This window comes from Perca flavescens, chromosome 23, assembly GCF_004354835.1.
Source record: "Perca flavescens isolate YP-PL-M2 chromosome 23, PFLA_1.0, whole genome shotgun sequence".
Taxonomy (NCBI): domain Eukaryota; kingdom Metazoa; phylum Chordata; class Actinopteri; order Perciformes; family Percidae; genus Perca; species Perca flavescens.
The window spans coordinates 23072854-23216659 of record NC_041353.1 but is presented as its reverse complement, the minus strand read 5'-3'; the positions used below and the strand labels follow the sequence as shown (position 1 = coordinate 23216659).

The window sequence follows — 143806 nt, the reverse complement described above, 5'->3', positions numbered from 1 at the left end:
TTGGGTTGGGAACCAGTGGATTGCTGGTTCAAGTCCAAGTCCCAACCAAAGTATCATGATGGGCTAGTATAGCCATAGTATAGTATGTCGAATAAGTCATAAAAAAGCCATAGTGTTGTATGTTGAAAAAAGCCATAATACAGTATGTTGAAATAAATGATGAAAAAGCCATAGTATATTAAGTTGAAATAAATGATAAAAAAGCCATAGTATAGTATGTCAAAAAAAAGAATTATTATTAATATAGAATGTCAAAAAAAAGCCATAGAATAGTATTTATAAAAAGTGATAAAAGCCATACTATAGTATGTCAAATGAAGCCATAGTATGGCTTGTCGAAAACAGTGATAAAAAAGCCATAGTATAGTATGTTGAAAAAAGTGATAAAAAAGCCATAGTATAGTATGTTGAAAAAAGTGATAAAAAAGCCATAGTATAGTATGTTGAAAATAGTGATAAAAAAGCCATAGTATAGTATGTTGAAAATAGTGATGAAAACATCATAGTATAGTATGTCGAAAACAGTGATAAAAAAGCCATAGTATAGTATGTTGAAAATTGTGACAAAAACACCATAGTATAGTATGTTGAAAATAGTGATGAATACACCATAGTATAGTATGTCGAAAATAGTGATAAAAAAGCCCTAGTATAGTATGTTGAAAATACTGATAACAAAACCATAGTATAGTATGTCGAAAAAAATTATAAAAAACGCCATAGTATAGTATGTCAAAAACAATGAGTGTCGACAGTAGCTCAGTCAGTAGGGAGTTGGGTTGGGATCCAGCAGGTTGCTGGTTCAAGTCACCATATAGACCTAAGTGTGGTGATGGGCTAGTAGCTGGAGAGGTGACAGTCAACCTACTGGGCACTGAAAAGGTGTTCTTCAGCAAAGCACTGAACCCCCAACAGCTTGGGATATCTTTCTAGTGTTGTTATTATTACTAATATAGAATGTCAAAAAAGCCATAGAATAGTATTTAAAAAAAGTGATAAAAAAAGTAATAGTATAGAATGCTGAAATAAGTCATAAAAAAGCCATAGTATAGTATCTTGAAATATTTGATAAAAAAGCCATACTTTGTTTCATGCAAAAAAAAAAAAAAAAAAAAAAAAAAGTAGAGTGTTGGCAGTAGTTCAGTCGGTAGGGCGTTGGGTTGGGAACCAGTGGAGTGCTGGTTCAAGTCTAAGTCCCAACCAAAGTATCATGATGGGCTAGTATAGCCATAGTATAGTATGTCGAATAAGTCATAAAAAAGCCATAGTGTTGTATGTCAAAATAAATGATGAAAAAGCCATAGTATATTAAGTTGAAATAAATGATAAAAAAGCCATAGTATAGTATGTCAAAAAAAAGAATTATTATTAATATAGAATGTCAAAAAAAAGCCATAGAATAGTATTTATAAAAAGTGATAAAACAGCCATAGTATAGTATGTTGAAAAAAGTGATAAAAAAGCCATAGTATAGTATGTTGAAAATAGTGATAAAAAAGCCATAGTATAGTATGTTGAAAATAGTGATAAAAAAGCCATAGTATAGTATGTTGAAAATAGTGATAAAAACGCAATAGTATAGTATGTCGAAAACAGTGATAAAAACGCCATAGTATAGTATGTCGAAAACAGCCATAGTATAGTATGTTGAAATAAGTGATAAAAAAGCCATATTATAGTATGTCGAAATAAGTGATAAAAAAGCCATAGAATAGTATGTCAAAATAAGTGATAAAAAAGCCATAGTTTAGTATGTCGAAAACAGTGATGAAAATGCCATAATAATTTAAATGTATATAAAATAAATGTTGTTATTAGTATTATTAATATAGAATGTCAAAAAAGCCATAGAATAGTATTTTAAAAAAGTGATAAAAAGCCATACTATAGTATGTCGAATGAAGCCATAGTATAGCTTGTCCAAATAAGTGAGAAAAAAGTTATAGTATAGTATGTTGAAAAAACTGATAAAAAAGCCATAGTATAGCATGTCGAAAAACACCATAGTATAGTATATCGAATAAGTGATAAAAACGACATAGTATAGCATGTCAAAAAAAATTATAATAAACGCCATAGTATAGAATGTCGAAAACAGTGATGAAAACACCATAGTATAGTATGTCGAGAATAGTGATAAAAAAGCCATAGTATAGTATGTCGAAAACAGTGATGAAAACGCCAGAGTATAGTATGTCGAAAACAGTGATAAAAAAGCCATAGTATAGTATGTCGAAAACAATGATGAAAAAGCTATTACATAGTTAATTTAAAATACATACAAAAGTATATACTCTTTGTATAGCATGTCGAAAACAGTGATGAAAACACCATAGTATAGTATGTCGAAAAACACCATAGTATAGCATGTCGAAAACAGTGATAAAAACGCCATAGTATAGTATGTCGAAAAAAGTGATAAAAATGCCATAGTATATGTCAAAATAAATGATAAAAAAGCCAGAGTATAGTATGTCGAAAAAAACTTAAATAAAAAAAGACTGTTGACAGTAGCTCAGTCAGTAGGGAGTTGGGTTAGGAACCAGTGGGTTGCTGGTTCTAGTCCCCATACAGATCAAAGTATGGTGATTGGCTAGTAGCTGGAGAGGTGACAGTCAACATACTGAGAAAGGCACTGAACCCCCAAACCATACTATAGTATGTCGAATGAAGCCATATGTAGTGGCAAATTGTCCTCAGACTGAACAAAACAAACTAAAAACTCCAAAGTCCAAAATCCACTGAGGCACCGAAGTAATGAATCTTCCGCGGAGATAAAAATGTTCATCATCCAGGCAGAGATGGCATTTCTGTGAGGTTTATTAATCCAATTTCTCAGCAACAAAACAAACAACAAATTTCACACAAAGGAGCCCTGTAAAACCATTTGTATCATATTTGCTACGCAAGTTTTTGAAACCTCTATCTCATCAAGTTGATCAATAATTTCCTTAAACACCTGTTGTATATAATCTGATACATGTATTCTGCCCTCTAGTGGAGTATCATTCCACTACAAGCAGTGGAAAGGATTTTTTTTTTACCTTTTCAAAATGGCTGCTGTCATTAAATCCTCCACACACTTTTGGCAGGGAACAAGTTGCTAATTTTCATATAGTTATGGTAAGAATAACATTTATGTTATTACTATTTTTTTTAAATAAACATCTTCTTTATTGAAACATTGCATAATTACCTAAAAATTTATTATTTATATTATAGTTAAATCGTGTTAAAAATGTGTGTATCAAATTTGATACTGCAGGGATTTAAGGTTCTTTATCCCTGAACTTTCAAGTCACATTTTTGTAATGTAATCTACATAATGCCTACCACTATACAAACACACACTATTTTGATGATTTAATTAATGTAATTAATGACTAAAATGCCATCTTAAAATACATTTTGGGTATTTTCAAAATAACAATAACATAATCGCTATGCTATATTGACCAATTTGTGTATTTTTAGATGTGAAAAAGACTAGAGGAAGAAGAAGTATATTAAAAATGTCATTAGCATGATAGTACATGGCAAATCAAGTGACATGGAGCAGTTAGGGGAAGATGATGATGAGGAGGAGGAATAGACTCCTAAGGTTATGCATGATAATGGAAGTTCAGATAGCAGTGATGAGGAAGACTATCCAGATGAAAGTGTAGCCCATACAAGCATGGAAGTTGAGGTCCCAAAAACAACAAATTTTTGTACCTAAAATGAACATTGTTGTGAGTAAAACGTAGCCCAAAACGCCCAATGTATCAAACATGATACAAAAAATATATCATAAACAAAACCATATGGCAAAAAAAAAAATTTGGAATTTTGTAATAAGGTTTAATAAACATATAAATTCCAAAAAATTTGAATTTTCTGGTTATTTTATCATGTGTCAGGCTTTACAGGGCTAGGCTCTGGTAAAAAACCATCAGCCCTCCCCGGTGTCTACCTCCCACATACCTGTTCACCCATATTTGTAGACGTCACCTGTGGCTAAGGTTGCTTGGTATTTTCAAAACAAAAGCACTAGATGATACTGAAAATGAGCAAAATAAAATACTAATGATAAAACAAATTCATGTAGCTATATGATTTAAGCAAAAACCGAAATTAAATAAATTAATATTTAACTATTAAACATAAACAATGACTCTGGCTCTAACAATAACAAAACAATGAATAGCTCCAACACCATAGTATAGCTTGTCCAAATAAGTGAGAAAAAAGTTATAGTATAGTATGTTGAAAAAAGTGATAAAAAAGCCATAGTATAGCATGTCGAAAAACACCATAGTATAGCATGTCGAAAAACACCGTAGTATAGTATGTCGAAAACAGTGATAAAAAAGCCATAGTATAGTATGTCAAAATAAGTGATAAAAAAGCCATAGTATAGCATGTCGAAAACAGTGATGAAAACGCCATAGTATAGTATGTCGAAAATACTGATGAAAAAACCATAGTATAGTATGTCGAAATAAATGATAAAAAAGCCATAGTATAGTATGTCGAAAAAAGCCATAGTATAGTATGTCAAAAACAGTGTTGAAAACACCATAGTATAGTATGTTGAAAATACTGATAACAAAACCATATTATAGTATGCCAAAAACAATGATAAAAACTCCATAGCATAGTTTGTCGAAAAAAGTGATAAAAACTCCATAGCATAGTTTGTCGAAAAAAGTGATAAAAAAGCCATAGTATAGCATGTCGAAGTAAATGATGAAAAAGCCATAGAATAATATGTCAACATAAATGATAAAAAAGCCATAGTATAGTATGTCGAAAAAAAAAAAAAAAAAAAAAAAAGAGTGTTGACACTATCTCAGTCAATAGGGGGTTGGGTTGGGATCCAGTGGGTTGCTGGTTCAAGTCCCCATACAGACCAAAGCATGGTGATGGGAGGTGACAGTTAACCTACTGGGCACTGAAAAGGTGTTCTTGAGCAAGGCACTGAACCCCCAACTGCTTGGGATATCTTTGTAGTGTTGTTGTTATTATTATTAATATAGAATGTCAAAAAAAGCCATAGAATAGTATTTTAAAAAAGTGATGAAAAGCCATACTATAGTATGTTAAATGAAGCCATAGTATAGATTCTCAAAATAAGTGAGAAAAAAGTTATAGTATAGTATGTTGAAAAAAGTTATAAAAAAGCCATATTATAGCATGTTGAAAACCGTGATCAAAACGCCATAGTATAGTATGTCGAAAATACTGATGAAAAAAACATAGTATAGTATGTTGAAAACAGTGATAAAAAAGCAATAGTATAGTATGTCGAAAACAGTGATGAAAACGCCATAGTATAGTATGTCGAAAATACTGATAACAAACCATAGTATAGCATGTCGAAAACAGCCATAGTATAGTATGTCGAAATAAGTTAGAAAAAAGTTATAGTATAGTATGTTGAAAAAAGTGATAAAAAAGCCATAGTATAGCATGTTGAAAACAGTGATGAAAACGCCATAGTGTAGTATGTTGAAAATACTGATAAAAAACCATAGTATAGTATGTCGAAATAAGTGATAAAAAAGCCATAGTATAGTATGTCAAAATAAATGGTAAAAAAGCCACAGTATAGTATGTCGAAAACAGTGATAAAAACTCCATAGTATAGTATGTCGAAAACAGTGATAAAAACGCCATAGTATAGTATGTCAAAAACAGCCATAGTATAGTATGTCGAAAACAGCCATAGTATAGTATGTCGAAATAAGTGATAAAAAAGCCATAGTATAGTATGTCGAAAAAAGTGATAAAAAAGCCATAGTATAGTATGTCGAAAACAGTGATGAAAACGCCATAGTATAGTATGTCAAAAACAGTGATAAAAAAGCCATACTATACCATGTCGAAAACAGTAATGAAAACGCCATAGTATAGTATGTCGAATAAGTGATAAAAAAGCCATAGTATAGTATGTCGAAAAAAACCATAGTATAGTATGTCAAAAAAGCCATAGTATAGTATGTCGAAAAAAGTGATAAAAATTCCAGAGTATAGTATGTTGAAAACAGTGATAAAAACGCCATAGTATAGTATGTCGAAAACAGCCATAGTATAGTATGTCGAAAACAGCCATAGTATAGTATGTCAAAAACAGCCATAGTATAGTATGTCGAAATAAGTGATAAAAAAGCTATAGTATAGTATGTCAAAATAAGTGATAAAAAAGCCATAGTATAGCATGTCGAAAACAGTGATAAAAAAGCCATAGTATTGTATGTTGAAAACAATGATGAAAAAGCCATAGTATAGCATGTTGAAAACAGTGATAAAAAGCCATAGTATAGCATGTCGAAAACAGTGATGAAAACACCATAGTATAGTATGTCAAAAAAAGTGATAAAAAAGCCATAGTATAGCATGTCGAAAACAGTAATAAAAACACCATAGTATAGCATGTCGAAAACAGTGATAAAAACGCCATAGTATAGTATGTCGAAAAAAGTGGTAAAAACACCATAGTATAGTATGTCAAAATAAATGCTAAAAAAGCCATAGTATAGTATGTCGAAAAAAACTTAAATAAAAAAAGACTGTTGACAGTAGCTCAGTCAGTAGGGAGTTGGGTTGGGAACAAGTGGGATGCTGGTTCTAGTCTCCCCATACAGATCAAAGTATGGTGATTGGCTAGTAGCTGGAGAGTTGACAGGCAACCTACTGGGCACTACAAAGTTGTTCTTGAGAAAGGCACTGAACCCCCAACTGCTTGGGATACCTTTCCAGTGTTGTTGTTATTAGTATTATTAATATAGAATGTCAAAAAAGCCATAGAATAGTATTTTAAAAAAGTGATAAAAAGCCATACTATAGTATGTCAAAAAACAGTGATAAAAAGCCATAGTATAGTAGTGAAAATTGTCCTCAGACTGAACAAAACAAACTAAAAAAACTCCAAAGTCAAAAAAGCCACTGAGGCACCCATAGGATAGAATCTTAAAAGAGATAAAAACGTTCATTGTCCAGGCAGAGATGGCATTTCTGTGAAAAATCCATAGTTTCTCAGCAACAAACATTTAAAAACACAAAGGAGCAATAGTATGTCTCTAGGGCTCTGGTAAAAAACCATCAGCCCTATAGTACCTCCCAAAAACCTGTAAAAACCCATATTATAGACTTCGAACCTGTGATAAAAAAGGCTGCTTGGTATTTTCAAAACAAAAGCACTAGATGATACTGAAAATAAGCAAAATAAAATACTAATGATAAAACAAATTTATGTAGCTATATGATTCAAGCAAAAACCGAAATTAAATAAATTAATATTTAACTATTAAACATAAACAATGACTCTGGCTCTAACAATAACAAAACAATGAATAGCTCCAACACCATAGTATAGCTTGTCCAAATAAGTTAGAAAAAAGTTATAGTATAGTATGTTGAAAAAAGTGATAAAAAAGCCATAGTATAGCATGTTGAAAAACACCATAGTATAGTATGTTGAATAAGTGATAAAAACGACATAGTATAGTATGTCGAAAAAAATTATAATAAACGCCATAGTATAGCATGTTGAAAACAGTGATGAAAACGCCATAGTGTAGTATGTTGAAAATACTGATAAAAAACCATAGTATAGTATGTCGAAATAAGTGATAAAAAAGCCATAGTATAGTATGTCAAAAAAGCCACAGTATAGTATGTCGAAAACAGTGATAAAAACTCCATAGTATAGTATGTCGAAAACAGTGATAAAAACGCCATAGTATAGTATGTCAAAAACAGTGATAAAAAAAAACATAGTATATAGTCAAAAGTATGATGAAAACAGCCATAGTATAGTATGTCGAAATAAGTGATAAAAAGCCATAGTATAGTATGTCAAAATAAATGGTAAAAAAGCCATAGTATAGTATGTCGAAAACAGTGATAAAAACTCCATAGTATAGTATGTTGAAAACAGCCATAGTATAGTATGTCGAAATAAGTGATAAAAAAGCCATAGTATAGTATGTCAAAATAAATGGTAAAAAAGCCATAGTATAGCATGTCGAAAACAGCGATGAAAACGCCATAGCATAGTATGTCGAAAATACTGATGAAAAAGCCACAGTATAGTATGTCGAAAACAGTGATAAAAACTCCATAGTATAGTATGTAGAAAAAAGTGATGAAAACGCCATAGTATAGTATGTCGAAAAGAATTATAAAAAACCATAGTATAGCATGTCGAAAAAAGCCATAGTATAGTATGTCAAAAACAACCATAGTATAGTATGTCGAAATAAGTGATAAAAAAGCCATAGTATTGTATGTCAAAAACAATGATGAAAAAGCCATAGTATAGTATGTCGAAAACAGTGATAAAAACTCCATAGTATAGCATGTCGAAAACAGTGATGAAAACACCATAGTATAGTATGTCAAAAAAGTGATAAAAAAGCCATAGTATAGTATGTCAAAAACAGTAATAAAAAAAACATTGTAAAGTATGTCAAAAACAGTGATGAAAACACCATAGTATAGTATGTCAAAAAAAGTGATAAAAAAGCCATAGTATAGTATGTCGAAAACAGCTATAAAAACGCCATAGTATAGCATGTCGAAAACAGTAATAAAAAAACCATAGTATAGCATGTCGAAAAAAGCCGTAGTATAGTATGTCGAAAACAGTAATAAAAACTCCATAGTATAGTATGTTGAAAACAGTGATAAAAACGCCATAGTATAGTATGTCGAAAACAGCCATAGTATAGTATGTCGAAAACAGCCATAGTATAGTATGTCGAAATAAGTGATAAAAAAGCCATAGTATAGTATGTCAAAATAAGTGTTAAAAAAGCCATAGTATAGTATGTCGAAAACAGTGATAAAAACTCCATAGTATAGTAGGTTGAAAAAAGTAATAAAAAAGCCATAGTATAGCATGTCGAAAACAGCGATGAAAACGCGATAGCATAGTATGTCGAAAATACTGATGAAAAAAACATAGTATAGTATGTCGAAATAAGTGATAAAAAAGCCATAGTATAGTATGTCGAAAAAAGCCATAGTATAGTATGTCGAAAACAGTGATAAAAAGCCATAGTATAGCATGTCGAAAACAGTGATGAAAACACCATAGTATAGTATGTCAAAAGAAATGATAAAAAAGCCATAGTAAAGTATTTCGAAAAAAGTGATAAAAACGCCATAGTATAGTATGTCGAAAAAAGCCATAGTATAGTATGTCGAAAACAGTGATGAAAACATCATAGTATAGTATGTCGACAACAGTAATAAAAACTCCATAGTATAGTATTTTGAATAAGTGATAAAAAAAGCCATAGTATAGTATGTCGAAAAAAACCATAGTATAGTATGTCAAAAAAGCCATAGTATAGCATGTCGAAAACAATGATAAAAAAGCCATAGTACAGTATGTCGAAAACAGTGATGAAAACGCCATAGTATAGTATGTCGAAAACAGTGATAAAAAAGCCATACTATACCATGTCGAAAACAGTGATGAAAAAGCCATAGTATAGTATGTCGAAAAAAGTGATAAAAAAGCCATAGTATAGTATGTCGAAAACAGTGATAAAAAAAACCCATAAAATGTATGTCCAAAAACAGTGATAAAAAAAGCCATAGTATAGTATGTCAAAAAGTGATAAAAAAAGCCATAGTATAGTATGTTCAAAAAAATAATAAAAAGCCATAGTATAGTATGTCGAAAAAAGTGATAAAAAAGCCATAGTATAGTATGTCGAAAAAAGCCATAGTATAGTATGTCGAAAACAGTGGTAAAAACTCCATAGTATAGTATGTTGAATAAGTGATAAAAAAGCCATTGTATATAGTATGTTGAAAAAAGCCATAGTATAGTATGTTGAAAAAAGTGATAAAAACGCCATAGTATAGTATGTCGAAAAAAGTAATAAAAAAGCCATAGTATAGTATGTCGAAAAAAGTGATGAAAAAGCCATAGTATAGTATGTCTAAAATAGTGATAAAAAAGCCATAGTATAGTATGTCGAAAAAAGTGATAAAAAAGCCATAGTATAGCATGTCGAAAACAGTGATGAAAACACCATAGTATAGTATGTCGAAAAACAGTGATGAAAAAACCATAGTATAGTATGTCAAAAAAAAGTGATGAAAAAGCCATAGTATAGTATGTCGAAAACAGTGATAAAAAAGCCATAGTATAGTATGTCAAAACAGTGATGAAAAAAGCCATAGTATAGTATGTCAAAAACAATGATAAAAAAGCCATAGTATAGTATGTCAAAAAAACAGTGATAAAAACACCATAGTATAGTATGTCGAAAAGAAGTGATAAAAAAGCCATAGTATAGTATGTTGAAAAAGTGATAAAAACGCCATAGTATAGTATGTTGAAAACAGTAATAAAAAGCCATAGTATAGTATGTTGAAAACAGTGATAAAAAAGCCATAGTATAGTATGTCGAAAACAGTGATAAAAACTCCATAGTATAGTATGTTGAAAAACAGTGATAAAAAGCCATAGTATAGTATGTCGAAAAAAACCATAGTGATGAAAAAGCCATAGTATAGCATGTTTAAAAAAACAGTGATAAAAAAGCCATAGTATAGTATGTCGAAAACAGTGATGAAAACGCCATAGTATAGTATGTCGAAAACAGTGATAAAAAAGCCATACTATACCATGTCGAAAACAGTGATGAAAAAGCCATAGTATAGTATGTCGAAAACAGTGATAAAAACTCCATAGTATAGTATGTTGAAAAAATTATAAAAAGCCATAGTATAGTATGTCGAAAAAATGGTGATAAAAATAGCCATGGTATAGTAAACAGTGATAAAAAAGCCATAGTATAGTATGTCGAAAAAACAGTGGTAAAAAAAAGCCATAGTATAGTATGTTGAAAAAGTGATAAAAAAGCCATATTATATATAAAAATGTTAAAAAGCCATAGTATAGTATGTTGAAAAAAGTGATAAAAACGCCATAGTATAGTATGTCGAAAAAAGTAATAAAAAAGCCATAGTATAGTATGTCGATAACAGTGATGAAAAAGCCATAGTATAGTATGTCGAAAATAGTGATAAAAAAGCCATAGTATAGTATGTCGAAAACAGCGATAAAAACGCCATAGTATAGCATGTCGAAAACAGTGATGAGAACACCATAGTATAGCATGTCGAAAACAGTGATGAGAACACCATAGTATAGTATGTCGAAAACAGTGATAAAAACATAATGAAAAACGTCAGTGATAATAGTATAGTATGTCGAAAACAGTGATAAAAAAGCCATAGTATAGCATGTCAAAAACAGTGATGAAAACACCATAGTATAGTATGTCAAAAAAAGTGATAAAAAAAGCCATAGTATAGTATGTCGAAAACAGCTATAAAAACGCCATAGTATAGCATGTCGAAAACAGTAATAAAAAAACCATAGTATAGCATGTCGAAAAAAGCCGTAGTATAGTATGTCGAAAACAGTAATAAAAATTCCATAGTATAGTATGTTGAAAACAGTGATAAAAACGCCATAGTATAGTATGTCGAAAACAGCCATAGTATAGTATGTCGAAAACAGCCATAGTATAGTATGTCAAAATAAGTGATAAAAAAGCCATAGTATAGTATGTCAAAATAGGTGGTAAAAAAGCCATATTATAGTATGTCGAAAACAGTGATAAAAACTCCATAGTATAGTATGTTGAAAAAAGTAATAAAAAAGCCATAGTATAGCATGTCGAAATAAGTGATAAAAAAGCCATAGTATAGTATGTCAAAATAAGTGGTAAAAAAGCCATAGTATAGTATGTCGAAAACAGTGGTAAAAACTCCATAGTATAGTATGTCGAATAAGTGATAAAAAAGCCATTGTATATAGTATGTTGAAAAAAGCCATAGTATAGTATGTCGAAAATAGTGATAAAAAAGCCATAGTTTAGTATGTCGAAAACAGCGATAAAAACGCCATAGTATAGCATGTCGAAAACAGTGATGAGAACACCATAGTATAGTATGTCGAAAACAGTGATGAAAACGCCATAGTATAGTATGTCGAAAACAGTGATAAAAAAGCCATAGTATATCATGTCAAAAACAGTGATGAAAACACCATAGTATAGTATGTCAAAAAAAGTGATTAAAAAACCATAGTATAGTATGTCGAAAACAGTGATAAAAAAGCCATAGTATAGCATGTCGAAAACAGTGATGAGAGCACCATAGAATGTCGAAAACAGTAATAAAAAAGCCATAGTATAGTATGTCAAAAATGGTGATAAAAAAGCCATAGTATAGCATGTCAAAATAAGTGGTAAAAAAGCCATAGTATAGTATGTCGAAAACAGTGATAAAAACTCCATAGTATAGTAAGTTGAAAAAAGTAATAAAAAAGCCATAGTATAGCATGTCGAAAACAGCGATGAAAACGCAATAGCATAGTATTTCGAAAATACTGATGAAAAAAACATAGTATAGTATGTCGAAATAAGTGATAAAAAAGCCATAGTATAGTATGTCGAAAAAAGCCATAGTATAGCATGTCGAAAACAGTGATGAAAACACCATAGTATAGTATGTCAAAAACAATGATAAAAAAGCCATACTATACCATGTCGAAAACAGTAATGAAAACGCCATAGTATAGTATGTCGAAAACAGTGATAAAAAAGCCATACTATACCATGTCGAAAACAGTAATGAAAACGCCATAGTATAGTATGTCGAAAACAGTGATGAAAAAGCCATAGTATAGTATGTCGAAAAAAGTGATAAAAAGCCCTTGTATAGTATGTTGAAAAAAATTATAAAAAAGCCATAGTATAGTATGTCGAAAATGGTGATAAAATAGCCATGGTATAGTATGTCGAAAAAAGCCATAGTATAGTATGTCAAAAACAGTGGTAAAAACTCCATAGTATAGTATGTCGAATAAGTGATAAAAAAGCCATTGTATATAGTATGTTGAAAAAAGCCATAGTATAGTATGTTGAAAAAAGTGATAAAAACGCTATAGTATAGTATGTCGAAAACAGTAATAAAAAAGCCATAGTATAGTATGTCGATAATAGTGATGAAAAAGCCATAGTATAGTATGTCGAAAATAGTGATAAAAAAGCCATAGTATAGTATGTCGAAAACAGCGATAAAAACACCATAGTATAGCATGTCGAAAACAGTGATGAGAACACCATAGTATAGTATGTCGAAAACAGTGATGAAAACGCCATAGTATAGTATGTCGAAAACAGTGATAAAAAAGCCATAGTATAGCATGTCGAAAACAGTGATAAAAAAGCCATAGTATATCATGTCAAAAAAAGTGATTAAAAAACCATAGTATAGTATGTCGAAAACAGTGATAAAAAAGCCATAGTATAGCATGTCGAAAACAGTGATGAGAGCACCATAGAATGTCGAAAACAGTAATAAAAAAGCCATAGTATAGTATGTCAAAAATGGTGATAAAAAAGCCATAGTATAGCATTTCAAAATAAGTGGTAAAAAAGCCATAGTATAGTATGTCGAAAACAGTGATAAAAACTCCATAGCATAGTAAGTTGAAAAAAGTAATAAAAAAGCCATAGTATAGCATGTCGAAAACAGTGATGAAAACACCATAGTATAGTATGTCAAAAAAAGTGATAAAAAAGCCATAGTAAAGTATGTCGAAAAAAGTGATAAAAAAGCCATTCTATAGCATGTCGAAAACAGTGATGAAAACATCATAGTATAGTATGTCGAAAAAAGCCATAGTATAGTATGTCAAAAACAGTGATAAAAACTCCATAGTATAGTATGTCGAAAAAAGCCATAATATAGTATGTCAAAAACAGTGATAAAAACGCCATAATATAGTATGTCGACAACAGTAATAAAAACTCCATAGTATAGTATGTTGAATAAGTGATAAAAAAGCCATAGTATAGTATGTCGAAAAAAACCATAGTATAGTATGTCAAAAAAGCCATAGTATAGTATGTCGAAAAAAGTGATAAAAAAGCCATAGTATAGCATGTCGAAAACAGTGATAAAAAAGCCATAGTATAGTATGTCGAAAACAGTGATGAAAACGCCATAGTATAGTATGTCGAAAACAATGATAAAAAAGCCATACTATACCATGTCGAAAACAGTAATGAAAACGCCATAGTATAGTATGTCGAAAACAGTGATAAAAAAGCCATACTATACCATGTCGAAAACAGTGATGAAAAAGCCATAGTATAGTATGTCGAAAAAAGTGATAAAAAGCCCTTGTATAGTATGTTGAAAAAGATTATAAAAAAGCCATAGTATAGTATGTCGAAAATGGTGATAAAATAGCCATGGTATAGTATGTCGAAAAAAGCCATAGTATAGTATGTCAAAAACAGTGGTAAAAACTCCATAGTATAGTATGTCGAATAAGTGATAAAAAAGCCATTGTATATAGTATGTTGAAAAAAGCCATAGTATAGTATGTTGAAAAAAGTGATAAAAACGCTATAGTATAGTATGTCGAAAACAGTAATAAAAAAGCCATAGTATAGTATGTCGATAATAGTGATGAAAAAGCCATAGTATAGTATGTCGAAAACAGTGATAAAAAAGCCATAGTATAGTATGTCGAAAACAGTGATAAAAAAGCCATACTATACCATGTCGAAAACAGTGATGAAAAAGCCATAGTATAGTATGTCGAAAAAAGTGATAAAAAGCCCTTGTATAGTATGTTGAAAAAAGATTATAAAAAAGCCATAGTATAGTATGTCGAAAATGGTGATAAAATAGCCATGGTATAGTATGTCGAAAAAAGCCATAGTATAGTATGTCAAAAACAGTGGTAAAAACTCCATAGTATAGTATGTCGAATAAGTGATAAAAAAGCCATTGTATATAGTATGTTGAAAAAAGCCATAGTATAGTATGTCGAAAACAGTGATGAAAACGCCATAGTATAGTATGTCGAAAACAGTGATAAAAAAGCCATAGTATAGCATGTCGAAAACAGTGATAAAAAAGCCATAGTATATCATGTCAAAAACAGTGATGAAAACACCATAGTATAGTATGTCAAAAAAAGTGATTAAAAAACCATAGTATAGTATGTCGAAAACAGTGATAAAAAAGCCATAGTATAGCATGTCGAAAACAGTGATGAGAGCACCATAGAATGTCGAAAACAGTAATAAAAAAGCCATAGTATAGTATGTCAAAAATGGTGATAAAAAAGCCATAGTATAGCATGTCGAAAACAGTAATAAAAACTCCATAGTATAGTATGTCGAATAAGTGATAAAAAAGCCATAGTATAGTATGTCGAAAAAAGCTATAGTATAGTATGTTGAAAACAGTGATAAAAAAGCCATAGTATAGTATGTCGAAAACAGTGATAAAAAAGCCATAGTATAGCATGTCAAAAACAGTGATGAAAACACCATAGTATGGTATGTCAAAAAAAGTGATAAAAAAGCCATAGTATAGTACGTCAAAAACAGTGATAAAAAAGCCATAGTATAGCATGTCGAAAACAGTGATGAGAACACCAAAGAATGTCGAAAACAGTAATAAAAATGCCATAGTATAGTATGTCGAAAATAGTGATAAAAAAGCCATAGTATAGCAGGTCGAAAACAGTGATAAAAACTCCATAGTATAGTATGTTGAATAAGTGATAAAAAAGCCATAGTATAGTATGTCGAAAAAAGCAATAGTATAGTATGTCAAAAACAGTGATAAAACGCCATAGTATAGTATATCGAAAAAAGTGATAAAAAAGCCATAGCATAGTATGTCGAAAACAGTGATAAAAAAGCCATAGTATAGTATGTCGAAAACAGTGATGAAAACACCATAGTATAGTATGTCAAAAAAAATGATAAAAAAGCCATAGTATAGTATGTCGAAAACAGCGAGAAAAAAAAGCCAAAGTATAGCATGTCGAAAACAGTAATAAAAAAGCCATAGTAAAGTATTTCGAAAAAAGTGATAAAAACGCCATATGTCGAAAATAGTGATAAAAAAGCCATAGTATAGCATGTCGAAAACAGTAATAAAAACTCCATAGTATAGTATGTTGAATAAGTGATAAAAAAGCCATAGTATAGTATGTCGAAAAAATTCATAGTATAGTATGTTGAAAACAGTGATAAAAAGCCATAGTATAGCATGTCGAAAACAGTGATGAGAACACCATAGAATGTCGAAAAAAGTAATAAAAAAGCCATAGTATAGTATGTCGAAAATAGTGATAAAAAAGCCATAGTATAGCATGTCGAAAACAGTGATAAAAACTCCATAGTATAGTATGTTGAATAAGTGATAGAAAAGCCATAGTATAGTATGTCGAAAAAAGCCATAGTATAGTATGTTGAAAACAGTGATAAAAAAGCCATAGTATAGTATATCAAAAAAAGTGATAAAAAAGCCATAGTATAGTTGTCAGGGCCCCTCCTCCCTGAGCTGTCTCCCCTTCCCTTTTGTGTGTCTCCCTTGCCTCTGCCCCTTTTGTGTCTGTGTTGTTTGTATCCGTCCGTCTCTTTTTGTTCCTCAGTGCCCTGAATCCCCACTTCCATTGAAGGCACCCCGGCACCAAGGCTGCTGCAATCACTGCTCATCTACTACACCTGCTCCAGTCCACGCACCTGGGGTTGATTGCCACTCTCCCTATATTACGGAGAGGTCTGCCTTCAGTCCCCGCCAGATAATTGTTTCAGCCACGTAAATATCTCTTGCGTTCCTGTGCATTATTTAGCAATCTACAGTTCTAGTCATTATTCTGAGTTTCCCGTAGTTTTTGCTTTTTCTTTTCCTCATCATGTTTTGTGTTCTGCCTCCCAGACGCCGTTCTCCCTCCACCGCCGGTCACTGCTTTTGTTCCCTCCTCAACTGGATCTTCTGTTTGGACTCCTCGTGCCAACCTCTACCTTGCCCTCCGTGTCTCTGGACCCCCAGCCTGTTCCCGACTATTCTCGCCTGCCGTTTGTACTTCTGCTGAGCCACAACCTACCCATTCTCACTCCCATAACCTCAACGACGGAACACCATCTACATTACCCATTTTCTAATAAACAGTTGTATAATTGAACTCGCCCTCTGTTCTGCTTTTGTGTCCTGCCCCGTCCAGAACGTGACAGAATTATCTGGCCAGTATGGACACAGCAGGCACAGGCGACCTCCGTGAAGCCGTGACCCACCAGGGAGTTCTGATCGGACAACATAACACCGCTCTCCAGGAGATCATGGCTACACTCCGGGAACTCTCACACAGTGTAGCAGCTCTGGGTACCCGTCCCGATCCACCTGCACCTACAGCCCCTCCTGTCCCTCCCCCTGCTGCTGCCACAGCAGTCCCTGCATCCACCGGACACCGGGAACCCTGGGTATCGGCACCCTCCAGGTATGCTGGGGATTTGGGGGTCTGCCAATCCTTTTTGTTACAGTGTGGACTGGTGTTTGACCAGCAACCCGCCACATACGCCTCTGAGAGGGCAAGAATAGCCTATGTTATTAGCTTGTTGGATGGTGAGGCGCTACAGTGGGCAGGAGCAGTTTGGGAGACCCTGGTACCAGGTACGGAGTCATACACCGCCTTCACGGTGGAGATGCGTAAAGTGTTCGACCACCCCTTACATGGTCAGGATGCTTCCAAAAGATTATTTTCTGTAAAGCAAGCTAGTCGCAGTGTAGCGGAATATGCCATTTCTTTCCGTACACTGGCGGCGGAGAGCGGCTGGAACCAAGAGGCACTATTGGCGGCATTCAGCAATGGTTTGAATGAAGGCATTAAAGACGAGTTGGTTTCCTACCCTGAGCCCAATACCCTTGATGATTTAATAACTTTGTCTATGCGTATCGACACCAGGATGAGAGAGAGACGGAGAGAAAGACGGAGCAGGAGGAGTCAGTCACCACCACCGTCACGATCCCGAGGGGGCGACGCTCATCCCACGGTCCCTGTTCGGACCCCCCTTACACCAGAGCCGGAGCCTGTTTCCGAACCCATGCAACTCGGGCGATCTCGCCTGACCGAGATGGAGAGAAAGAAGGATGGACGAGAGACGTTGCCTTTATTGTGGGGAGATCGGGCATTACATCTCCACCTGTCCAACACGTCCGGGAAACGGAAGGGCTCGCAGGGAATGAGGGTCACCCTTGCGGGCCAGACCACCGCCACCACCGGATCGCGGACCCGCACCACTCTCCGGGCTGTCATCAGCCATAAAGGTCAGTCCTATCCTTGTCTTGCCTTAATCGATTCGGGGGCGGATGACAGTTTTATCGATGATGATTTGACCAGGCAAATGGGGCTGAACACAGTACCTCTCCAGAGGAGAATAGAGGCCAGGGCGGTAGATGGACGCCTGCTGTCTAATATCACCACTAGGACAGAACCCCTCAAACTCCAGTTGTCAGGCAACCACTATGAGAATACCAGTTTTCTTGTTATTCAGTCCCCTCAGACACCAGTTATCCTAGGCCATACCTGGTTAGTGCGGCACAACCCACAAATTGACTGGGTCTCGGGAAAGATAACGGGATGGAGTACACCTTGTCACAATCTGTGTTTACAGTCAGCCTCTCCCAATGTCCAGGTCCGCATAGACACACCTGAACCCCCTGTAGACCTCGCTACTATTCCCAAAGAGTACCATTGCATCAGTAAAGTGTTCAGTAAAGACCAGGCGCTTACCTTGCCGCCACACCGTCCATATGACTGTGCCATTGACCTGATTCCCAATGCCACTTTCCCCAAGGCTAAACTGTAAAGCATCTCTAAGCCAGAGAGGGAGGCATTAGAGGAGTATATTCAGACAGCACTTACAGCGGGTCAAATCCGCCAGTCTTCGTCACCCCTGGGGGCGTGGTTTTTCTTTGTGTGGAAAAAAGGACGGGGGTTTGCGTCCCTGTATTGATTTCCGGGGCCTTAACGATATTACTGTCAAGAATAAATACCCACTACCGCTTATGAACACGGCTTTTGATTCCCTACAGGGGGCGAGCATCTTCACCAAACTAGACTTACGAAATGCATACCATCTCATCAGAATGAAGGAAGGTCATGAATGGCTTACAGGTTTCAACACCCCCCTCGGCCACTTTGAATATACAGTCATGCCTTTCGGATTAACCAATGCTCCTGCAGTGTTTCAACATTTCATAAATGACGTCCTGAGGGATTTTATTGGGAGAAGCGTGTTCGTGTATCTGGATGATATATTGATTTTCTCACCAGACTACTCCACCCACGTTCAGCATGTCCGTCAGGTCCTCGATCATCTCTTGGAGAATAGACCATATGTCAAGGCGGAGAAATGTGCTTTCCACACATCCACCACTTCGTTCCTGGGATTCACCGTTTCCAAGGGGGTAGTAAGCATGGACCCCACCAAGGTACAGTCCGTCCTAGATTGGCCCACACCAAGCAATCGTAAACACTTACAAAGTTTTCTGGGGTTCGCCAATTTCTACAGACGTTTTTATAAGGGATTACAGTCAACTTGCCTCTCCCCTCACAGCGCTCACCTCCTCTGCTCAGCCTTTCCTTTGGACCCCTGCAGCCAACCGGACCTTTCAGAACCTCAAACAGCGTTTCACCATAGCCCCAGTGTTGACGTTACCTGACCCTACCCGTCAATTCATCGTCGAGGTGGATGCATCCGATACGGGACTTGGAGCTGTCCTCTCCCAGCGCTCCGCCACCAATGGTAAGGTCCATCCATGTGCTTTTCTCTCCAGGCGTCTCCTACCGGCCGAAAGCAACTACGATGTGGGCAACAAGGAACTGCTAGCGGTCTTAACCGCACTCAAGGAATGGCGTCACTGGCTGGAGGGGGCAGAGCTGCCTTTTGTGATATGGACGGACCATAAAAACCTCCAGTACCTGCGCACCGCAAAACGTCTCAACCCAAGACAAGCCAGGTGGGCTCTGTTTTTTGAACGTTTTCAATTCACTATAACATACCGTCCAGGTTCCAAGAACGGGAAGCCGGATGCCCTGTCCCGCATGTACGCGAAGGAGGATAACTAATGCCCCTCCCCTGACAAAATCATCTCCAGCCAGTGCGTCATCGGGGCCATTACATGGGAGATAGAGAAAGAGGTTATGGAGGCTCTTAAAACCGAGCCCAACCCTGGTAACGTACCACCCAACCTCTTGTTCGTTCCTGCTACTGTCAGATCTTCTGTTTTAAAATGGGCCCAATCCTCACGCCTTACCTGTCACCCTGGCATAAAACGCACGCTGTTTTTCCTCAAAAGGAGATTTTGGTGGCCCTCCATGAAAAATGACGTGACTGCTTACGTTTCTGCCTGTTCTGTTTGTGCCCTCAACAAGACCCCGAATCAACCCAGTTCTGGTCTCCTACGCCCACTACCCATTCCCAAACGACCATGGTCCCACCTGGCCCTGGACTTCATCACCGGCTTACCTCCATCTGACGGTAACACTGTAATCCTTACCATTGTGGATCGTTTCACCAAATATGCTGTATACCTACCTCTACCTAAACTACCCACTGCTAGAGAGATGGCGGACATCCTGGTCCGTGAGGTGTTCCAGCGTTACGGTCTCCCTAGTGATGTCGTATCGGATAGAGGACCTCAATTTGTGTCCGCCGTCTGGAAGTCATTCTGTCATGCCATTGGAGCCACGGCAAGCCTCTCCTCAGGATTCCACCCACAGACCAACGGGCAGGCGGAACGTGCCAATCAGACACTCGAAACCACCCTGCGTTGCTTGGTGTCCACTGACCAACAACATTGGTCATCACAACTGCCTTGGGTGGCTTACGCCCACAACACCCTGCCTACAGCTGCTTCCGGGATGTCCCCTTTCCAATGTCTTTTCGGTTACCAACCACCTCTGTTCCCCTCTTTTGAAAAAGACTTGGCGGTGCCCTCTGTGCAAGCCCACATTCACCGATGCCACAGGACCTGGCACCGTGCACGGAGGGCACTGTTACAGACCTCCGCTCTGTACCAACAACACGCCAACAGACGTCGTACCCAAGCACCCCGTTATGCCCCTGGAGACAAGGTTTGGCTGGCTTCCAAAAGCATCCCTGTCAGAACAGAATCCAGAAAACTCCAGCCCAGGTACTTGGGCCCTTTTGTCATTCAAGATGTAATAAACCCTGTCACCATGAGACTGAAACTGCCACAGACCCTCAGAGTGCATCCGGTGTTCCATGTCTCCTGTTTGAAGCCTGTCCGTCTCTGTCCCTTGTTGCCCCCGCCTCCGCGACCTCCTGCCCCGCGCCTCCTGGACGGTGATCCCATCTACACCGTCCGCCGTCTGATGGATGCCCGGCGGCGGGGGCGTGGGATCCAATACCTGGTGGACTGGGAGGGCTACGGTCCCAAAGAGAGGAGTTGGGTTCCTCGTCGCCACATCCTGGACCCCTCTGTCATTGGGGATTTCCATCGCAGCCATCCTGATGCTCCGGGTGGACCGCCCGGTGGCGTTCCTAGGAGAGGGGGTCCTGTCAGGGCCCTATATTAGGGAGAGGTCTGCCTTCAGTCCCCGCCAGATAATTGTTTCAGCCACGTAAATATCTCTTGCGTTCCTGTGCATTATTTAGCAATCTACAGTTCTAGTCATTATTCTGAGTTTCCCGTAGTTTTTGCCTTTTCTTTTCCTCATCGTGTTTTGTGTTCTGCCTCCCAGACGCAGTTCTCCCTCCACCGCCGGTCACTGCTTTTGTTCCCTCCTCAACTGGATCTTCTGTTTGGACTCCTCGTGCCGACCTCTACCTTGCCCTCCGTGTCTCTGGACCCCCAGCCTGTTCCCGACTATTCTCGCCTGCCGTTTCTACTTCTGCTGAGCCACAACCTACCCATTCTCACTCCCATAACCTCAACGACGGAACACCATCTACATTACCCATTTTCTAATAAACAGTTGTATAATTGAACTCGCCCTGTGTTCTGCTTTTGTGTCCTGCCCCGTCCAGAACGTGACAATAGTATGTCGAAAACAGTGATAAAAAAGCCATAGTATATCGAAAACAGTGATTAAAAACTCCATAGTATAGTATGTTGAATAAGTGATAAAAAAGCCATAGTATAGCATGTCGAAAACAGTGATGAGAAAACCATAGGATGTCAAACAGTAATAAAAAAGCCATAGTATAGCATGTCGAAAACAGTAGAGTAAAAAAACGCCATAGTTATTTTCATAATATCGAAAAAAACAAAAGGTAAAGAGTGTTGGCAGTAGCTCAGTCAGTAGGGAGTTGGGTTGGGATCCAACAGGTTGCTGGTTCCTCAACTGCATGGGGTGCTTTTCCCTTGTTATTATTATAGAATGTCAAACAAAGCCATAGTATGTTGAAAAAGTCATAAAAAAGCCATAGTATAGTATGTCGAAATAAATCATAAAAAAGCCATAGTATGTTGAAAAAGTCATAAGATAGGTTTTATGTGTAAAGTATTTTACACTCTATTCTTCTATTCTTTTTCTAAAATTAATGATATTTTACATGGAATCTGGTGGTTTTAGCGAACATGATTTTGTTGTTATGTTTGAAGGTACCATGGCATGAACATTTCTCTTGAGGTTTTTTAACATTAATATGCGTTCCCCCAGCCTGCCTATGGTCCCCCAGTGGCTCAGATGGGCCAATCAGGAATCTTGCAAAGTGGCAGTTGGTCAAGGCCACACTTTAACAGAAAGGTCGACCTCCTTAGAAATCCTTGCCATAACACTTAGAATATTAATCTGAGCCTGTTAGCAGCAAAAGAAGCACTTTGTGTTTTTTTGCCCTATTAACTTACATTGTAGCTTGTTTCGCTGGCTGCCGACAGCAGCCGTCTTGCCTTATACTGAACCAATGTCAAAGATTGTTGTTCCCATTAGAGACGGTTGCGTAAAATGAGGAATACTTTGAATGGATTAGCATACATTGAGTAGGCGCTCTTTAATGTAGACACATCTAAATTTTTTGAGATGGGATCTCAATGTGTCCTGAGAGTGTAAAAGTAAAACAAAAGATACGGATGTCAAAATCAAATTTATTCTGCATTATTCGGTTAAACGATGAGTGAGGAAATGGTGCCAACACATCACATAATGAACATGAATTGCATTGACATACAAAAATGATATCATATACAATTCAAAGCCGGTCAACAATACACAGACCATCTAATCATCATTAATAAAGAAATAACATCCCACCATATCTCTGTGATTAACTGAGGCTTTTTCCAAAGTTTGCAATTCATGTAAAAATCATTACAATAATGCAAATAATATTTCATACTAGTGTTAGATAACAAATGATGAGTCCAATTCTCAGTTTTTAAACCATATTCAGTAATAGAAAATAAAAAGTGAATAGAAAATGTAACATAAAGATTATTTAATTAAAATTACACAAAGGAGGGGCGCCCCACGTACCAAGGGTCAGTCCTTACCGTGGCGGCCCAGGTTCGAGACCGACCCGTGGCCCTTTGCTGCATGTCATTCCCCTCTCTTCCCCCCTTTCCTGTCCTCTCAAATAAAGGGCACAAAAAGCCAGGTAAAATTACACAAAAGGCCCCTTTTTGTGTATAATGTTGAACTCCCAAAAAAATTCCAAATAGGAAATATATGAAGCAGACAAAAGCAATGGGAACACATTTGTAATAAATCACTCTCACAACAACAAGTAATGCTCACGTAATCTCTTTTTGGAGCTTTTGACCACATCCCATAACCTTCTTTAGCAATTCAATTTCCTCAGAAAAAAAAATTTCATCGAGGAAATACTCCAATCAATGGACGGTAAAACAATCAGCCATTGTAGAAGTTATTATTTGTACTAGTTATGGAGTTTGGAAATCTTGATTACTGAAATAAATGCAAATTTTGAGAGCAATAAAAAAAAAAAGATAATAAAATCAATTTAAAAAAAAAAAAAAAAAAAAATAGTACAACATAGTACTACAACTTTCATTCATTTCTTAGAAAGTAACAATCCAGGTGGATCAAAAAGGGCTCAACGCTAACTTTTTAAAAAGTGGTCGCCATATGGCCTTAGCAATAATGTCTAATGTCGTTTTGGGCTCTCGTATTTTTATTGTGACTGCGTTGGTGGCTTTTAAGGGTACCCTCTGAACCAAAGCTCTTCCCGCATTCTTCACACCAGTACAGCTTCTCTCCCGTGTGAATGCGGCGGTGGACTTCCAGGTTACCGCGAATGCTGAACGTTTTCTCACACTGGTCGCAGCTGTACGGCTTATCTCCGGTGTGAACCCGTTGGTGGGTTGCCAGGGCCCCCGATGTGATGAAATCCTTGTCGCAGAAGTTGCACACGTACGGTCTCTCTCCGGTGTGAGTGCGTCGGTGGACGTCTAAGGTGTAGCCCCGGGCGAAGAGTCTCCCGCAGATGTCGCACCAGTGCGGTTTCTCTCCGGAGTGGATGCGCAGGTGGCGAACCAGCGGCCCGCGCCTCGTGAAAGCTGCCCCGCAGTGCTCACACTTGTGCGGTTTATAGCCCGCGTGAATGCGCTGATGGTTCTTTAGGTCACCTCCGGTGGTGAAAACTTTCTCACATTGGTCACAGTTGTAGTGTTTCTCTCCGGTGTGAATGTACCGGTGAGTTTGGAAGTGATACTTGTGTAGGAACGCTGCCCCACATTGGTCACAGGTATACGGTTTGGCTCCGGTGTGTATGCCGTAATGGACTTTTAAGGAGCCCGCTCTCGCAAAACCTTTTCCGCACTGGTCACATTTGTACGGCTGGTCCCTGGTGTGAACGCTTTGGTGGTTTTTCAGTTGACTCGACTTTTTGAACACTTTGTCACAGTGGTCGCAGCTGTATGGTCTCGCTCCAGTCCCAAGTCCCAGGTGAGACTTGGGACGTGCCTTTTGTCCCCCACGTTTCTATAGCGACAGGGAGAAAGAGAGAGAGAGAGAGAGTTAGTGGGATGTCACGGTGGAGCGAGCTATACAAAACATTCAGAGCCACGGATGTGAGGACATCCTCAACTCACAATCATATACGAGTCACGATTTTAAGTAGGGCTGTGCAATTACCCGAAATCTAAAATCGTGATTATGGTATTGGCTCCCAAAGCTGACAAAAAAACAGAATAATTGAGAAAAACTATTATTTAGCTCCTTACGTTTGGCAAGTAAACTCTTATTTTCTCTTGTTCTGAATGAAAAAATAAATAGGAAAAGTATTAAGGCAAATTTCACAGGTGTATGTGTTGTTTTTTTTTACTGTAGATTTATTTCACTTTTCCCACTGTTTTTTAAGTTCAGTAATGAAGTCAACGAGTAATGGTGTTAAATTATCGTTAAGAGATGGCCCGATACCAGTATCTGCTCCGATACTGCCTAAAAGGTTGGTATCATATCGGGAAGTACTGGAGTTTATTCACCGATCCGATACCACGTAATAAAGCCCTAAAGAAAATCTAAGTTAAGTAGTTTATTTATGTTCTTTTTCCGTTACAACTGACTGTCAAACTGGAGAATAAAAGAAAGTTCTACGGCATTCATTGTTTGTATTTGTTCATGTTTCACAAAGAGTTTAACCTCAGCCAGACAGACAACAAAGATAGAAATCATATGACATCCATACAGGGATAGTAGTATACATCTGTTAAAACATAATAAAATATATGAGACACTGGTATCTGATCGGTACTCGGGATTGGCCGATACGCAAGTTCAGGTATCAGAATCGGGAAGCAAAAAATGGTATCGGGCCATCTCTAGCAAAAACGCAGGTCTTTCCATTTATTTTGAATGCCTGCAGCAAAAAGGTAAGTCCGATTCAACTTCTGGAGAAAAGCGACCCAACGCCAACCTGTGGTGGACAATCACGTAACCGGAGATCAGACCTGTCTGTCCGTATTGCGGCGTGCAAGGCACGGTAACGTAAACTTTATTAATCGGTCAATTACTTTCTTGATTAATCGATTAATTATGAAAAACGGCGATCATTGTTTCCCAAAAGCCCAAGATGACATCCTCAAATGTCTTCAGATATTAAGTTTACTACAGAGGAGAGAAGAAACTAGAATTGTTTAATCTTTTTGAATTTTTTCTTCATAAAAATGACTCGACGACTTGGCGATTAATCGATTATCAAAACAGCTGCCGATGAATTTGATAATGACAACTAATAGATTCATCTTTGCAGCTCTGACACCTATTACATTTTCTGTCAAGTTTGCATAGGGATACATTTCCTGCTGCACCAGAGCAATCTTACCCCTTTGGTTTTATGTCTGTGGTACAATCAGGAAGAGACTCGCGCCAATAACACGAAAGCTGATTGGCTGCAATATAAGTTGCATGTTGGTCTCATTTGTAGTCATTTGGACTGGCGAAAGAAAAAACTACACCACGGAATTAATAACAAAAGAGCATTAGAGGCAGAGTTGCATGGATATAGGAAAATGAAGACCGGTTTGAAATTATTTAAGACCTAGAAGACAATACTTCAGCGAATTTAAGACTTTTTAAGGCCAAACATTTTGATTTTGAAATGTTAGCCTAGACTTTAAGACCCCACGGAAACCCTGTGGAGAACTAAATCCAGTCAGTTTAAGATTAATTTACATTAAGCAACTGCTAGTACTGTTGGTGGAGAAAATCGGACCACGTCGCCGCCATATTGGACCAGTAAACCACGTTTTTTATCTAGATAAAAAGCACTATATGTTTACATTTCTCAAGCGACTTTAATGAGTTTTAGTTTTTACTGTAAAGTTTGGACTCCTGTTATTGAGAATCTTGATAGTTCGGCTATAATCGTATATTTTCGGATACATTTGTAAAAACATGATTTGGAGGGGAAAATAACCTCTACGTCTCAGTTTGTTCCGCGCGCGAAAGTTTTTATTTTAAAAACAGAGCTTTTGCCTCGGGTCGAGCATATAAACAAAACCTAGGAGCGTAATACCTTACAAATCAACATAAAGAATGATATAAAAGAAAATAAATAAAAAAAACAAAATATCCGCGCGCCAAGTAGTTTGTTTGAGTCAAGATGAAAAAGCAGGAAACATAAAAACTCAAAAGAAAATGTACACATTTAATCTCTAACAGATACGCCGGAACCTTCGAGATTCTTTTTCGAACACTGACCTGAACATTGTTGGTACCAGAGGACGGCCCTGTTGCTTGTCTTTCGGGAACGCTGTTGCTCTGCTGCTCCGGGTTCTGGGTGTCCTCCTCCATGTCCTTTCTTGTAGTGGTCCCAGTCGGTCTCTGTGTCTACCTGGGCACTAACTTTCGTGACGCCTTCTTTTTCCTTAGTCTTTTTCTTCTCCTTGTGTATTTTAACGGTGTTTTGCATCCATTGCGGTGCACTACCGCCACCTACTGGTGACCCATTTCACCTACAGTTGCCTAATCCTGCTAACTCCTGCCTTGTTCACCTCCTCCTCCTATTCCAGTAGGTTTCCTGCTCTTCTCATTCCCTCCATCATGATCTTTCTCTCTACCATATATTTCCTTCATTTACATCATGTTGCACAAGTTCTGTATCTATTACACAACCCTGTTGGATGTTTCCCCATGATGAAAAGGGTACTATTCAAATAAGTATGCCCAATTGTCAGTCTGGTGATGACTGTCTCCTCTTTCCTATTTCCTCCTCCTCTCCTTACGTTACCGACACTATTTTGGATGTTATGTAATTGCCTTCCACTTTTGTTGTTGTTCACAGGGCCGTTCCTTCCACACAAAGCTCTCTCCTTCTGTTGTTGATAATTTAATAACTAGTGTCTATGTTTCCCCTCGTCACCGCTTGCTTGGCTAGCTTGTCCCACCCTCTCATTAGCCAAAATGCCTATGTGAGCAGGAACCCACCACATACATACAATATTCATGATTTCACGTCATGATTTCATTAGAGCGGCTCCTGTCGACTAGATGTTCCTGACCTTAGACTGTACAGGGCAGACTGTACAGAGAGTCCCTACAGACTAGGGCCTTCTTTGTCAAACTCAAGGCTCGAGGGCCAAATCCGGGCCCTCTCAGGTTTTGATCCGGCCCGCATTTCAAATTAGGTTCACTTTTTTTCAATGCTTTAGGCACTTTGTTTTAACGGGTTTGACGCTTTACTCAATGTTTTGCCACCTTTTCTGAAGTTTTTGGAGCTTTTTACAATGTTTTTGCCACTTTTCAGAGAATTTTGATGGGTTTTTTTGGGCCGTTTTCCAACTTTTTTGCCGCTTATTTGCCCAAAATGTAAGTGAGAAGACCACAGTATATGATACATGCAATAATACAGTCAAAATATTGGACTTTTTCTCTTAAATAAAACACAATCTCTACATGTCTGGCCCTCGATGTGATTCTCATTTTCCAGTGTGGCCCTTAGGGAAACTGAGTTTGACACCCCTGGTCTATATTCTCCCACCCATTCCACAGCCATCAATATAGCATATAGCTCCACTGTAACTCGGGGCTACAATAGCAGATCCAATGTTTCCTGTGTGCTGGGCGGTACACACAGTACTTGTCCCATCTGCTATCTGGGGACATGGCGTTTGCGTGCGCAAATGACCGCACATGGATTATCAATGTTGCTAACTAGATTCCCCCTAGCCCGTTTTATTTCTGACTTGCAACAGGAACGCAGTCAACTTGGTGGGATGTCATTCCCACTTCTGACCTCTGACTTAAAAGGGAAGGTAAATGGAGCGCAGCAAAAGTACTAATCACCACAATGTTGAAAACCCCTTCATACTCTTCCTTTAGTAAGTAACACGCAATCATGAAAATGTGGCTAAAGAACTAGAAGTATACTGTAGGCCAGCATCCGAGCACCGATGGGGCAAAAAAAAACTTCCCCAGATTACTTTTCACACATTTTTCTTGAATTTGTTTCTGTTCATTATTGAGATTGCTAGGTGAAATGTGCTGGTATATTTGCCATGTATTTAAAGATATAGTGGAGTATAATGGTGTCCTGAGCAGAGAATGAAGTCACATTCCTGCTGTGTGTCTAATAGAAGCTTCTCTGTCCTTAGTCAATAGCCGGTCCGGGCATGTGTGCATGGATATCAGACCCAGACAAAGCGTTGGTATTTTAGGAGTTGGGGAACGGTCTGTGGGAGCCAATCCCAGAACACTTTTTTTTTTCTCTTCTTCATACCGTGACGACTTAAAACCAGCTCTGTGTGATGGACGACTTCCCTCGGTTGCTCTAGCTATCAGTTCGTTGGTCTAACCTGAGCGATAGCTATTGTGCAAAGGAATTAGACGTCATAGCTGCTGTATAAGGTTATAATATATTTGAAAGTTTGACAGTATAAAAGGAAAACAGAACACAAACTGAGAATGTCTCACTTATGATCCCAGAATTTCTGAACCAATAAACAACTGCTGGGACCAGGGCTCAAAATTAGCACAGTTTACCAGCCAAATGCTGCTAAAATATGCAATGGGCTGGAAAATTTGCTTCACTCACCGGCCCAAAAAAAGACAGTAATCTATCTATCCATTTGGTGGATGAAAAAGTTAATTTTGAACCCTGTCTGTGACACTTTGAGGAACATAAGCAAAGCAGCCGGAATACAGACTTTAAAATCAGGATGTCAGCTTTCAGTTCTTCCTCCATCTCCCCCCCCAGGCGTGTCCCTCTGATGTAGATCCTCCAGCCTCTTCCTAAGCTCTGCGCGTGAAGTGCTGCGAGTCTCTGAACTCCAGGTAGAGGCTGAACAGCAGGTGCAGAGACTGGATCCGGCTGCCGTAAACGGGGATGTCCAGCAGGCCGCAGATGGCGTCGGTGTACTCGGCCAGGCTGCAGTTGAGGCGGGCGGGCGGCAGCTGCAGGCGGCCCAGCAGCTCCTCCAGCTCGGCGGGCCACTCCTGCATCAGGCTGTCGATGTCCGGCATGGCGCGGCTGTACTGCACGCTGGCCGGGGGCTTGGAGCGGTGCAGCGCGCTGATGCTCTCCACCCAGCTGTCCACCGCCCGAGGGTTGGACTGGGGGCTGGCTACACTCGTCACCTTCTTCAACTGGAAGTGAGAGAGGAGAGAGAGAGAGAGAGAGAGATATATATAGACAGATAATAAATTATAAAAAAAAAAAAGAGGAGCTTAAAGAGACAGGCGCTCCAAACAGAGCGTCTCATACAGAGGGTGAATAAATGAGCAGCAACGGGCAGTATGAGAAAAAGAAAGTGTTTTTGAACATTAAAAGCATGTACGGTAAACATGTTCTAGTAGAAACCCAAAATACAAGTATGAACCTAAAAAATGCTATATAATAGGTCCACTTTAAAGTTAACTGGGCCGAGCCCTCTGTTGTGTTTTGATTAGAATTATTTCAACAGGAGCTTATGCCTTTGAGAGGGGAATACACCTCAGAAACTACCGATTACCTGCTGTGGGGGTCATTTATTTTGTTTTGTAGATTTGATTTGCAAATAAGTGTATAAAAGTAAGTCGGCACATCCAGTTGCAAAAAACCAAGATGGCTTATATCGCCAAACTTGAGGCTTCAAAACCTCCACAAACCAAAAAGGTTGACGTCTCGGATGCTATGTCCATTTTATTTTTATTTTTTACAGCCTACGGTTACCTAAAGGAAACACACGTTGCCTACGCCACATGACGCCTGTGGAACCGTTGTGAAGTCTGTGGACCCTGTGGGTGTAATGTCAGAGGTTGGTCAGATCCAAGAGGCGTTCGAGGTACTGCTGCGCATGAAATTCCTGCCATTGTAAGGTTTAGGTGCAGCACACTAAGCCAAATAAATGCAACTAAAGGACTTTTCTTAGACCTAATGATTGTGGTTGGACTTCTTAAGCTTTTTTATTGTTATTTATTGATTATCTGCTCTAGCTTTTCCAACATTTCAGACAACAGATACGGTGATAATAACTGTCCAAAATGATGTGAAAGAGAGACACAAAGCTACCACAAAGGGACACAAACCGACGCCAAATGATACAGAGAACCAAAACAACCCCAGAGAAAACAGAAATGACCAAAAAAGGGACACAACACTACACTACAAAGAGACGCAAAAACCCACAAAAGGGACACAAAATGTATGGCATTTTTTTCTTTAAATTGAAAAAGTCTTAGTGGTGTGAATATTATCGCCTTCACACCCCCAACCAAAACAAATTATAGAGTGTGGTCTAGACCTACTCTATCTGTAAAGTATCTCGAGATAACTCTGTTATGATTTGATACTATAAATAAAATCGAATTGAATCTTCACTGGTCTCACAATTCAAATACGGTTATCCTGTCAACAATTGGCATCAATATCACGATGCACACGCATACTGTCATCAACAAATTCCAGCAGTCAGATACCAACTCCCCTTTTTATTGTATCTGCTCTTGAAAAAGACCCTTCCTGAATGTAGCGGGGTCTCAACCCAGCAGACAAAAAAAGCAGCGACTAGAAAATCAATAAGCAACATCAGTAGGCAATAATCGATTATGGTCTGTCGCTGCATCGAGGAGAATCCTCCTGTTATTCGTTATAACACCCCTATTCTTTAGCAAGTTTTGTCTTTTACCTTTTTAATTGTTATTTATTTGTTATCTGCTCTAGCTTTTCCAACATTTTAGATACAGATATGGTGATAATAACACAAAATGTATGGGGAAATTGCAATTTTTGTATTTATTTTTTAATGGAAAAACGTAAAATTTTCTTGAGGGAGGACGCCTAAACCCCCCGCTGAACACGCACACTTAAGTCTGCTACAAAGATAGGGAAAACACTAAGTGTGTGTGTGTGTGTGTGTGTTACAAGTTGGCGATGACCATCAGTACCTCGCTGGCTCCGTGCTGCTTGGTCTCCTCTGACAGCCAGAGCGACAGCACCGTGGGGTCCGACTGTTTCACGCTGGGCTCGTCCAGACACAGCATACCCAGGTCGTCCGCTTTACCGTCCGGCCTCGGCACCTGAACGCCACACAGAGGACACAGTCAGGTCACGGGGGTCCCAAAGATGAAGGGGGGTGTTGTGAAATGTTTGTTTAAAGCACTTGAATAAGCAATTAGTGTTGTTTAGTTTAAAACAGTCTAAAAGGAAATAGTAAATTATAGTGTGGTTAAAACTCATTGTTTATATTATTTACAGTACGTGACTTACAGCTGATATGTGAAGAGGTACACAACCTCATTCGTTTAACAGTGATTCAGTTTTACGTCTAACCGTCACAGGAAGTGCTTTTATTTTGAAGTCGCCTACACGAAAGTTGTCAGATGTGTACTCTCACTAGCTTGTGATGAGAAGAACGTGACATGGTAGATGCAAAATGTCTGTCACGCTTAAGCTTGTTCACTTTCTTGTTTGTAAAACTACAACATATTGAGCAGTAAAAGACAAGCGTTTTTGGTCATTTTCAGGACTACTACCAGTAGAACTTGGTCAGGTGTAATACAATGGGTATTTCACAATGAAAAAGAGACTAAAACTAAAAAAGAAAGTAACATTTGAAAGCTAGAATTGTGAGGAATAAAAACTCAAAAGATAATGTGAAGGATGGACAAATTCATTTTTGTATTATTATTCCAATTTGTATTTTTTTTGTCTTATTACGAGTTGCCCGAATCGCACGCACTGCAGCTCCTAATAGGTCCAACAGTTTCCTCCAGCAGACAATAATATATCTTGCTCAGAAGTTGACTGGTGGGTCCATCCCGCTGCAGTTAATAAGAAGAATCTTCAGATTCAGCAACGTTGTGTCTCTCAGTGATGTTATCGGATGATTTACGGACAACCCACCGAGACGGACAACCGGGACACGAAAACGCGCAGGCAGCACAAATGATCAGAAAAACATCAAATGAAAAATGCACCAACAACAATGAGACTCAAACAGGCTGCTTCTGCAGCCCTAGTGAACAAGCACACAGTTTGCGTTGGTACCTTCAGGAAGGCATCGATGTCACCGACAGCTGGGATGAATTCTGGGATGAAGGGCTTCAGGCTGTGCTCCAGCTCGATGGGCTGAGGGCTGTAGCTGAGGGGAGACAACAGTCTTTTTATTTGGATGTTTATGGTTTCTCCCAGAGAAGTCTTTTGTCACACAAATGACCAAAAAGAGACACAACACCATTACAAAAAGATGGAAAATCACACAAAGTGACAAAATCACACAAAGTGACAAAATCACACAAAGTGACAAAATCACACGGAGAGACAAAATGTATTGTATCTGAATTGTATTATTTTTTGTTGTTGAAAAAAAAATGTTCTTGAGACCCCCCCCTGCAAAATACGCCCACCTAAGTCTTCCACAGAGCTAGGGAAAACACTGATCATGTTTTCCTCCAGCTGTGCGTTTCTGTTTACCGTGTGATATACTGGAACAGCTCTTTGATCTCGGTGCTGACGGGCAGGTTGGCGTAGTCGGCGGGGTTGTACGCGCCCTCGGGGGCCTCGCCCAGCTCGTCGTCATCGTCTGAGTCATCTTCATCGGAGTCCTCCTCTTCCTCTTCCTCCTCCTCCTCGTCGTCCTCCTCCTCCTCCTCTCCGTTCGGACTGACGCCAGGCAGGCCGCCGGCGGGCTTGTTGGGCCTCTTTTGCTTGAGGTCCTCAGTAAACTCGTCACTGTTGGCCGACATCAGGCCACGCCCTTTCCTGCTCCTCCTGGACTCTGGCTGAAAAGACAAGAATCGTCTTCATCTGGGGCACGTTCAATCTCAAAACGGTGTGTGCACCGCTTTGCTACGGTTGCCTCGGAACTAGGTCTGCACAATATATCTTTTTAAGTTAAGTAAAGTATATCCTCCGTCACACACACACACACAGAAACACAAAGTATATCATGGGTCTACACATTACACACGCACACAGAGACACACACAAAGTATAACCTCCATACACGAACACACACACACACACACACTGAAACAAAAGGTATATCCTGGGTCTACACATGCTCACACACACACACATTCTCCTCTACACGAACAGAAACAAAAGGTATATCCTGGGTCCACACTTGCGCACACACACACAAAGTATATTCTCCAAACACACACACACAGAATATCCTCCTCTACACAAAGTATGTCCTGGTTCCGCACACGCACACGCACACGGAGACACACACACAGAATATCCTCCACACACACACACACACACACACACACACACACAAAGTATATCCTGAGTCTACACATGCACACGCAGACACACACAAAGTATATCCTCCACACCCACACCCACACCCACACACACACACACACACACAAACAAAAGCTATATCCTGGGTCTACACACGCACACTCAGACACACACACCAGGGCGGGCGGTGAGCCTGCCTGAATGCCCTGGAGCCAGGCAGTGAAGCCGTGGACGTTACCGGTGATGGCCGGTGGATGTTACCTGACGCTGGCTGAGGGGAATCGGGCTGTAGACGCTCGCCTCCTCATCAGGGTCATTCACCTCCAGGCTCTCGTCGTACGGCTGGTTCTTCAGCAGTCGGGTGTCTTTCCCCCGGCCAGCCCGCTCCATAGGACGCTAACGGATTACCGGGTGAAACCAACTAGCTAGCTAAGGTTCCAGAAATGTGTCTACCCGTTAGATGCACTTAAGACTGAGTGAACCGTTTAACTGCTGCTACAGGTTTTATGACCGACTAGCATTGGCCACCCAGCTAGCATCTAACAACGAATCACACCACCGGAGGTTTTAAACCGTCCGAGACAACAAACGCACGCTTGAACGGATACAAGCGCCTACAACGATAAAGTGACTCTCCTTGTTTGTTTGAAATATCTCTCTAACTGTCTGAGTTCACTCTGAACGCCTTTATCTGCGTCAATGCCTGTTAGCAGCTAGCAACCATGGAGCTGGCAACTAGGTGCTGCTGTATCCTGGCAACGCAACACGCAATGCATCGTGGGATTGTAGTTTTCTTAAATAAACTATTGAAATCCATTGGCAAATACACATAAGGCAATAGTGCCATCAAGCGATGAAACTAGAAAACAGCAAGATATAAAAATAAATAAAGCGCGAGAAAAAGATAATTTATAAAAATAAAAAATGCCTAAAAAACAACCACAATAAAATAATGACACATAACATAACAGAGGGTCAATTTTTATCCAGATGAGGCAGGTATTGCACATTTGAATGGTTTTGACCAAGACTGTCTTTGATTGTAAATTTAAATTTGTTAACATACAATTTTGCCATAGAAAGAATTGAGGCAAGTGTTATTTTCTATATCTAATAAACCAAATATAAGCTACACTATTAACATCATCCATATAATTAACTGTGAAGATCTACATGTCCCTCCAGACTTTTTCAGTAGGCCCAGAATAAATGATACAGCGTTTCAGGTTGTAATTCACAGAAACAAAGTCATCAACATCAATATTACTTTTGAACAAACTTATTAGATATGGAAACCCATGCAGGTTGTAGACGCCACACGCATTGGAACAGTAAAAGTGTTGTTTAAGTTTTTATTTTGTCTTTATTTCTTTGGGTACCATAAAGACCAATGCATAATAATACAACCTAACCCCTGCACTTGGACTATAGGCTTTTGCAACTAACTGAAGAATACTGTACGTTTAACTTTCCACCAAATGTCCATCATTTGTGTCCCCCTCTCTGCTTTCTTCACAAATCGCACCCTGATAATATGAATGCAGTCCATTTATGATGCAATTCACCTTTCAAAGGTACTGCTGCAAAGGACTCCACAGGCTCTGAGGCCGAAACGCTGATGTCTTTGATGTCAAAGATCACAATGATGGGTCGGACCTTTTCTCTCTGGATGAAAATTCACTCAGTATTATTTTCTTCTACACCATCATTGACTTGGTGGGATTTCTTCAGCTGGTGCAGGAAGTACAGCCTCTGCTCTGCTGTGCCGTTTTGATGAGAGAGCTGATGTTCAGCTTCTGCCAGGCCCTGTAAAGTTGTATCTGTGCTCAAACATTCTGTAAAACCTTTAATTTGAGATACAGGCCAGACAAAAATTCTTTTTTTCTCACATACCCACTGCCAAACAAACCATAACATCTTTATTTGATTTGATTATGGTTACGATAATTTCAGACGGAATGTGTCTTTTTTTCTGCGTCTGGCCAAATTGGCTGATACAAACGGTCTGATTTTCCAAGAGCTTTATGTGAGGCAGGTATGAACCATTAACTTTCAAAAGGTGATTTTAGGTTAATGATCTGGAAACCAGGAAATCAGGACAGCAAGTACAGCTTGGGGTATGTTTGGAGATTTTCTCTATGATGACTGTCCTAACTACTGAAAAGAAATAAAAACAGGGCGCTAAATGGAAGGGGGACATAGATTTATGTCACCTAGTGATCTAAAGCCACGTCTAGCGTTGTAAAGTTATTTTATGAATCATTTACAATCCCCTAATTGTCTCCATCTGTTGAAATCCGGACTGAGATTGACTCAGGTTTTTGCCAGTCGTCTGTCATTTTCCCTTTTAGCTTTTAGTTGCTCTTTGTTTAATTCCCCCCGTTTTTTTTCTGTGATGGTCCTGCCCCAGTGTCAGCCATAACTACAGCAGATAACTTCTACAATACAATTCAAATAAAATTAAGGGCTATATAAAGAAATGTCCTGCTACCTTTTACCTGGCTGGATACAAATAACAGGCTTTTGCGCTGTTACAGCAAAATCCAAATGTCTGCAATTTAGATTACATGTCTTTTATCCAAAGCGACTTACAATTGCTATATATGTCAGAGGTCACACTGGAGCAACTAGGCATTAAGTGTCTTGCTCAGGGACACATTGGTTGATGTATCACAGTGGGAATTGAACCCAGATCCCCCAAACCAAAGGCACGTGTCATATCCACTGCACCATCACCACACCTCATTTTGTGACTTTGCGGGAAATATCGGATCCAGGCAAAAGCATTAATAAATACTATATAAAAATACACTGTTAGTCTCCTTTGCTGTTACAGGTCATTTATGATAATCAGATGAAAAATTACACAGTTTCAGAAACATTTAAAAGTTGCATATAGTCACTTTAAATACCATTTTGGAGTAACAGAAAATTGTTATTCACTCCTTCGTTCCTTCTGATCTTAGTCAATTTCTGACACTATTGTACTCAGTCATTCTTGATAAGCTAAATACCTCAATGTGCATGTAATGTAAATGTCATATTTCCTGTGGGTGGCCCCACCTAAGGGCCCCTGGGCTGGAAATAGTCTCCGTCAGGCCCACGCCCACGTGGTTCATTTCCTCCTATAGAGCGGCGGGCGATCGCCCCTCGCCTTTTTTCCCCGGGAAGCTCCTGTTTCTGCCGTTTCCTGAGCCCCCCCCACACTCTGTGAATACACAGCACACCTCGGTGTCCTACATCCCTCGACCGACAGACAACAGACGCACAGTCTCACAATAAACTGGACAGCACATCACTCTTTCTGTCTGAGCAGCTACGGGCCAACAAAGACCCATGCTCACAAACCAGCCTCCTCCCTTTCCTCTTCCTCCTACAGTTTTACCCATTTGTCTGTTCATCCTCCTTATCCACCCACCCACCCACCCACTTGGTTGTATTTAAGACACTATAAATAACCGCAAACAATCTTGTAGAGTGAACTGTGGTTGTATTTATAAAGACTACACATTTTGAGCGAAATAAAAGTTTAAAGTCTCAGGACAAGATGATAGGAAATTAGCTGTTCTGTGGTTCTTATAGTGCGATGTTTGTCCTGAGGGTGGCGCTAGAGGAAAGACCATGGGCTCAGTACATTGACAAGGTTAGAAGATTACCCCTTTGGAGCCATGGACTGTATAGTCACACACTGGTTTGTGGACCACCGTTTTTGAAGCCTTGAGTTTGGCAATTTGGCTGTCGCCATCTTGGCTTTTCTTAAACCGGACAAGACGATTTTGTGAACGAAAGGGTGGAGCCATGATGACGAGGCGAAGCCAGCGTCCTCTATGATTTCAATGGCACTGCACTAAACCAAACGCCAAAGAGGGAAAGTCGCTGATGTTCAACCGGAGACCAACAGGTTCTCATTCCCATCTCGTAAAATACGGACGCCTTCTCAGGTGCCTTTGGCCTGGTTATTATATAACGCGCTTTAGCTAAATGCGCTTGGTCGGGACTATTGGCGTCCATTTCGACGCAGTTAGGTTAAGGAAAAGGTCGTGGGTGGGCTTACGTTTCCAGTTATGTTAAGGTAAAGGTCGTGAGTGGGCTTACGCTTCCGTGACACGCGGGAATAACGGGGCGGTTCAGACGCTGACAGCCATTGTCCAAACGTCCGTATTTTATGAGTGAGAACAGGTTGCGGAGACTACATGATACTCTTGTAACATCTACACTTGGACAGCAAACACATGTTGACAGCAAAGATGCCTTTAGAATATATGATGGAATTCATTCCATCATATAGACTAAGGTTACTAAGGTTAGCTGGTGCTAACTAGCTACTAAGCCACACACACACACACACACACACACACACACACACACACACACACACGCAAGGTAAGTGGACCCGCAGCCTAATGTAGTGTAGTCACTCCATGCACATGCTGGAGGATTTGGCGTCACCTTTGACTAGCGGTGCCATACAGTGTTATTTTGTGTTATTATGAACATTGTCCTTGACTGTTGATGTCAATTACTGCAGGTTATCCTTATTATTTGTTGGAAAGTCGAGATCTCGAGTTTAGTGTTTGCCTCCAGTACATGTTTTTTTTTTTCTCATCTTTTTTTTCTTTTTTTTCCTCCATGTCACAAACTGGAGATCTCACAAAAGTGTTTGGCCCCAGTACATGTTCGTACACGTCACCTCCGGGGCTCCGTATGTCAGGGCATGATTAAACAATAATAAGTATTTTTGTGTTTGTTTTGTTAAAGCCATTCACATATAAGGATTACCATGTAGCGTCTACCCATGCCACCCTGCCAAGACCTCTTGTCCCCCCCCCTTTGCCACCCCATGTAACATTTTCTAGATCTGCCACTGCACCCCGAACTCCGTCCTACCAACCGCAGTCAATGTGGTGCATACAGCTATAAATACAGGGAATGCATGCAAAATGATAGGAAGAGCCAGACTGAAGAGATGTTACACCGCAAGGAAAGAACATTCCTCGCCCATAAAGGAGGGAAAACGCAGAGCTTTGACATCAGTGCACCTGTTCGTTGGACATATCTATCAGTGACTCATTGTTGCTGATGTTTGCCAGAGAGAAGGTGAGTTTGGAAATGACCTCGAGAGATTTCCTCTCATAAAAAAAAACACAGAGCCTTGTTCACCAGGGAGCAGCGGACAGTGGGTGTCTGCTGTGGATCTGGCCGACAGTTTGCGGTGTCAGTCAGAGACGTAGCCACATAGTAGCACCTCCAGATAAGTCTCGTGCTCTGCGTGTCCTGTCCTATCACGGGCAGATAGAGGTATCTGTCTGTCAGCTCGACCCCTGCTGTCACCGATTCCTCCGAGGCTCCTCGGGCCCTGATAGCTGCCCCTCATAGTGTCTGGAGAATGTTCCTCTAAGGTGCACACAGACACACACACACACACAAACACACACACACACACACACCATCCTCCACCCTTCCACGTCACCTCCTTCCTTTTAACCTTTGACCCCTTGCCTCTCCATGCATTCTGAAAGGGAATGGCGATTGCGCGGCAGTGTGAACTGAAGGAAGGAGGGTTAACAACAAAGGTTTTTCACAGTCAGAGCAGAGGAAAGAGGCATTGGCTCAGAGCAGAACCTCCTGACATTGAATGTTTTTCCAAAAAATCTCTTTCAGAAACACACACACACACACATATCCTGTATTACGGCTCCAGATGCAGCTCCACTTGGTACCAGGCTTCTGATAACAAGCGGTGGAGTGCTCTGCGTGCTATCATTACTACATCACTGTCAGGCCTCCTCCCCTGCACTGCACATCATGCTGTGCTGAGCAAACAGCGAAGACCATTTTCCCAATGAAAGATTTGACATTCTCACTTCAGCCATTACCCAATTAGGTGTCACTCATCCCCGCATCTAAACATCATGCAAATATGCAAATTATTCCTTAAGTACGGAGCTGCAGAGAGAGGAACATGCACATAGGACAGGTTCTGTGTTCACAACAACAAGCTGGATGAATGGTGTTTATACATATTTTGACAGATTGGAACATTTTTGAGTGCACTAGGAGTGCATAGCAAGTTATTAGCCCTGATTTGTCCTGATCTGTCCAGAGCCAAGGTAACGGAGGTGGATTTTTAGTTGGAAATGTATTCAGTTTATGTAAATAACTGCCTGAAAGTATCCCTCTGGTGGGCCGGTCAGTACAAACTCACGGTCAGAATTCACAATCCGATTTTTGTGTAATCCAAAGAGCTCTTTTTAATCTTAAATTGACTTTTAAACCCATGCAAAACAAAGTGATTTTCACAAGAAATGTGTCTACTGTGATAACTTAAAGAGCCATCACCAGTGGATGATAAACTGTATTTGAAACCACACATACAGTAACTGAACCTGTTAAGAAATTAAAACCAAAATTAGCATTGTGATGGAAATAAATCATGCCTCACCCAAAGTTGTAGGAAACAGATAGTTCAAGCTACGTTTCTATCATCTTTAGATTATATAGGGAATATCATTTATATGCATGCGGCTTCCTTTACATTGAAACCACTTGATGCAGTTTATCAACAGAGTATACTGTGTATCAGTGGTTCCCAACATTTTTGTTCTGAGGTACCCCCACGTACCCCTTCATTTATTCCCAATGTATGTTCCAAATGTATAATACTATTCATTATATAAAAGTGGATATTGTTATTTTTAAATACAACTGAACTATGTTTTGGCACCCAGTTAGCTCACAAGGTAGCTGGTACGGGGGTACCATTGGGCCTGAGTCCTGACTTAATGTGGATATATTTTAATCAAATCATAATTTCTATTTTTTCAAATTAGTAAAGCTACTCTACAATCGTTGCGACTACCCCGTGGCAACTGCAACCCCTGGTACGCTGCGTTACATAGCCTCTTCCTAATTTGGTCATGAACAACCAAGTCTTTTGTCGTTCCTTAAAGTTGTCTGACCATTTCCGCGTCTGCCCTTTACCAACAGAAGTTCCCAAATCTCAAATTTCTTCGTGTAAATCACCCTTCTTCTTCACCCTCACATGTGTGTATTCTCCCAGTTTTGTGCCAGCCGCATGATAGAAGCATCATCAACACTATGGAGCTGGCAGGGTAAAGTCCGGTCCAACAAACCTATGTTTGTGCAAGTTGCACTTATCCCAATACTAAGTGCAACTTGCACAAACATAGGTTTTGTTTACATCTTTATAAATACTATTTAAGTAGTTGTACATTTTTTTATTCCCAACTTGAATACACGTTTGTACATTCTTTCCTTGTATGTTCTGGATGTGGGCTCTGTGTCTGATATTTTGCTGCTGTAGCACTGACATTTCCCAATTTGGGGTCATTCAAATGTAATCTAATCTAATGTAATCCAACTGATTCTCACATCTCAAAACTCCTCCTGGTAATGTCGAGATAATTCCAGGGTTGCAGTGAAGGGGCTTATGTTACAGTCACAAAGGGAGGAATACCATGATTCTTCCATCCTCAAAGCTAGTTAAAGGAAAATAAAAATGGAAACTTTTAAAGAATAGAAATGAATTTGCATTTGCTGTGTCATAGAAAAGAGCCTTTTGGCATTAGTGTGGTAAACATGCATCGATAGACTTGTACTGTAAGAGTGGTAGACATGCCGTAGCTGCACCTTTTGTGTTGTTTTCCACAGCGGTTCTGTTGGTTTTTACTTTCCTTTCCCTAATTATTCCCCCCTGTTTATGCTCTGAAAGATAAAGGAGTGACATGCCCATGCAGCTATTACTCAGAGAGCATTACTAAATCCTAAAAATGACAAAGTGAGAGTTCATTATGTGTCACAACTATCTGTCAAATCTGTACGATAAGAAAACTTGCACCCATGCGCGCAGATGTTAGCCGCAGTAAATCTGCTCTGACTGGCTACAAAAATAATGCACTAAATAATGTCTTATCTCCGCATGATTGGTACCAGGTCTCAAGAGAATTTTCAGAAAGCGGTGATCTGGTCTGGGAGAGAATGCCAGGAGCACTGAGGAGATGTGTAAAGGGCATGCTATGTCAGATGTGGAGGAGTGTCTGGAGGAGTGTGTGGAGGTAGGGTAGTGAGTGTTTGAAGGAGACTCAGAAGGTGCTGAGGAGGTTACTGGTGGGAAGTTTTTGGGGGGGTACGAAGAAGAATGCGCTCTCACATTCCTGGCATGCCCGCCTCATTGTCGTGAGCTAATGAGGCGAGGGAGGGAGCGATGGCTGCCCCCGGCGCTCAGAGATAGGACAAAACCAGGGGAGCGCCGACCGGCACGGAGCTGAGCTCACGGCTGAGGAATTCCAAACGCCGGACATGAGAGGGCACGGCTCGGCTCGGCGCCAGCCGTTTGCTTTCTAACAGCACACGCACATATGCGTATCAGTGTGACCGAATCTGGGCTGGCGTGAAAAGTCAGACAATCAGACAGTTCAGGTCAATTTAATTCATGGTGTCATATCACAAGTGAAATGATCTCAGGACCCTGTACAGATAGAGTAGGCGTAGGCCACACTCTATTGTTTACAAAGACCATTTAGTGCGACATTGGCGAGGAAAAACTTCCTTTTTACAGGCAGGAAACTCGGACAGACCCTGACTCTTGGTGGGCGGCCATCTGCCGACACAGAGACACTGATACAGATATATACAGAAATATAAATCATAATAATTATCGCAGTTGGCATGATGCACCATGGCAAATTATAGTAACAATACAGATGGAACTGTGACTAGAAATACTAGTTGTAGCAGCGCAGGGCGTAGCAGGGCGTTGAGCAGGACCACGGCAGCAGCAGCCAGGATGGAGAGTCCTCCCTATTTTCTTGGTTTATATTTAGTTTTATTTCTTCATTTAACATCAGTAATGTAGCCAATCTGGAATTTCACGAGTTTTGGTATCAATGGAAAATTCTAGTGTCAAATGAGGATCTGTTTTGGAAGTTTTTCCACCCTGAAAGGAAATAACCATTTAGGGAAAAATGAAGACTTGGGTGTTTAGACACAAGGTATTTTTAATTTGTGTACAATAAAGTTGAGTGGAAATGCCAGGAATTTGAAGAAGAGCTCAAATAAATAAAAACATTATTCTTGGCTGAGGTAGAAGTTGTCATATAAACTCTGCTGTCTCACTTGAGCTAAATTGTACAGTACTGTAAAGCAGTTGCATTTCACAAAGTTAGCAATGAGCCTCATGTTTAGCTTCACAATTTTCCCCACTATTGTTTTGAATCCCAAATATCCTGATTACTTCTCACATGAATTTGCTCTGGCTAGCTAGTTTCCTCCATTACTTGTTAACAAAGGGATTTACAGTTTACTGATGGGACTACAGGACAGTGGATTTTGGGAATGCCACCTGCTGGAGTAAAAGGCATTTTATGACAATTTTTTTGGAAAACAAGCTGGACACACAATAAACCATCACCTTTTAGATGAGGAACTTATTAGCAAACACTTGCCTACTTACAAATTTAGTAGTCACGGAGCAACAGGATCTTTGATTATGTAGTCGTGTTTGTGTCCACCTGCTCTCTTTTAGCTCTGTTTTGGTCTCTACCAACTCCTAAGGGAAATATCTGGCTCTTCAGCTTATAAATGCTCCACTATTTTTTGCCAGTCTTCAATTCCAAATTAAATGTGATACAGACATTAAAGGCACAGAGAGGTGGGCATCAAACCCGGAGACAATGTACTTACATGGTATGTTACTTAACCACTTACGAAACTATGTTACTTGGGCGACCAGATGCCACAGAACTCGCGCAAAATGTGAACGCAAACAAAACTGCATATGGATTTGCCTAATTTATACAGTTTCTCTCAGTGTGTTTACATGATGCATACAACCATTTTCTCTGTTAAAACAGAGTGATGCCCAGACCTTCCATAATCAAGCACAGGCTGTTGGAGAAACTGATTGGTGTTAAATAATCCATAATCCAGGCCAGGTCATTACATACACAGAAAAAAATGAATAGCATTTACTTTTTGGGATAAAAGTGTTGAAATTTAAATTAAGACATTTGCTGAATATTGGCAGAAAAAATATCAACACTGGTGTTGGCCTTCAAATACTAAGCATGCGTACAACATGCAGTGGCAAAAGCCAACGAGCAGTCTCAAACACAAAGAAGTTGGGATCATCAGTCTATATATATATATATATATATATATATATATATATATATATATATATATACTGTATATATATATGAGTGGCAAAAGTGAACATCAAAGTGGACAAAGAATATCCTTCCTGCTTGTGAGTCCCCACTGACAGCAGACCAATGACCAAGAGAAACAAAGTCAGTCACAGTCGGGAAGCTCTATGACACATCCTTCCCTCCATCCCTCCCTCCATTTCTCCCTCCGTCTGTCATTTTCTCACTGATCCTGGACCCAGCTGACCTGATGAGGTGCATCACAGAGGTAACGGAGGGTGAAATCCATGAGGAGCTCTCGGATCAAACCACTCTGGAAGCACTAAAGCTAACATGACATTCCTCTGACCAGCTGCAGGAGTTAGGATGGCTGCTGGCAGTCATGCATGCAGGCAGGCACACTCGGTGTGTTCATCAGCGCTAATCTGCGCGTGCGAGTGCAAACACAACTGACATAACTGCTTCACCTCGCCCCAGCCACAGGAGTGCAAAGAGTAATCTCCTATTACCAGACCTACTGTAACTCCACGGCGCTGCGGAGGAAGGTCTGACCCCTCCACACATAGACTCCTGGATAGGAGAAGAAAAAGCTCTGGATTGTTAGCATTTCTTTAAACCTATCACAATCGCCTTGGACGGCATTAAGGCCTGGACGCAGCGAAATGCAAAAAGAACTGCCGTTCGGATTTTATTGTTCTATGGCACTACCTGTTCACGTTACAGCTCTTTAGTTTAACATACATCTAATTTAGGTATATACTGGTCTATTGGTGAAGTACCATTGATCACTGTGAGGAGGGGGGATACATTTTGTCCCCACCGGGGATAAAAATAATTCAGAAGAGGCAGGGATATGTAGACCAGAAACGGGCATATCCCATTCATCCCCCCGGAAAATCAGTCCCAGTCTCATGGAAGTTCGTGAAATGGTCACGTTATGTAATCTATTGATTCGTGTTGGCCAGCACGAAAATGTAAACTAATTTAAATGGGAAGCATATGTCGTGGTCACAGCACGACTACGGTAGTGAGAAGTATGAAATGCCGAAAATCCGCCTAAGGAGGTTAGCTGGGGTGGTGGATGGGTCAAACTATTCAGGACTTTCACCCTCGAGATTGGAATCCTGTTAATGCATATTTTCAGACATGTTATATATATATATACACACACACACACACACACACACACACACACACACATACATACATACATATATATATATATATATATATATATATATATATATATATATATATATATATATATATATATATATATATATATATATATATATATATATATATATATATATACATATACACACACACAGTACAGGCCAAAAGTTTCTCATTCTCTGTATCCCTGTACTGTGTATATAAATAATATATATATATATATATATATATATATATATATATATATACATACACACACAGTACAGCCTAAATGTGCGGCCAATGTACACACATACACATATCCTCCTTCTTCATCCATTGAATACATCACTCCCATTAAAGCCTTTTCAGAAAAATTGCAATTAGATTTTTTTTCACTGAATGGTTCAGCCGTAGTACGCACTCATAAATGGCACTAGCATGAATGACCCTAATGCGCGCGCACACACACACACACACACACACCCCAATACACACACAATTACACAGCCATCCTGAGATCACTTAGTGTAAGTTTTGGAGATCTGCAGTCGGAGCGTGACTCCAGATGTCTTTGAAGCTGGCTCTCTAAAGCTTGTTATTAATGACTCCTAAATGTTCCAGTGGCAGGAAACACCCAGGAAAACCTCCACACCCCTGATGGTATCTCTCCTATATTTGTTTCCCAGACTTCCCATCAAGCAGCCATCGGCGCTCGCACCACGTCCCCGAAGGCACAATAGCAGTTAGGTAATCACATCAAGTCTTTTTTTTGCATTTTTGCATTCAGAGAAGGATGTGGATTCAATCGAGTAGTGACCAGTCGGCCAAAGGCAGATTTTTGGAGCTAAGTGAATGGAGGCATAGTAGAAGTGCCCTCAAAGCAATTCCTGGGACGTTTGTGAATATCCGTCGTCATAGCTACAAGCGACTGAGTCAACTCTTTGGCTCCAGCAGGGACAACAGTCTGGCCAAACTGCCTTGAGCTTAATCCAAAAGGGAAACACAACGCCAGCTGGACCAATGGGCCTGTTTCTGGAGTAAATTGAAACTGTCATTGTGGGCGAATGGGGAAAGGAATGAATTCATATTCATCATTTGAAAGTCCCAGCAAAAGAAAAGACCCGACTGGGAGGGCTTTATTAAGCGTTGCTATTTGGCTTTTTCGTAGTCCCTGGGCAGAACAGATAACAGATTTAAGACAACATGTCAGACTGTCTTAAATCTAGTCTCAAGTCCACATCCTCACACGTGAAAGCAATACGCATCTACGCTGGAAGACAGCTACTTCTCTTCTTCTTCATACGATTTCAGCGTCATCCGAACGATGTCTAGTAGGGAGAGAAGTCTCACAGCAGTTTAACAAGTCTTCATATTGTGACCGCAGTTACAAGGTTTAAGGTTTGAAGCCACATGTCACACTTTATTTAGCCCTGTATGTGTGTGTGTGTGTGTGTGTGTGTGTGTGTGTGTGTGTGTGTGTGTGTGTGCGTGTGTAAAAATGGACAAGCTGACGTGAAGACCCGCTGACTCCGTGGATCTAAACACTCCTTTCCCGTGATCAAACGACACCAGTGCCGACGTGACTTCACCCCGCGTCCTTGGGTCATAGACCATTTTTAGGAATGAATCAAATCCAGGGGGTGGGGGGGGGGGACACACACACACACACACACACACACACACACACACACACACACACACACACACACACACACACACATATTGTCTAACTGCTTCCTTTGTTATTCAAAATGTCCCGGCAGCGGTGAGTCCAGAGCTGTGGGATTGGAGCAGAGTGGCTCTGATCCTGGTTCCTCATGATAAGGGCGAGCAGCAGCAGCAGTGGAAGAAGTATTCAGATCCTTTTTACTTAAAGTCAAAGTACTGATACCACACTGTCAAAAAAAAGTACACTGTAACAAGTCAAAGCCCTGCATTACTAATGTGACTTAAGTAAAAGTGTGTAAGTATCAGCAGGAAAAAATGTACTTCAAGTATTAAAAGCAAAAGTGCTCGATGCAGAAAAATCCTGACGTTTTAGAAAACTGGAAACGATCCAAATACAAAAGTGTTTATTCAGCTAATCATTAAGCTGGATTTGTAGCCCCCCCACCCACTTCTGAAATGAGGGCTACGCCCCTGCTTTTGACTGACCATAATACAGCATCAAGCCACTGTGGGAGGCAGAGAGAGAGAGAGAGAGAGATATTTATATTTGCCATACGTGTTGATGTACATATAACGATATATGATGTATTATTGTGTTTTGGCTGATGTTTTGGCAACATAGTTATTGAACCTTCCATACCAATAAAGCCCCTGGAATTAAACTGAATGGAATTATGGTAACACCAAAAAAAAACACAACTGTTGCTTTTGCATGAATGTTACCATAATGTTGTATTGTCGGCATCCTACTGTAAAAATGATTGCTAATGTCAATGTGTCCCTGTTGTACTGTGTGCTAATTAACAATACTGCGTGTCAACATGGTCATGCTAATAAAGCCTCTTTGAATTGGAGAGAAAGAGAGAGAGAGAGGTAGAGAGAGAGATAGAGAGAGAGGTAGAGAGAGAGATAGGGATAGAGAGAGGTAGAGAGAGAGGTAGAGAGAGAGAGAGGGATAGAGAGAGCGGTAGAGATAGGTAGGTAGAGAGAGAGAGGTAGAGAGAGAGAGGTAGAGAGAGAGGTAGAGAGAGAGAGAGGGATAGAGAGAGCGGTAGAGATAGGTAGGTAGAGAGAGAGAGGTAGAGAGACAGAGAGGTAGAGAGAGAGAGAGGCAGAGAGGTAGAGAGAGAGGTAGAGAGAGAGCGGAAGAGAGAGAGAGAGAGAGAGAGACAGAGAGGTAGAGAGAGAGCGAGCGAGAGACTGAACAGACCGCAGCAGATCCCCCAAATCCAAAGAAAGAAGCCGCAGCAGCAGCAGAAGAAGAGGCAAACAAAAGCATTCTTGGCTTTGAGTTTCAAGACAAGAAGGAGAGAGAGAGAGAGAGAGAGGGAGAGAGAGGGAGAGAAGAAAAAGAAAAAGTTCACAATAGCCTACGTTGGGGCGAGATCATTTACTCGAGATCCAAATTGAGGGAGAAAGGCGTGACAGGACGGCGTCAGTCAGCGGCCACACTCGGCTCTATCACCACCCCGGCTCCGGTGCACCGAGGGACGGATTGTCGCGCAGCGGCGCCGCGTGAAGCTTACACCCAGCGGGTAGACAGGATGAGAGCGACCGGGAGGACGGCGTGGCTGCTGCTTTCACTCAGTGAGTAGTTCCATTGATTGGAAAGTTCGTAGACACCTGTGGCGGTTCCGTGGAGGGGGTCAAGGACGCAGATTTAGCTTTAACATTGAGGGGGACGCATTGGAATAGGGGGGTTTGTGGGGGGGGACGTCCAGTCTAAAATATCGAACATCAAAAACTTGATTTCCAGCATTCTGGTGAAATTATTATTCTCCGGTGTGGCCCTGAACCTTTTTTTCCGTATGTTATACTGGTTTGTTAACGTTACTTATGTATTACTGAAAAAAATACAATACAGCAAGGTATACTTAAACATTACATTATATTTTAATTATACAGTACAGGCCAAAAGTTTGGACACCCTTTCTCATTCAATGCGTTTCCTTTTTATTTTCATGACTATTTACATTGTAGATTCTCACTGAAGGCATCAAAACTATGAATGAACACATATGGAATTATGTACTTAACAAAAAAGTGTGAAATAACTGAAAACATGTCTTATATTGTAGATTCTTCAAAGTAGCCACCCTTTGCTTTTTTATTAATAAGGGAAATAATTCCACTAATTAACCCTGACAAAGCACACCTGTGAAGGTAAAACCATTTCAGGTGACTACCTCATGAAGCTCATTGAGAGAACACCAAGGGTTTGCAGAGTTATCAAAAAAAGCAAAGGGTGGCTACTTTGAAGAATCTAAAATATAAGACATGTTTTCAGTTATTTCACACTTTCTTGTTAGGTACATAATTCCATATGTGTTCATTCGTAGTTGTGATGCCTTCAGTGAGAATCTACAATGTAAATAGTCATGAAAATAAAGAAACACATTGAATGAGAAGGTGTGTCCAAACTTTTGGCCTGTACTGTACATGTTTATGCGGATGAATGCATTGTATTGAATGTGCAAAGCTGTTAAATAAATGTAGTGGAGGTAGAAGTATGGAGGGGCCAGCATGTAGCCTACTTTCCACCACTGCCATTATGTCTTTGAATGGTCCCCCCCCCCACTGTGTGATTTTATGATTTTGTTGGACTTAATGGTGCATATGAGTGTGTGAGCATCCCGTTGTAGCTGAGGCAGGTGGATGCCAGTCTGATGCCAGTCTGAGCTGTTGTGTGGTTCCCAGTTCTTTTGGGGTATAGGTGGCTGTCTGCTTGTGACCCGAGCAGTTGGCCTGAGAGATATGTTCTACTCAGACTGTACCCTTCAAAGAGTTCTTAGACTTACAGCATAGAGCCCTGATGGAGAGAAGGTTTTTTTTTTGTAATAGAAATATATTTTTTTTTTCTTTTTTTTTTTTTTTTTACTGGCTTCTCTTCCCCGGCTGGCTTCTCTTTTTTTAGCCGTGATCCAGAATGAATCACAGACACAGTTTTTTAAGCAGACTGATTTTTTTGTTTGTGGTAGAACTACCTTCTGAGTATTATTTTTATCTATTTTTGTAATTTGTTTCAAATCGGCGGAAAATTCTGGGGAATCCTGCGCCTTGAGATTCCGTGTGGCCCAGCTGATCAGTATCTAGTAACTATAGCTATGAAATACATGCAGTAAGTAAAGGACTGCTACCTCAAACGTAACGTATTTTGCCTAAAGAAAAGTTATGCAAGTGTCCTTTACTGTACAATGTAGAATACAATATGTATGAGTCTATGAACATACAGTGCACGCATAGGCCTATAATCTAATAATATAATTAAAAAAAATTGGGAAAATATATATATATATATATATATATATATATATATATATATATATATATATATATATATATAGTTGACTTCCCAATTTTTTTATTACATGTACTGTAGGTATGTCATATACCATAGATACAAATATTTTGTGTACAGCAGTTGCATCTAAACTTTGAATATTATTTTAAGCATTTGTTTTAATAAAATGTATGTATGTAAAACTACATATAGGGGGAAACGAGATGGATGTTAAATGCAGAAAAGTCCGACTACTCAATTAGTGAAGCCAGTCCGGCTCTAAGAAGCGAGGAGAAGACAGAAAGCGTCAGTGAATGCTGCCTGAGAGCCAGCCAAACCCGAAACGTGCTGCAGCCAGGGCTGCTGCCAGGGCCGGGCCTTTTTGTCTTCTTCTTCCTTGTGTGTGCCTTTCATTTGTGCGTGAACTGAGGAGAGTGAAATCCTCAGCATTGAACAGCTCCCCTAGCTTTTTTCTTTTCTTTTCTTTCTCTGTGTTGCTGTTAAGAGCTGCACAGATGAATGAATACGTGGTCAACCACGGCTGAGCGATTTAACGTCTTCAAATCGAAATAGCGATTTGAAAGAACGCCAATTAGCCAATGGTGAAGAGCGTGATTAATCGAATGTGCAATATTTAATTGAATGTTTGGAGTAACATTTGGTTTAACATTTTTGATTCCCTTTTAGGATCATATTTACAAGTTTTTTCATAAGATAAATGCTGGAATGATGTTACACATGTCAAAGATTGTTAACAGAAATGTCCTATTTACAGTGGAGCTTTCATTAATTTTGTATTACTTTATTTAACATGATCGTAGAAGGCGCAATATGTAGCTATCTGAAAATCGTAATCACAATATATGGCAGGAAACTTGCAATTCCACCCCCCCCCCAAATCGTTCAGCCCCATTGTCAACTATTAACCTTTGTGTTGTCTTCCTGTCCACCATGGACTCTTTTTTTAATAACTTTTTTCAACTCTTTTTAAATTCATGGTCAATAGACCTAATGTTTATGAAATAAGCCTAATTTTGGAGTTTAAAAAAAGCAGAAATTATGAATTACTTTGACTAATAGTTAAGATCAGAGGATGGGGGGTCGATCACAGACTGGTTTATGTCAAAGTTTAGTCAGGAGACTGTTTTTTTCAAATGCTATAAAATTGAAGAAAACACCCCAAATTCAATGAAAGTTATCATTTTATTACCTGCAAAAGATCATCCATGCGTCCATGTTATTTTGGGGCAATTTGCTTAAAACAAATCCCACATTTCTGATATAAAAAAGGGTTAAATCAACCGCTTAACTATTTTAATATTCGATTCATTGGTTTGAGGCTCAAAATTCTCTGATTCCAGCTTGTTAAATGTGAATATGTTCTAGTATCTTCTCTACTCTGTGACAATAAACCAAATATCTTTTGAGTTGTGGACTAAACGAGACATTTGAGGACATCATGTCAGGCTTTGGGAACCACTGATCTACATTTTCAGCCAGTTTCTGACATTTTAGAGGCCAAGCAACTAATCGATTAATCGAGAAAACAATCCACAGATTAATCGACAGTGGAAATAATTGTTTTGTTGCAGGTCTTGGTTGACCTGCTTGGGAGGACTGTATAAAATCTGTGTGAAGATGGTAATTACATCTGCCCCTCCACCATCCCAGCAGTAAGGGCTCCCCAATTCCCCCCCTCCCACACACACTCCTCCAATAGCCGCGGCTGTGGACAGAATGAGCCTGAATAATGAAGCGCACCCCTGACCTCCCTCCCCATGGCTGAGAGGCGAGGAAAGTGTTTTTCTTTAATTATGCACCTGCTGCTCTCACCACGCACGTCAGTAGGTGGACTCAGACGGGAGGCTTTTATTTTTCCAGCGTGTGAAGAACAACATGTGACACAGCCCACAAAAAAACTCAATCTGAAAGCAGTCAGCCCTTCTTTCTACAAAATAAAAGCCTGACACGTTGTTTTTTGTGTGTGTGTGCGCGTGTGAACGTGCATCTGCGTCTGTGTGTTTAACGGTTATCACAAGTAGGGCTGACAGCAAAGACATGCAAACCGTTGTTTGCATTGCTTTAGTTGTAAAGTAACTTTGAGATTGCAATTGAGTAGCCTTTCTGCACTCTTTCAGACCTTTCTAAAAAATGAGCACTTGTAGTTGAAATTGCCATACTTGATAGCTTTTGGAAAGCCAGAACTTCAGAACAATCTGCTGTTCGCTGTTGTTAAGTAAGGGGATTTTTTTCATAAGGTGATGTATGATAGAAAAACATGGTCACCATTGAACTGCAATGATGTCAGAATGCAGCGTTGGTCAAGGAAAGTTTCCCAGTCTCCAAAAGAGCCCCATTTGCACTTTAACTTGTGTTCGTGTGAGATGAGAAGATCGATACCATTTTATACGTCTGGAAACTAAATGAGGCAATGTCTGTGAAGTGGACACAGAGTATTATGACTTTCAGGATCATAAAGTGATGCACACACCTCTCCATAAAGCATTTTCCCATACACTATATAGCGAACGAGCGGCTTTAAAAAATGTGAATACATTTTGTCTGAGCAGCCTTAAACCCCTGAAATGACTCAGGATTACACCTTCTCTGAATGTGGTATCCAAGTTGTCCTAGACAGGGCTTTATATACCGGACTCTTTCTTGGCGGGGTGCAGTAACTTCCTGAAGTCTCAGCTGGTTGTCCCGGTGATGACAAGACTTCAGGAAGTTACTGCCCCCCTGCCAAGAAAAAAAGGTCCTGCACATAACCTCCCGTCAATGTGGAAAAGTGGCAGCATATTTCCCCAAAATGTCAATCTGTTAGTTTAGCAGATTGTTTGGAAAATTTGGTATGAAAGGGGGGAATCGACACATTTGTTGTTTGTGTGGATATGTTCTTAACCTTTATGTTCCCGGGGACGAAAATTGTTCAAAATGGGCACGTTTGGTGTCTTTGCGATGGCTGTTGGTTCACTGCAACTTAAGCAAATTGGTCTTGTGTTTCCTGCAGGCCAAATGAACATGTATTTCTTCTTCTGACTAAACATTAACATACAGTTCGCAGTCAGCCTCTCTTTGCATCGGCTACTTTGGAACATGCCATTTCACTTTTCTAACCCCCCGAGCGATGTTCCTGCTAACTGCGGCTACTAGCGTCTGAAAGGTTAGAAATAAAGCCAACGCTTGAATCCAAGATTTAAAAAGTGCAGTCAAAGGTTAACTAAATCATTTGGACCCTGGGCTTTATGAAGGAGGCAGCATCATCAGTTATCAGTCCTCTCCAGGACTTCCTAACCCCTACGCAGACCATCTTCCTTGTGCTTTTTACCGGTTCATGACTCCCGTTTCCTACCAGATAACAGGCGGTCACTGTTCCTGGCTCGTCCTGCACACCAGCGGCCCGGGGAGATGCTGCCTGCTTGGCAACACTCGTCTGGTGTCTGCGCTGGCCGGCTGTACATGGGAGAGAACAGAGAACAATAGATAGGAGGGGAAAAACAAACATTATCAACATCCCAGTTCCCAAGGAGGGCGTGGCGACAGGAGACGGCCTTGAGCCACCCTCTCCCACTCAGTCATGCTGGGGAAGAAACAGGCAGAATTGATGTGGGCAGATGGAATATTGCAGAGCAAAGGACATACTACATACAACAGAACAGGGCTGTTTCCAGCTACTGACCCCGGATAACCATAATCTTTACGTTTGGAAAATATGGTTCTAGCTAAACCCATTTTCATGAATTGGTTTATAGGATATCGTATGAAAAACAAATGTACACAAAGTTTTGCCTGTCCCACGGCAACCGATAGTGTGACGTGACCGGTATTAAGTTTAGCGGTCTTTACAGTTAAATTTAGCCGAGAAAAGATTGCACGATCCACCATCTCACACCTAAAGACAATCATCTCACATCTTTAAGACATAATGTCATAATGTGTAAAGACTGGGGATCTTGCAGGGTCACACATGACTACACATGACAAGCCTACAACTAGATTTGTTTTGAAAGACTTAACCAAGCTAGCTAGCTACCGCTAGCGTTAGCTGGTAACTTTAGGGGAAAGTTAGCTGATTTTCTGTCCTGCCGTACATACAGATGAATGTCTCCAGTACCCGGAGGTCTGTGTTGAAAATTGGCAACTTTCCTTCTTTAGCGTTTAGCTTAGCACGGCGCTACAGCAACAATAAACAGCACTGGCTCTAGCCGTTTGCTGCTTCCTGTTTGGTGCTGGACGGAGCGCACCCATTGGTTGTTGACAATGTTCATGTGATTTAAGTTCACTACCAAGACTTAAAACTTAGGATAATATCAAACACGTTTTGATTTTGTCAACGAACGTCAAGACGGGAAAAAGACTGACTGGGACTGAGTTTTATGACCACCTTACACCAAACGATGGAGACCACGGGAGCGCCCTGACTCTAGCAAGACTCTCAGGATCTCATTCAGACATTTGAAATTACTCTGTGACAATGGAATCGCTTGAAAAGTCATTTGGTGTAAAGTTGGCATACGATTAAGAAAAAGGTTGTGGTTTGGGTTAAAACACCGGTCCTCATAGGTAGTATTCTCGGGACACAAACATCTGTTTCCTGGGCGAGAGTCTCGTGTTTTCCCCTTAACTTCTTTCAGGACATGAACTCCGCTCCGCCACGCGAAAGCCCTGCAGTCTTCGACAGCAGCAGTCAATGTAATGAATGCGTGGAATACATACTAATTACAGTGCATTACTTTTCATAACGATATGTACAAATGGATCATGAGAACAGCCTGTCTAGGTGTACAGAACTTTGATGGTGATGACGGTTCTGCATCTTTAGCAATATGATAAGAAACAATTTTCCAAGTATACCGTCAGTTAAGATTTTTTTGTCACGAATGAGATTATGAGTTGTGATTTAGAAATGTAAATGATCTGCAGTTCAACGAAGCTGTGCCAAGCCAGTGTCTCTCCTGGAAACATAGATTATTGAGCAGTGATTAATTGCAAAGCGTTCTGATAACTTGTTGATGTATACAGGGAAAACTACTTTCAAGTCAGGTCAACTTAAACTGTCCAGTCATCACTGCCTATAATTCTGGGTTCAGTCTCATAATTGAATATCCAATGTATATTCACTCAACTAATCTAATGAAGTAGTTTAGAAACGTGATATTAGCTTAATCGCATATGAGTATACATTGTATACCTAGAAGACTTTCTTCTTTGTAATTGGAAGAAAGTATGATGGAGGCTTGGTAAAATGTCCATTCACATTTTGAGATTTCTAACCTTTTTTTGTTTGTTTTTTCCAACTGTTTTGAAGCGTGTTCGAATGCAACATAGCGATCATTTAGTCAGGCTGGTGCATTCCAGACCCTGGAACTTTCACAGTTTTTAATCAGCAGATGGAGTTGGCTCAGTTGTTACGGGCATAATGTATCTAGTTGTCGTTCTCTATGATTTGTTTACATTTCTTTTGTCACTAAATCATTGAAAATATTAATAATTTAAGGTTTTAAACATTTCTTTAACAAAAAAAAGATGTTATGGTTACCAGACATACATACATGTATTAAAAGCCATTCTAAATGAATAAGTGTTGAGTTTGGATCTAAAAAAGAGCTACATCTGTAATAGTGTAAATGTCACCTGTTCCCATAGTAACGAAGTAGAACTACTTCACTACTCTACTTAAGTACTAAAAGGCTGTATCTATACTCTACTGGAGTATTATTATTTTTTCCTACTTCCACTTTTACTTGAGTACATATTTTCGATGAGTTTAATTAAGTTTTAAACGTATAGTACAGGAGAAGCTCACAGGCAGTTTATTATTTTCATTTTTAATATAATATATTTAATATTTGTTAATTCCTTTGGCTACAGCCAAAGGAATTGTGAGTGTAGGCTAAACATTTGAAATAATATAAACAATATGATATTCACGAATGCTTTCTTTAATAAATACATAACACAATACTTGTACTTTTACTTTCAGTTATTGAGTAGTACATTTTAAAATAAACTACTTGCAATACTTAAGTACAAAAAATGTTGAATACTTTAGTACTTCTACTTAAGTGTGGTGCTTAAAGAGCACTTCAACTTCTACTCAAGTCACTTTTTTTGATAGAGCACTAGTACTTTTACTCAAGTCTGGGTCTCTAGTACTTTATACATGTCTGCTTGTTCCACAGTCTTGGGGCAAACTAACTATAACTATATTAAACTAGCCAACAATATAACGGCCCACAAGTCCCGCTGAAATGATCAGACCATTAAACACACAACAGTTTGGATCCTTTACACTTTCTACAATGGGAGGATTTTTATGCATAGAGTACTTCTACTTTGAACACCATTTTCCTGATGATACTTACATACTTTTACTTAACCCTTGTCCTCGGGTCAAATTTGACCCGTTTTCAAATTTTTCAGAATTATGGGTTTCTTTCAACCATATTGCCCAAAAATAATTTGGATGCATGCACGTACGTTGTATGGAACCCATGCAACATTCTTCGCAGGTAAAACGAATGATTACTTACATAGAATTTGGGGTGTTTTATTCAATTTTATTAGCCTGACAAGCCAGACCCACATCCAGATGTAGGGTCTGGGAACTCACCATTGACGGAGCTCGATCTGAGGGGCGGGATAAACGGTTGTCTTTCAAATTCCCTCTGCACGTAATAGGATAGAGGATACAACCAGGCAGAGCAACGAAGAAGGTAGCGGAGCTAGTTGATAGATTAAACTTTTGCCGTATCCGGTTGGCAAAACTCCGAACACATCTTCCTTTTTTAAGAATGATTTCTGTGATGTTCTTTGTTCTTTTATCAAAGAAAAGCTTAACTCCAAGTCTTCCAGAAGTCCGCTGTTCCCAGCAGCAGCAGCCATAAGCCCCGCCCACCGACTCTATACACAATGTGATTGGCCTGACCAAAATTTGGTTTTGGCAGCTTGAAAGTCAACGGAGAGTGCCTAGACCCCCCCTGGCTGCCAAATAAATTTGCTGCCACTAGGGGGAGTCTAGATTTCTAGGCTACAATTTTATAGCATTTAAAAAAAAAATTTAAATGGTTTTCAAAACAGTATACTCACTAAAAGTGACAAAAACGTTAGAAACGGCGTCAAAAGCATAGCAAAAAAGCGACAAAAACGTTGGAAAAAGCACCGAAAAAAGTTCATTTTCTATTTTGACCCGCAAGGACAACAAGTTAATGGTCTACGGGAAGACAACACAAAGGTTAAGTAGCACTTTCAATGCGGGACTTTTACTTTACAGCGTGGTATTAGTACTTTTACTTAAGTGTAGGATCTGAATACTTCATCCACCGCATGGTTTTCCAAAATAGTCGGCAATATGTATGATGTGTAGTTGGCTCTTTATGATTTTGAGCAGATATGATGCCACAGAGGGAGACAACCTTGCAAAGACTAACACCTGCAAAGCAATTCCCCCATCACTCGTGATTCTGTTCAAAGCCGTTGGAAATGAAATGTGCAACTCACATTCCTGACCTGGCTCGAGGACTCTTGAAGGTCCGAGGCAGACCTTTTTAGGAACCGAGTGTGCGCCGTCCAGATGCAGCGGGTCTTGTTTTTCAAAGGCCAGGCATGGCTGGCATGTGGAAGGTTTCCTTCAGGGGAGGAACCTCTGCTCCCCGTAAAGCAGAGCGTTTCATCACTGTCTGATGCTGCAGATACAGAGCATGCTCGCCTTCACCTCTACTGTAACCTCGCACTCCCTCCCCTCTACCCAGCATGCCACGCTGCACACGCAGGTGTCCATTAATCAGGCCTGCGGCTGGTACCGTCGTGGACCTTCACTCGCCTCCTCCTCTCCCCCCAGAACCTCCTCATTCCTCTCCTCCCTTCATCTTTCGCTCCTTTACTTTCTCATCACTCTTTTCATCTGCCTCATCACTTTGTGTGAACTCCCCTCCCTTCTCAGGTTTAAGGAAAACAGAAAACGGCTGCTGCTCCATTAGCGCCAAGCAAAGTGTGTGTGTGTGTGTGTGTGTGTGTGTGTGTGTGTGTGTGTGTGTGTGTGTGTGTGTGTGTGTGTGTGTGTGTGTGTGTGTGTGTGTGTATATATAAAAATGAAACATGCCTACACACTGAACCTCTTTTAATTCTCTTAAAGGATTGATTCACCAAAAGTACAACAAAAAAAACACTTCTTCCACTCACCTTTTATGGTATTTAGACAGTTGCACTCCAAAAAAAACAAATAATAATGTGTGATGTATTGTATTGTATTTACATGTATCATACAAGCGATTGTATCCCAGCTTATTTTTCCATCACTAAATGATTGAATCATTGTGTGAAAGCCCCACATCAGCTTGTCTCTACATGATGTTTAAATAAATTGTTATAGAGTCTTTAATGTCCCATAGGGATAACCCTTTCCACACTGCAAATCAACGGAGGGGACAAAACTTTGAAAATAGTTCAGAGCTCTGTATCGGCGGCCGGATGGAAGTAGCATGAAGAATAGATTCAGGGGATGGTCTGTGTAACCATAAATATAAAACACGCTTACTGTATTCACTTATGAATAGACATTATGGCATATGGCGCCCGAGTGCATTCAACAGAAAGTGTTCGCTCCCAGGTCCCACTAGTGGGACTGTTCTCATGAACCATTTGTACGTATAGATATGAAAAGTATAATAACACAGGGCTTTAAAAGGAGTGGAGCGAGTCGTGTCCTGGAAGAAGTGGAGTGTCCCAGGACTACTACTTAAGGGGGCCGGTGTTGTTTGTAATCCAAACCGTGATCTTTTTTTTCTAATCCTAACTAGACGTTTTTGTGCCTGAATTTAACTGTGATAAGATAACTGATAGGAGCAGTACAAGTTTTAAAGTACATTAAGAACAGATACAAAATGTGCGATTAACTATATTTTAACCGACTGACAGCCCAAATATGTGTAAGCCTATTTATTACAATATGGCACATATAGCTGCTAATTACGAAGCTATAATGGTTTCAGAGAGGGGGGAGCGGGGGGGGGTTTGAAGCTCTAACATTGAACTGTTACAATCAGCACACCCCGCAGCTCTTATAAACACACATACCAGTCTGGTCTCCAAGGACAGGGAGTGTGTGTTGTTTGTTGATTGTGTGTGTGTGTGTGTGTGTGTGTGTGTGTGTACACTTGTTTTACTATATTCGTCGGGTCCAAAAACCAGTAATACAGTATACTTGTGCCTTGTGGGGCTAGGGATAGAATTAGGTTATGGTTAGGGTAAGGGTTAAGGTTAGGCATTTAGTTGTGATGGTGAAGGTTAGGGTAAGGGTTAAGATTTGGCATTTAGTTGTGATGGTGAAGGTAAGGGTTAAGGTTAGGCATTTAGTTGTGATGGTGAAGGTTAGGGTAAGGGGGTAGGGAATGCATTATGTCAATGATGGGTCCTCACAAAAATAGTGAAACAAACGTGTGTGTGCACCTAAATGGCTTTGCATCACTGAAAATAGCTAGAAAATAAGTTTGTATGTGGATGACGATGAGTTGTGTGTGTGTGTGTGTGTGGTCAGTCATTTCCATGTGGCCGTTAGATTTACGGTGTCTCAAACCCCTCTTCACTTTCTTTCCTCTCATCCCTCCTCCCCCTCCCCCGTTCCTCCTCTCCTCCCTTTCACTTGTCTCTCTTTTATTCCCACCGAGTGTTTCTACATTCACTGCTCCTCACCTCCCTTCACTGGAGCGCACAATGTAAAGCAAAGACCCCACCCCTCCCTTCCCCTCCCCTCCCTTCCCTTCCCTTCCCTTCCCCACCCCCAGAACCACAGAAAGCTGAATTACCTCCCTCAATAGGACAAGGCTGGGGTGGGGGGCCAGCTGAAGCCCTAAAAAGGCCCCGGCTGCAGCAGGGGTCCGCGGTGAGGCCGTAGCCCATTCTTGCATGGCCGCACGTGGGGGCCAGAGGGGCTTTTGTGTTGGCTGTCACCAAGCTAACGGGGCAGCTTTGTCCCGCCGGTGCTTTGGAGCGACAGCTACATTTATTTATTTACTCTCTCTCTCTCCGTTTGGCGGCGGAGGGGGGGGGGGGGCAGTGCGTGTTCATGCTCAGACGCACATCAATCCAGGGTTACAGTCAGGGTGCCTGGCAAGCTGGAAGGATAATTAGGCTGGATAGCTGGTCCTCTCACACACACACACACACACACACAGACAAACTGTTCCATTAGCATAACCGTATGACAACATTATGCAATCCTAATACAATAATCCCCTTAGTAGATACAATACAGTATGTGTATATATACTTTAATGTCGCCATACTGGCTGTTCTCATTAACCATTTGTACATATAGCTATGAAAAGTAAAAACACAGTGCTTTCACCCAGAAAATGGGTGTGCATGTCCCAGGAGAAGTACCTAAGGGGACCGGTATTTTAATGCCTAAATGGAACTGTCGTCGCCACAGGACAGTCACCTTTTCTCCGCTAAATTGAACTGTAAAGGCCCCTAAACTTAACCGCCATGTCGCATGACCAGCCAGCCGTCACTGTAGCTTTGTAGGATATCCTACTAATTGTTGCGCATAACCTTTCGTCCGTTATCATGCGAACACATTCACGAGAATGCCATTGTGTTGCTCATGTTTAGATTCAGGTGTTCTGTCGTTTTGCGGCAGAGGGCCGCAGGTCGGAATTGAACCTGCGGCCGCTGCACCGAGGCCTAGGCCTCTGTACACGTTGCCGCACGCTCTACCAGGTGAGCTACCCAGGCGCCGCACGGAAATCTTTTCAGTGCAGCTATATGCTACTTTGGTTGAATGACGGCAAATAATTCCACTATTATGAATAGTATTTCCTCAGGCTAGAGCAATAAAAGTGTCCCCCTATGTCCCTTTTCTCTCTTCATCCTGGTCCTCTCCATGTTGCAGTCTGTGTGGGGCCTTGTTCCTGGAGGGGGGGGCATTTATTTACAACCTGGCAGTCAGGATTCAACCAGTCTCCACCCTCCGGCCACACTGTCAATGCGTACGCATGGTGGTTCTCACACTGCAACGAGCAGCAGTGGGGGACCACCCCCCCCCCGCGCCCCTGTAGGGAGAGCAGGGAGACAGAGAGCCCCCTCTGACCTCCTCTGGACCTCCACTTAGTCTCAGTGAATACAAGCTAAACACTGTCACGCTCCACAGGCTCACTATAGGACCAGCTTCAAACGTAGATCAGGGTACTGTGTGCAGACGACACATTTTGGCAAATGGTCTTTTCTTTTTTTGGCTCTCTGCGGCTACGGAGGCTGATTTGTGCCATGAAGTAATGAAGTAAGTCGAAGAATCAACCGGCAAAATTGTAATTTACTTCATTATGACTGTACAAGGATTAATTGATAACTTGTTTCTAATTAGGGGACGGGAATCACACGGTAGCCCACGATATAGTCTCGCATAGCCAGACCTTCCTCCACGGCGCTGCGGAGGAGGGTCTGGCGAGTCCACACAGCATTCCAGGATATTAATAATACATTTTAGGTCAAATGCTGCAGACAAACTTCCCCGTGGCGCTAAATGATAGCGTACACCTAAACCCAAGTGAGAACAATAGAAACAACTGGCAGAACTTAAAGGGGTAACTACCGTTTTTTTCCCAAACCTGGACCCTATTTCAATGTGTTTTTGTGACTGATGGGAAACAAACAAACAGTCTTTGACGTTGGTCCAGTATTGAGCGAGATCGCTGCAGTCGACAGCGGTGAAACAAGCTACAATGTAAGTTAATAGGACAATTAATTAATAGTATGCAGGCTGAGCAAGGTGATGTCCAGGGTGGACTCAACGCTTATTACAGAATTAGAAGGCGCATGCAGGCCCAAATCAACAGAAGGGTTTCCTGCCACCGAAGTGAGCCAAGAAGTAAGAAAGAAGAGCCAGGGAAAGGACAGCAGGTCGGTTCTCACACCCTCTGCTGTCTGACCCGCACACTGTCCACTGGCTCAGGTCACACCATGAGACAGACCAACAGCAGAACAACAGTATCTACACCAGGGGTGGAATGTAACTAAGTACATTTACTCAAGTACTGTACTTAAGCACAAATGTTGACGTACTTGTCCTTTACTTGAGTCTTTTTCTTTTCATGCCACTTTCTACTTCTACTCCACTACATTTCAGAGAGAAATATTGGACTTTTTTACTTCACTAGTTCACATGTAGTTTATAAAATCTGATGTTTTATTATAAATTAAACTACCCAACAATGTAACCAGTGGTGAAAGAAGTATTCTTTACTTAAGCAAAAGTACTAATACAAGTATCTGTTTTTATATTTTTAATTGTTACTGAAGTTACATTGTTGAAAATTGGAACCGTCATATAAAGACAATTAAAAAGTAAGACCGGTGGGACCGGCCGTCCTGTGAACGCCAAGGATCGGGTGGATTACGTGTATAGAGCAACGGCTTACACATTGTCCCATACTAGCATCCTAAAATCTTTTTATAATTTGTTTATTGTTTTCAACTGCTCTATAATGTTTTATGTTAAGCACTTTGAATTGCCCTGTTGCTGAAATGTGCTATACAAATAAAACCGGCTTGCCTACACACACTGTAAAAATACTCAGTTACCAGCAAAAGTCCTGCATTGAAAATGTGTCTTAAGTAAAAGTATGTAAGTATCATCAGGATAATTTAATAATTGATACTGATTATTGATCCCCAGTGGGGAAATTACAATTTACACTCTGTTTGTTAGAAATCACTACACACACACAGGTCTGAAATACACCCACACATGCTCAGGACCTATTCATGCACAAATGGAGAGATGTCAGAGTGAGTGGGCTGCCAGTGCTGGACCAGCGCCCTGAGCGGTGGGGGGGGTACAGTTCCTTGCTCAAGAGCACCTGGCAGTGCCCAGGAGGTGAACGGGTATCTCTCCAGCTACCAATCCACATTCTGTACTTTGGTCCATAATGGGACTTGAACCAGCGACCCTCCAGTTCCCAACCCAAGCCCTTACGGACTGCAGAAAAATGCTCACATTTTAGGAAGTGGAAACAATCCATTTTTACAGTGTTGTGTTGGTACTTCTACTTAAGTAAAGGGTCTGAAAACGTCTTCCACCACTGGTCTACACTCTAACGTCCAGGTAGGGTACAGTAGGGGTGGGCTCCACACACTGGGATGGTGGATGGCGGATGGAGGCAGTGAGCATATCCGAGAGGTTCTAACGTTCAGGGTCAGGAGAGGATTTCTCACAAAGCACGGATAGATGGAAAGGAAATAACTCCCTACTCACTAGCAAGGACCACGCCACAACAACATGTCGGTTAAAGGCTTTAAGATTGATGGCGGTGAAATTGAAAAAGGGGATGTCGTCTGGTTGGGATGGGGAAATTCTCTTATTACAGCCGCAGTTTTTCCACAATAAAAACAAACCAATAAACAACCAACCAGCCAAACAGGCAAACAACAGACAATGTGCAAAAAGTACTGAATGAATGTGAAGTGGCATTATATAAAAAGTATTTAAGTAAAGTAAAGTAAAGTGAGGTGGCCATAGTGCCAAAAATATTGTAATGTAAGTAAGTAATTGACGTTAAATTCGAGTCCGTCCCTTACCGGCCCAATATTTCAGACGGGACATCATTTGCTTTATTATTGCAAAAACCAGGCTCACGTGAGATTATGGCACCAGCAGCATGAAGCGCACTTACAGGCTTTCATAATTAAATAATACACACCATTATTAAAACCTTTAAATAAACTACCATGGCACCATCTTAGAACAGAATGGAAATGCTTGCGTATTTAAAACATAGTATTCCATACTATAACACCCAAAACACCAAAGTATGAAGACATAGCGGACCAGACGCAAGCTTCTTTTGAAAGGTTGAAGCCCGACGGCACCAGACGGGCGGCTCCAGGCTGCAGCCGTACAGTTTTGTGTATTTTTGTCAAACTAGTGTGAAACGCCGGTGTGTCATTTTTTTATTTTATTTTTTTACAGCGGCCCAAATTGGCCCAAGAGTGCATCGGCCCTTCCGGCATTCGCCAGAACTGCAAGATTGCCAGTCCGCCTATCGGGGGGGAGTGGGACTCAGTGTGGGCTTCCATTAGGAGGTGAAATGAATCATTGTAGTGACAGACCATAATCGATTATTGCCAACTGATGTTACTTTTTAATTTTAGGGGTCCCTGCTTTTTAATTTTCGGGGTCGCTGCTTTTGTCTGCTACATTCAGGAAGGGTATTTTTTAAGAGCAGATACGATGAAAAGGGGAGTTCATGTATATATCTGACTGCTGGAATTTGTCCATGGAAAACCATGTGTAGCAATACATAATCATATTGAGGAGGTGGCGCATCGCGCATATTGATTCCAATCCTTGACAGGATAACCGTGATCGGGTTGAATCGTGAGACCAGAGAAGATGGCACCCCTAGGTTCAGTCTCGGTTGTGTTTTCACTCAAGCAGATTTCCTAGAATGAGAAATGAAAGAGGTGTGCACCGGGTTGAGTAGGAAGGGATGATGGAAGAGGGGGCGAAGGAATGCGGTAGGGGGGAGGGTTGAGGTATCGATGGGAAAGGGAGGGTGGGTCGTGAAGTTGGAGTGGGTTGGCGAGGAATATAAAGGCTTGTCAGGTGATTAGTAGTCCCGCTTTGCCAGACCTTCCTCTATTCCAGGACGGGAGAAAAACGTGCTCTGGTTTATTGGCATCCCAATCGTCTTGGGCGGGGCTAAGCTACGGACGGAGCCTCGGTGCCTCTGCAAAAATAGCCTCGGGAAGGAACTTGTTTTGGTGGAATGTGTGTACGTTCAAAAGTTGTTTTAGTCGTGCAACAGAAGACTCTGATTGGACAGATAGTCTAGCTAGCTGTCTGGATTTACCCTTGCAGATGACTGTGATTGGTTTAAAGAAATGCCAATAAACCAGAGCACGTTTTTCTCCCATTCCAGAATGCTGTGTGGACTAGCCAGACCCTCCTCCGCAGTGCTGTGGAGGAAGGTCTGGCAAAGCGAGACTAGATGTAAACAAACCAGGAACGTGTGTGTGTGTGTGTGTGTGTGTGTGTGTGTGTGTGTGTGCGTGTGTGCGTGTGTGTGTGTGTGTGCGTGTTTTCCTGTAGGCTGTGCTGTGAGGAACGAGTGGGCGAGGTAAAAACAGCCTGTGTAAACTAGCTAAGAAACAGATGAGTCACTGACAGCTGGGGTCAGCGGGGGTCACACCAAACAAGACGCCACACCTGGGGGAGGGAGAGGGAGAGAGAGAAAGCAGGGCGGGATGAGACCATGACTAAGGCTGATTGGTTTAAAAGGCTCGCCAAAACAAATGCTGGCAGATACGTGGGGTTGGCAAGAAACGATTCGGTCACTGCAATGACTCACTGTGTCACTCTTCACTAACTTCCCCTTATATGATGGGATGCCAAAACTCTTTCCAGTGTCATACACGAGGGGGGGGGGAAATCCACCCGTATCCACATAGTTTAAAACACAGTTTTATCTCATGTTTGTTGCATTTCTGGGTCCATTTCTGACGCTGACAACAAACGCTCCAGGATTCAACTGCAGCTGCAGAACACATTGCTGCCAACTCCTATTTGTGTTTCCTAACTGAAAATAGGGTCTCTAGGGGTCTTCAACAAGGGGTCCCCCTAGGGGTTCCTCAGAGTCCCTGCAGGGGGGGGGCTCCAAATCATTGTACATTTTCTGAAAAACTAAAATGTCCTAACATGAATCCAACATTTTATTAGCAAATATACTGTAAAGCATCCTATTTGTAAAAATCCCTACTAATAGGCTTACTGAAGTAAGGTAGTCACTAAGATAGCCATCCATAGATCCAGTTCATCCTGAGGATTCCCTGTGCCACATGTATATTTAACATTAAAACAGGATCTATAAAAACGCTATGTATAAAGGCTTCAGGCCACCCTACACGTAATTGTAGGCCCAGTTTAATATGAAGACCACTGCTCTAGGGAATTCTGAGGGGAAAAGCCCTCATAAAGTAAATTTGATATGCTGTCAAAAAGCCTCAGAAGAGCGAGCATGTACTGTACATCACGACACTCAGCTCAATCAAAGGAGCCCTGTGAGCGGAGGATGTTGACAGACTTCCTCTCTTAGTAACAGTGTTTCTGGCAGCAGGCTGGGGGCCTGATAAACGATGTGTCTGTGCTCTGCAGAGACAGGACAGGCCCGGCTCTACCAGCCTCCACTTGACCTTATCTGCTTATTACCGACACCGTCCTAATGCAGCATTCACATGCTGGGGGAATTATGGCTGCAGCTCAGGGGAACATCCTGAATGGTTTCGCGGGAAATGTTTGTTTATGTTGTGCAAAGTGTGAGCGGCAAAGCCTCACATGCTCAACAGTGTATTTATTTGTTCAGTTGCTGTGAGGTGCCTTAAGCTTTTCGGAAGAGCGAGTTATGTGAAATTACGTGGAATAATACTAATATGTTTCTTACTTCTTGCTGCCTCAAGTCTTGGTTGTGTTGGTGTCTATGAACTGTTGACTTATTTGGAGAAACTTCCACGTTCTCCTACTTTTCCACAAGGTTGATGCTGTTTTGTAAATTTTTTGTTTCTTTTTATGCTCGGGAAGGAGATGTGTTGACATCCTGAGGGTTGTTTTTAGTTTTTTAAATTAGCTTTAAATCTGCGAAACATTCTGCGGAATTCTGTGGCCGCAGATGTACTGTACTGTGCATCCATCACAGTTAACGTCATGCCATTATGTTACTTTATCGCCGTGTGGTACAGTAAGTACATATGGCGTTTTTCCATTACATGGTACCTACTCGACTCGCCTCGACTCTACTCGACTCGGCGCACCGTGCGTCCCTTTTCCATTGTGGATTTTAGTATCGCCTCAGTGTGGCTGGTCGTCATAGCGACTGCCGTGGGCGTGGCTCGGTAGCGTTGCATTTCCTGGTTCTCCTTCTCCGTAAACAACATGAAATCAACAAGATAGTTAACTTTTCCTGCTCCAGATCTCCCACCGTGGTCAGAAAGAACAGGGGAGACACTTTGTTTCTCTCACTAGGACTCTAGAGTCACTACTCGCTGCGGAGCTAATCGCCGGCACTCTCTCACTTCTCCCTCGCTCACCAGCTACACACACACACACGGAGACTCGACACACACACCAGCGCACAAGTATAACCATCAGGCCACTTGTATGCTACGGAGAAAGCTCTGCGTGGAGCCTCCGGGAGCAAAAAAACACCGCTGGCTAAACTATTTAAAAATGCCGTCTGTCGCTAGCAATGCAGTGATCAGTGACAATTCTTTCCGACCAATCAGCAGCTTGCAGGGTTTCACGTCACCTTCTCGGCTCGCCTCAGCTCGCTTGGAACCTCGACTGAGGAGGTACTAAAAAAAGTACCTGTTAGCAGGTACCAGGGACTTTTTTTCATAAAGGAAAACCAAAAAAGGCGAGTAGAGTCGAGGCGAGTAGGTACCATGTAATGGAAAAGCGCCATTAGGGGACCACTAAGGCCTATATAAAAGAGACTTCAGATACAGTATTAGGGGACCACTAAGGTCTATATAAAAGAGACTTCAGATACAGTATTAGGGGACCACTAAGGTCTATATAAAAGAGACTTCAGATACAGTATTAGGGGACCACTAAGGTCTATATAAAAGAGACTTCAGATACAGTATTAGGGGACCACTAAGGTCTATATAAAAGCATCCAAAGAGCACCATGTCATGGGACCTCAAAGCATAAACATATTCAAGAATCTAAAATAACAGTGTGGTTTACGAAAAACAGGCCAATAAGATAAAGTACAGTAAATATCAGGGTTTCCCCCAGTGTATTGCAGGCCTGGTGGCCCACCGGGCCTAAATTATCCCCCACCAGGCTTATTTTTTCATATATTTAAGATGTTTTTTTAAATCTACTGTTGCAGTGTGGCGGCTCTGTGTGAAACTAGACGTAGTCATATTTTCAGATCTCCAGTCAGCTTTTAGGAACAACAATCTTGAAAAAATAAATATGTTTAAACCCATTATGGTCCCTCTGAGGAAATATTACATACTGCAAGTGCACTTTAGAAAGGCTACGTGGAAGTTCATGTGTCACCCAACATGTATGTTGAAAATCCAGTGACTGTGTGTGGATGTACTGGGGTGGGTGGAGGTCAGAAAGCGAGGGTGTTGGGGGTGGTGGGACGTGTGGGTAAGCACATTGTTTTCTGGTTGGGGAGTCAGGCGAGGATTGTTCACGGGGCACTCCAAATGGGGCCTTGGCCCTGGGTGTGGTGCTTCCAAGTTTATTGTGTGCAGCATCCTGTCCTGGTCCCTATAAATAGAGAAACACAAGAAGATGTGGCTGAAGCTTACAGCTGTCCGAGCCGCAGGAAATCCAGGAGCAGAGGTCGACATAAGCTCAGACTTCAGAGTGCTTATGGTGACCATAAAAAAAAAAAAAAAAAAAAAAGAAAGGCCATAATTCTAAATTAAAGCTGCACCCATCAGTCAACGGGTAATGTGAAATATAAAAGGGAATGCTTGTCACCCAATTCTACAGTTCCCCATAGCTCCACCAAGTTTCTGTTTTAGGATTTCGGGTCATAGTTTACGTTTTAGGACGTGCACCTTAACGTCTGGTTCAGTCTCATGGATCATTTAGTTCCCATTCTGTTTTCAGCAAAACATAAAATAAATGGGATCATAATTTACAAAATGAACATCATGCTGTATTGAAGAAGATTTAAAACTAGTGATTGAGACCATAAGCTCATTATAAAAATGTTTGACGTAATAAATCAAGTGAGAAGTAGGGTCATTTTCTCATAGACTTCTATAGAATTATTATTCTTATTTTTTCAACCAGTGGAGTCGCCCCCTGCTGGAAATTAGACAGAATGCAGCTTTAAGGAGCTTCTGTATTGGCTTCACTTTTCAGACCTGGAATCTTCATCCATTATGGTTTACAGTCCAATTTTAGCTTGTTGTGGTGCCCCCAAGTGGCCACAAAATCAATTATTTCTCATTGGTTGATGTACATGCTACCCATTTAGCAGCATGCTGTACCTAATAGTCATGTTTTTCCTTCCCTAGGCTTCCTATTCCACAGCGCCTGTTCAAACGATGTGACTACGGTGACAAATAATCCTACTATCACGACTAGGGCACCGACTACGCCAACTGTTAACAATATGCCAAAGGTAACTGGTAGTGGCCCAACTGGAGCAACATTAACTATTGGTTCTGGTGAGACAACCATACCTATCAAGGCATTAACCGCAAAACCAATTTCTGCGGTCCCCACGCCTGCTCCCAACACGATGCCTCCTACAACTATGTCTACAGACAAGCAAACCCCCACCCAATCACAAGCACCCACTGTCACAATCAACTCACCAGCACATTTCACTACCATCTCTGGTGCCCCCCCTGCAGTGAGTAATGGTGCCACTACTGCTGCTATCACCCTCAGCCAAACAAAGACCATGCCCATAGCTGCAACAGCTTCAACAGCTGGAAAAGCTACAACAGCTGACACCAGCAGCAGTTCAGTGGTATCCTCGACCACTGCCGCGGTGCAGACACCTGGTGCCTCCAAAAACTTGGAGACTCAAACTCATGTCACACTGCCCTCGGGCAATGAGGGGACAACCAAGATTGTGGTCACGACAGATGCCTCTTTGCCTGGGTCACAGTCCATGACTCACACCGCCATCCCCGCTAGCAAAGACAGAAATGGAGGTAAGTTCCCCTGTAGTCTCACTTTGCCAGACCCTCCTCCACAGCGCTGTGGGGGAGGGTCTGGCTAGACCACACAGCATGCCGGGATGGGAGAAAAAACGTGCTCTGTTTTATTGGCGTTTCTTTAAAGCAATCACAATCGTCTTGGGCGAGTGCCAAACAGAGCCTCGGTGCCTCTGCAAAATAGCCTTGGGAAGGAACTTGTTTTGGTGGAACGTGTGTACGTTCAAAAGTTGTTTTAATCATGCGAGAGAAAACTCAGATTGGACAGATAGTCTAGCTAGCTGTCTGGATTTACCCTGCAGAGATCTGAAGAGCAGTTAACCATGGACCATAGAGTTTAGAATCCCAACACAAAGAAAGTGGAAAGGTAGTGTTCATCCGGCTGAAAAGAGGGATATCTGGCGGAATTTCTGGCGACTCCGGAGCAATCCCAGAAGTGGAACGTCGTGGCTATAGACTAGTTCCCCTGGGAATCTGCTGTTTACCAACATGAAAACAACACGCAATGGTTGAGGGTTCATTTGCAAACTTTTAAAGGCCATAACTCACCCAAAACAGTTGACTTGAATGTAAATTAAATTGTTAATTAATTAAATTAATGAAAACTGATTAACCTTTTAATTTACACTATTGAAACCTGCTTTTGAGCTTGTATTCCATCGCTTGTCTCTGTCTTTAAACTTGGTTCTCAGGCTAGCTAAAACATTTCTTCTGTTGATCTTGCTACACAGTAGTACGCAAGTCTAATTACCCAGTATTCCATGGAAACATTTTGCACATTTTTTAAATGCAAATCGCCCGTTAATCCTTATTTAAATTAAATTTAGAAATGTGATGTAGAGTTAACCCTGATTGAGATGCATATTCCCAATGTGCTGTATGCTGTACACGTCCAAAGAATGTGTCTAAAAACCAAATAATACCGGTACGTCACACAACTCTTTAGCCGAAAATGCTACATTCGTTAACGTGAACAATCTAACTTAGCTGGATACATGGTTAAACGAAATTTGCTCTTACCAGTGTATTGCCGTGTGCGTATTTTCTCAATAGCAAATCCCCACCAGTTGGTCCCAAAACGTCCCAGTTAGAGAGTAAATGCCGTAAACATATTCTTGGTAAATCTTAACAATCATTCCCCGAAAGAACCAAGCAGGCCTGCCTTGTTGCACCGTCCAAATTTACTTCAAAACTTGCCATTGTCAGGGTGTAACAAAATGCTCAGAAGTTCTGGTTAATGTTGCTCGATCCGACCACGCAGTTTAAAGTTAAATTAAAGAAAGCGGAAAGTGAGGGACATCTGGAGGAACTACTGGCAGCACCGGAACTATCCCATAAATGAACTGTCGTCGATAAGGACTAGGGTGAATGTAAATGTACTGAACGAATGGCTCAGTGGGGTGTGTTTCACTGTCAGGGATCAGGGACAATATATTTACTGTTGTCGTATTGTTTGGGGTTAAAGGAACCGATAAAACTCCTGGGACGGTAACAAGCAGTGAGCAAACAGCACCCAGGGCCACAGAGCCAGCTGTTAACAAAGAGACCACCAGCACCCAACCAACCCTGACCCCGGCAGGATCTCCCGCAGCAGAGACCACCAACGCTGGAACCACGTTACTGCAAACCACCACCACTACAACCACCACCACCACCACCACAGGAGCTCAGCCAAAGACCTTTTTGGTAAGACAAACTGTCACAAAGTGGAGCAGATGAATCCGTGCATCATTCATTCATTCATTTTTCAAAATAAAAGAAGAAAAAAAAAAGATCAGTTTTTTCCATTTGTCATTTGAGCACAAAATCCAAAATTGTTAAAAAGGCATCTTTATTAGGTTTTTTTTTTTCATTTTGGTTTTGGAAAGAAGTATTGAGAAAAGAAGTAATGTTTTGCTTTTTTTCACATTTGGTTTTATTTTTTAAAAACCGACGGAAGGAATGATACACGGATTTAGACAGAGGTGGTGCGTTTGTTTGCGTTCACTTCACGTTAACATTTTTACAGAAATGCTTCTGACTGACGTGCTTCTTTTCTGACTTTTTTTTTTCTGCAGTACTCTCTAAACAGCGGACCCGAGGTAAGATTTTTTTTACCACATTTCGTGTTTTGCATCTTTAAATCTGGTACAGACATCAGACTGTTTCTATTCACCCAAACAATACATGTGATAATAAACACAGTTTCTGCTCCGACTCTCATCGCACCTCTGCTATTGTCCTGTCCACTGGAGGCGGGCCTACGCCCTTCCCACTCCTTTCTTCACTGACATTTACTCCACAGAGTTATTTCAGTGTAAAGATGAATGATAAATGTGCAACATCCTGCAGGATGGTTCCAAGTTTTTGTCGCCTTTTGACATTTTTGCCTCTTTTTTCGAGGTATTTGACACGTCTTTCAACGTTTTTTGTCTCTTTCTTTTGACAATGTTTTCAATGTATTTGTTGCTCCCCCCCAATACATGAAGACATGTCCCAGGACCTCGCTAGATAGTTGGAGATCAATTTTGTTTATTTATGCCAACAATTCCAATTATTTTCTAAATGATCATGGTTTATTGACTTTCATAACCTTTCAGCCTATAGGCTGTACTGATTGTTTTGGCATATGATGCATTTGACGATACAGCAAGAAATGACATTACAATAAGCAATAGAAACAATGTAGGCAATGGCAGACCGCTTTCTGTTGCAGAGTTCAAATAGAGATATAGGCACAAAAAAAAAATCATAATAATTAACAACTTCCCAGCACTGGAAGGAGGTTCTGGGTGGATCCAGCAACAGGACAGGAAGAAGTGAAGCTTGCTATGAAAATAAATTTAAAAAAGATTCCAGTCCCTGGGTGGAAAGAATGCCTTAGTGGGAACCCTTCCTGCCTTTCACTAGTTTCCTTCGTTCCCACACCTCGTTTGTATATAGTCACTCTCTCTCTCTCTCTCTCTCTCTCGCAGCTGTGCCGTTCCATAATACTCCACACATCCCCAGCACAGGAAGATATGACACATATCACCTTTTCACCTTTCCCGTCCACACTCCGACAGCATGGGAGGCTCGGCCGTGGCCTATCAGCTCGCAGTCATTCGTGGAAAGCAAAACATGCGGTTGGTTAATTTACAGAGATGTTTTATGTGTCCTCTTATCTTCAGAAAGAGGAGGAGAAAGGGCTGGCGGAGGTGTGCAAGCGGCTGCTGGTGAATCTGCACGATGGGAACTGCACCCTGAAATGGCAGCACCACAACGACAAAGTACAGTTTGACTATGTGGAGATAAATGGCAAAGGTAAAGCACCTTCCTCCCTTTATAAACACCAACATATGTCAGGTTCAAGGAAAGTTCAACAGAATTTTCTATCCGCTAACAAATACATTTACATTCATCCCACAGTGAAAACCAGCCTTGCAGCCCAGTATTATGAAGAAATCACCAAGGTAAGGGTTAATATATGGATGGTATCAGTGCCGGAAATGGGCCAGTACCCACCCCCCCGTACTGAGTCCATGACAGAGCACTTCTGCCACCACTCCACTCCAGTGTGAAAAATGATCTTGTTTTTATTCTCTACTTAAAGAAACCAACAGATAGCAAAACCCTGATAGCCATCCTGGCGTCCTGCGGAGCTCTGCTGATCATGATCGTCATCCTGGCCGTTTGTGCCTCGCACCGCCGCAAGCCATACAACGAGAACCAGGTAGGTGGAGAGTCTTACTCGGACACATAAGCTATGTTTCCATCCACACGTTTTTATCCGAATTAAGTGATATCGAATAAAAAATGCCTTATGGAAACCGTAGAATTCAATTGAATTTCATGAATATCGAAACGTTATTTGCCGAATAAATTAATGAATTGCGATTAAGTTTTAGGTCATTTTATGGTTGCAACCCGCCACAAAACAAAGAAGAAGTTGTAGTTCATTCCCGCCCAGTATTTCCTCTCTGTTTGCACACATGACGGGCGTCAACAAAGACATGTAAGCGGAGGAGCGAGGAGACGAGAGACTTTTTGAATTTAATTTACGAGCAAAATCGAACGGCTATTTTTATTAATCTAAGAAATGCCATAATTTATCAGGAACTCGCGAAGGAAATGATCAACAAAGGTTACGAAATGGAAGGCGCTCAAACAGCGATACGTGTTGTCTCGCAGCGGTGCCAGAGGGAAAATAAAAGGCAAGTTCCACCTTTTTGATGAGCTGGGTCAGATCCTCGGCCAAAGGCCCGTCGCAGCTTCTAATAAACAACTTTTGTCTAGCAAAACTTTGTTCACAAATCTTTGCTTGAATGTTGTGCAATTCAGTGCGAAAAAGAACGGAAACACCTTAAAATGTCTCAAATCAATTCGACATACCAATTTAATCGCAAACCAGCATGTGACGTCATTACGCAACAGGTTTTTTTTTGCTTTAAAAGCTGTTGGATGGAAACACCCTTTCACCAGCTTTATTCACGAGTTGTTTTACCGAACTTCAGATAATTTGATTGACAAGTGGATGGAAACCTAGCTATGGACTGTATAAAACGAGCGGACGTAGCAGTAGTGACGTCCCCCCATTGGTTTGTGGACTGCCGTTGTGAAGCCTTGAGTTTGGCATCCACAGCGCTGCGGAGGAAGGTCTGGCACACAGCATTCCAGGATGGGAGAAAAAACGTGCTCTGGCTTATCGGCATTTATTTAAACCAATCACAATCCTCTCGTGCGGCGTTTAGGAGCCACGGGCCCGCTGCAAAATAGCCTTGGGAAGGAACTTGTTTTGGTGCAACGTGTGTACGTTCAAAAGTTGTTTGATCCCCTGCATTCCCCCCCCCAAAAAGAAAACAAATGTATGCCTATGTGCAAAGGATCATACAGGATCAGATATGAATACACAGTTTCTAGAGACGCTGTCCTTTTTTGTCTCCGCAGCAGCACCTGACGGAGGAGCTGCACACGGTGGAGAACGGTTACCACGACAACCCGACGCTGGAGGTGATGGAGGTGCAGCCGGAGATGCAGGAGAAGAAGATGGCGCTGAACGGCGAGTTCAACGACAGCTGGATCGTCCCCATCGACAACCTGCTGAAGGAGGACATAGCCGACGAGGAGGACACGCACCTGTAGAGATGGCCCGGGACAGAGGAGGAGAAGAAGGAGAAGAAGAAGAAGAAGAAGAAGAAGAAAGACAAGAAAGCGACAGGACCTGGCTAGTTCCAGCCACACAAAAACAAACAAAAGAATCTACACTTCTTGCTCCACGTCAGCCCTTATCTTATAGTGCGTTCCATTTGTACTCGGAAGTCGGGACAACCTTGCAGTACCCTAAGGTCAAAATCCAACATGGCTGTCCCGTGCATCAGCAGCAGTGTAACATGCAGCTATTAGCACTTCTGTCCTATTTGTGTCTCAGTAAATCAGTGATACACACAGCGCTGTCTATCTTCTATCTGTGGACATGTTGCTGCGCTGCCTGTATGCACAACAAAACCGCGTCAAGCGTTGTCAGCTACTGGTATTGCTAACCATGGCTAACCTGGCTAAAGCTAACACCCACAATGAAAAATCGCCATTCCCTCAGATGTCCCAGCTCCGGCTCCCGAGTTCCCGAGGTAAACGGGACGCACTATTACACTCTTGACCCTGGGATTGTTGTCCCTGTAGCAGAGAAGACTTTTCTCACAAAAAGATCCATTCTATAGAACCCCAAGTCCCCCCCTCCATGTTAGTGCTGTCTGTCTGTTTGATGATATATATATTTCTACAGTAGTTTGCTATGAAAAAGAAACGAGGATTTTTTTAAAAATCAAGCCGTTTGAGGATGAAGTACGAATTAAATTGTACGCAGTGGCCTTGGAACGTTAAACACATCCACTAAATCTATCGCTGCTGTGTCTATTCCAGTAGTTTTTATATAAATAAATAGGGCTGGGCAATATATCGATATTATATCGATATCTGAGGCTAGATATCGTCTTCAATTTTGGATATCGTAATATCCTCATATGACATAAGTGTTGTCTTTTCCTGGTTTTAAAGGCTGCATTACAGTACAGTGATGTCACTTTCTGAACACACCAGACTGTTCTAGCTCTTCTATTATTTGCCTTTACCCACTTAGTCATACAACCCATATCCACATTACTGACGATTTGTTCATCAGAATTATCATAGTGTAAATGTTTTGTGAAAGCACCAATAGTCAACCCTACAATATTGCCCCAAAATCCATATGGATGTATTTGGTCAGTAATATCGTGATATTGGATTTTTATCCATATCGCCCAGCTCTATACATAAGTGACTTCATACAGAGCGCAATTCCACATTAATCATTCTGAAAGCTCAGAAGGTGTTCCAAACCCTAAGCAGATTGTGCCTTTTCATATAAAAATGTGTACACAAGCAACTGTAAATAGAGTATTTTTGGGTTATTTTCTACACGCGAGAAGATGATACTGCAAACAGATCACTTTGCTCTGGAGGCCTAAAAGGAAAGAGGTAACAGCAACTTCAGCTGCCTGTGCAGTTCTAGAGTTACTAACTCCGATATACCTAGGCGACCTCAGGATACTTCAAAGCATCCTGGTGATTTTGTCCACAAAGGCACATGGGAGTATAGAAATAAGACAAATGCACACATATTGACTCAAGGTGTACAGAATGCCTGAGGGGACATTATTGAGGGGATTTTATATATACATATATTTTGTGTTATGTTATCTCTCGATATGTGACCCTGATTTGTTTTCTTGTGATTACAATCAAGAGGAAAAGGCTCCAGCTTTCATCTGAAACAAAGACCGCTTTATTTTTGTCCCCTTTGGCCTTCCATACTTGGAGGATATTGCTCAGTATTGTCAAATAACAGAGTCACATTATTACTAAACTTAAAAAATGTCATTACATCGAATGGGCCTTTCAGACACAACAGGGTTTAAGCTGCACTTGCTGCTGGGTTCAGTTCAATTTTATTTATAGTGTCAAGGACACTTTACAGATAGAGTAGGCCTAGACCACACTATATAATTTACAAAGACCCAACAATCCACCCCCACCAAGAGCAAGCATTTGTTGCGACAGTGGCAAGATAAAACTTGCTTTTTACAGCGCACATCTAAAGCATGCCACGCCTAAAGTTCAACCAGGTGGAACTTTGCACCCACACTTTCCTTAAAACACAGGTAAAAACCGCCATGGCGCAGCGCAAGCCATTGGATATGATGGGTTTCAAAGCGCAACGGTGCCGGTTTGGTCTGAAAGGCCCATTAGGTCTTACTTTTCCCAATATCGGTTCTGAAAAATTCATGGGCAATAAATGACCTTCATTATTCAGGGTTTAATATGGTTTTAGAACTAAAGTAAAACAGGAAGTGAACACTTTGTACCTCACCAGGAGATATACTGTACGTTGTATCCTGTTTGTGGCCACATTCAACTTGCACTCAGTCAGGTCGGCAAGTGAAAATGTCCTGAATGAAATCTTGGGAAATAAAAAAGGAAAAATATAATTTTTCATTATTTTGTACTTACCACTTGTGACCACAAGTGGCCGCTGTTCAACAGAAGTTACATAATCCTGCTTTTTAGATAAGGAAATTTATCTCATCAAATGTAGTGATTACAACGGAGAGCTTGGTAATCATGTTACCGTTCCACTGCTCTGTAGACTGTACAAAGTCATTATTCTTCATAGGAGTAATGGAAAAACTACCAGGTTGTAATAATGTATTATATTTTACATCCAAAATTACAGTATTTTTTTGAAAGCCAATACCCATAAACATTTTGTCAACCGGCAAGATTTCTTTCTTGGTTTAAAAAAAAAAAAAAAAAAAAAAAAAAAAAAAAAAAAAAAGGACCAGGACACATATAGCTACTATTTTGACAGCAAGTAAAATCACAAAAAAATGCTGACCCCGATTTTGCTTTTTAAAAACCACCTCTGAAGTAAACACTGTAAATAGTTTTTTTTCACCGTTGCTGCTGCTGGAAGGGTGGAGCCATGTGACATTTTAAGATGTCCGACTCAATGTTAAAACCCTCTCAGCAGAACCTGGGCACATTTCACATCAGTTTAATAATGGACTTCCTTTTCGACCCATTATAAGTTAATATATATGTGCGTATACATATAAGTGAATCCATCACCTCGGGCACTCCTATCCACCTTCTGTTTGCTTTTGTTTTCCTTTGTGTGTGTCTACAGTTTCACTTCTTATTATAGCTGTGATATTTTCACCAAAGTACGTTACCTGTATTTTATGTATTTATGGTTTGTTTGCTGCTGAAAGCAAACAACAGGGGTCTGACACACTGGAAGCTGTAAATTGCCGATTCGCCTCGGCGGGATGGCGTTGTTTTATCTGTTCAGTCTTTTGCAAATAAAGGTAGCCTTTTTACACTTTGGTTCTGTGGTTTCTCCTGTTCTGTTACAGCTACATGCGGGCCACTAGGGGGGGGGGGGCAGAAACACCACAGCAAAAAAAAAAAAAAAAAAAAAAAAAAAAAAAGGAGTTGAGAAAACCTGAACAAAATACAATCTTTATTCATTATGTACATTACATACAATGCAATACTACAAGGCTTTCTACACATTCACTGTATTCCACAGTAGTGCTCACTGAGCGGAGAGTACCAGCCTTAAAACTCCTGAGTGCCACCCAGGGGTGTGGAGAAGGGCAAGATGGAAAGAAGAAAAAAAAGAAGAGAAATTCCATCCATCAGACATTGTTGTGTGGAGGATATTTAACCTAAAATAGCAAAAAGAAAAGTAGTATTTGGCATTGTGTTTTTCTTTTTTTTGTGTCTTTTACAAAAAGGTGCTTTCAATTAGTCTCTTTAAAACAGTCCAGCACAAAACAAAAAAATAAGAATGATGAGCCCTAAATGTTGTCAAAACATCATAAATAATTCCTCGCATAGCATTTTCTAGAATATAGGCATTCTTGTTTTCTCTAGAGCCTCGTCTTATTTAAATTTTTTTTTTTACATCACAGATATGTTTCCATGTAGTCGGTATCAGGGCAGGGCAAAACATGAACAGACACATAACACACACGCCATCCTCCTCCAACAAAAACACCCAAATATTAGGAGTACCATCCGAGCAACATCCCTATCGAGGAACTCAACTGATGAATAGGGGCTGGGTATCTTTCAAAAATGCCCGATACCGACACCAATACCGTGACGTTAATACCGGTTCCTAAACCATACTTTTTTCCCAATATCAATTTTATGAAACAAAAAGAAATTACAACATTACAGCACACTTGTCTTTCATTTATTTTATCAGCTCCCTTGTGCGTAACAGCCAATCAGACATTATCAGATCTTGGTAGAAGCATGCTGCGTGCTTATTGGCTCACTGACGCTGATGACATTTACTCCTTAGGGGTTGAAACTGGGTCTTGAATGACGAGGCATTTTTCGATACACATTACTTTAGAACAGGAGTGTCAACTCTTTTTTTTTTTTTTTACTAAGGGCCACATTGGAAAAGAGAATTACATCAAGGGCCAGACATGTAACGTTTACTGACATGCTTGTAAATACATATAGGCAAATATCTTACACTGTATTATTGCATGTCGCCTTTTTGGGGTCATTTTCTGGTGCTTTTCCCCGACGTTTTTGTCACTTTTTTGTCACTCATTTCGACCTTTGTCGAACTTCATTCGACATAAAGCCCTAAAAAAGTCAGCAAATGGTTCCTTGTCTGTCATAGAGTTTAGCAAATCTAGCAAATCAAAAGATAATTTTTTTTTGCAACAACCTGTTTCACAGCCTAAATATGACAACTCTCTGCTTCTGGGGGAATTTCGGAGTCTCAAAGTTGGTTGGTTGCTGCCAAATTCGAAAAAGTCGCCTAATTGGAGTTTGAAAACATTTTCCCGTCTTTTCCCCGGTTCGGCACACAACTAGGCGGGGCCAACATTTATTGTGAACCTAAATGAATAGGAGGGACGCGTCAAAATCGGCAGAGGGCCCAGGTTTGGTCCGCGGGCTTTGAGTTTGACACGTGCTTTAGAGGTAATTCGATCAGTGCCTAAAGAAAGTATTGAATTGGGTACGCGGCCCTACTGATTAGTTTAGGGAATCCAATGTAGTGGGTCATCGTAGCAGGCTGCTTCTCGCTCGCCGCTGATGCTCATCGGTCTGAAATTACTTCACCGGTGTCGGTGAAACACACCGGCATAAAACGCCATTTACAGTGACAATAGGTCCACTAGCAGAGCACACACAATCACAGTTAACAACAGCCTGAAGGGGGGGTTTTGAATGTTATTCTACACTTAATGGAAAGTTCTCTGTTGTAATATACATACGCTCATTATGAAATTTAACAAGCAGGACCTAGCAAGTGAGGCATCTTGGCTGAATACGCCAGCTCCCGATTCCACCGGACGTGCATTCAACGTATAGCGTCAACCGATTCCATTCACATTTTATTTTTGTAGGAGATATAAAGCTCATGTCTGACACTTAAAAAGGACCATACCGCAGTTTTGTTGCTCAGCAAATTTCAGCTCTTTTACCACAAACTATGTAGCCAAGGAACAGTTGGGATAATAATCGGATAATAATAATCAGATGAGACGGACACCACTCTCGTGCCTGTTTGCTAAATACAAAGCAGCAAGTGGTTAGCTTAGCTTAGCATAAAGACTGGAAACAGGGGGGGAAAGCTCACTTATTAACACAATTTGTACAAATGACAGCTTGTGGATTTATATGCGTTTATGTACCTGGCTGGTGTTAGTGGTAGCCTCACATGTGAGGAATACTTTACCATTAAGTTTATAAGATTCAAAAAAACAGAAAATTCTTCATGAATTTTTTGTTCTTCATTGTCCGGGGAGGCATGAGAGAAAAACATGAGTCTTTGTTCTTCTCCAAAAATTTACAATAAAGTAACACAGGGTGAGTAATTGACATACTAATTATTATTTTGAGGGTGAAGTATTCCTTTAACCTGCAAAACACCAGTATGGTCCTTTTATTTCAAAATAAGTGCAAATAAAAAAGGTAAATCATTGTCTATAATATGCCACTAAAAGATACTCAAGTTAACTTGTATCTGTGACTCAAACACTGAATTCCCCTCTGATTACATGACCCGCAAGCCAAAATAGTGTTAAATATGAAAGATAAGATGTTTAAATTCACCATCCTTTTTATTCTATTTTTTAGAGAGAAATAGGACTGACCCCGTATATTACACGCAAACCATGTACAAATTGCGGTTAACAGTCGTAGCAGATGTGTCAGGGATTGACGAGTGACGTAGCGTTCTGTGAGAGAATCATTGGTTGATCCCATCTGACCAATGAACGATGGGGAGGATAGTGATCACACTTCCACTGAACAACCACCCGTTAGTGTCGGACTGAGAGTCATGGAAGACGATAAAGAAATCGGAGCGTGAGTGGGGCTTTTAGCGAGCAGTAATTAGTGCGTTCCATTCCGAGCTCAAAATCCAACATGGCTGCCTAGGGCTGGGCAATATATAGATATTATATAGATATCATGATACAAGACTAGATATCGTCTTAGATTTTGGATATGGTAATATCGTGATAAGACGTAAGTGTTGTCTTTTCCTGGTTTTAAAGGCTGCATTTCAGTAAAGTGATGTACTTTTCTGAACTTACCAGACTGTTCTAGCTCTTCTATTATTTGCCTTTTCCCCACTTAGACATTATGTCCACATTACGGATGATTATTTATCTAAAATGTAAGTGTGAAGATATTTTGTTAGAGCACCAATTGTCAACCCTACAATATCGCCTCAATATCGATATCGAGGTATTTGGTCAAGAATATCGTGATATCCGATTGTCTCCACATTGCCCAGCCCTATGGCTGCCCCGTGCATCAACAGCATTGTAAGCTGTATTAACACGCAGTTATTTGCACTTCTGTCTCACTAAATCAGTCGCACACACAGTCGTGTCCAACTTCTATCAGTGGACATGTAGCAACGCTGTCTGTATGCACAACAAAACAGCGTACTGCGTTGCTATCAACTGGCATTGCTAACAATGGCTAACCTGGCTAGAGCTAATGAAAACCAGGGCTACTCTTATGTATTGGACCCTGACTTCATGGAGGATTTCAACAGTATCTGACATTAGCTCACCTGTCTGCCGGTAAAACTCAAAACGTCGAGCTTAACCCCAGTTCCAACCAAAGAGTTTGAGATGAGTTGAAATTTGCAACTACCTGCCGCGTGCAGGAACCTGCCAGTTCACACCGATCATCTGTATCATAGTCATAGCAATGACTCGCTGTACTTGCGCTCTAATGTCCTACTTTTTTTAGGCTTTTTTCGTAGCTGGATATCATTTGTAGCGTCTGAAGATATAAATGAGGATAGTGACAGTGTGATGCTTGCTACGGTTACATTTCAAGTTCTGAAACTTTTCCCATAAAAAACGCACTAAAAACGGTTTCAATGTTACAACCAATATTTGACACGTGGCAAGAATTTGTTACTAAAAAAGTGTGAAAGACCTTCTGTGTTGATAGGACCCTCCGTGGCGAGTGTTCCTTTCTCCATATAGCAGACAGTTGGAACTACGAATCGGTAGTTTCACATTCCTCCTGTGTGAGTCAATCAAGGATCATGTTGTCACTATCAGAAATAATAATAATAATAATAATAATAATAATAATAACAACCACCATGCTATAAGTGGGATAATACCTGGCATTTTGTGCATTACATGGCTGTAATGGATGACGCGGAGGCTAAACTGGTTCTGCTTAACCCTGCTGTCAACTTCACAAATCTATTTGGATGGACATTTGGGATTTTTTTTTTGGAAAAAAAAAACCCAACAAAAACATTTCACCCAGTAATAATCCATAACACTGAAGGAACACCCTGTCAACACACAATGCCAAAATGCCTTTTTTCCTACTCTAATTACCAAACTCACCGGGGCTCCATTCACACAGCCACCAGTTGCTTCCAATCCTTCCCAATAAGTATAAGGAGTATTGAATGTAGAGCCAGAAAGTTACTCTATGTGGACCCTGACATTTTTATATGGGGAACAAGAAAAAACGATCCAGCACACAATCTGTTCAATCCAAAACATTTCCTATATGTGTATTATTTACATATTCTGTACACCATTTAACAACTTAGAATTAAGTTACAGTCCATTAACTACCAAGGAAGAAAGAAACTTAACTTCACTTGTGGCTCCTGTAGTAAATGCAAATTTTCACCAGCCAGTTTTAGAGGGATAACAATCCAAACGAAAAAAAAAAAAAAAAAAAAAAAGAGGTATATTTAGATATATATTAAACTTTATCTCATAGACTCATTCCTCTATTGTAACTACAACACTATTACATTGTCTTTGCCTCTGCATGGCCATCACAATCATAAATAGGGGGCATGTGTCGCAGAAAAGCAAGCTAACCAAATCATCAACATGAAACTTTACATAGGAGTTTGAGGAAGAAGCTCACGGTAAATGTAAGCCAAAGAACAGAAGAGCTTGTAGCTGTGGAGAGTCAAGTGGTTTCCTGTATCACGGTCACACAGTCACACAGTCCTGCCTTCAAACAGATTAACAATCGGGGAATTGGAACCGAACTTTTTCGCAACACTTGGCCTGAACAGGCGCCACCGCATCATCTGTTTTTGCTCCAAAACATGTGGATGGACGCCAGCGATCGACTGTGTGGGCATTTTGCGTGGGCACAAAAGGGAAACAATCAAGTGTTTGATTTTTGTTCCTTAAAAAAAAAAAAAAAAAAAAAAGGGAAAGATCTATGAGAAAAAAAAAAGAAAGAAAAGAAAATGAAAAAACACAAGCGATGTTTGGCAGAGTTTAGAGGGGCTTTGCGTGCTCCAAGAAATGTTCATCAGCAAGAAAAAAACAAACAAGCGATATGTTGGGGAAAAGAGAAACACACACACACACACCTTAGGTTGTCAAGTTTGGCTCATTTATCCAGATACCACAGTGTGTGTGTGTGTGTGTGTGTGTGTGTGTGTGTGTGTGTGTGTGTGTGTGTGTGTGTGTGTGTGTGTGTGTGTGGCCTCCCCACCAGGTAATGCAGACTGGGACACAGCAGAGGGTCAGAGCCCACCAGAAGGCTTCAGGAATAGAAAAATAACTGGTGTCTGCCTCCTCCGTCCCATCAGGCGCGTGGGTCTGTGGGTGGCTGGGTGGTTGGGTATGAAGTCAGTCCAGCGGGGCGAGGCGATTGGGTGGGCGGTGGGTGTGGGGGCGGGGCTAAAGCGTGATGAGGTCCACCAGGTTGCCCTTGGGCGGAGTCATGCTGTCCGGGAAGAAGTTGACGAGCGTGTCGAAGAGCTGCGTCCGCTGAGCGTATGTCTGGTCTACGTCGGAGAAACCTGAGAGAGAGAAGGACAGAGGACTCGAGTCACCGCCGCCACCAACCAGCAGGGCTGTCAGGTGTACTTTTGGGCAAAACGTGGATGCTTCACGCAGAAGAGCTATACAATCGCCACAGTTTTGAGATCAGTGTCACCAACTCAGTATCCGACCAAATGTCTCCCGTTCTGTTCCCGAGTTGTGGCGTTGGATGATGGCCAGAAAGGTGCTTTTGCTAAACATTATGACGTCCCAGTCAAGTTCACCTTTCAGCTTTTGAGTGTTTTGTTTTTTGTTTTTTTTATCTTAACTAGTCGTTTTGGTGTCATCTTTTGTCAGCTTAACTCGACTGCTCAACTCAACCTCAACCGCTGAAATGGCTGTGACCCCGCGGTGCCATGTGCCTGGCTCACAGTCACCTACTGCTCCAAACAAAAACGACATTAAAGAACGGCTTGTGTATTGCTAAGGCCACAGGGTCAAAATTAAATGATTTATTAAAAATGTAATAACAATAACTTGTAACAATAACTTATTTCACCAGTAAATTCCTGAAAAATGACCAAAACAAACACTGGATGGGAAAAGGGTCTTTTACAACAACTTTGAATGCAGCACGAGGCTGGCGAGGCGAATTTCAAGTGAACGCAACATCTGGGTTGTTTTTCAGACATGGGCAGCTATAGACTGGTGTTAGAATCCAGAAATACAGACACACTTTTACACCGTTTAGCTGTCAGCATTTTAACCATGTTTACTCCAGCTGCTAGCCAACGGTAGGCTAACGTTACCTGCTGTCAGGTGTAGTGTTAACTAGCTAATGGTAGGCTAACGTTACCTGCTGTCAGGTGTAGTGTTAACTAGCTAACGGTAGGCTAACGTTACCTGCTGTCAGGTGTAGTGTTAACTAGCTAACGGTAGGCTAACGTTTCCTGCTGTCAGGTGTAGTGTTAACTAGCTAACGGTAGGCTAACGTTACCTACTGTCAGGTGTAGTGTTAACTAGCTAACGGTAGGCTAACGTTTCCTGCTGTCAGGTGTAGTGTTAACTAGCTAACAGTAGGTTAACGTTACCTGCTGTCAGGTGTAGTGTTAACTAGCTAACGGTAAGCTAACGTTACCTGATGTCAGGTGTATTGTTAACTAGCTAACGGTAGGCTAACTTTACCTGCTGTCAGGTGTAGTTTAACTAGCTAACGGTAGGCTAACATTACCTGATATCAGGTGTAGTGTTAACTAGCTAACGGTAGGCTAACATTACCTGATGTCAGGTGTAGTGTTACCGTAACTAGCGTCCTGTGCGGCGATATTTCAGTTCCCTCTAACGTCCGCGTTCGGAGCATCAGAGAGAAGCTTAGTCATTTAAGTAGCATCGATATCTGCATTGGCATTCGGTCTGGTAGATAACTGTCGTTAAGGCACCGGTGCCGTATTAGCACCGGGTCTCGGACACCCCCCCCCAAATAAAAACTCTTCGGATCTACACGATTCACGTGGATGACATTTTCCCATTCAAAACGCGATTTTCGCCGAAAAGCGACTAGTTTGCAGGTATGGTTGCCTCTTGCGCTAAATCAATCTTTGATTTTCTTCTCATGTTTAACACCAATGCCGGCTCCAGGGAATAACCGCGTGTGGAGAATTGGAGTAATCTGCTTCTGTAAAAAACGGGTGACTACTTTTACTTGTTGCCAAAGGCTGGCAAGCTACGAGACATTCTCTGGACAGACAGCGGTGAGTGGCCGCATCATCTTGGTTTCAAAGTGACAGTCTGGTGGTGTGTGTGGCGCAGGGCGTGTATGATTGAAGGTGGCGACCACTACATGTAAATAATCGGAGTAGGGAAATCGGTTTGAATGCCGATCCCCGATCAGTTAAAAAAAATGCCCATATCGGCTCTGACCAGATACTTGCGATCGGCATATCCCTAATTCTATCCATCTGATTGTTGAAGTTTTGCTCCTGAAGCATCCTCCATCTCACACAGGTCACTTGCTAAAATCAAATACAAATACAAAACAAAACCCATCTGTCCTATCTGGACCCACGCGTGGGGTTTGTTTGGTATGAACAGGGGTCAAGGTTCTTACCCAGAGGGATGAAGTCAGAGCCGGACTTGAAGAGAGCCGAGGGAAGAAGCTGGAACTGAAACACAACACCAACGTCTGAGTCACTTTGAACGTTAAGACGGTACTGAACAAACACACAGCCACAGCTCACCAAGCTCCTGCTGGAACCCTCTGCATGCAAATGAGGGCACAACACAGCCATCTGGACAGATGGGGGGTCATTTCTACACAGCTCTAAAGTAATGGGACTTCTGCAGAATTCACAAACCAAGTCCACATTTTCTGTATCTATTAAGCTCTCCTATTCTGTCACTTATTTTACATCTAACTCCCATCTTGTTTACACACCTATCCCTTGGATTCTCCTTTTCATGGGTTCTCTTTTCATGTCTCTAAACTGTTAACCTCTTTATTTCTAGTTGATTTTCTCTACCTTCCCCTCACATGGTCTTTGTATTGTATTGTTTTTTCAAGCTAAGCATCACTAAACTTTCACTTCCCCATAGATGAAGAATAAAATCCGTTTTATATCTGTGGTACAATCAGGAAGAGACTCACACCAATAACACGAAAGCTGATGGGCTGCAATATAAGTAGCACATTGGTCTCATTTGTAGTCGTAATACAGAGAAATTATATTTAGACTAGCAAAAGAAAGAACTACAGCACCATGGCTTTAAAATAAATTGAGAATGATGGAGGCAGTGCTGCATGAACGTAGGAAAATGAAGACCTGTTTTTGAAAATGATTTAAGACCTAGAAAACAACACTTCAGCGAATCTAAGACTTTTTAAGGCCTACAATTTTGATTTTGAAATTTTAGACTTTAGAAACCCTGTACACCCTTCCACCAAGGTTCATGGAAATTCGGGCCAGTAAGGTAATAACACAATGAAGTATGCAGTACCTCTTTGGTCTCATCGGGGTCTGTGTGGTCCACCGTGAGTGAAAGGTCGTTCTGCAGGTATTTCAGCGCACTCAGTGGCTCCGACTGGGCCTTCTCCTCAAACCTGACCAATCAGAACGCACGGATGGGTCAACATCACATACACTCAGTGGGGCTTGCAGTCACAACAAATGAACACTAGGTGGCAACAAAGCAGAGATAATCACACAGCTCAGTAGTCTGGTTTCCCATCAGGACCCGGGGGAAGATTCCGTGGCCTCTCTTCTTACATGACATACTTTCCCCTCAAGTGTTTAGTAGCAAAAAAAGCTATTGTTCATATTTTGGCACAATGTTATGTTAGTAATGACAGTAGTAGTGGTCATAGTGAGTGAAAATGTGATCTGGGATGCACATAGGCCTGTAACAATTATTACACAATTGTCTAATTGTCAATCTTTTTAGATAATCAAAGTTTCTTTGTTTAACCGCAATTAATTGCTGACATTAGCTAAGATCCTGAGGCGTAGGACTGGTAACTGTTGATTTTGCCAAATTGTAATTATATAAATGATTATTGGTCAGGCTATATGTTTTTATTATTATTTCAATTGTTAGTTGTTGGCACTTGACACTATACACGTTCATAATAACAAAAATGATAAGCAGGGATAGAGTTAGAAAAAAAACGTAATGAGAATAAAGAGGAGTGGTTTACTTCATAGGCGGTTTATTTGTGTTTTAAATTATCTGGGCCACATGACAGTGATATAACCAAAAGATGTAATAATTGAATTTACAGTGGGGGAAATAAGTATTTGACCCCTTGCTGATTTTGCAGGTTTGCCCACTTACAAAGAATGCAAAAATCTACAATTGTAATCATATGTACATTCTAACAGTGAAAGACAGAATCCCAAAGAAAATTCCAGAAAATCACATCATATGAATTTATTAAAATTGATAACCATCTGATGAGGAAAAACAAGTATTTGACCCCCTGGACAAACAGCATGTTAATATTTTGTAGAAAAGCCATTATTGGCCAGCACAGATGTCAAACGGTTTTTATAGTTGGTGACAAGGTTTGTGCACATTTCGGCAGGGATGTTGGCCCACTCCTCCCTGCAGACAGCCTCCAAATCATTCAGGTTCCGAGGTGGTCGCCTGGCAACTCGAATTTTAAGCTCCCTCCAAAGATTTTCAATCGGATTCAGGTCTGGAGACTGGCTAGGCCACTCCAGAACCTTGATGTGCTTCTTCTTCAGCCACTCTTTTGTTGCTTTGGCGGTGTGCTTAGGGTCGTTGTCGTGCTGAAACACCCATCCTCGACCCATCTTCAGCTCTCTCACTGAGGGAAGGAGATGTCGGTCCAGAATTCCACGATACATGGCCCGTCCATCCTCCCCTCAATACGATGGAGTTGTCCCGTCCCCTTGGCTGAAAAGCACCCCCAAAGCATGATGTTGCCACCACCATGCTTGACGGTGGGGATGGTGTTCTTTGGGTTGTACTCTGTGTTCTTTGCCCTCCAAACACGACGAGTTGAGTTGAGGCCAAAAGTTCTATTTTGGTCTCATCTGACCACATCACCTTCTTCCAGGCCTCTTCTGAGTCGTCCAGGTGGTGAATGGCGAACTTCATGCGGGCCTGTACATGTTTCTTCTTGAGCAGGGGGACCTTGCGTGTGCTGCAGGATTTCAATCCATGACGGGCGTAGTGTGTTACCAACCGTTTCTTTTGTAACTGTGGTCCCAGCTGCCTTCAGTTGATTCATCAGTTCCCCCCTTGTGGTTTTGGGATGATTCCTCACCGTTCGCATGATCAGGGACACCCCACGAGGCAAGATCTTGTGTGGAGGCCCAGACCGAGGGAGGTTGGCGGTGGTGTGGTGCTTCTTCCATTTCCTGATAACTGCACCGACAGTTGATCTTTTCTCTCCAAGTTGCTTTCCGATTCTCTTGTAGCCCATCCCAGCCTTGTGCAGATCAACAATCTTGTCCCTGATGTCCGTAGAAAGCTCTTTGGTCTTGCCCATGGTGGTGATGTTGGATGCTGGTTGTTTGGGTGTTGACAGGTGTCTTTTATACAGGTAACGAGGTGAGGCAGGTGTATTTGATGTAGATAATTGGTTCGGATTGGGGCTGTGTCTTAAAGAAAGACTAACTGGCTTGTAGGAGCCAGAATACTTGCTGTTTGTCCAGGGGGTCAAATACTTGTTTTTCCTCATCAGATGGTTATCAATTTTAATAAATTCATATGATGTGATTTTCTGGAATTTTCTTTGGGATTCTGTCTTTCACTGTTAGAATGTACATATGATTAAAATTGTAGATTTTTGCATTCTTTGTAAGTGGGCAAACCTGCAAAATCAGCAAGGGGTCAAATACTTATTTCCCCCACTGTATATAGCACTTTTCAATGACTCAAATCCTGGGATACATTCAAAACTTTAAATTTGTTTAAAAAAGTAATAAACTAATATTAAAATTTTTAAATTTTGACTGAAAGAGAGACAATTAATTGTACGGCAACACTGGGACTTGTTACAGCGCTAGATGCACATTGCAAAATGTGTAACGTAACGTTGTCTGGAATTGTTCATTAGCTTTGTGTGATATCTGTAGCTGAATGGACTAAAACAGATTTTATCCTGACGCAAAGACCATCTGCGAGAGGAAGGACACCATCCTGGAATGGAATTGTAAGACCTATAATGCTTTTAAGAAACGATTGCAAATAAAGCAAACCGTTGCAAAAAAAAAAATTGGTAACGTTATAGCGACAGACCTGTATTTCCTGATGAGGTATCTGCAGTGGCGGAGCAGGTACTCCTTGGAGGGCCGACACAGTTTGAGGGACCAGAAGTCGTCCAGGCGCATCTTGGGAGAACAAGACTTCCCGGGGTTTCCACCAAACAAATAATGCACCTGGAACCACACAGGAAATACACACCGATTACATATTCTTATACTCATCAGTCTCTTCACACACGCACGCACACACAGACACACACACTTAAAAAAAACTAACTATTCCACAGTTTTGTTGTACTTAATGCAGCCAAAATATACTTTTTCTAATAAACTGTTCTTCAAGAACAACCACAACCTTTCGTGGGTTATTCTTCAAAAAAAACAACAACATATGTGGCAATATCAAAGAACTTTAAAGTCAGCAGAAACTGACTTCAAACATTGCACATATAGCACGTGTAAAGGGCTTATAGCTGTGGTTCTGAATTGGATTATTCAAATTAGATTGTTTTTGGAAGAAATATTCCAAGGATTGGCAAGTATCTTTTACAAATACCGTAATGCATGGATAGTTCAATTTGTGTTTTTTTTCTTTTCTTATGATCTTAAGGGTTGCAAACCTGAAAATTTGAGTCCCAAACGGGGTTATCATCCTCGCAACACTTTTGACTGTCGTCGCTTACGAGCTTTGTTAAAGGGATATGCCACCGTTTGTTGAAATAGGGCTAGGTCTCCCCTAGCTGTAGATAGGTGAGCCAACGCATTTTTTGTGCATGCATTGTTTTAGTCCAGTGCCACATCGGCAGTGCCGCCGCTAGTTAGCTTAGCGTAGTGAATGGAATCCGATGTTGCCGGTTAGCATGTTGTGAGTAAAAGTGAGCCAACAAAAGACAAAAAAAAAAAACAACCTAATTACTTGCACTGAGACAAAAAAAATGCGTTGGCCCACCTATCTACAGCCAGGGGAGACCGTGATAAGCCCTATTTCAACTTGGGACGCACCAAAATGAAAATTCTTGTCCAAAACCGAAAACCGAAAAAGAGGAAACCAATACCGAAAACCGAAACACCGAAAGAAATTATGCCAATTATTAGTACCATTGCATTTATGGCTATGACTGTGTACTAACTTTACTAAAATCAAGGCATTGCAATTGTATAAATTAATATTAAAGTTGAATTAAAAAAATATCTAGCAGAAATATGGCTACAATCTGATAGTCACATACAGTATATAGTAGCCTAAGAACAGAATAGCTTACCAATTGTTATTATTATTATTATTATTTGAGGCACTTTCTTGCAGGATTTCACTGAACATATCATACAACGAGGATGCATGCCCCTCATCTGGTACAGAGAGACAAGTCTTTTTTTCTGCCCTCTGATCTCCTCTTGCGCTCGGCACTGCTCCGTCTCCGTCTCCACGCGGGTCCTCGGCATCCATTGCGGCCTGGATCATTTCTCGTGGGCTCTGCTTTATTTCTGCATCCAAGTAATGGTCTTTATAACGCGGATAAAGTACAGTCGCGATGAAGTGCGGAGGATCCGAATAGAACTCACTGAAACGTGTGCTGACAGACTCTAAGAGCTCTAAGTACTTTTCATTGTTTTCACTCCGTGGTCCGTCTCAACCTCTTTGCTTAGGAGACGCTTTGCAGGTGGAACGGATCGGGTACTGACACAAGTGCAGGTCGCGGTTTCTGTTTGTGTCATTACAACATTTTCGGCCGTATTGTTTCGGTGATAAAAGTATTTCGGCCGAAAACTGAAAATGCCCTTTTGGCATTTTTTCGGTGGCCGAATATTCAGTGCATCCCTAATTTCAACAAACGGTGGCGTATTCCTTTAAGAGCGCTAAATGCAACAGAGTCTGACTGTAACCTTCTGACATTGCTTTTGCAGGGCTAATGAAGGAAAATGCTCATTTCTAATTGTTGATGTAACCGAGGACAGCTCTGATCGAGACATGGAGCCAGGTGTGTGAATCAACCGCTCACGAGGAGATGTGTTAACTTGATGCAGCGTGTATACAAATCGGAAAAAGCTGAGGTGTAGCTCGCCTGCAAGGAGTGTTCCGGAGCGTTACTATGTGTAGTACTACGCGTACTAAGAGTGTTTCTCATGAAATCAGTGTGATAGTGTACTAAACAGGAGTGTGTGTGTGTGTGTGTGTGTGTGTGTGTGTGTGTGTGTGTGTGTGCGTTAGCCTCAGCTGTGTGTGTTACCTTGTGCATCTCATCGTAGACCAGCTGGTGTGCAAAGCGTGGACACGGCTCCTCCTCCTGCAGAGCCTTGCTGGGGTTTTCTTTCACTGCCTGATCGTTCTTATACACACATGACCTAAGACACACACACACACGGAAATAAAGAGGAGAGGGAAGCAAATTTACATTAGTGACGAAAGGACTAGACTTCCTGAAGCCCTCAAGGAAAAGCTGTTCAACAAATCTTGTTTGTCACACACACACACGTCTAGCAGAGAGAAACGAGCACACGTCCACATAATGCTGCAAGTGCCTCATTGACTTGACATGGACTCATTTCACTGGACATTGAGTACAAGAACAGCTACTGAAATCAATGTACTGGAACAGAGATGGCTGCAGCCACTGATCCAAACATCTCTCACTCTCTCTCTCTCTCACACACACACACACACACACACACACACACACACACACACACACACACACACACACACACACACACACACACACACACACACACACACACACACACACACACACACACACACACACACGTCGTTCTCTTGTGGAGGGCTGAGGGACTGTGTGAAGAGGTGCTGGTGACACTCTGCTGTGTTATTTGTATAAAAATGTTGAACAGCGAGAGTGTATGTGCGTGCATGCATGCTTTCTGTGGTGAAGATCTTTGGTTACAAATAGAGCTGCTGTGTGTCAAAGTGTTTCCTGCGAGTGTACGCTCTCCTAGTCACTGCGGTGGTGATCACAGAAACCTCTCTGTTGCACAGAGTGAGTGAGAGGGTGTGTGTGGGTGTGCGTGTGTGTGTATTTCATTGTTATATACCAGTTGTTGCGAGCGATGTCGTAGATCCAGAAGGAGTTGCGGACGTTCTCCTCGCGCTTGTCCTTGTCTTTGCTGAGGCCCGAGAGGACGTGAATCTCATTGAGCTCGGGGTCGATTGTGGCTCTCTGGGTGAAGCCCGTCATCGGTACTGTGGCGGTGAAAAAACAACAATAAAATCAACAGGGGGTTCCACTCCGAAATAAAAACTCCTCTGGCAGACGTGATTCAGCTGCGATAAGAATATGACGATGTTTAGAAGTTATCCGGCATAGACGAGAGACGTGTGTGTGTGTGAATACAGGTAGCTTGACAAGCTCCATTAACAATAAAACTTCTTTTTCCCCCCGAAATGAAAAGTAAAAAAATGTAAAGCTATAGAAAACTACTACTACAGCAATTGGACCCGGCAAGTATCAGCATGCAGATTCAACCCAGTGCAATGGAGACACACACACACACACACACACACACACACACAGGCCCGAGACCTGCTGTGGCTGCAGCAGCACGGTTTAATACAAGCCTAATATTTAATCTAGCCTCATCTTATTTCTAATAAATGTCATACCAACGGTACAGCACAGCGCTGATGTGGTAAAGAGGGATTTCATTTCCCGCCGTCAAAACTGAGGTACTTCATATTGCATTTTTTCCCCAGTGAATTGTCCCCACAGAGGAGGAAGCACAACGGGCATGACAATTACGATAAGCTGCAGCAGCTCAGCACTCGACTGACTCAGCATTGTGCTGCGTTCACACCGACTCAGGCAGACGGACAGCACCTTTTGGACGGCGCGGGAGAAACAAACAAACAGCCCAACGGAATGGCAGGGCGGGAAAACGAAACACGCGTGAAGATCTGCTGCTACAGCAGGGCTTTTTTTCGTGGCGCCCCTCAAAGATGTTTGAGCCGGCGCTATATTTTACACATGAGGCTGGCGCTAAGCTGCGTCGTTCTGACTGGACCTGAACGCTCCGCTGTGAAGCAAGCGCTAACGGGATCTCAGTTTGCAGAGCTGAGGCTGAACCGGACTCTCCCGGTTATAACGCTGCTCTGGGGGGGGGGACCGGCGGCACAGCGAGAAGCTTCGGCCGTCTGTCCGTGCGGGCCGTCTGACGGCATCGGTGACAGATTGAGATTGAAAGTTTCATAAGCGGTTAAAAATGTATCACAGTCGCGTTAAAATAGTAGTCCAGTTCCGTTTCGGAACAGTTGACACTAGGGCTGCCACCTCTTAGTCGATTAATCGGTCGTTTTGGTCTTAGTCGACTAAGATTTCTTTAGTCGATTAGTCAGTTTTTTTATGCTTATTCATGCTTAATTACTTATTTCCAAGAAACTTCTGAGCACATTCATGGTAAACACAAGATTTAAAGTGGTGCTTTTGCAGGATTAATTGTGGAGAAACTCCGTTTTACAGATTGTTAATTAACTACATTTATATTGTGCTTTTCTAGTCTTAACCACCTCTCAAAGCTCACAGCTCTGTCAATTAAATCAACTAATCGATTAGTCGACAAAATGGTATAAGTGTTAGTCGACTAAGAATTTCTTTAGTCGAGGACAGCCCTAGTTGACGTGACGCGAACCGTACGGGAGAACGCATGAAAACCACAGTTGCGGCAAACCATAACCGTGCTTTCCCTGGGACTGGCAACTCGGCGGAGGAGCCGCTGCTGTCGGGCGCCGGGGCTCCCAGCCTCCTGCCGGGGCTCCGACTGCAGGACAGCAGCGAAGCGGGATCTGGTTCGGATATCTTGGCATCAGTATTAAACGGAGACCATTTCGTAACCGGTTAAAAACTCCTACAGTAGGTTTTCCCACCCGATGCGGACTGCGATGAACTGTACTCGAGACCACCCGTTCGAGAGGACGTGCTGCTTGACTTGGGCACATTTCGCAGTGTTCACACTCGTCAAAAAAAACTGGACTTTGGGGTCAAGAGGACTCGGATCTGGACGCAGGTCCCAGACGTGAAAGCCCCCTCACTGCATTATATATATATATGGAAAGTTTGTAAGTACACCAGAAGTTTATGAACACTTGCCTGCTCTCTTCTGCTCTCTGCTGTTGTTGCTGCTACCGGCAGTAAGACGAGTGCTTAGGGCTGTCTACAAATTACAACACCGAAAAGAGATGCAACAAAAATATTTTTTAATTTAACTTTTTTTTTTTTTAAGTAAGTGCTGTAGTATAACTAGCAGGAGACAAGTAATAACTGAGATAAGTTTGGAGACATTACCTTATTTAATCATTAAATTAATAAGTATTTTTGTAGTATCTCTTTTTGGTGTAGTAATTTGTAGACAGCCCTAAGCACTCGTCTAACTGCAGGTAGCAGCAGCAGCAACAGAGAGCAGAAGCCAACAGGCAAGTGTTCATAAACTTCTGGTGTACTTACAAACTTTACAATCCATCGTTTTATGAGTACATAACCTATATGTACTACTGTAGACATTTGGTATAATTTCGGGCATTATTAGTGGGGTCATTTACCAGATACAAACGTGAGTCCAAGTTATTCAGCTGATAACGCTGCTACGCTAACTCTCCTAATGTTAGACCCAGGTGAAAAAAGCTTCTGGGGGGGTGTTTGGCTCGAGGTCATGGTGCAAAAGACCCTAGGGTGAAATTACTCCAAACAATCACTTTAAGGTTGGGCCATATGGAATTTTTTTTTTTTTTTATAATTTTCTATCACAATAGATTTTTGGTTTATAATGCAGTTAAAAGCAAAAGGTGTGCAGCAAAGTACTGGCTGAGTCAGGCCGGCTGTGATTCATCCACAATATCTCCCATTACAGCACATTTTAACGTAGAGGGAACTGAGACTGGACACAGCCACTGTGGGAAACCACACAACATTTCATTTATTACAGTGATATCACGCAAATTAACTCAATCGGACTATGAACTCCCTGGCAGACAGGTTGAGCAACAAACGTCTCCCACACGGAGTCTGCAGCGACTGGTCAGCACATTTAGGGCGACGTGCCGAGACGCCGCTGCGGTACGGAGCCACGGCACACATCGACATGTGAGACCGATTATGAGAGAGAGAGAGAGAGAGAGAGAGAGAGAGAGAGAGAGAGAGAGAGAGAGAGAGAGAGAGAGAACGGTTTGTGCCTTCTGCTTCCTTCCTGCCAAGGTAACATTCTGTTCTTTTCTTGTTCTGCTTCACCGGTGTGCACACATTTGAATTTTTTTCAATTTCTCTCTCCCATATTCTCACTGCATCTAGACTCTCTCTCTTCCCCTCCCCCCCCAGCTCTGGCAGGACAGAGGTGACCAGACAAGAGGTTTATTTATGCTGCATTTGAGGTGGAGCTGAGGTTGCAGTGAGTCTGTGTGTCTGGGGCCGGGGCTTTTGAAGCAGAGATTTCGGCAGAGAAGCCCCACAGAGCCCAGGAGACTGACTGCAGCAGCAGATATGCCACCTTGTTTCCGTTTTATACATCCTGCAGCGGCGGCCCACCGCCGCTAAAATCTTGCTGTCACCGCTTTGATTTTTTAAAATGTCATGAAATCAGAATCACACGACTCGGCAGAGCTGTCCGCTCCACTGAACTCAGACAAACGGTCGCCCGTTCTCTCTCCCCCCCTTTGAGAGGGAGCCCTTGGAACAGCCACAAGGCATCAATCACTTGCAAAATCATGACAACCAAATAAACAACAGCACAAGTGCAGCATTTTCTCCTCAGGCAGAGTGGCAAACAGGGACGAAAGCCTCGATGGCTGCATTCCTGCAAAGTAGGACTGCACAATATATCGTTTTTCTATCGTTATCGCGATATCAATGGATATAAACACGTGGCGAAAGGCCATAATGACTATAATGTGCTAAAACGATACTATAAAACAACAAAAAGTTAATCTAAAAAAGGAGCACAAAATGGCGACATTAAAGAACGGTTTGTGTATTGCTAAGGCCACAGGGTCAAAATTAAATGATTTATTAAAAATGTAATAACAATAACTTATTTCACCAGTAAATTCCTGTTAAACTACAAAAACAACCACTGGATGGGAAAAGGGTATTTTACAATAACTTTGAATGCAGCACGAGGCTGGCGAGGCTGAGGGTAACGTTACCTGCTGTCAGGTGTAGCATTAACTAGCTAACGGTAGGCTAACGTTCACTGCTGTCAGGTGTAGCGTTAACTAGCTAACGGTAGGATAACGTTACCTGCTGTCAGGTGTAGTGTTAACTAGCTAACGGTAGGATAACGTTACCTGCTGTCAGGTGTAGCGTTAACTAGCTAACGGTAGGATAACGTTCACTGCTGTCAGGTGTAGCGTTAACTAGCTAACGGTAGGCTAACGTTACCTGCTGTCAGGTGTAGTGTTAACTAGCGTCCCGTGCGGCGATGTTCCAGTTCCCTCTAACGTCCGTTTTTTGAGCATCAGAGAGAAGCGCAGGCATTTAAGTGGCACCTAAATAAGGCACCGAAATCTGCGTTGCTATTCGGTCTGGTAGATAACGGACGTTAAGGCACCGGTGCTGTATTAGCACCGCGTCTGTGCAGGTGTGATGGATCACGTACAAACCAATAGGGTGTTGGAACGGTATATGTTTATACTTCTCATACAACCACAATCTAATTCACTCTCTCCGGATGGCGCGATTTATCTGGATAGATTGTTTTTTTTGTGTTTTTTTTTTTTTTAACGATGACAAGCCGGAATGAAAACCAGCCGAACTGAAATAGAAGTAACGAGGCTATTTTTAAAATGTAAGGAGTAGAAAGTACAGATAATTGTGTAAAAATGTAAGGAGTAGAAGTAAAAAGTCTGCTGTAAAATAATTACTCCAGTAAAGCATAGATACCCAAAATTTCTACTTAAGTAAGGTAACGAAGTATTTGTACACAAGTGTGACTTTAGAAATAGAAATGGTGGGTTTGGTTACCCATGCCCGAGTCCTTCTTGGTGCCATCAGATATGATCTCAACGTGGTCTCCGTCCACGTCGTAGCTGAAGAAATCATTGAGGTACGTCTTTGACCTCTGACCTCCGAACACGTACAGACAGCGGTTTCTCTGTTAGGGGGAAGAGTGGCGAATGGAGAAAATAACGATTAGCATTCAAGCTGACAGTATCTGTAATAATTGATTATCCTACACAGTAGTCTACGGCTACATTTACATCGCTACGTGTTGGTTTTTAAGTGGACTTTTGAGCTGAAAGCGATCTCCGCGCACACCAGAGTTTTTAGCTCCAGCTAAATCGCCCAAACCTCAACATTCTCGCATACTGGGCATAAACAGGAGGCAGTGTGTATGGACCTTTTTCACAGCAGACATTTTGACTTGTCATAGTAGGAAAAGCACAGCTGAAATTGATAACCTTAAAGATGGCTCAATTCCATCAAGTGTCCCAGTAAGCTATTTCAGTGAGTCAGCATGCACAATACCAGGACCTCTCCTAAGTGGAATGCAGCCAGGAATGTTGTGTAAAAAAGGGCCAGACCTTCCTCCGCAGCGCTGTGGAGAGAGGTCTGGACTGGACTCACAGTGTGGAAGAGCATGCAGTGGCCGATGCGGGACTGGACGTCCTCCGGGCCGGCGTTACACGAGTCTTCCCGCAGGAGGCTCCACGTCCCCGCCTGGCAGTGGTAGGCGTACAGGCCGCTGAACTGAGGCTCCGACGTCCGACTGTCCTCCACGCTGCCGTTACACGTCAGGATCCGACCGCCAAACGTGTAGATCATGTGCTTCTCGGAGTCCATGCACATCTGCAGGAAGGACAGGGAGCAGAGGACGAGAGACGCAGGAAACAGGAAGCGGCAGAGTTCAGAAAGAGGGAGGGGGAGGAGTTTGCGATTTCGTTTTGGAGGTTTTATGTCTCCTCAAACAACCGGCAGCACTACAGTACCGAAGATACTTTTCACGCGGTAATGTGCAGGTACTGATTTCCACTTTTTGTGTCGAAGGACACACTTTCAAAAGATATTTTAATATAATTTTTTATCATCGACTTTATAAAGTTATTAATGAATGCTTGGGCACTTCTTATAAAAAGTCTGTCTCGCCTCTATCAGAGGCATTCTATTTTGCATTGCTATTTTGAATAAAGAAGGCGGCATTTCTCCAAACCTTCTAAAGGGGCGATAGAATGATTTTATAGAGTATTTCAGACTGTTCCTTATGGTCTCCTAATGGGGTATGTAACATTGGTTGGGCTGAAAATGGCCTGGTTGATATTTTATTGGCCCTTATGCATCACTGTGTTTTGGCCCTATTTGTAACAAGAGCTTTTCTTCCAAATATGGTGTGCTTGTGAATATTTAGATGAGCTGCGCGCTGATTGGTTGAGCGAATCCCCAATACACACACATTAGAGAAGCGACAGAATCTCATATTCCAGACACTGCAATGTTTCATTACCAATTTTACTTCTGAGACTTTTTTATGTGAGAAATCAACTATATAAAGCTCAAATATGGGCCGTTTTACAAAAAATTGATGGCTAATTGCAAATATGGTAAGACGTATGGTAAGTGTCGGACTTCAGCGGCGGTGCTGCTGCCTCGCCGCCCACCCTGCCTTCCTTCACAGACCCCGGCCTGCTGTGAGCTCTGTTAGGCTGGCAGCCCTGACAGAGCTCCAGGGCCTGTAACTCCCCTCTTCCTGCTAGCTAAATGGCCCGTTGTGTGAGAGTGAGAGCGCAGTCAGCGCGCTTGTTACACCAGCAATCTCTTACCACGTTACACACAATGTCACGCCACTTAGCTATACAAAATATACCTAAATGTCTTATAAAGCTAACGACGGTGTCCGATTTCAAGTTAATAGTTGTGAAGTTTAGCTAGGCGTTTCGTTAGCTGCGACTGTCACTTCAATCCTATCTATGTGTAGCTAATCACGGATAGTTAGCTTCATTTTTGGTCTTAATTCGAGTATATTTACAGTTTGAATTTCGTCACGCCACTTATACAACATCTAACTAAAGGTTTTATAAAGCTAACAACGGTGTCCGATTTCAAGTTAATGAATATTTGTGAGCTGTAAGGGTTTCGTTAGCTGCGACTGTCCCTACAATCCTATGTGTACAAGATTGCGGCTAGTTAGCTTCATTTTTGGTCGTAATTCGAGTATATTTACAGTTTGAATTTCTGACTACCTGATCTCAGGTCAGTTGTGTAGCCTATGTAAATGTTGGGGCGTGACCGTTCTCTTAATACACCCACGGGCTGACAATGGTTCCGGTTTTTGGGAGGTTGACGTCAACTTCCAGCTTTGTTGAGATTCGCCCGTTTTCAGCAGCAGTTTCAAAATATGAGATTTTCATAGTAAAGGGGTGTCAGTGGGACTTTGAGCTTCTACGTATGTCCTATTTACCCACTGATCTGTCGTTATTCAACTATGACAGGGTAAAATCGGTTTTGCATTCTATCACCCCTTTAAGTGACTGCGACTGTGCGGAACCTGTCCTTACAACCTTCGTATGAGATAGAGCTGAACGATTTGGGGAAAGAATGTAATTGCCATTTTTCTGCCAGATAGTGCGATTACGATTCGATTTGCGTTTTTTCTTAAAAGTTCAGCTAAAGTCCAATATTCACTGTGTAACAGATAAAACGTCATAGAGCATTAGAACATGGGACACCATCAAAACTGCTCTATATTCTTATGGAACATGGATATGAACAGCCAGCAATAAGTGTTTTTCTTTTAACAAGCATGGAACATTGAAGAGTCAAACACAGAACATTCATCACAAAAGCTAAAAGTTATAATAATAAAAAACAATTCCAATGAAAAATATCACTACTTCACAGTAAACTGAAATGTCATAATGCACCTTCTACCATCATGTTAAATAAAGTCATAAGTGAAAAATAGGACATTTCTGTTAACAATCTGTGATACGTAACATGAGATCTAAGCTGGGCAATGTATGAACATGTTTTTGGACTGCATGTTGGGCTCTGAGCGCTGCCAATACGCAAGTAACATACACTCCATACTTTGCCTGAAGGCATCCTGTGTAGACACAGATGGAGCTCTGCTAATGTGCCGCTCACACTACACTTTCTGTAGACTGGGAGGTTACTATCACGGGAGAAGAATTAATATCACATCCGAGAAGCTGGACACAGCAAAAAGGACTATTGCTGAAAAACATAACATAATCACTTAATCATTTACCAATAATGCTGCTGGAAAATTCCAGGGTATTTCCTGCATTAAAGATTTTTTGGCGCCGTGTGTGTGTGCGTGTGTGTGTGTGTATTAGGGCTGCTCCCTAATAGTCGTTTTGGTCTTAGTCAACTTAGATTTCTTTAGTCCATTAGTCATGTTTGATGCTTTTTTCATGCTGAATGACTTATTTCCAAGAAACGTACAAGCACATCTCTGGTAAACACAAGCATTAAAGTGGTGCTGTTGCATGACTCTTTGCGGAGAAACTCAGATTTACAGATCTGTCGATTCAATCAACTAATCGATTAGTCGATACAATTGAATGAGTGTTAGTCGACTAAGAATTTCTTCAATCGAGCACAGCCTTAGTGTGTATGAGTGTGTGCGTGTGTGTGTGTGTGTATATATAGTTATAATAATTCATACAGGTTTACATTTTCATTTATATTGTTTTAAACATGTCACTGTTTTGGGGGGTATTTATTCTATATTTTAATCATTTGTGTGCATTTGTCTCTAAATCCATTTTTATTTTACTTTTTATTATTCCTTTTCTCGTCTGAGGTTTTCAATCCGTGTTCAAAACAGATCGCACATTGCGATAGGCTGCAACGTAACGCCAAAGACGCTCAGAGATTTTGTGTGTTAGATGAAAGAAAATAACAGCAGAAAAATGCACTTTAAAATGTAACCGTCATTCTTTATTTAGTGGTGCCTTTTACATTCAATGTTCAATTTGTGTTGTAAAAGAATGTTGGACATGATTACCTTTCATGTGTTTTAAATACAACGAGCAATGTGTTGTACTAAAGCAGAAGCAAGGTACCCCCAGGTTCCCACTTTCTACAAGTTTAATTTAAGGCCTTTTTAAGACCATTTAGAATGACATTTAATACCAACTTCATGAACATACTGGCAAAAGTATGCAAGATATAAGGGAATATCAGAAAAGGATTTTAGGCTCTAAAAATAATTGTTTACCAACATTTTATTGTACTCAAATACATGCTTTGTGACAAAACAATGAAGGACTTTTTTAATCTCATGAAAGGACAATACAAATGTTAGACCTTTGGGAATGAAATTTAAAGACTTTCTAAAGAAATGTAAGACTTTTTAAAGGTCTTACTTTTCAAATATATTTAAGACATTTTTAAGACTTTGAAGACCCCGCAGTACCCTGACAATATTGAAAGTAATATTTGTTTACTTATCGCAAGTAATAATGTCATCGCTATATTCAGCCACGTTATCGCATATCCAGAGTTTCTGCAGGTTTCACCAAGTCAAATGTAAGACTTTTTAAGACAATAATGAATGAAATTTAAGACCTATCATCACAACATCAACTAAGCCCTAAATTCAGTATCGCTAAACTTTCACTTCCCTATAGCTGAAGAATAAAATCGGTTTTATGTCTGTGGTATAATCAGGAAGAGACTCACACCAATAACAGCAAAGCTGATTGGCTGCAATATAAGTAGCATGTTGGTCTCATTTGTGGTCATAATACAGAAACATTATATTTGGACTAGCAAAAGACAACGCCACAGAATAATAAAAAAAAGGGCATTGGAGGTAGAGTGGCATGGACCTAGGAAAATGAAGACCGGTTTAAAATAATTTAAGACCTAGAACACAAATTCAGATTTTTTAAATTATAGACTTTTTAAGACCCCGGGGAAACCCCGATATGGCAAATTTTCCTCATACCGTGCAGCCCTTGTGCGGACAGAGACGGATGCAGTTACCTGATGGTCAAACACCAGCTTTGGCCCTCCGTCGGCCGACGTGTCCTCGCTGAGCAGCGTCCAGGTGTTGGCGTTGATGTCGTAGCGGTAGAAGTCACTCTTCAGGGACTTGCTGTTCCGGACGCTGGAGTCCAGGTAGCGGCCCAGCGTGTAGATCTGACGCCGCTGGGAGTCGATGCACATCTTGTGGCACGAGCGAGCGCTCGGACCGCTCTGATTGGTTCCCAGGAGACAGACAGGCACAGCAGTTTTACACACGCATAGTTGGTGTCTGAACGAATTAACTAGTCTTGAGTGCGTTTGATGGGGAGATGAAAAGAATTATTCACAAAGATTGTTCATCAAACCACCGATAATTTCAGGCCTGATGAAGACTATGAATCATATTAACAAGTAAACTTCACCTCCAAAAATGAAAGAAAATAAATGAATGAATGAATTCTGTCTTCATTAAATAAAAACTAACCTGAACTAAAGCTAATACAATATCTGGTTAAAACTTAAAGAGTAACTACGGTTTCTTTTCAACCCTGGACCGTATTTCCCTATGTTTCTGTGTCTAAGTGACTGATGGGAACAACAATCTTTGACATTGGTCCAGTATTAAGAGAGATTGCTGCAGTCAGCAGCGGTGAAACAAACTACAATGCAAGTTAACAGGGCAATTGTGCAGCTTGTATTTACCTTCACAAAAGGGCTTATTTTGCCGTCTTTTGTCCTCAGAGTGTTAATGAATATTTAAAAAAACAAAATTGACTAAAAGAGAATTGCATTGTAGATCGCAATTATTTCTTAGACAATTAATTGTACAGTGGAATTGTTACAGCTCTACATCTGTGTTTCCTGAGCCCACTTACCTCTTTCTCGGTGTCTCTGGAGATGCAGGCCCACTGGTTTTCCTGAACACTGTAAGCCCAGAAGTCAGCCAGGTCCTGTGTGCCGTCCCAGCCCCCAAACAGGTAAACGGTCTCTGCGGGCGAACAAACGAGTGGACAAACATTAAACCTCCTCTTCCGTCATTTGCATTCTGCTTTGGAAAGCAAAGCCGTGCCGGCAGCCAGCTTAACTCAAGCGCTCTACCATCCCTGCACTCAGTACAAACAGTCACCCACTCCCGTTACCGGGAATAATCTGATTAAAGTTATGCTTTCAGAAAGCATATAAAGGAGGAACCGGATTGGCATGGAGTCCGTTGGAGTAGACAAATCTGTCAATGCAGAGAGGCACAATCCACCCTGCGGCATTGTTATGCGTTCGCTGATATCTAAGAGTGAACTCGTACCGGGGTTAAAAACACACACACATACGCTGCATCCGCACTAAATCTTTTACACGCATATGCACAAGCAGACTGAAAGAGATGATGGGGATCACTAACACTGACTATTCTTTCCTATCCTTATTATCCTAGGGATGATTTTATCTATTTTGCCCCTTAACTTCTACGCATGTGCCAGTGCAGTCAGCTCTAGTCTTTATCAACATTGTATTTCCGGGATTGTTCCGTTGCCGCCGGAGGTTCCAGCCGGATGTCCCTCATTTTCAGCCAGATGTCTGCCACCTGCCACTTTCTTTGAGTTGGAATTTTAAACTGTGGCCTATTTCTGAGGACTATGGTTAACTGCTCCTCAGATCTCTGCAGGGTAAATCCAGACAGCTAGCTAGACTATCTGTCCAATCTGAGTTTTCTCTCACACAACTAAAACTACTTTGTTCCACCAAAACAAGTTCCTTCCTGAGGCTATTTTGCAGAGGCTCTGTGTAAAGGTAAAGGTACTTTATTTGTCACATACACGTACATCAGCCAGCACAGACAGCGCCCGGGGACCAACTCCAGATCTGAGCCAGTGCCTTGATCAAGGGCACTGCCTGGAGAACCTAGTACATGTTTTTGATGGTGGGGGAAACCGGAGCACCCGGGGAGAACATGGGGAGAACATGCAAACATGGGGAAAACATGCAAACTCCACACAGAAAGGCCCCGGAACGACCTGGATTCGAACACAGAACTTCTTGCTGTGAGGCCACAGTGCTAACCACTGGGCCACCATGCTGCCATGCTGTGGAGCTTAGCACTGCCCAAGACAGTTGTGATTGGTTTAAAAGAAATACCAATAAACCAGAGCGTGTTTTTCTCCCATCCCGGAATGCTGTGTGGACTAGCCAGACCCTCTTCCACAGCGTTTTTTTGTGTCATACATAATACAGCTGCCCAGTGCACTGCACACTTGGGCGACTGTAAGCCTACATTAGCATTAGTAAAGCGATCTGTCTGTTTGGAAATTGATCAGGCTTTACATTCGATACGAACAATCAAAAAACATGCCTCGACTCGCCCCAATTCCAGTCACAACTCTGTGAATTGGCTCGGGGTATTCATTTTTTGGGATATTAAATCCAAATTCTGGCTTGGAATATAACTTTCCCACCCATTATCATTTTTTTAAATCCTCAAAAACACTGGAAACTACTCAGCGATAAGGTTGCAGAAGAGGACCTGTTGCAACAAGACAATTGATGTTCTGTAACATACTACCGCTTTACAACACATTTGTGTCGTGTCTAACTAATGAGCTCGCTGGTCTCTTCTGTGAAAACACGGCTCGGGTCAAACACAGGCCACTGCAGCTCAGGCAGATGGGAGTGGTGAAGTTGTGATTGTATCAGAGACTTGTGAAGGAGGAAATAAGCTGTGCCACGACGGCTGCATTTCCAAAAACAGAGGATGGGCCAAGAAAAAATTGGTTGTGTATTCAATGACTCACTGATAATGATCAACGAAAAAAAATGTACTTATTGTACTTTTAAATCAGTTTAAGATTAAAGTTGTATTTGAAAAAAGAACCTGAATGAAGGTCATCCTTAAGGATACTGTGACCATACCATGTGTGTGGCTCCTGGGCCTGGGAGGTGAAGGTAAACCTAGGGCTGGGTACCGAATTCAATACTTTTTAGGCACCGAACGACTTGCCTCTAAATTACGGAGTATCAAAAAAATGCCTCGTCATGCAACACCTAAGGAGTAAATCTCATCAGTGTCAGTGAGCCAATAAGCACTCAGCATGCCACTACCAAGATCTAATAATGTTTGTGATTGGCTGTCTAACGTTACAAGTCGTAGAGGCAGGCAGGAAAAAGTCTACGTTAAGCACAGAGATGGGGCTCACCTAGCAGGTGCTAAAAATAAATAAATGATTTGTGCCATAATGTTGTAATTTCTCTTAGTTTCATAAAATTGGTATCAAAAAGTATTATTCAGGAACTAGCAGAGGTGTCAAGTGTCGTTACCTTACTTAAGTAGAAATTTGGGGTATCTATACTTTACTGGAGTAATTATTTTACAGCAGACTTTTTACTTCTACTCCTTACATTTTCATACAATTATCTGTACTTTCTACTCCTGACATTTTAAAAATAGCCTCGTTACTCAGTTTGGCTTGTCATCGTGAAAAAATAAATAAATAAATAAACCTATCCAGATAAATTGCGCCATCTGGATAGAGTGAATTTGATTGTGGTTGGATGACATACGCTTTTCAGCCCTTCTGAGTTTGCAGGTATGATTTTAATATGACATTATAGTCATTATTGCCTTTTTGTGGAGGTGGGGTAGTGCACTAAAGGCCCCTGTGGGGCGGGCTAAGCTTTTGTCCTTAATGGCATTTTTTTTCCCCTTAGATTACTTTTATACTTTAAGTAGTTTTGAAAACAGTACTTTTACACTTTCACTTGAGTAAAAAGCTTGAGTTGATACTTCAACTTCTACAGAAGTCTTTTCAAACCCGTAGTATCTATACTTCTACTTGATTAATGAATGGGAATACTTTTGACACCTCTGGGAACCAGTAGCCAAGTCACGTTGTTGGCGTCGAAACATTTTGAAAGATACCCAGCCCTACAGTAGGTAAACATATAGCTTGTATGAACTAACCACTGGGTTAAAAAGATAGAGAGATACTCCAGGAAGTTGCTTGGGAGTGGACAGGAATGTATTAACTAACTGTGTATGGTGCAGTAATTCAGCATGAGATCATGAAGTATGATTATTAGCTCAATATTAAAGTAAATTATTATTAAGTATTAAAATGGAACTGGGAGTAAAAGTTACAAGACTGTGACTAAAGCCCTGTTCACACGGAATTAGCATTACCTAGTGACCTCTAGTCATTTGTAATTGTTTTTAATCTCTTTTCAAAACTAGTTATTACACTTTTTTTATGGTTTGTTTTATTGCTTGTTTTAGCTTTATTCTATTATTCTCCTTTTATATGCATTGTGTAAGGAAGCCTGGCAAAGCAAGTTTTTCATTGCATGGTGTAAATTGTTAAATTTTTTGTTTCCTGTGTGCCTTTTTATCCCTCTTTGGCGAAGAGGGATGGGGGATGGCGGAGGGGATGCGGGCGCCACCTTTCATGACTAACCTAGCCCGTACCACCGCCCGACCGGAGACCTCCGTCCACAAGTCCACGCGCTCCCCGTGGTTTCGTCCAAGGGCTGACGGTGACGCTGTGTGGCTGCCACCGCGGCCGGGATAGGGGACGAGCCCTCTGGAGACCTCTACCGGGCCTGGCCCAAAAAGATAAATGGAACTACATCACAAGTGCGGTGCGGCAGCCTGAGCCTGGCCGTCCTCCACGCGCCTCCGGGTAGCCACACGAAACTTGGTTTGGGGGGGGGAGGGGTCATTTCTAAATCTAAATCGAACGAGGTCCCCAGATCCCGTGCGAATAGGGCTTAAGAAAACTCTATTTTCTTTTCAGGAAAAGCTCTGTGTTGAGACATACGGCACTGTGCATAGGTTCTTTAGCGAGCTCCATAATAATCAAAACAAAGTAATTACCCAGGATCTAAACAGTATAAGGAGCAAAAAGGATTTAAACAGGACTGCGGGACAAAGAAAACATTTCAATCAAAGCGTACGGTAAAATCATTACTGCCAATCGAGAAAATGGGATTAAGAGAAGAAGAAAAAAAAAGGGGACAGAATTGGCACGAGACAGGACTGGTGACAAAGAAATCATTTAGGCTCTCCTGCATCAACTTCTATTATCAACTACTGCGAGCAAAACACAGAAGTCAGTGTGTGCGGCCTGAGACACTTCTCTCAGCTCTGACACAAGTTGCAGACACTGCATCACTCCCCCCCACACACACACACACACACACTCCCACACACACACACACAAACAGCAGGCTTTTGTACACCAGAAACAACTTTGGCAGATACAGGGAAAAAAAATTCCAACAAAAGCTGCATGTCTCGGTCGAAACAAAAGTCGTGATGCGTGTGCTAATAAGTACAGAAATGCCCTCGGGACGGTTTTCTTTTAAAGGAGGTGGGCTTGAGGTGGAGGGAGGGTTAATTTGATTAAACGTAATGGAGCTTGGTGTTCTGAGTCTGCGGAGGAGGATGTGAGTCATAGCGTCAGTTAAACAGCCAAGTCATAACACCAGCTGCGTGGGTCTCACCAGTCTGGACGTCAATGACCATTTGATGTCCTCCCCTCATCCCTGGCCTGTTGTCGTCGCCGTCGCCTGCAAAGAGGAGAGGAAGAAGGGGACAAGGGGTGTTGTATGAGCGTGGGAGATGGAGGATGACGCAGAGGAAAGCGAGAGAGAGGGGGGGATCATGTGGGATCGATGGGAGGAGCAGAGGGGAGGGAGGGAGGGAGGCATGGCTTTAGCTACAGGGCCACAAAGCTTTCACCGTGTGCTGAAATGTTTGATCGACACATCGGGAATATTTCCCCACTTGAAAAGATGGTCTCACTGTTCACGTCGTCTCGGTTGATTTCTTGGGCGCTTGTACCTTTGTTGCATTTCGGGATGATCTGACTCCACCTGGGCTTGTACTCCTGCTGGCTGATATACTGGTTAAACAAGCCATCTAGCAAGGAGACAAGAGGATCACATATGGCAAAATCATCAATTAAGCAGAAACCAGGCATTAAAAAAAAATGAATAAAAAGGCTTTGACTCAGTATCATTCAAAATTAAATACAGGATTGCAGTCATCTTTACTCTAGGTCAGGGGTCTTCAACGTTTTTTAAGCCAAGGACCCTTTAACTGAAACAGAGACAGAGCAGGGACCCACCCCAAAACATATATTGTATAAAACTACTTTGCATATTAAACTGGGCCTACAATAACGTGTAGGGTGGCCTAAAGCCTTTATACGTACCTATTTTAGTGCATAGAATGCTAAGCTATTCAAATAATAATTGTTGGCATGATTTTATAAATCATGTTTTAATGTTAAACATACATGTGGCACAGGGAATCCATATTAACTGTATCTGTGGAAGGCTATCTTAGCAACTACCTTAACGCGCAAATATACTTGCTTTTAACTACACGTTTGCATATGTAAGATGACTGCCACGCGCATCCTGCCTTCCTTTGGAGCGTAGGTTGTGCGTTGTCATCTATGTGTACGCATTGTGAAAAACCAAGTATATCAGCGTCTTTACCTATGGGCCAGTATTAAAGTGCTCATATTTTATATATATATATATATATATATATATATATATATATATATATATATATATATATATATATATATATATATATATATATATATATATATATCTCATACTCTGCTGCTGACTGGCTAGTAGTCCTTACCTAGGTACTGTCAGGGCACGCCCTCATACTCTGCTTCTGACTGGCTAGTAGTCCTTACCTAGGTACTGAGCATGTGCGACTCCCAACAAAGATGGAACAGAAGTGAGATGTCTCACTCTGTAGCTAAAACAGAGAGCTCAACACACAGGGTGAAAAGAGGAGCTGCAGCAATGTGCAGTACAACAAAAATGATTTAATAAAAAACAAAAAAAAACATGGTTTAATTGAAAATTAAACCATGTAAACCTATTCTGGTACAAGCCCTAAATACAATTATGAACGTGAAATTTAGCATAATATGAGCACTTTAATGTTTTGTTTTTTCCACAAATAAGCTGATTTATATTTGCTAATAATATGTTGTATTGATGTGAAGCTATATTTTTTTTTACTTTAAATTTTAACATTTAGCGATAATTTGGTGGCCCCTCCATGCAGTCACTCTGAGGACCCCCCTGTTGAAGATCTCTGCTCTATATTCATCAGGCCGAGTGCAATACCTCTCACAGCTTTGTCTATGAGCTCCTCGCAGGCGTCAAAGTCTCCTTGCAGCACCAGCCGGTCGTGCAGGTGGGTGAGCATTGGGTGCTCCAGTGCTATCCGAGTCTTCTTCTGCAGTGACTCAAAGGCCTCTGTGTAGTTATGCTGTCGGAAGTGCTTGAGGCAAAGGCGGATGGCTTCCTGTTCCCTGTACTGCAAGGGAACAATGGAGAGGAAACAGATATAAGCGGATATGTGGAGCAGCGATGGACTCGAATCGGTCCACAAACGCAACCCATACAACAGTTCCGTTTCAAATTGGGTGACGCCAAATAACACCGAAGTCAAGTTTTTAAATGTGTTCACACTCTTAATCAAGCATACCCTCATTTAAATTAGAATTTTGTTAAGTTATTTACTGAACTTTATTTAGTATAACGTCTTATAGTCCTCTGTGTTAAATTTCTTGCGTCACTTTTTTTTTTTTGCGATGTCACAGCGCTCCTACATCTCAGCTACTCATGTTATTGTTATCAGTACAATGAAAATGATAAAAATGTACAAAGATCTTTTTGGTATTGATTTAAAAAAATAAAAAAAAAGGTATTGTAATTACAGTGTCAGTCAAAAGTTTGGACTCACTTTCTCATTCAAGCAAATGGGAAAAAGTGTATCCAAACCTATGACTGGTACTGTACATCGGTTTAAAATAGAGGTCGACCGATTCATCGGTTTTGCCGATTAATCGGCACCGATAGTTGATTGGTGGAACTATCGTTATCGGCAAATATCCATGCCGATAGTTTTTTCCTGGTTGCGTCCGTTGCTGGAGCGGCTGAGAAGTGCACGCTGTCATTCATTCCACAGTACACAGAGCTGAGAAGGCTCTGCTGGCATCATGCATTACAATAGCTCCTATAGAGGTGAAATAAAAACTATCACTGATGCCTCGTGTTGTTTATTTTCGACACGTGTTATTGCGCGCTGCACGGAGAGCACATGCTGTGCAAAATCAGATGCGCGTTTAAAGCATCGACAGCAAAAAGGTATGTATACAGTACATTTTGTTATATCATTATAAAGTTATTCATTTGTTGAATAGATGCTGCATTAGTAGAGAAAGAACAGCACAACAGTAGGTTTGTTTACTTTCGAGGCTGAGATGACGCTAAACATTAGCAGTAGGCTAACTAACCTCAAGCGGTTAAACACTGACAAAAATGAACGCAAGTCCGACCCAAATCGTCCACGATCCGTCTAGTGGCTGCCGCTGGAAAATTGAGATGTGTAGAATCGACAGCGCATTCATTTTAAAATCCTCAGCGGAGGAGCATCAACAACTGCCCGAAAGCACGGTAGCATTAGCTATATGGTGGAGCTAGATAGAGAGAGACTGGAGAAAGGGAGCGTTATATGGTGGAGAGACATAGAGAGAGACTGAAGAGAGAGAGCGCCGGCGCTAGAATAAAGCCCTGAATCGGAGAAATAACACGTGTTTTCGCCGATTCATCTCTAGAAATGCGACTGTAGCGAGCATGTCACTATCACTAACGTTATCCACATTTATATTTACATGCAACAAATGATATATCCAGCTTCAAAAAAGTCGGAAGTTAGAATGAATGCATTGTGCAAAGAGTGGTTGCTATGGAGACAATACACAGTGTTGAGTTCCGTTGCTCTGATTGGTTGTAGGTCTACAGTGGCATACATTTGGGCCTTTTTTGAAGAAATGTAAATAGTTTGTCCTTTATATGAATTATAATGCTCATTATGTTTATTTTTGCACTGGATGACTCCAAATATGTAGGAGAACTGTTTTAGAAAACACACATGCTTGTGTAGCATTGCTGTGGGTGTAATTTTGATTATTGGCAAAAGCGTCTGGACTTTTTTTGAAAAAATGTATGTATTTTGTCAACTGTTTTATCCAGTATCAATTCTAAATACTATCGGTCGATTAATCGGTTATCGGCAAATACGGCCCAACCTAGCTATCGGTAAAATCCACTATCGGTCGACCTCTAGTTTAAAACATTTAAAACCCAGCCCAACTAAAACCTTTTCCATTACAGCCATGAGGCTGTTTGTTAGGTGTGGGGTTGTAATCTGAACCCACTACAGTTTTAGGGGCTAAGAAGATGTATGTTTGCATTTATCTTGCCTTAGGTTACCTTATGCTTGGAAAGTGTAGCACAGCACAAACTGGGCTCAAACTGCAATTTGTAATGATGCAGTCAATTCTGGTCTCAATAAATTACATGAAGGAGTTCACATGAAGTTCATCTTGATCGGTGGAATTTAAAAATGGACTGAGGCTGGGAAGATGGGAGAACCAGGGGAGAAAGAATTATTCAAACTCTTTCATATGAATGTTTTACTGCTGAGTTTGTGTGGCTTGCATTTACAATCCCCAAAGGCTAAGATACAAAATTGCAAAAAGTTAGCAGATGCAATGTTTTCCCACCGGTTTGATGAAAGAAAACTGTAGGTGTGATCGTTTCCTAAGTTGTTCCTAAGGACATTTGTGTTGTTAAGGGACAACTCAGAGGCACTTGGTAGAGAAGTTTAGTTTTCCTGCCAGCTGATCAATCCATCCCATTACAGACTCATGCCTGCTGAATCTGGAATCCACTCTTCCCGTCCGAGAACACGTCTCTAAAAAGGTTTTTACACACCGGGGACGTGTTTTTTTCGTGCGATTAATTTGCACCTCAATATATTTTTTGGACCGTTGTTTTTGTCCGGAGTACTTTCACACAGAACGCAAATTTTACACAACTATAAAGCGGTGTAATGTTTTTCCCAAACAGGGTTGAATTTTTCTGAGCTTTGGAGGCATGAATAAAGTTTATACTTGTATGTTGGTGTGTGCGTCGATATCTTTAAGAGAATAGCAGGGCCGGCATGTGTGTGTGTGCGCGCACGGGGAGTGTTTGGTAGAGCGAGTGAGAGAGTGACGGTGATTAGCTTCGGAGCGAGTAGTGACTCTAGAGTCATAGTGAGAGAACCAAAGAGTCTCCCCTGTTCTTTCTGACCACGGTGGGAAATCTGGAGCAGGAAAAAGTTAACCTTCTCCTTGATTTCATGTTGATTATGGAGAAGGAGAACCAGGAAATGAGTCGAGGGGGGAAATGTAGTCTATATCCACTTAGTTCCACTTCCGGGATTGCTCCAGTGTTGCCGGAAATTCCGCCAGATGTCCCTCTTTTCGGCCAGATGTCCCGTTACCTTCCTCTTTCTTTGTGTTGGCGTTCTAACCTCCGGTGGATTTCTGAGGACTATGGTTAACTGCTCCTCAGATCTCTGCAGGGTAAATCCAGACAGCTAGCTAGACTATCTGTCCAATCGGAGTTTTCTGTCGCATGACTAAAACTACTTTTGAACGTACACACGTTCCACCAAAACAAGTTCCTTCCCGAGCCTTTTGCAGAGGCTCCGTGGCCCCGCCAGGCGCTTGGCGCTGCCCAAGAGGATTGTGGTTGGTTTAAAGAAATGCCAATAAACCAGAGCACGTTTTTCTGCCATTCCCAGAATGCTGTGTGGACTAGCCAGACCTTCCTCGGCGAAAGCTGTGAAGGAACGTCTGGCAACGCAAGACAAGGGGAAATGCGACGCTACCAAGCCATGGCCAAGGGGACCAATGCGTTCTGCGTTGCGGCAACATGTAGTTACATTTTTTGAGAGGTGCACGTCAGGCTACGGCGTAGGGTCGGAATCTCCACGTATCTACGTACGTACCCACGGCATCAATTTAACGCAGAAGCATAAATTGGCCTTTCACCCCCCAGGCTACCCTGGGTACTTACCTTGCTGTACCAGTTAAGGCAGGGCTGCACCACATCAGGATCTTCGATACCGTGCAGCTCAATGTACCAGATGCTGAAATTAAAACTGGGACCCCAAGACATCAGAGGCACTATGAGACAGAAAGAAAAGACGGAGAAAGAGGAAAAACAGTGTGATGAGACAGACCTGTTCACAGCGTAGGTTTCTTTTCTAAGAGCAACAGAAACCACAGACACTTGCCAACCACAAGCTCTCACCTATTTTGACAAATCTGCAGGGAAACATCTGCTCATCGATCTTGTGCTTTAAGGTGAACGTTTCTTTGTTGTAGTCATTCTTAAGGCCACTGGAAGGGAGAGGAAAGAAGGAAGAAAAAAAAGAATGGAGAGGATGCAGCTGCTTCACAAATAACATTATTGGGTTGAGATTAGGGCTGGACGATGTGAAGAAAATCAAATATCACAATAATTTTTGACCGATTAAATTGATATCGATATAGCAGGGTTGACCATTGGTGCTTTCACAAAATATTTACACAATGAGATTTTTGATAAATAATCATCAGTAATGTGGATATAATGACCAAGTGAGTAAAAGCCAATAATAGAACTAGTACGTCTGGTAAAAATGACATCCCTTTACTGTAATGCAGCCTTTAAAACAACGATATCAAAAATGTATGACGATATCTAGCCTCATATATGGATATTGATATAATATTGATAAATTGACAGTCCTAGTTGAGATGCTAACTGCATCAATATACTGGTACATACATTTTTGTGATCCACCAATTACTGAGTTTCAGTTTCTATATATAGCACTGAGGAAAAAAATAAATCTACATGTGTACATGTATGAGAAAAATATGTTGGCATTTCACAATAATCAGGTATCACCAGATAAATGCAAAAGCAACATTGATAAAACTATGTTTTTTGAACATAACTTAGTCAAATGTATTTGAATTTGCTATTTCAAAAGCATAAGGAATTGTTTCTTCCACTTTCCCACAATACAGCTCCTCCAAGAATTAGTGATCTCGTAATGACAAGAACGGAATTCAAATTCAGCCAATTCTGGCTAAAGATTGCAATTTTACCCAGCATCCTCCATGACAGTTAGGTACACAACAGCACATTTTGCTCATCATTATCATCATATAAACCAATTCAGAACTAGGGATGCACCGATCCAACTCTTTCCTCCAGATTACGATAACTTAACCCTTGTGTTGTCTTCCGGTCGACAAAAAAAGGTCAAACTTTCTTTTTTTTGGTCGCTACTATAGCTTTGGTCGTCTTTTTTCAACACTTTAGTCGCTTTTCCTGATGTTTGTCACTTTTCCCGGCGTTTTTGAAGATTTTACAAAGTGTTTTTGTCATTTTTTTCCGATGTTTTTGTTGATTTCTTGTGCACTTTATTTGAAAGTTTTTGTTGTTATTTCCCACATTTTTGTCACGGTTTAACGTTCTTTTCTTTTTTTTCTCAAATGCTATAAGATTGAATAAAAACGCCCAAATTCAATCAAAGTAGTTAACTGATCATTTATTTTACTTGTAAAGAACGTTGTATGGAACCATCCACATAACTTTTTTGGACAGAAAGAAACCCACATTTTTGATGTAGACACTTGGGAAAATGGGTCAAATTTGACCCGATGACAACAGGAGGGTTAAATCAGGGTATCCCGATACAAGTACTGATCTGACACCTGGCATTTAGTGATAATCACAGTCAGTATTAAGCACTATGGACTGCTGTGTCACTAGTGGGACATGGCTGTATGCACCTGATAGAGACATACTGAATTGTATAACTACATTGATAAGGTATTGCAGTAAAGTTCAAATTGCTTAAAAGCACTTCTGGTACTGAACTATTTTTTGCGACCAAGTAGCGGGGCAGCATGACCAAAAGCTGCAGGTCTATAAAGTATTTTCTCATTCCCTCCGCCTCCTACAGGCCTTTCCATTCATTTACTAATTCTGACATTTAAAAGTCATTACACGCAAAGATGGAGGAAAAATCAATAATAGCAACACGTTTTCCATTGTCGTCTGTCCCACAACTAGGCCTGTAACAATTATTACATAATTGTCTAATTGTCAATATTTTTACATAATCGCGATGTCTTTGTTTAACCGTAATTAATTGCTAACATTAGCTAAGGTCTTAAGGCGTGTGACTGGTAATTACTTTTGTTTAGATATGCTTAATTGTAATGATATAAGTGCTTATTGGTCGGACTATATGTTTTTATTATTATTTCAATAGTGGTTGGCACTTGACCCTATCCACATTCATAGCAACAAAATAACAGGGGGGGTGCGGGGGGGGTGCAGATACGGTTAGGAAAAATGTTTTTTGATAAATAAGAGGCGTTGTTTACTTCATAGGCTGTGTATCTGTGTTATGACATCATCTGGGTCACGTGACAGTGATATAACCTAAAGATGTATCCTGGGATTCATTCAAAACCGTAATTTGTTTCAAATAGTAATGAATAAATAATTATTCTTAAAAAAATTTGCCTGGAAGAAACATTTATATTGTTAATCGCAATTATTTCCGAGACAATTAATTGTACAGCAATTTAAAATTGTTAACAGCTCTACACACAACTGAACTCCATTCACCTATCAAACAGCGCGTAAAAATTGTTTGTCCCGCTGCAGTGACGCAGTATCCAAAATGTCAGAGTTTGTAAAACATAGTGGAAACACAAAGCAGAAGCAGGAACCAACCTCTTCTAGGGGATCACAGTTCTTTAAGTTCCCGCAGTGGAAAAATGCTTATAAAAAGGTCAGTAGGGTTGTGCCGATGGACGAGATCATCATCCATCGTGATGGCTGACCGACATCGCGATGGAGAGCCACCATCGGGATGCCACGCCCACCCCACCCTGTCAGACACACACTAATCCTCGTCTCTTCTATAGCTAACCTAAAAACTTTACAGGCAGGTGCGGAGCTGTCAATGACAGCTGGCCCGCCTAATCAGAAATTCAAAGTCAAGTGTGTTGGCGTGCAAAGCGCCACAACAATCACAACAACCATGGATTGCTGTTGTGGCCAACAACTGGATACTTTATACATTGTTCTGTCTGCTATTTCATCACTAAATTCACTTCGGAGACTTTTTTTATGCGAGAAATCAACCATGTACAGCTTAAAAATGGGCCGTTTTACGAAAAGTAATAGGAAATTTGGTCCGACTGTGTCGGATTTCAGAAGTTCCACAGTGTGCCGGGGTTCTGTCCACCTTCACAGACCCGCTGTGAGCTGGCTGGACCTCTATCAGGAGACTCGCCGACAAAAGATCGTTTAGTTCCCCGATCGTTTGTTTAAATAACACAAGACATATCCATTATAAGATTAAGTGGAATCTGTGGTATTTCGAAGTTATAATGCTCCACAAGAGATTGCGGGGGTAACGCAACGAGCTCGCTGACCGGGCTGTCTCTCTCTCACACACACACACACACACACACACACACACACACACACACACACACACACACACACACACACACACACACACACACACACACACACACACACACACACACACACACACACACACAGAGAGAGGAGAGGGAGAGCAGCGTCTAACAGGGCAGAGAGATACCCGTCTCCCTTTGACAGTCTTGTAAATAAATTATAATAGAGCTGTCAGTCTTCCTCGATCATAGGGGCCGATTTATGTTTTCCTCCATCCTCCTTAGGAAATGGACAGCGGCCGACATGAACACACACGCCTATTAACTCGACAATAAAGACGTTAAGTAGGCTATCCTTCAACTCAGGACAGCGCCACTTCTCACAAATCCAGCTAGGATTGGAGATGAAAAGTTTATCTGACACGTAACCGCGATCAGCGCTCACACGCTCCACTTAGCACCAACTGCAATGTTTAATTTTAAATGAATGTAGCCTACTGGCAGTCTGGCACACGTGGGTGCTGAGTATTTTCAGTGGGTGCGGCAGCTCCGGAGCACCCGCCCACGATAGCATTCCAATTTCATTTGTTATTTAAAAAAAATTATAATTGATTTAAAGAGATATAGAGATCTAGTAAAATAAAAAGTGCTTTCACCATTCATTAACGCTGAAGCTGCTGAAAAGTCTGTATGTTCAAACTGCAATAATCACACACACAATACCAAAAAAAACAGTTGGACTGGCATAAGCAGTGGCATCTCACCTGGACAAAAGCTCTGTCATGTTTTCTTCACTCATCCCACCAAACACTTTAAACTTCTTCAGGTTGCAGACGTGAGTCTTCTCGTACTTCCCGAAGGTGATGCTCTGAACGATTGCCGGCCTTTCCAATTTCAGGATTAAAAACTGGAGGCAAAGAGAGAGGAAAAGGAGAAAAGGCGGAGTTATGATGCTATTAAGTGTGTGTGAGGACAGCACTCATGGCAGGCCGGCCACTAGGTAAAGATTTGCTCATTACCTCAATGACTACAGCAGGGTCGAGCTACTGCGTCAGGTAAGTGGCATTGCGGACAATCTCTGAGCCGCGTCTAGGTGTCAACCAGCCAGGACACTTAGGGCGCTTACCCTCTGCTAGTACCAGCTCGGCCCGACGTGCCCCCTCCTCCGTTTTCCATTGCAGATTTAGTACCGCCTCATGCGTGAGGCAAGCGTGGCTGGTCGTCATAGCGACGCCGCAGAAAACTGCCATGACCTAACGCGACACACACACAGAATGTCGAAGGTGTGTTGTTTTTGGCATGTGGCTGTTTGCCAGAAGACACATTTAGTTTCAAAATAAGCTGGAGGCATCAAAAAAAAAAAAAAAAAAAAAAAACACCGCTGGCTAAACTATTTAAAAATTGAATTTGTTCAGGACACCCCTGTCTGTCGCTAGCAATGACGACGCAGTGATTAGTGACGATTCTCTCTCCGACCAATCAGTACTCTGCGGGTTTTCACGTCACTTTTTGGTATCGCCTCAGCTCGCTCGGAACCTCAACGGAGGGGATACTAAAAAAATCTTTCATAATGGAAAAACAAAAAGGCTAGTAGAGTCGATGCGAGTCAAGCAGGTTCCTTGTAATGAAAAAAAGCCACTAGTGACAAATCGCAAGTGGCAATTAGGCCACAACAAGTGGAGAGTAGGGATATTTTTTGTGACCATTTTTTAAATCAATTATTCTTCCCAGAATTGATTTGGGATTTTTAGATAGTGCAGATAGAGAGAAAAGGGGGACTGATTGAGGGGATGACACACAGCAAAGGGCCGCAGGTCAGATTCAAACTTAAGGGACGCACACTCTACCAGATGAGCGAGAGGTGGCCCCATTTCTTTGTTTTTGTGGAGGTGGGCGTGGTCTGCAATCAGCTGCAGTGGAGAGAGGTGTGGGGAAAGATCTGGGCCCGTATTTATCAAGCCTCTGAGAATTACTAACAAGAACACAGCTGAGAATTGACTTAAGAGTAAAAAAATATTGGCCCAAAGCTGCACTTAAAAAAGGTTAGTTATCAAGTATCTCAGTCGTAATTTAAGTGGAGTGTAGGACTATATCTTAAGTGTCACTCTTAGAGATGAATTAAGACACAAACGGAATTTTGGATGAGCCTCGTCTCTGTGTAACTGAGTTTTTCTGGCGTTAGCCAGCCAATCAGCAGCATTGTTAGATCTCGGTAGAAGCATGCTGCATGCTTATTGGCTCACTGACTCTGATGAGATTGACTCCTTTGGTATTGAAATTGGGTATTGACTGACGAGGCATTTTTCAATACTAAGGAGGCAATTCGGTCGGTGATTAAAAAGTATCGAAATCGGTACCCAGCTCTACTCCTGCCAGGCATTGATCAGGTCTTTTTCAGCCCAGGTGGTCATGAGTCAACATGCGTTAGTAAAGCCGGATCCTCTCGTCGAGCTCCTGCGATGACTCATATGTTGAACTAAACATTTACAGATTCTTGCCTGTAATTTGGCACACACGTTGGTTTAATGGCTTGACGGAAGGGGAACAAACTATTCGAGCCACTTGATTTTTGTGTTGTTTTGCTATGGTATGAATAACATGAGCGAGCACTGGGAGTTCCCCTATGAACAATACGATGCATGTGCTGTTATCACAAATTCATGCATTTACTTTGTGTTAACATGTTTTTCTTCCAGAGACAAAGTACAACTAGTTCCCACATCAGCGAATATCCACTTCGGACATTCAAAGTGAACTTCACCCATCTCCCTCCTGGGAGTAAAGTTCAATGTCTTGTTCACTGGGGCAGTGAGTTTTCTGAAGCCAATCAACACATGCCACCATACCAGCTACAATATGTTGTTTGTTTAAGTATGTGAGGACAAATCAATGTTGGTACAGAACGGGTTAAACTTTTCACGACGTGTATATATTGAAAATTTCTATTCAGTACTATGGCGTTTTAACTGTGCTCTAGTTGTGTGACAAGGCCACATATTAGCATGAAAACATATCTGAATTACTCGAGATTGACACCAATTAGAGCTGCAAAGAAGTATTATTTAATTTGCTCTTTTTTTTGTTAATCACTGGGTCTATGAAAGGTCAGAAAACTGTGAAAAATGCATTGTGCTTATAAAATGACTCCAAGGAATCATAAGTGGATGATAAATTCTCTAGAGCCTTTGTGTCTTTACCGTTTTGGGCACCACCTATACCTTAGGTATAGCAACTAGGCATAGTTGGTCCCCAGTGGACTTCTTTAGCAAGTTTTGTCTTTAAGCTTTTGCGGTGTTTTTTTTTTCATTATTATCTGCTTTACCTTTTCCAATGTTTGAGACACAGATATTGCAATAATAATGGTCCAAAATGATGTGTTTTTTTGTTAAATTGAAAAACACCAGGGTGGCCTCTAGCTCACCCAGTAAGAGCGTTCGCCCCATGTTGGCTGAGTCCTGCAGCGGCGCGGGTTCGAATCCGACCTGCTGCCCTTTGTTGAGTGTCATGCCCCAATCTCTCTCCCCCTTTCATGTCTATCCACTGTCTCTATGTAATAAAAAGGGAAAAGCCCCAAAATATAATCAACAACATTTTCTTGAGGGAGGACCCCTAACCCCGCCTGCCAAATATGTGCACTTAAGTCTTCCACAAATCTAGGGGAAAACACTGAAACCAAAACTAACCCGGCTCAAATGTATACAAGGTAACAAAAGCATAAACCTTGATCTAGACCTTGGTTTGGACTTTCAGGTGTGAAAAGGCACTTAAAAAGAATGGTGACAGTATACCACACAACTACAGACAGTAGAAAAAGACAAACCACAAGCCTCCCTGAACTTCACAATTTGTTCTTAACGAACACTGTCAATCCTCAAGTCACGCTTCATTTGGGGATAGTCAAGTGGACATGGTAGACCTACCTGTGGTGGGTAGTTGCTCTCAGAAGACCACCTGGAAGACTGATCATTAGGTTTGTCCACCAAGATATTCCTAAGAATCCCCAAACAAAGAAAGGTAGAGTTTATTAATGGCCGTAGGACATCATCACGACGATTTTTAAAAAAATCCATCTCTACCCTAGAGTCGATTTTATTTATTTTGTTACCAATGATTGACCTAAATATTTTCTGTTCATGCGGTACCACTGACGGCAACTACATCATATGTGTTTCCAGCAAAGAAAAGAGCGAAAGCAGAAAATCCATGTTATGTTCTTCTTTACAAATGAAATAAATGTGACATGTGATGTGCATTCTTTTTAGAAAACAATTAGTTTTTAGAAATGTCTCATGATATATGGTCTCTAGTAGTGTGTTATTCAACTTTTGTTTTTGTTAAAGAAGGAAAGGAAAATCGCAATAAATGAAAATCGCAATACAAATCAAATCGGCACCCATGTATTGTGAAATAATCTAAGCGGGACAAAAGTATATCGTCCCAACCTTATATCACATCAGTAAAATACTGGAGACACTGCTGACAACACTCCATCAAAGAAAGTTATGATAACGTTACAGGAATCATAATTTACTACAAGGCAGAATAAACATGGGTGTGAATGTTTGTGTCATATAACAATTATACTTATGCAGGCCCGATAGACTGTGCTCACAGGAGCAATGAGTCCATTTCATTGTTATTACAGTAACGTTAGCTAGCAGACCGTTGTTGTTGTTGTTGTTGTTGTTGTTGTTGTTGTTAGCTAGCAAGCTAACATTCACGTCAGCTACAGCTAACCCGTAACGTTATCTGTATGACTGCTGGACCAGCAACAGGCGAATGCTCTGAAAATATGCGGGACTTCACTTAAAGATTCTGACATTTAGAGTGTTTATTTGTGAATGCCATCCACGAAGTGCAACCGTTCGTTTCATAACACCGGTTCCAAGTAGCCGGTAAACATGCTGATTCGCTATTGTTGCTAAAACAGAGCGGTTTGGATAGATAACAGCAGCTAACACTTGTTAGCTACTTTAGCTCTAGAGGCGAGTTGGCTAGCGTGGACGTTCGTTTTTGGCATACTAGTGTGCCGACCTGCACATTGCTGAATCAAATACTAAAATACGGTAGTGTTTGTTGACAACTCATTAGTCTGGAAGATGTAAAGTATTTGATAACCAGTGGCAATACGAAGCAATGAGGGCTGCAGATCCAAAACAAGCTCTTCTCAAGAGATGAAAACATAACTTGACGTAAACAAAGCACCCAAAACGGAGGGGCGGTGCACAAGAGACACACTCCTATCTACTGAATTATCTAATGTCACTGCTGAGTGACATTACACTTTCAGAAGAAATATCGCCTAATGTCGCCTTATCAAACATACAATCCTTCATAAGTGACTCTTTAACGTTACCACGAACGCTTCATCAGCAACATCATCCTCGGGGCGACAACGTATCAACACCGAACGCCCCCTGCCGCCGCTAACAAAGCTAACGCTTGCTGGCTCGGATCGCAGACGAGCTAGGCCAGTCGGGCCAACACGAAAAAACATTGGTGCATTGAGGCGCTTCAAGACCACTTGTGAACACAACACCTAATGCATACGTCGGGCCAGCTAACGTGTGCATTACTCACTCGGGTAAATATGTAGAGGAGTAAGAGCTCCATTTAAAAACGGTGAAAGTGAGGACTCTGCTCTCAGGAACGACAGCCATCTTGTTGCAGAAATACAAGCAGCAGCGGGAGGCTAGGCTAGGCGAGAAGCGACCAGTGACAGCCTTTAAAGAGACAGTACACTCTGTTTGGTTTTGTTTGTACAGAAAAAGAATAAAGTATGCATATAAAACAGTACCCAAGCCATAATTTCCATATCCATCATAATATAACATCAGGTGTTCACATTATCATATATTTTTATAGCATAAACTGTAGTTTAAAGGGCAGTTCACCCTAATTATAATAACTTGAAGTAGGCTAAGCACCCTTTGGGAACCAGTTGTACCTGACCCTAACCTGACTCCTGAGACTTTTGCCCAATAGACATATATGATTTTTGCCCCTGCTGTACCCAGACCCCATTGGTGGAATGTAACTAAATGTATTTACTCAAGTACTGTACTTAAGTACAAATTTGAGGTACTTGTACTTCACTTAAGTCTTTTCTTTCCATGCCACTTTCTACTTCTACTCCGCTACGTTTCAGAGAGAAGTATTGTACTTTTTACTCCACTCCATTCTGTCTGACAGCTTTAGTTACTAGTTAATAACAACACATTACAACAAATAAAGATTTTGCACACAAAACACATGTCGTAGTATTAGTACTTTTACTTAGGTAAAGGATCTGAGTACTCCTTTGTCCACTGCCCAGCCCTCTCCATTGCTTTCACCCCTAACCTCTCCCGATTCTTGACCCAATCTTGCCCCACCCCTTAAAAATATCCGTTGCAAAGGGCAGAACTCGACGTGACTAGAGGTGCATGACACATATCTGAAAAGGGACACAAAACTCTTGCATTATAGTGCAGTAATAACAGAATGCCCTTTTTTGTGATTGCACATTATACAACTACATTTGCTGTGCATTTTCCTGACATGATCATTCCACACATGCTCACACAATCACACACCACATACTGTACACGCACCTGTCATGCTGAAAAACTAACAATAATACAAAAGAAAGATAAAATAATGATAAAGTAGTATGAAGAAGAATTGCCATTGCTATCAATCATTTTCATTTTGGCCACAGACACAATGTCAGCGACCACTTTGTCCTATGGATTCTTCAGGACAAGGAATACCAGTGACACCTGTGTTGCTTGTCATTTGCTACATTTTCCCATCAGCAGTCCAGAATGTTCTTGTTACACCAGAATAAAAAGACTCAACATCTAAAATGTAAAGTTGCACTTCAGCTTTATGTCACTTAAGTGAAATTGTTATACATAAAGTAAATAATGTGGCCCAATTTGATCCATTCTTTCTCGGTCTTGAGTGTCTCTTGTTTGGACTAGGTCTTGACTTGGACTGGAACCTTTTGGACTCGGCCTTGACTAGTTCTACGCCTTGGACTACTTGACAAAGGTGGACTTGACTTCAGCCCTGCTTGTAGCATAGCTAACCTATTGTTCATTTTGTGATAAAAGCACTAAAATCGGTATATGTATAGCTCAATATATTTAGAAGAGATCTGGATATTGGGCCACTGCAGATTAGCATTATTAATAAGACAGAAAGAGAGAAGGGGAATGACATGCAGCAAAGGGCTGCGGGTCAGAATCGTACCCAGGACTGAGCCTTAGTACATGTGGTGCACGCTCACCCAGGGCGAGCTACCAGGGCACCCCACTTGGCATCACTTTTTAAATTAACGCTCTGGATACCCCTTTGACATAATTTTTCAACGTGCTTGGTCAGGACCCCTTGGCATCATTTTCATTGGGCACTTAGGGTTAGGGTTTGGAAAAGATTGTGGGTGGGGTTACAAAATGTAGGCTACGTTTGTATAGGCAACCAGGGCGCGAGTTTGCAATGGCCCAATATCCACTTTTGTTCCCAATGTATCTATCAACACATCTGCCAATTTTGGTGCTTTGATCACAAAATAAACAATTGTTACAATTTATTGAGCTATGCCGTCCCACTACTATAGATCACTGACTTGTTTAACATGGCAGTGGTTCCTTTCTGAAACAAAGACAACTGCGGCGGTCTGTCCTCTAAAAGCACCTCCCTGGGTGATCTCAGCGTTTTAATGTGGAGTCTCTAATAGCTCCCAGGGAGGATGAATCATCTGACGAGTAATGTCACTGTAGCTTTTGTTCCAGTTAACTGGACCTCTTTTATTCAAAACTTATTGTAATGCCAAACCCGACTCGTCCTCCTCCCTCCATCCTCTGCCCGGAGGGATGCTCAACATTAACAGTGTATGAATGTAAATGTGATTTTTAAAATTTTTTTATGTTACATTAAATTCCCTCATATTTTATTTGGTATCAGTTATCCTTAAGTCCAATACAAACTGTACATTTCACTGTTTACTTATATATAAGAGCAAAAGTAACAAAGTATCACGCTTTCAAGATTCATGTTTACCACTCTGCCTCGTTATAATCTCCGGTGTTTTCATTTGCTTATTTATTTAAAGGTCCTATGACATGCTGCCTTTTGGATGCCTTTATATAGACCTTAGTGGTCCCCTAATACTGTAGCTGAAGTCTCTTTTATATAGACCTTAGTGGTCCCCTAATACTGTATCTGAAGTCTCTTTTATATAGACCTTAGTGGTCCTCTAATACTGTATCTGAAGTCTCTTTTATATAGACCTTAGTGGTCCCCTAATACTGTATCTGAAGTCTCTTTTATATAGACCTTAGTGGTCCCCTAATACTGTATCTGAAGTCTCTTTTATATAGACCTTAGTGGTCCCCTAATACTCTATCTGAAGTCTCTTTTATATAGACCTTAGTGGTCCCCTAATACTGTATCTGAAGTCTCTTTTATATAGGCCTTAGTGGTCCCCTAATACTGTATCTGAAGTCTCTTTTATATAGACCTTAGTGGTCCCCTAATACTGTATCTGAAGTCTCTTTTATATAGACATTAGCGGTTCCCTAATACTGTATCTGAAGTCTCTTTTATATAGGCCTTAGTGGTCCCCTAATACTGTATATGAAGTCTCTTTTATATAGACCTTAGTGGTCCCCTAATACTGTATCTGAAGTCTCTTTTATATAGACCTTAGTGGTCCCCTAATACTGTATCTGAAGTCTCTTTTATATAGACCATAGTGGTCCCCTAATACTGTATCTGAAGTCTCTTTAATATAGACCTTAGTGGTCCCCTAATACTATATCTGAAGTCTCTTTAATATAGACCTTAGTGGTCCCCTAATACTGTATCTGAAGTCTCTTTTATATAGACCTTAGTGGTCCCCTAATACTGTATCTGAAGTCTCTTTTATATAGACCTTAGTGGTCCCCTAATACTGTATCTGAAGTCTCTTTTATATAGACCTTAGTGGTCCCCTAATACTGTATCTGAAGTCTCTTTCCCGAAATTCAGCCTTGGTGCAGAATTACAGCCACTAGAGCCAGTCCCACAATGAGCTTTCCTTAGGATGTGCCATTTCTCTGTCTGTAGCTATTGAGGAGGAGAGGGGGGGCAAGGTGGAGGTTGGGGTGTGGCCTTAACCAACTGCCACTTTGCTCGTTTGAAAGCCATGATGTCTCTCTCTCATGGGTGGGCCAAATTCTCTGGGCGGGCAAAGCAGAGAAAGGGGAGGTAACCTTGCTCCTTATGACCTCATAAGGAGAAGATTCCTGATTGGCCCATCTGAGCTTTCATTTTCTCAAAGACAGAGCAGGATACCCAGGGCTCGGTTTACACCTATCACCATTTCTAGCCACTGGGGGACCATAGGCAGGCTGGGGGAACGCATATTAATGTTAAAAAACTTGCAAAAATGCATTGTGCTGGGGAACTGACAGCTAGGGAAGATAATAAATAAATGTAATATAAAATTAAATTAAATGGTAAACAATTTTTAGCCAGATAAGTAGGGACATTAGCTGTCACACCCCCTGATACATTTAGTGCTCAACAATTTATAATCTATTGAATATGAATCAGTCAACAAAGACTAATCAGTTACTATGATGACAATTAGTCAAAATCATAATCACATCATCCGGCGTGCTAGTTTTGATGTAACCCTCTGAGGACCACACACGCAACGTCAAGTCCAAGCGAACACTCCTACTCAAAAATCGATATTATATATGTATATTGTGCTACTTTTGTGAACCCAAGACTTTTGTAAACACATTTCAAGCACCAAAACAATTGAGTGTAGGCATGTTTTCACAAGAGATTTGAGAAATATTTCCGTTTTAGGGCCAAATTATCTCTTTTTTGGGGCTTTTTTGAAATTTAAAAAAAAGTTATGGTTTATCTAAAGGGGTATGTAGGTAGTCAACAAAGAGACATACATTTAAAAACATAAAATTGGGTGATGATAGACATATATATGTATATATGTATCTATATATATTTTCTGGATGTTTAAATTGCTGGGGTCAAGGATATCGGTAGTACATTTGAGGATAAATATGTATAAATATTATTTGTGGACTGTCTAGCTGTCTGGCTGTGATATGAGATCAGCTGTGTTTCCCGACAAGGTTAGTCACTCTGTGATGATGTCACATACGGCATGGCCTCATTTTCAAAGAAAGAAACGGCCAACAAAGAAGCATCATCGGCCTCATCTTCATCCCTATCGTCAACACCAGTACCATTACTAATATCATCATCATCATCATCATCATAGGAATGGACTGATGCATCGCGAATCGGTTAAAAAAAACGAGACAAATGTCTGTGTTAATTGTGTGTAAAGATTACAACTGGTTGATAATTTATTTGAAGAGATTTTTTTCTATTTATTGAGTTATTTTGACGTGAGATTTGTTTTAAAATCCAAACATTCATTTTCATTTAATTTTTGTTTTTCAAGATAGAATACTTTCATGATTTCAGTTGCACTTTTGATAAGCGTGTTGTTTTGCACAGTGTATACAGGCCTAAATAACTGAATATTTTTTTAAGTGCTCATGTTATGCTTTTGGCTTTTCCCCTTTCCTTTATTGTGTTGTATATCATTTTTGTGCACGTTATAGGTTTACAAAGTGAAAAAGCCCAAAGTCCCCCCAAAGGGACTTACCATCTCCAACAGAAAACACTGTTCACCAACTGCTCCAAACAGCTCTATTGTAGTCCAGCCTTTACTTCTGAGACCAACGTGGTCACTTTGGAACTCACGTTATAATGCTCACCTAGCTGCTACCATGGCACGCCCTCATACTCTGCTTCTGACTGGCTAGTAGTCCTTACCTAGGTACCGTCAGGGCACGCCCTCATACTCTGCTTCTGACTGGCTAGTAGTCCTTACCTAGGTACTGTCAGGGCACGACCTCATACTCTGCTTCTGACTGGCTAGTAGTCCTTACCTAGGTACTGTCAGGGCACGCCCTCATACTCTGCTTCTGACTGGCTAGTAGTCCTTACCTAGGTACTGTCAGGGCACGCCCTCATACTCTGCTTCTGACTGGCTAGTAGTCCTTACCTAGGTACTGAGCATGTGCGAGTCCCAACAAAGATGGAACAGAAGTGAGATGTCTCACTCTGTAGCTAAAACAGATGTTTGTGCAGTACAACAAACATATGGTGTTTTTTGAAAATTAAACCATGTAAACCTATTCTGATATAACCTCTAAATACAATTATGAACCTGAAAATGAGCATAATATGAGCACTTTAAGTCATTTGTCTGCAGCTCATTCTGTTAAAAAAAAGTGCGAGTAAATCATATTGTGAACTTAAAATCCTGAATCGTATCGTACGGTGGGTTGAGTATCGACACATCCCTAATCGGCATCATTATCACGATCATTGCCCCACTCCCCACCCCCCCAACCCTCAAATATATTTTATCATGCACCAGGTTAATAACTGTGACCAGGTTACACAAAAAATTTACCTAAAAACGTGGAGTCAATTCACCACATCCATGGTGAAAAAGCATATATGAAAAAAAAAAAAATCGATTCCGGGATTTTATTAATGAGGAATTCTAAGTAATAACAACAACACTGTTTTGGCAACGGCTGGAATGTAACGGACGTTCAGTACTAATATAAAAACGTCACGCACTAAACCTTTAATTATATCAGATCACTCAAACAGATTTTTAATTGGAGAATCGATTGTTTGATGAGCCATCACCATTATTACATACTATGACAGTCATCATGATTATTCCTAGAAAAAAAAAAAAAAAAAAAAAAATATATATATATATATATATATATATATATATATATATATATATATATTTAAACATATATATATTTAAACACAGTTGGGGCGCAGAATGTTATTTCCCCCGTAACGCGCACTGCTCGTCGTGTGCGCGCACGAAGCGCCCTATCACGTGGGAGGTCCCTTTAAAGTTTCCACTGCCGGAGCAGCGCTGCGGCCTGATGAGCGTGTCACGCGGACGTGTTCTAACGAAAAGGCAGGAGCACAGAGGCTCCATAGTGCCGTGTTCTGCACATCCTGGCGGATGGAGAAGGAGGGAGGGGGGGCCCCGAAATGTAGGCTATAGCCTACGCAGTCATCCGCTGACAGCCAGCAGCCCCTGCAGGAAACAGGGACAGCCGGGGTCGAGCCGAGCGCAGCCGAGCCCAGCCGATTATGGCCGGGGCGGGCCGAGGCGGACTCACTGCGCCTCATCGGGACGGGACCTCTCTATTCGCAGTTGCACCTGCCAAGCTATGAGACGCACTTTTAACAGCGGAGGGACATGTCGCCTGCCTGGGTCCCGGAGCAGAAGAGGAGCGCCTCTTTCCCCCCCCACCCCCCAGTGTAAGTGAAGTTATTTCTAATGTGCTGATGTCGGCTCTGTGTTGCTGCCTGCCTGGCGCAGGTGCGTTTGCGCGCTTATGTTGTGCCTTGATTGTAGTCCTCTTTTATTCTAGTGTGAGGACCCGCATCTCTCAGCGTTTGGGGGTGTGGGTGGGGAAGTGCGTTTGTCGGAGAAAGCGCAATATTTCTGCAGAGGGGGGTTCTCATCTCATCATGTGCCATATATAGGCTACATGTGCGTTTTCTCGCGCTCCGTGCTTTTCGCCATGTATAGTGTCCGCATTCCAGGTGGTGTTGCGCACATCGAAATTGAAGTTGAAGTAAACAAGTGGGAAGGAGCAAAGGCCGCCCGTGTTTTTTGGCGTCCGACGCGGCGCTCCATGCAGGCTTGACTGGGAAAAACATCCCGCCTCTCTTTTATGTCCGAGCCCTACCCTGAAGTTCTGCGTCCACGAACGTCCAAGAACAAATCAAGTTGTGATGATTCTGTATGATGCCATTTAGGCCTAAACAGCAAGTTCACAACATTAAAGGGCTGACACTACAGGCAAAAACCATCATTTCTTTCAATGTTTTGAGCTATTGGGTGGGGGGAAACCATCCAAAATACACATTTAAAAATTCCAATTCAAATGTATTAGTCACACTCACAATCCTACACTGTACAATGTGCAGTGAAATTCTTTTGTTTCTTTCATCCAGATGTTTATTAGATAAACCTCTAATGTCTAATTGCATTAGATAATGCCTCGTTTGCATATTTAGGCATACCATTTCAGAAAACTTGTGTGATATGAAATATATTTGTCTTAATGTCAGTTATCAATCATGTTTTTGTCGTTCATTCCCCCCCACCCCCCACCTATTAACCTGTGGTGTGTTAGTCTAAGAGACTTAGGCTGTTACATTACATTATTGTCTCTAAAACTTAACTTAATAATGACGTAGCCTATGATTCAAATGTTGGGATCAGCTCCCTAACTGAATGGGCAGTGGTGCCGCAAAGTACATGTATAAAGTATGACTGCGCGTTAAACGTGCTGGTGGCAGTTTTCTGGCTGTGTACGTCATTCATGAGTGTGTAGCTTTTTTAAGCGGCCCCTATTTGTTTACCAGAGCCATCCAATTTCCCTGCGGTAGTTTGGAAACGTGTCTGCGAGGTGCCTTCGATATATCAGACTCGCCAGTACAGGAACAACAAGAAAACCACCTGCCTGCTGCTCCTACTGCGCAAACCCACACACACACACACACACACACACACACACACACACACACACACACACACACACACACCACCACCAGTCAACATTTTGCTGATTCATAACAGGGGCAGTCACATTTGTGTATTTGACAGAGTTCAAACTCTCTCTAATTTTGGCCGCAGTTTCAGTACCAAGCAGTGAGGGGAAATAATTCATTGTGTTAATGCAAGTGGCTCTTCCGGAGACGCTTTCCAGCAACAGAGGCTGACTTTTAGACTGGGCCAACTGGAAGAAGCCCCAGTCGATGTAAAAGGTTGGCACATATAGAAATCTGGCTGATCAGCAGGAAAGTACTGGAGAGGAAGGACATTAAACTCCGCTTTAAAGAAGAGTTTCTTTATGACATACATTTACAGCGTTGGCGATTTTAGGGGATGAGCCTCCCTAAAAAGGGTCCAAAATCTAACATCTCAGCCCCCCCTAAAAATTATAATAATAAAAAACGTTTTATTGTATGTTTGCAAACGTGTCTGTTAGTGACCGAGGGCAAACAATTCCAGGTTTAAAGGAATGGAAACAGGTTTAATATCCTGCGTGGCTGTCTCCGATGCTACGCACCTGTAACCCAGTCAAGGAAAGTTCTCATTAAGGGCTCTCATTAAGGGCTGATCCTAGAATCGCCCCTGATTTACAGCCTAGTGAAAGTAGCATGATGATACCTGTGAACTCTTTGGCTTGTCTGTGTTTGCCTCATTGACACATTTCACTCTCAATGACCAACTTTACCAATCAGTGGTGGTTTTGCTTTGGGCGCACTGTTGAGTCATCTTCGGTCCCTAATACCACATTTAGTTTGTATAAGAATCAAACTAGTCTCACATTGCCAGACCTATCTCCACAGCGCTGTGGATTAAGGTCTTACATACATTCTGGGATAGGAGAAAAAAAACACTCTGGGTTGTTTGCATTTCTTTAAACCAATCACAATCGTGTTGGGCGGCGCTAAACTCCGAAACGCGCCGCTGGCTCTGCAAAATGGGTTCCTCCATCCATTCCGACATACCCCCACTCCGACGTTGACGTCTAATTGTCGGAGTGGCGGCACTTCCATTGTTTTCAAACGTCCCACCACTCCGACAATTTTTGTTTCCATTAGGGTTAGGGGTTAGGGTTAGGGGTTAGGGTTAGGGAATAGCGGCATGTCGGACTAGAAGCATGTCGAAGTGGCGGCATGTCGGACTGGCAGCATGTAACCCTGCTAAATAGTATCGGAAAGGAACATCTGCACACTGCAAAAGAAAACGCCACATACAATATTCAATGAAGTTAGCTGTTCACACAATACAGTTACATGAGTTATTTAAATTAGCTGGGTACATGGCTAAACGTCATTTGCTCTTAGTATATCGCCGCTGTGTGCAGCAATCCCACCAATCAGTCCCAAAACATCTCAGTTCAAGAGGAAATGCTGTAAACATATTCTTTGTAAATCTTTACAGTCATTCACCGAAAGAACCAAGCGGGCCTGCCTTCTTGCACGATCCAAATTTTCTTCAGAACTTGACATTTTCAGCATTGAGCTCGGTAGCTCAAAGGTTGTTGTTTCCCGAAGTGAAGGGATATTTTAGAACGGCAACTCAGGCTTTATCCTGGAAATGTACATCCGTTTATCCAGACTAGAATCAAACTGACTTTAGGCAGGAGGATACAGATTCAGTAGTAACATTTGAACCTGCCAACCATACAAAAAACATTAGCCGTTCCATATTGAACCGCTAAAGTATAAGGCTAAAACAATTTGGTTTGCCAATTAATTAATACGTCCATTGACAAAAAAATTAACTGACAACAATTTTGATAATCCATTACTTCTCATTTACAACCAAAAATGTCAAACTTTGTCTAGTTTTAGTTTCTTAAATGTAAAGCATTTGTTGCTCTCCTCAGTTCTATAGCTAATAGCTAACGTGTTAGCAAACAGTTGCCTGTCTCTGGCTGCCAATCAATTGAAATATTTAATAGCGATAATTGTCAATAGTTAACCCCTGATTAATCGCCAATTAATCACACATTTTTTATCGATTCTAAATGTTTATTAAAATGGATATTTATCAGGTTTTTAATGCTCTTATCAATTCACATTGACAGTACATACTAATAACTTTAGTCTTGTGGACAGAACCATCTGGAAGGGCTTTAAGACGCAACTTGCCGTTCAAAAGACCTTTTTCTTTATCCATTTCTGCTAAGGAGCTTTGTTTCTGCTAGCCATCCACAACTTTACTGCTGCATCGCTTCCTGATTTCCCAAACCACAGGGTGGCCCGAGAACGGAATTAGGGTCGCACAATTAATTGCAATATGGACTAGTGTTAAGTATTATGGTGCTGCAGAGACATCCCAGCCTACAAATTGTATCCTACAGACAAAGAAAAAGATCTTTGTTTGGTACGGATCCGTGCAAAAATCACACCATAATCATTTTCATTATTTTTTTTATATTTAAATTTTTCAATAAAAATGAGAATGATCATTCCCTCCAATATCGTCAATCATATCGCAATCGCAATGTCAGTCAAAATAAACGCAATTACATATTTTCCTCATATCGTGCAGCCCTAGCCCCAATTCACAGAACGCGCATCAAAAAAATGTGTGGCGTTAAAAGGCATTCACGTTAACTCGTTATTATCGTGTTAATATTGACAGCCCTACTATTTACACATCGCCATGAAACGCAGGGTAACATTTGAAGTCATGTTTCTGAAGACCTGATGACTGTTAGTCCAGTTTTCACTCTCTTTTTGCTCTGTTTTGGTCTCCACCTGCTCCTGAGGGAAATATATGACTCTTTATCTACCAAATGCACCACTATCTTTACCAGCTAGTCTCTTCCTGTCTGCTTGCTGCTGAGCAAATAGAGTACAGTGGGTTTATGAGAACTTTTTATTAGAACTTACTGCTGGAAAGGAGGTCGATGTGAGTGGTCAATCAAAATAGTGAATTTGCAGGACGAAAACAAAAAGTTGAAAGAAGCTAAAATACTCTTTACTTACTTGCTGAGGGGAACTGCTGAGTTGGGTTATCATTTTCTGTGGGTTTGTTGCATTTGACATTACGTGTTATTTAATCCATTGGTAATATAAAACAAAATGATTAGGGTAGCTTTTAATTTATTATAAAATGAATCCAAATAATTTGTTTCTGACAGAAAGAGAATGTATTTCAGTCGAGGCTCACATTTAAGAAGTCATTCAATATTGAATTACTTGTTATTAACATATAAAAAAGTTGTTTGAGGTGTGTGAACGGTCAGTACTTTCCCCACTTACTGCTTTGGCTTCCATAGTATAATACGTGTACATTATTTTCTTTTTTCAGTAGTTGTTCTGGCATTTTTATCTGTGCTATCTTATTTTATCTTATTTATTATTTCTAGTATATTTATTGTATTTTCTGTATGTATCTATCTATCTATCTATCTATCTATCTATCTATCTATCTATCTATCTATCTATCTATCTATCTATCTATCGATCGAGGGAAACGCATGCTTTACATTTCTGTATGGTAAAATATGTGTTATGAGCTGTACAATCCAGGACAAACACCATGCAACAGCCAAAAAGTGACTCTGTAATGCATTATGAAGTAATAACAACCTCTGTGTTTCTCAGTATGAATTACATCCAGAATGAGACGGAGTTCAGGGAACTGATAACACTGTCGGTACTCGAATGTTTTCATGTTGTTATTGGTTCCTGCTTCGGCAGACACTTGCAGGTTTGTGAATTCACACTTCCGCCCCTGCCGCATCCTTGTTTGTTTTCTTTAGTCAAATCAACCAAACGGGTTTTTCTCTGAATCGCGGAACTATACTACCAAATCGACCACTGTGCCCTGACCAGAACCAGCAGGGTAGAACACGAGCTTTTCTGTCCTCCAGCCCTTGCATGATAATGACATTTGCAATAATCCTGCAAGCATTAACCATTAACCAGCATTAATCCTGCTGTGTTTGGCCTTATTAGCCGAGAACAAATCCATCAGCCTTTTGAAGCGATCTTTCAGAGCTCTGAGCTGTTATTTCCGCCCTTGAGAGTGTTACTTGGCAAACCTATATGCACAGAATTCCACCAATGAGCCTGGAGCTCAGATAAATGACATGCTTGAAATGGCTGGAGGGTGTCAGAGGAGTCCGGCAGTGATAATATGGCCTGCCTGTGTGTCTGTGTGTGTGTGTGTGTGTGTGTGTGTGTGTGTGTGTGTGTGTGTGTGTGTGTGTGTGTGTGTGTGTGTGTGTGTGTTCCTGTTTATCTGCGGCTGCATGCATGTGCTTACTGAAGACAGACTTTCCCATCTGCGTCACAGGCTGTGCATGATGTCCGTCAGATGTTTATGCTTGCCTTCTCTCACCAAATAGATCTGTTTCACTCGGCTATAAATGAGCATGTGTTGCTCTCGTTGTTTCCTCAGCTACAACGTCGGGTAAATGGCCACGTTTTCGCTTCTTCTTTTTTCCAATGTACTGTATGCAGCTGGACCTTCCTCCCTAAATCTCGGGCTCTGGCTCTCACTCCATTCTCGCCCCCAGCACCGCTACAGGAAAAAAATAAATCTTTGCTATTTGTAGCCCCAGCATCAGAGGCTAATCTGAGAAATGAGCCCATTACTTTTTTCTTCCTCTGGTGTGCATTTGCTGAATAATTAAATAAATAAATTGTGCAGTTTTTTTTTCTTTTTTTCTTCTTCTGTGTGTGTGAATTATGTGCTCAAACAGCCAGCTGTGAAAGTCGTATTTCCGCTGGGTTTATGTGGTCATAATTAGCAGCTCCCTTGTGACTGTGTGTGTGTGTGTGTGTGTGTGTGTGTGTGTGTGTGTGTGTGTGTGTGTGTGTGCGTGTGTGTGTGCGTGTGTGTGTGCAGGGGTGTGCTTGTGTTTACATGACAGCCGACCAGGAAGGGAAGTGACGCAGGAGGCAGCGGAGAGGCGAGAGGCTGCAGACATTACACCGCAGCAGGGAAGGGGGGGACGGGGGGTGAGAGAGACACAGACAGATAAAAGAGTGAGACAGGAACAAAGAAACTAATGCGTGATCACTTTCTTCGCTACTGCTGTCTTCTGCAGGATCGCCACCCTGCCGCCGCCGGATCCGCCATAAACAAACACGCTGTGCAAAAATGAGTCAGTGCCCGCGTAGGTTGGGCAAGTGCGCATTTCATTATGAAATGTGTTTACCCTGGGCTCACTATAAAAGTAGTGACACAGGCTTTTTGTTTGCCTGTTCCAGCTCTGAGCCAACTTCCCTGGTTCTATCCACGGTCATCCTCTCCCCGGCCAGCTGCCCTCTCAGACTGGAGCAGTCTCCAAACTTTCTTGGCTGTGAGAGGACTTTCATAACCGCTTCAGTAATGGAACCCTGCTCAAATATTTCCTCAGCAAACACTTGGCTTCCTAAGGGATGGGAAATGGACATGGGAAGATGGTCCGATAAAGCAGCTCGTAAAAAGGCCCAATGAGCCATCTGACAGAATGTGTTATTCGGGGACATGGTGAAAGAAATCAGTTTGCTCAAAGATTAGGTCGAGAGTGTACTCACCTTCACCGGCTGACATTAATATTGTTGAAACCTACTTAGCGTCACACTGTTAAGAGATTGCAATGTGCATTACACCTAAAAGAGCCAAACACCATAAATGACTATTTGGCTATCCTTAGAGCCTTAAAATTGAGGCATGGTGTTGCTAGAGCAAAGGCTACAGGGTTATCAAAAGGTTTATCCTCTTTGGAGCAATAAATTCCATAAATCATAAATTCCATGGAACTCTGAGATATATTCAGGGCTTTATATTAACACCCGCCAAATAGCGGCAAAAATGAACTTAGGTGAACATTGTGAAGTTACTAGCAAATTTGGCCTGTGATGAAAGCAGAGGACAACACGGCGTCTTATTTGAATTGGCCGGCCGCAGAAATGTTGCCAGATTGATCTGTGTTCCGCCAAAAAAATTTGGGCGGTTTTCTGTGTGTGTGTGTGTGTGTGTGTGTGTGTTTGGATTGGAAACGGAATCTTTCTCTGGCAACACTGCTCGTAGTACTAATCCTACATTTCCCATGAACACCATATTGTGATGTGTCGTACAACCGTTGGTTACACGTCTAGCGTGCGGTATTGAAGAACTTAAGTATTTAAGTTATTCAAATTTGTTGAAATTAGTTCATCATGTTCATCCTCTGGGAAGTATGTACAGTGAAATTCACAAAAAATGACTTTTTGTTTTGGGGTGTCTAACTGCGTGTCAATCACTGCTCATGCACACGCATTCATTCTCCCTTGTGGGGGGAGGGGCTTGGGAGACCGTTTTTTGTGTTTTTGGCTAAGTCCTGGATCTTTGCAATCCTACCTACAGCACATTTAACTCTCCTGCAACGGCCTCTGATACATCCAGGACCTCGCGGGGATGAGATAACGGGATACGAGGAGCTGATTATACAGCTGATAATGCAGATTTAATGGTGGTTAACCCTTGTGTTATCTTCGGGTCAAATTTGACCCGTTTTCAAAATTTCTAAATCAGAAACATGGGTTTCTAATTACCCAAAATGAACATGGATGATTCGCAAGTACAACAAACGATCGGATCTCTACTTTCATTTAATTTTGGGTGTTTTATTCAATTTTTCAGCATTTGAAAAAAAAAAAGATTTGAAATGTTTCAAAACAGTATCCTGACTGAACATTGACATATACCCTTCTGTGATTATCCTTCCTTTTTAAAATGAGTCTAAATCATTCATAATTTCTGCTTTTTTTTAACTCAAGGATTAGGTATAAAGTCCTATAAATAAGGTTTATTGACCATGAATTTCAGAAATAAGTGTAAGACTAGTGGTTATAAGTTGGTGTTAGTGGTGTTTATACAGTACGTGGTGGTGAAAAGAAGCGTTAAACGTAAAAAACATTGACAAAAGCGCCCAAAAGTGTTAAAAAAAAGCGACAAAAACGTCAGAATAAGTGTTAATTTTCCAACCCTAACCCCAACCCGTTTTGACCCGGGAGGACGACAAGTGCTAGTCAAATGGAAGACAACACAAGGGGTTAACAGTTTGTGTGTGTGTTTTACACCATAAAATAAAGCCATACTTTAGAGCGCAGCTTACTGAGCCCCGTGGCTGCAACACAACAAGCTCCTGGAAGTACGCCGGCCGCTACGGGAACCAAAACTTGCACATGTTGCATAAATTTAGAACCAATGATCGGATTCCAAACCAAGTTTCCATTGGAAATGTAACTTTTGAAACGATTCCAAGTTGGATCCTCTTCTCAATGCCCAATCCTATTCATAAGAATGTGTTGAATGACTGGAGATCATCCCCTTTTTTATGAACCACTACGTGACTGCATTTTTCTTTCTATGCACTTCTGAAGTCTTTAGCTGCATTGCGTGCCTTCTAGGAGGCGTTGCGATAAAACTGTGAATGGAGCTGGTCTGGTGAGAGGTGAGCGGCAGATTGCATTGTTAAGCAGCCTGCAGGATGGAGGAGGGAGTTGGCAGGGAGAGTGTGGCCTGGCACGGAGCTGCGTGGCACACAAGCGGCCTGGGGAGGATGTGAAACGAAACCTCAGCAGGGCACGGGCAATGGAGGAGAAACATTCCCACGTCTTTATAAGAGAGGAGACGAGGGAGAAGAGACACAGGTTGTCAATATAATGACTAAATATAACTAACATGAGTTGGCGTTTCAGTATTTGTAATTAACTCACTTTGTATGTTCTCTGTCATAGCTGGCAGTTGCCATGAACCCAGAGTGTTATTTAATGTAATAAACTCTGTTGTGAATCCACACACGTCTGCTCTGACAGATATTTCAATCACGACGTGAGAAATTTCTTTGTTATTTTATTGACAAAATAGCATTTGTCAGAAACGCCAGTGCTAATTTTAAGTTATTTGTACCTGCTTCTCCTGCACACTCAGCTGTGTTCGAGGAATTTAAGCCAGTTTCTCTGACGTTACTTAATGAGGTGGTACAACACATGAAACCTACCAACTGTCCCTTAGACATTGTTCCCGCCAGAATGGTGAAGGAGGTTTTTAATTGCACCATTGGGTCGAGTCTTCTTACTTTTGTCTTAGTTTAGGCTCTGTCCCAGCTGCCTTTAAATATGCTGTGGTCAGGCCTCTTCTTAAGAAGCCTAATCTTGACCCCACAATGTTGTCCAATTTTAGACCAGTCTCTCATCTGCCTTTTCTGTCAAAGGTTTTGGAAAAAGTTGTTTTTATACAGTTACAAGCCTTTTTACAGCAGAACTCTGTGTTTGAAAAATTTCAATCTGGTTTTAGATCACGTCACAGTACTGAGTCTGCACTGTTGAGAGTACATAATGATATTGCCTTGTCAGTAGATGCCGGGAATCCTACTGTTTTAGTGCTTTTAGAGCTCACAGCAGCTTTTGACACAGTGAACCATGCAGTCCTCCTCTCTCGCCTTGAACATTGTGTAGGCATCAGAGGCTCGGCACTTGGTTGGTTTAGCTCCTATTTGCCAAATATGTCATGATTGGGGAGCTCTCCTTGTCAGCTGCTCCTCTCTCTTGTGGGGTACCCCAGGGCTCAATTCTTGGCCCCATTTTGTTTTCTTTATACATGTTGCCTTTAGGGGCTATTATAGGAAAGCATAACCTGTCATTTCATTGTTACGCAGATGATTTGCAAATCTATTTGCCTATGAAAGCTAATGACAGTGTTGCACTACATTCCCTGCTTAGTTGTATCGCTGATATTAAGTTGTGGCTTTCAGAAAACTTTCTTAAATTGAATGAAGATAAAACGGAGTGTATTATTTTCAGTGCTTCAGCCACGCAAGATGGTCCAGCTTTGAATCTGGGAGCTCTGGCATCCTACATTAGGTCATCTGTCAAAAACTTGGGGGTTACTTTTGATTGCAGCATGAAATTTGACAAACAGATCAGTAATGTTGTTAGAATGAGCTTTTTCCAGCTTTGTTTCCTGGCTAAAGTTAAGCCTTTCCTGAACAGGCATGATCTAGAAAAGATCGATCCATGCTCTTATCAGTTTAAGATTGGATTACTGTAATGCTCTTTATATTGGTCTGAATCAAACCTCCATCTCACGTCTTCAACTTGTACAAAATGCTGCTGCTCGCTTTTTAACAAATACACCTAGACGTGCACATATTACTCCCGTTCTCCACACTCTACATTGGCTCCCTGTGCGTTTTAGAATAGATTTTAAGATTTTGTTGTTTGCTTTTAAGGCCTTAAATGGTCTGTCCCCGCAGTATTTGTCTGAAATTTTGACTTTGCGGGAGCACAACCGGTCATTGCGTTCTTCAAATCAGTGAGTTTTAGAAGTGCCTAGGTCAAGGTATAAACGTTGGGGTGATCAGGCTTTTGCAGTTGCTGCCCCGAGACTCTGGAACAAATTACCCCCTGATATTCGCACTATCACAGATGTAGCTCTTTTTAGGTCCAAACTCAAAACGTATCTGTTCTGTCTGGCCTTTAATACATAGCAGTGGTGTGACAATTTCATTCTTTTGTTTCTGTGTAACCTTTTCTGATTTTACTGTTTTCTATGTTCATTCTTTCTATTGTATGACATGTATTTCTGATGTTAAGCACTTTGGATACCTGCTGGTTTTGTAAAGTGCTATATAAATAAATTTTGATTGATTGATTGATTGTTATTTCCCTCCATTTCCTGTAATTTGGCCTGCTGTACCTACAGCAGCTCTGGCTTTAAAGGACAATTCCGGCGCAAAATGAACCTAGGGGTTAATAACACATGTGTACCAAGTCGACCGTTCTCTGGGATCTGTTTTCATGCTAATTGAATGTGACCAGTTTTAGTGGAAAACGATAATTAGCTTATAACGCTAGTTATCGGGGCATGCTAAAGTAAAAATAAATCGCTATTTCTATACTACTAACAAGGCTCAAAATAGCACCACACTTCCCCGGTAGATAATGAGGGTCCCTACATGGAAACTGAAGCATTGAGAACTTTGTAAGTGTACAGACAGTTTATTAAAAAGATAGTTTAGAAAGACTGTACCGTTCACGTATACAGGCGGGCGCCATCTTGGGAATACGTGAACTTTATAAATTAAGTTTTTAATAAACTGTCTGTACACTTACAAACTTATCAGTGCTTCGGTTTACATGTATGGAACCTCATTATGCTACCGTGGAAGTGTGGTGCTATTTTGAGCCTTGTTAGTGGTGTAGAAATAGCTATTTATTTTTACTTCAGCATACCCCGACGATAGAGCTTAGATCGGGCCCAAAAAATCAAGCCCGACCCTACTCGAACCCATGCACGTTGTGTCCGAGCCCGGCCCGACACATTAACTGTAATTATGACTTAATTCCGACAATTTTTTAAAACGTGGGTCGTTATAACTGACGTTCTCAACTACAATTCCGAGTTTTTTGAACTACAGGATCTGTTTAGAATTATCTTAATAAATACCTGTAATGCAACAAGGAAGAAACAAGTAAACTTTTTGTTTATTAAGAATGGAATGGATCGCAAATGGATCCGATTGAAGAAACGTAAAAAAAAAAACTCGACCGTAACTCCCTCAACACAATCAAAGCCCTGGAACCATATTTCTTCTCTCGATCACCTAATTAATACCGTCCTTCGCCACGGTCTGCATGCTGACACACTGGCCGACAACAAAGCTGCAGATGGGGGAGACACGATGTAGCACAGTTTACCTTACAGTCAGTGCAGGACATGTAGCCTACCCAGAGCTACGGGAGAAGATGGAGAGGCATAGCTTTCTCCCCACCGAATTAGGCTAACAAAGTAATGATTAAATAAAACACAAATGGTTGATCAAGGGTCCTGAGGATAGCGGCGGAAAATATCGTCGGGCTCGGGCAGAGAATCTAAACTCTACCCGTCGACTAGCGTTACAAGCTAATTACCATTTTGCGCTAAAACTGGTCACATTCAATTAGCATGAAAACATATCCCAGAGAACGGTCAACTCGATACACATGTGTTATTAACCCCTAGGTTCATTTTGCGCTGGAATTGTCCTTTAACAAAGATGTAACTAATGTCTCCAATTAAAATCGATCTCTGTTCCAGTGATCTGATATCTATTTCAAAAATCCCAAAATCGATCTTTTAATAAATGCCTTTTCACTTTGGATGTACATCAGTGGTGAAATGTTATCTATTTTCAAAAAATTTAATTTATTAATTGTACTTTACTTGAGTCTTTTCTTTTCATGCCACTTTCTACTTCTACTCCACTACTATCACCTGACAGCTTTAGTTACTACAGATTTTCAAGATTTTTGCAAACAAAACACATGCAGTTTATAAAATACCATGTTTTAATTTGTATAAATGAAACTAGGCAACAATACGAAACGATTAGCCGAGTAAACACAGAACAGTTTGGATCGTTTCCAGTTTCTAAATATGAGGATTTTTCTGCATTGAGTACTTTTACTTTTAATACTTTAAGTACATCTTCCTGATGATACTTACATACTTTTACTTATAAATATATTTTCAATGCATGACCTTTAGTTGTTACAGAGTATTTTTTACAGTGTGGTACTAGTACTTTTACTTAAGTCAGGGATCTTCAACAGGGGGTCCGCGACCCCTAGGGGGTCCTCAGAGTCAATGCAGGGGGGCCTCCAAATTATTGTTAATTTTGGAAAGTTAAAACTTCAGGAAGCTATTTTACTTTTTGGTGATTCTTTTTTTTTGAGTGAGTATTATGTTTTAAAGTTTCAGTTTTATTAAATAATTGCTTAAAGCATTCAAACCAACGATTGTGTTGGAATTTGTAACATTCCAAAATGTTAATTTTGAATAAAAAAATGTCATGGTTTCTGTAAACTCATATCTGTTCCAAATATCAGTTGTCGGTTTCATTAACTACTAATAATCGGTATCGGTATTGGCCCTGAAAAACCAGTAGCTGTCGATCCCTACTAGTTGGTATTAAAAAGTAAGAGGAAAGATAGTGAGGTTATACAAGTCTTTTTGACCGCTGGATAAAGGTAGTTGGAGACGAGTTAGTTAAACAGGAGGTAGTTCTGGGGGAGGTGCAGACTGCTACAGCTCCACTAAGTAGACCAAAGGCACAGGGGAGTGTCACATGAACCAATGCTGCTACGTTAGCCTTTCTCCAGTGTCTTGTTCATAGTGTCTTGTGTAACAGTGTCGTTTTCCGAACTGTGACCTTGATCTTTCCCCCATCTTCACCAAGTTAGTTGCATAAACTAATTCCTGTACACTAGAAGACATTGAAGAGACTTCGAAAAGACTAAAGTCTGACACAATCTCAAATCTATAGACCATCATCTCACATCTAACGTTAAAGACTGTCATAATACTGTATGTAAAGACTGGGGATCTTGCAGGGTAACACATTGCAAGACTACAACTAGATTTGTTTTAAAAGAAAAAGAAGAAACTTTTAAAGCTAGCTAGCTACCGCTAGTATTAGCTGGTAAATTAAGGGAAAGTTTGCTGACTTTCTGTTCTAGCCGTACATGCAGATGAATGTCTCCAGTACCCGGAGGTCTACTGGATAAACCGCTGGTCTACTGGATAAACCGCCAGTAAAACTCCAGTTGGATGACGCGCTTCAGAAGGGTTGAAAATTGGCAACTTTCCCTCTTTAGCGTTTAGCTTAGCGCGGCACGGCGCTACAGCAACCATAAACAACACTGGCTCTAGCCGTTTGCTGCTTCCTGTTTGGTGCTGGAGGGAGCGCACCCATTGGTTGTTGACAATATTCACATGATTTAACTTCACTACCAAGACTTAAAACTTATGAATAATATCAGACATGTTTGATTTTGTCGGAACGTCAAGACGGGAAAAAGACTGATTGGGACCGTGTTTTATGACCACCTTACACCAAACGATGGAGACCA

At 41.3% G+C, this 143806-nt stretch overlaps 4 protein-coding genes across 8 annotated transcripts; 1 reads left to right on the top strand and 3 right to left on the bottom strand.

Annotated features, from left to right (window-relative positions):
- Positions 1-23406: 23406 nt before the first annotated feature.
- LOC114550226 (zinc finger protein 239-like) lies at positions 23407-27691 on the bottom strand. The gene is made up of 2 exons (XM_028570859.1): positions 27020-27691; positions 23407-24799 (listed from the first exon to the last, which is right to left on the bottom strand). Exons 1-2 carry the CDS (start codon positions 27110-27112, stop codon positions 23951-23953), a joined length of 942 nt encoding a protein of 313 aa, XP_028426660.1. The 5' UTR covers positions 27113-27691; the 3' UTR covers positions 23407-23950.
- A 599-nt stretch (positions 27692-28290) lies between these two features.
- On the bottom strand, positions 28291-34755 carry ift46 (intraflagellar transport 46 homolog (Chlamydomonas)). Its single transcript, XM_028570807.1, has 5 exons — positions 34248-34755; positions 33210-33517; positions 32784-32877; positions 31682-31813; positions 28291-29902 (listed from the first exon to the last, which is right to left on the bottom strand). Exons 1-5 carry the CDS (start codon positions 34374-34376, stop codon positions 29549-29551), a joined length of 1017 nt encoding a protein of 338 aa, XP_028426608.1. The 5' UTR covers positions 34377-34755; the 3' UTR covers positions 28291-29548.
- Positions 34756-48107: 13352 nt separating this feature from the next.
- podxl (podocalyxin-like) lies at positions 48108-75154 on the top strand. Its single transcript, XM_028571079.1, has 8 exons — positions 48108-48565; positions 69300-69947; positions 71416-71636; positions 72008-72031; positions 73100-73232; positions 73338-73381; positions 73522-73641; positions 74856-75154. Exons 1-8 carry the CDS (start codon positions 48523-48525, stop codon positions 75048-75050), a joined length of 1428 nt encoding a protein of 475 aa, XP_028426880.1. The 5' UTR covers positions 48108-48522; the 3' UTR covers positions 75051-75154.
- Positions 75155-78440: 3286 nt separating this feature from the next.
- Positions 78441-122974, bottom strand: mkln1 (muskelin 1, intracellular mediator containing kelch motifs). Of its 5 annotated transcripts, XM_028570642.1 has the most exons (20): positions 122864-122974; positions 121204-121273; positions 118048-118190; positions 114099-114187; positions 113862-113971; positions 110073-110265; positions 108697-108831; positions 108414-108479; positions 103802-103914; positions 102945-103157; positions 98562-98783; positions 97959-98088; positions 93049-93196; positions 92226-92340; positions 90032-90171; positions 87263-87365; positions 86376-86430; positions 83997-84306; positions 82443-82532; positions 78441-78676 (listed from the first exon to the last, which is right to left on the bottom strand). In XM_028570642.1, the coding sequence occupies exons 1-18, from the start codon at positions 122941-122943 to the stop codon at positions 84185-84187; spliced, it is 2247 nt and encodes a 748-aa protein (XP_028426443.1). In that variant the 5' UTR covers positions 122944-122974; the 3' UTR covers positions 78441-78676; positions 82443-82532; positions 83997-84184. The 5 variants fall into 5 exon arrangements, with proteins under 5 accessions (XP_028426443.1, XP_028426444.1, XP_028426442.1 ...); XM_028570643.1 differs by lacking the exon at positions 82443-82532; XM_028570641.1 differs by lacking the exon at positions 78441-78676 and having other exon boundaries at positions 82341-82532.
- Positions 122975-143806: the final 20832 nt, after the last annotated feature.

Bases quoted from the DNA above. Each gene is read 5' to 3' on its own strand.
- podxl (XM_028571079.1), top strand. From the start codon at position 48,523: ATGAGAGCGACCGGGAGGACGGCGTGGCTGCTGCTTTCACTCA. The intron at 72,032-73,099 runs GTAAGATTTTTT...TCTTATCTTCAG, and splicing joins CTCTAAACAGCGGACCCGAG to AAAGAGGAGGAGAAAGGGCT. The intron at 73,233-73,337 runs GTAAAGCACCTT...TTCATCCCACAG, and splicing joins TGTGGAGATAAATGGCAAAG to TGAAAACCAGCCTTGCAGCC.
- mkln1 (XM_028570642.1), bottom strand. From the start codon at position 122,943: ATGGCTGTCGTTCCTGAGAGCAGAGTCCTCACTTTCACCGTTTTTAAA. The intron at 108,832-110,072 runs GTATTGCACTCG...TCTCCTTGCTAG, and splicing joins CATAGACAAAGCTGTGAGAG to ATGGCTTGTTTAACCAGTAT. The intron at 90,172-92,225 runs GTAACACACACA...GTGTGGTTCCAG, and splicing joins TCTACGATGAGATGCACAAG to GTGCATTATTTGTTTGGTGG.
- LOC114550226 (XM_028570859.1), bottom strand. From the start codon at position 27,112: ATGGAGGAGGACACCCAGAACCCGGAGCAGCAGAGCAACAGCGTTCCC. The intron at 24,800-27,019 runs GTCAGTGTTCGA...CTGTCGCTATAG, and splicing joins CTGGTACCAACAATGTTCAG to AAACGTGGGGGACAAAAGGC.
- ift46 (XM_028570807.1), bottom strand. From the start codon at position 34,376: ATGGAGCGGGCTGGCCGGGGGAAAGACACCCGACTGCTGAAGAACCAG. The intron at 33,518-34,247 runs GTAACATCCACC...TTGTCTTTTCAG, and splicing joins TTCCCCTCAGCCAGCGTCAG to CCAGAGTCCAGGAGGAGCAG. The intron at 32,878-33,209 runs GTAAACAGAAAC...GTCTCCCCTCAG, and splicing joins CTGTTCCAGTATATCACACG to CTACAGCCCTCAGCCCATCG.